At 38.0% G+C, this 131612-nt stretch overlaps 5 protein-coding genes and 1 pseudogene across 9 annotated transcripts; 2 read left to right on the forward strand and 4 right to left on the reverse strand.

Annotated features, from left to right (window-relative positions):
• The first annotated feature begins 28763 nt into the window (after positions 1 to 28763).
• LOC127416371 (protein angel homolog 2-like) lies at positions 28764 to 41058 on the forward strand. 3 transcript variants are annotated; one of them, XM_051655696.1, is made up of 10 exons: positions 28765 to 29223; positions 29589 to 29687; positions 30919 to 31394; positions 31481 to 31710; positions 37462 to 37531; positions 37703 to 38124; positions 38215 to 38323; positions 39128 to 39176; positions 39546 to 39712; positions 40394 to 41058. In XM_051655696.1, exons 3-10 carry the CDS (start codon positions 30926 to 30928, stop codon positions 40543 to 40545), a joined length of 1668 nt encoding a protein of 555 aa, XP_051511656.1. In that variant the 5' UTR covers positions 28765 to 29223; positions 29589 to 29687; positions 30919 to 30925; the 3' UTR covers positions 40546 to 41058. The 3 variants fall into 3 exon arrangements, with proteins under 3 accessions (XP_051511655.1, XP_051511656.1, XP_051511653.1); XM_051655695.1 differs by lacking the exon at positions 29589 to 29687 and having other exon boundaries at positions 28764 to 29223; XM_051655693.1 differs by lacking the exon at positions 28765 to 29223 and having other exon boundaries at positions 29230 to 29687.
• Positions 41059 to 47297: 6239 nt separating this feature from the next.
• On the reverse strand, positions 47298 to 90605 carry LOC127416088 (tubulinyl-Tyr carboxypeptidase 2-like). Of its 2 annotated transcripts, none has more exons than XM_051655215.1 (7): positions 89685 to 90605; positions 82429 to 82517; positions 81591 to 81647; positions 80899 to 80973; positions 60404 to 60785; positions 56423 to 56547; positions 47298 to 49989 (listed from the first exon to the last, which is right to left on the reverse strand). In XM_051655215.1, the coding sequence occupies exons 1-7, from the start codon at positions 90000 to 90002 to the stop codon at positions 49920 to 49922; spliced, it is 1116 nt and encodes a 371-aa protein (XP_051511175.1). In that variant the 5' UTR covers positions 90003 to 90605; the 3' UTR covers positions 47298 to 49919. The 2 variants fall into 2 exon arrangements, with proteins under 2 accessions (XP_051511175.1, XP_051511177.1); XM_051655217.1 differs by lacking the exon at positions 89685 to 90605 and adding an exon at positions 82918 to 82963.
• A 4133-nt stretch (positions 90606 to 94738) lies between these two features.
• Positions 94739 to 106112, reverse strand: LOC127416501 (feline leukemia virus subgroup C receptor-related protein 1-like). 2 transcript variants are annotated; one of them, XM_051655904.1, is made up of 10 exons: positions 105104 to 106111; positions 104085 to 104229; positions 103458 to 103598; positions 103047 to 103114; positions 101175 to 101278; positions 100007 to 100117; positions 99423 to 99528; positions 99059 to 99170; positions 98884 to 98948; positions 94739 to 96435 (listed from the first exon to the last, which is right to left on the reverse strand). In XM_051655904.1, the coding sequence occupies exons 1-10, from the start codon at positions 105764 to 105766 to the stop codon at positions 96352 to 96354; spliced, it is 1599 nt and encodes a 532-aa protein (XP_051511864.1). In that variant the 5' UTR covers positions 105767 to 106111; the 3' UTR covers positions 94739 to 96351. The 2 variants fall into 2 exon arrangements, with proteins under 2 accessions (XP_051511864.1, XP_051511865.1); XM_051655905.1 differs by lacking the exon at positions 94739 to 96435 and adding an exon at positions 96874 to 98500 and having other exon boundaries at positions 105104 to 106112.
• A 5086-nt stretch (positions 106113 to 111198) lies between these two features.
• LOC127416204 (putative deoxyribonuclease tatdn3) lies at positions 111199 to 117779 on the reverse strand. The gene is given in 6 exon segments (XM_051655411.1): positions 111199 to 111483; positions 112053 to 112115; positions 112216 to 112297; positions 112534 to 112607; positions 112716 to 112748; positions 117626 to 117779. Coding segments are annotated over 6 exon segments (471 nt in total). The 5' UTR covers positions 117677 to 117779; the 3' UTR covers positions 111199 to 111315.
• Positions 117780 to 117870: 91 nt separating this feature from the next.
• Positions 117871 to 120776, forward strand: LOC127416166 (kinetochore-associated protein NSL1 homolog). Its single transcript, XM_051655357.1, has 6 exons — positions 117871 to 118060; positions 118514 to 118592; positions 118878 to 119005; positions 119900 to 119954; positions 120048 to 120115; positions 120337 to 120776. The coding sequence occupies exons 1-6, from the start codon at positions 117899 to 117901 to the stop codon at positions 120577 to 120579; spliced, it is 735 nt and encodes a 244-aa protein (XP_051511317.1). The 5' UTR covers positions 117871 to 117898; the 3' UTR covers positions 120580 to 120776.
• Positions 120777 to 129770: 8994 nt separating this feature from the next.
• Positions 129771 to 131612, reverse strand: part of LOC127416478 (cyclic AMP-dependent transcription factor ATF-3-like) — a 3950-nt pseudogene continuing 2108 nt past the window's right edge.

Below are 131612 nucleotides of genomic sequence, written 5' to 3' on the forward strand. Positions count from 1 at the left end.
ATGAGGTTTTTAAGGTGAATATTAGATTTAATGAGAAAAATCGTACCTCCTAACCTAAAACTGTAACCTAAACCTAACCAATAGTGATCTAAAATCAAATGACAGGTACATTAGACATCACTTCCTGTTCCTGTTGCTGCCAGCACACTGCACGAGTGTTTGTAGCTTGCTAGCCTGCTTAGCATTGCTTATTCTTATACGTTCATCATTTTACCCTTTGCCATTTTACCACGTGCTTCGGGTTTTTCCACTTTTCTACTGTTTCATCTGTGTGTATTTTACCACATGCACCCGTTTCTTTCTTATTTTTTCTGCTTGTCTACACCTCGCGTCTTGACTGCGTGCATTAATTTTCTCCACTGTGTTTTACACAGATTACTGCATTAATCTCAAACATCTGCTGAAGAGTAACCACATTGATCTCAAACCCTTACCACTCAAGAACAACCATAACAACAACAACAAACAATTGTGGTAAGTCATGGCATCCACTCATGTTATTGCTTCCTGCATTGCATGTCACATGTTTACTATATATTCTCCTGTCAGCAGTGAGGGATTCACATGTGATAAATGTAAGGAATTAGTCAGGCTGACAGAGAAGGTTAATTGAGTTAAAAGCACGCATCCGAACACTAGTGGAGGTCAGTGAGAAAAAGAAGCCAGTAGATACTGTTATGGATGTGGGTAGTACAGCGAGCAACACACACACTTTGGTTCCGGCTCTAGAGCCCCTGCAGCAAGGCGATTAGGTGACATTTCAGCGGCATACTCGCTCATCAAAGAAACACCACTCTCCCATTCCTGTCAGGGTTTCCAATTGATTCTCCCCACTCAGTGATGCACCCACTGAGAAACATGTTGAAAGAGCCCTAATAATTGGTGATTCTATTGTAAGGAACGTGGAAATAGAGATTTCAGCTAACATTGTTAAATGCATTTCAGGGGCTCGGGCATCTGACATCTGGTCAAATTTACAAGTGCTGGCTAATGCTAAATGTAGATTTTCTAAAATTGTTATTCATGTTGGCACTAATGATGTCCTGCTTCACCAGTCGGAGATCACTAGAGATAATGTTAAAGAGGTGTGTGAACTTGCAATAACTATGTCAGACACTGTAATATGCTGTGGCCCCCTCCCTGCTCATCGTAGTGACAAGGTTTATAGTAGATTAGTGTCACTGAACGGCTAGAAGTCTGAGTGGTGTCCAGAGAATAGCATAGTATTTATAGACAATTGGAAGAGTTTTTGGGGTAGACCTGACCTGCTAAAAACTATGTCCCCATAGTTTCATTTTCTGTTAATGCATGATTTTCTGTAAAGCTACTTTGAAACGATGTGTGTTTTGAAAGGTGCTATACAAATAAAAATGACTTGACTTGACTAAAGAGAGACAGACTCCATCCCTCCAGGGAAGGTGCCGCTCTCCTCTCTAGTAATTTGGCTCATAGTCTTAATAATGATATGGTATTTGATTAACTGGGGCCCAGGTCAGGAAGCAGACAAACTGGTTAATCTGAACATCTGCTAGCTGCCTTGAGATGTCACATAGGTCACATAAACTACAACACATAGAGACTGTATCACCTAGCTATCACATAGAGACTGTGTCTGTTCCCCGAACTACCAAACACAAAACTCTCACTAAATCATTTAGAAAACATTTTATTAAGGTCAAACATGAAAAAACAAATAAATTTAAGATAAATATCATATAAAGGTAGGGCTACTAAACATTAGATCTCTTTCTACCGAAGCACTAATTGTAAATGAAATTGTTACAGATCATAGTTTGGATGCACTCTGTTTGACTGAAACCTGGCTCAAACCAGATGAATATATTAGTTTAAATGAATCTACTCCCCCAGTGTATTGTTATAAACATGAGCCTCGTCTGAAGGGTCAAGGAGGCGATGTTGCTATAATTTACAGTGAAGTTTTGGTGTTACTCAGAGGACAGGATATAAGTTTAAGTCTTTTGAACTAATAATGCTTAATATGACACCATCAGATACAAATAAAAAATCTCTATCGTCTTTTGCCCTTGCTACAGTATATAGATCACCCAGGCCTTACTCTGGTTTCCTTGGTGAATTTGCAGATTTTCTATCAGATCTAGTAGTTACTGTAGATAGAGCTTTAAATGTTGATGACTTCAACATTCACTTAGATAATGAAAATGACACATTGGGATTAGCATTTATCGATATTCTCAACTCTCTTGGAGTCAGACAAAATGTGACAGGACCAACTCTCCATAATCATACACTAGATTTAACTTTGTCATATTGAGTTGATGTTGAAACTATAGAAATTCTACTGCAAAGCAATGACTTCTCAGATCATTACCTCATCTCTTGTTTGTTGTGATCAGCTAATGTCACTCAATTTACACCACACTATTGTTTAGGTAGAACTATTCCTTCAACCACTAAAAGATAGCTTCACTTATAATCTTCCAGAATTGTCTCACATACTCATTAAGCCAAAAAGTCTAGAAGAACTTGTTGCAATAACAAAAAGTGTAAATACAGTCTCTCTAGCGCTCTTGATCATGTCATCCCCCATCGATTAAAGAAAATTAAAGAAAAAAGCCTCGCACCGTGGCACAATGATCACACTCATACTCTCAAGAGAGCAGCTCGGAAAATGGAGTGCAAGTGGAAGAATACAAATTAGAGGTATTTCACAGTGCATGGAAGGATAGTGTCTAACAGAGTTTGCCAAGTTTGCATATTTTAGCAAACTCATAGAAAATTACAACAACAATCATAGGTGTTTATTCAGTACTGTGGCTAAATTGGTTAGGAATAAAGCATCGACTGAACCAGAAATTCCATCTCAGCACAATAGTAATGACTTCATGAATTTCTTTAACGATAAAATAGAAATCATCAGAAATAAAATTTGAACTATGCAATCAACTGTCACTGCACCTCAGAAAACAGTGTCTCATAATTTTGCTCACAAGCAACTTCAATCCTTCGCTGTCATAGGTCATAGGTCATTTAAAAAAATCAAAAGCCACAATATGTATGTTAGATCCAATACCAACTAAGCTCTTAAAAGATGTATTCCCAGTAATCTCAGAACCTCTTCTTAATATGATTAACTCCTTGAAATCCTTAGGACATGTCCCAAGAAACTTTAATATGGCAGTTATCAAACCACTTATTAAGAAGCCACAGCTTGATCCTAGAGAATTGGCTAATTACAGATCGATTTCAAATCTACCATTTATGTAGAAAATATAGAAAAGGTAGTGTCCTCCCAACTATGTTCATTTCTACAGAGAAATGGAGTATATGAACAATTTCAGAAGAACACCACTTAGCGAACAGACGCCACTTCAAGGCATACAGGCGCCTCGTAGAGGGAGCCCTAACCTGAGTGATCGTGTCTACCACCGCGGGCGGTAGGCCACTTAGGTCTTCCATGTCCTGTCCAAGGGACAGGCGTGGAGATTCCAGAAGTCTGGTCGCGGGTGCCAGATGGTGCCCCATCCCTGAGAAAGAAGGTCCTTCCTCAGGGAAATTCGCCAAGGGGGGGCAGTCGCGAGGAGCATGAGATCCAAGAACCAAGTCTGGTTGGGCCAGTAAGGCACTACTAGGATAACCTGCTCCTCATCCTCCCTGACCTTGCACAGCATCTGTGCATGTAGGCTCACTGGGGGGAACGAATACTTGCGTAGCACCCGGGGCCAGCTGTGTGCCAGTGCATCTGTGCCGAAGGGAGCCTCGGTCACGGCATACCAGAGCGGGCAGTGGGAGGATTCCTAGGAAGCGAACAGGTCTACCTGCGCTTGACCGAATCGACTCCAAATCAGCTGGACCACCTGGGGGTGGAGTCTCCACTCTCCCCTGAGCGTGACCTGCCGTGACAGCGCATCCGCCGTGTTGTTGAGGTCGCCCGGGATGTGAGTGGCTCGCAACGACTTGAGCCGCTGCTGACTCCAGAGGAGGAGACGGCAAGCGAGTTGCGACATGCGACGAGAGCACAAGGCACCTTGGCAGGTGATGTATACTACCGATGCCGTGTTGTCCATCCGGACCAACACGTGCTTGTCCTGGATCAATGGCGAAGCTTCCGCAGGGCGAGCAATACTGCCAGCAACTCGAGGCAGTTGATATGCCAACGCAGTCATAGCCCTGTCCAGGAAGGTGCCCCAGCCACGCTTGGAGGCGTCGGTCGTAACCACGACGTGCCTGGACACATGCACTAAGGGGACCCCTGCCTACAGAAATGCAAGGTCTGTCCAAGGGCTGAACAGGCGGTGGCAGATCACCGTGATGGCCACGCGATGTGCCTCGCGGTGCCATGCCCATCTCGGGACACGAGTCTGAAGCCAGTGCTGAAGCGGTCTCATATGCATCAACCAGAGTGGCGTGACCGCCGCCGAGGATGCCATATGCCCCAGGAGCCTCTGAAATTGTTTCAGTGGGACCGCTGTTCTCCACCTGAATGCCTTCAGACAGTTCAGCACCGACTGTCACAACAGCACTGATGCCATCATAGAGACTGAGTCTAACTCCATGCTGAGAAAAGAGATGCTCTGATCCGGGGAGACCTTGCTCTTTTCCAAGTTGACCCAAAGCCCCAGCCGGCTGAGGTGGCTGAGCACTGAGTCCCTGTGCGCACACAACAAATCCCAAGAGTGAGCTAGAATCAGCCAGTCATTGAGTTAGTTGAGGATGCATACACCCACTTCCTTTAGCGAGGCAAGGGCTGCCTCTGCGACTTTTGTGAAGGCGTGAGGTGACAGGGACAGACCGAAGGGGAGGACCTTGTACTGGTATGCCCGGCCCTCAAAAGCAAACCGTAGGAAGGGCCTGTGTCGAGGTAAAACTGAGATGTGGAAGTGCGTGTCCTTCAGGTCTACTGCCACAAACCAATCTTGATGCCGGATGCTCGCTAAAATGCGTCTTTGCGTCAGCATCTTGAACGGGAGTCTGTGCAAGGCCCGGTTCAGTACTCACAGGTCCAAGATTGGCCGCAACCCACCCCTTCTTCATCTTGGCAGGAGGGACAGGCTCTATTGCGTCCTTCTGTAGAAGGGACGCAATCTCCGCACGCAAGGCAGTGGTGTTCTCACCCATCACCGAGGTGAAGCGGACGCCATTGCACCTGGGCTGATGCCTGGCAAACTGAATCGCGTAGCTGAGTCGGATGGTCCTGGTCAGCCACCGCGATGGGTTGGGGAGCGCAAGCCACACCCCCAAGCTCCAGGCGAGGGGGACCAAGGGAACAATCGCATCGGAAGCGCGGGGTTGGGGGGCCCGCCTCTGGAGCACCATGCCTGCCATAAAGGTACGGTGCCCGGCGGTCGTGATAACAACGGTCGGGATAACAATGGTCGTGATAGCAACGGTCGTGATAACAATGGCTGTGGACACTGAATGTGTGACCCAGGAAGTGAGGAAACTGCTCTTTTCTTGAAAAAGAAAACAAGGATTCTCCTCCCAGCCCTCCACCAGGGGAAGAAGTTGTCAGTTTACCAGCTCCAGGTCTGTAGCGGGTCTCCGTCTCCCCAGGTCGGCCATCTCAGGGGCGCTTCAAAGTCTTCCTCGAGTTCTTAGCAGCGGGCCATGAGACGGATGGCGTCTGCTTCCTGTGGGTGGCTCCAGCCTCCTGGGGCGGGCTGTGGCAGAGCCGGTGTTGCTGCCGCAGGGGGACACCCTTGGCGACGAGCAGACGGAGTGCGGGATCTTGATCCTCGCCGCCGCAGGATGTGCTGGATAGCCTCCGTCTGCTTCTTAACTGTCGAGAACTGCTAGGCAAAGTCCTCCGATCCTGTGATCGAGAGCTCATCCTCTTCGTGAGATTGCGAACTCACCCTGAGACGAGCCGGCAGTCTCATCCCAGAACTCAACCGGGGCACACAAGCATACTGGGGAATGGGAGGTCCGTGGGGGGTTTCCCGGCGGAGAAGCTCCCATTGAGGTCCCCAAATCGCCCCCAGTGCTAACTGCTGTGGCCTCATACCCGTAGCTAGAAGGACCGAGGCGGGGAGCCGCTGAGGTGGCTTTCCCTCTGACGAAGGAAAGCCACGACCGCAACGTTGCCATGGTCATGTGCTCGCAATGAGGACAGTCAGCCCAAGCATGTGAGACAGTGATCGTGACCGTCCGAAGCAGAGAGATTATACACAGACGGAAAGGCATCTTTAAAAAGACGCTCCGTCTGTGCCACTCTTTTAGTAGGAAAATATACTCTTTTATTGGGAAGAATATACTCTTTTAGCTGCTGAAGCGCTCAGGGGCGTTCTCTGCACACCACCGGCACAAGAGGGGGAGAAACCGCTGTAATGCACCGTAAAACCATCAGCTTTCGAGGTGAATGGATTGGTGGAGGAATTCAGCTCGCTGAAACACAACCGCTCGGCTCCGAAGAAAAAATCTAAATGAGTGGTTGCAAGCCAGCTTCTTTTATACCCAAATGTCCAGGGGAGTGGCATGCAAATTCCACTTGCCAATTCCCATTGGCCTTTTCTCAAAGATCAGAGGTGTTTGGGGTTCTCAAGGGTGACCCCTAGTATCACTACATCGACACAACGTCGAGTGAGTGACAGATAGGGAACCAGAGGGGAACTGGCCCCCACAGTGAGCCTGGTTTCTCCCAAGGTTATTTTCCTCCATTAACCAACATCTTATGGAGTTTTGTGTTCCTTGCCACAGTCACCTTCAGCTTGCGCCTTCAGCAGTTCTAAATACAATTATTATTTAATTATTTAATTTCTATACACAATTTACAATCATTTTTAATCAAACTACACAATGATCACTCTAAGACTCTATAGATATTACAGTTTCATTTTTTGTTTTGTTTTTGTTAATGCATGATTTCCTGTAAAGCTGCTTTGAAATTATGTCTGTTGTGAAAAGCGCAATACAAATAAAAATGACTTGACATAAAACAGAAATCCTTACCTTTAACCAACGTCTAAACCTAAACGACAGTGTTCAAAAACAAAATGGGAAATGAAAAGCAAATTTTCTGAAGCAACCATGTCATCTTGTGTTGCTTCTATGACACTTTTTGTCTATCGTCTCACATATCAGGTCAGCTACCGCGGAAGCTATTCACAGAATAAATGTGTAAATGTAGGTCAGTCTGTAATGCAAGTGATAAAATGAATTGTTTTTCAAATGATGCATTAAAGTAAAAGTGTTTCAGTATCATAATATAGCAGTGTGTGAGTAGTAGTGCGAGAAATAAGTGTTAATAAAGTCATAATCAGCCAGTGTAGTCGTGATTTGTCTAAGAGTGAGAAAAAAAATGCACAGTTGTTGTTGCGCCATAAGTGTTCATTTCACAAGGAAACCGCACGAAACACAGAATTCAGCAGGTAAAAGTCAGTTTGCAAAAATATAGTTATTGAACCGTTCATTCTATGAGACTAGTTTGGATTTTGCAACTTAAACACTCTCAAGTGCCACATACACATACTTTGGGAAAACAAATTTCCAAACGAGTTTTCAAACTAAATGTAACCAAATTAATTCTTCTTTATTGCTACTCGAGTAGGATCAAGTTTGGCTAGATAGCTTCGGCAGTTAGCCCCTGCTGGTAGTACATTAAGTACACCATTATGTGGACAAAAAGTGTCTTTCTCCATTGACTGCCATTCAAGCATTCAAGCCATGCTTGCAGCATATACATTTCAAATATTTCATTATAGTAGATGTTTTTGGAGGGCTTTTAAAAGTGTGAAATTGAATTTTATTTTTTATTTATTTATTATATATTTTTTTCTGTCTGCCTCCTTTGGTGTCACAGCTCATGCACCGATAGTCACTAGTGAAGGACTTGAGACTGTGTACTTTTTTGTGGTGCCATCAGCCAATCAGGGTTATCAGGATGTAAATTCCCTGTGGCTACAGCGTAATTGGCTTAAAAAAAAAAAAAAACATTTAAGTCCTGGAACTGTGCCATGAGCAAACATGGCAGCATGTAGGTTGTGCACTTCAGGGGCTGCATGCGCCAGTCAAGTAACTGACTGCTAATACAATGAAGAAAAATGCTAACAGATCGCTATCAGTATTATAAACCTCTCTGGCCATACGACTAGCCAGGTGTTCCCTGAAATCATCAATGGTTGTCCGGTAAAGTTAGTGAATGCATTGGCATTCCAATATGGGAATCATGGAAGGCAGTCAGTGTAGCCAAGATGAAGTGATTTAACTAATCAATCTGTTGGGCGAATCAAATATTCAAGCAAAATTGCAGGGCAGCTATAGAAATCGGTCTGTCTAGGTCGAAGGACATTTCTCAAGCAAGACATTGTTAAATAAACCAAAGAGCTGAAGATATTACAGCCTGTAAAGACTGGTAAGCAACCTAGATAATTCTAAGTAAACTTATGTCATTAATTCCTTCCACACAGGAAGCTGTTTGGATTGTACACGGAAAAATAGACACAGGTTAGGAAGTCAGAATATACTGTAACTGCTTGTCTATGTGGTGGATGGTGGCCTTTACAATCAGAGCTCTAAAAGCACTGGTCAAATAGCAGGGCTTGCAAGGTAACAAAAAAAATATTATTAAAGTTTTTAATTTTAAGTTGAGGTTTCAGGCTTTATTAATTATCTATAAAACAAAGTTTGAATGGAGTACTTCAATAGTTGAATTACATGCAAAAATTTGTGGTGAATTAGAAGATAAAGAATAAAATGAAATAAGAGTAATTTCAAAATGTACTGTATGTTTGCCTTGTAAGCACTATAATGAGATGCATGCTAAGGAAAATCGAGCAGTAACATTTTTGTGGTAAACGTACTAGAGCATTAATTGCAATTCTATGTGTAAAAAAATAAATAAAACCTGTTTCTATTGTAGTGTGTTTTAAAGTAGGCCGAAGCATTTGGTGTGCTCTCACCTTTCTCAAAAATTTGTGATTTGGGTCATGGGTTGGCAATTTGCCTGGTTGTAATGCCATTGTGGCTCACAGGAGCAGCTGTTCAATGGTGAGTAATTTGACAGCAGGTTGGATTTTGTTTTGTGGAGATGACAACAGGTTTTGAAGATGATTACGGTGCACCGACTGAAACTGCCACTTCATGCTGGTAGTCCTGTGGGTTTTACTTGAGGTGTGAACTCTTAAAGTAGAAAGGAGTGTTTAGAAATTGTCAAGGACTGCTGTCGGTACAATAAAAGTGAGGTAAATTACACTTTTGTGTTGAACCAATATCTTGTTTAATTAACGTAGAGCTTAACAGAACAGGCCTGCAATGTGGCTGTGTTATCAATAGTGATTGCTAAGGCAAGCATCACTATTATTATTGATAATATGTAGGTATAAGGATTTGCTAGATAGATCTACTATCTCTCAGAGACTTGGGGTGGGGTCTTTTTGATTTGGACCAGTAAACAACTACCTAGCAATTACTCAGAACACTTTTGCAATTGCATAGCAATGTCCAGGTAACCACCCTCAACACCTTAGCATTATGGCGGCGAGTTTTGAATGGGTTAGCACAACTCCATATTCCATATTTCCCTTTTTTTAAATGAATGAACTCACAATAATGTGTATAGAAGACAATACAGTAGACTTAACAGCATTAAACAAAGTCATACATATTCTATGCTGTGGGTAAACAGGATCTCTAATAAAAACCTTTGGCACACACATGACGGACAACATTGTGATCTAAACTCAACACTTTCTTAACATCCTTCCTCTTCCTCCCATCTTGGCCTGTTGTACATGTCTCAATACACGGAACTCTCCTGAACAAGTGATCAATACCTGAAAGGAAAGAGAGATTGATTTTCCCCAGTTCTCATTCATCAGTGTCTCCAAAATGAATACATCCATCAGTAAGCATATTGCTTATCGACCCTGCTTAAACACAGATACAAATGCATAATTATCAAGATGCATTAAGGTGTAGTAAGAAGCCGTTTGTCATTTGACAGGTGATCTGTTTAAAGCATTTGGGCTGCTTGGTCAGAATATCAAGACTGACTGAATTAAAAACATCTTGGTCTGTCATTACTCTGTACATGTGTTTGTGTCCAGCAGCCCGTGCAATTACCTTTACCCTCAAAAATCCTGCCTTAATTATTTTTCTTAAACTTTAACACACCTGGAACACATTCTATTATGCATAGGTGTGATCTGTTTAGTTTTTCATGAATAAATTCAAACTTAAAGTTAACTGATTAAACTTTCATTTATTCACTTGGCAGACAATTTTGTCGTAAGCAACTTACAAACAGTTTATTCAAGGTATACATTTAGTAGTAAAGTGTGTGTTGATAAGCCTCATCTCACATCTCTGACACAGAGTAGTCAGGTCTAATGTGATAAAAGGATTCTAAATGTACGAAACTTATTCACAATTTGAACTTCCCACTCAAAAAAAAATTATTTTTGGAGGCTGTTCACTTTATTTAAACAATTAATTTTGATTTAACACCATTGTATCAGGTTTCTTGTTCAAAGACGATTGCGTCATGTTAAACTGACTTGAATAGGTGACTCTTTGGCTTAATTCAATGTGTTCATTTTGAAAGAGCTCATTTCAATCAAGCTCATTCAAAAAGGGCAACTGGCAACAGGAAGTAAACAGTTGAGACACAGTCGGCAGCAGTCATCAAGTGTTTCCATTTGAAGAGATAAATTTGATGTTGAGTAATTAAAATGGCATTTATTATATTGAGTTTGTTAACTATTTAAATGTTTTGAAGGGAGCACTGCAGAATTGCAACATTTCACATTTCTTAAATTCTCTACAAATTCCCCATCACTTGCATGTTGTGAATTATGAAATAGTTTGGCTAATTATGTGATGTTTTTAGCAACCATTAAGAGTACAGTACTCTCAGGTTAATCTAACACATTTTACCATGTTTAAATCCCATCCACAAAATTTTGCATATTTTCCCACAAAACTGCCTGGAAAGAGCCAAAAATATCTACAGATTCCATCTGGGCTTAAGCTTTCCTATGTTCAGACTATTGTGAAGGTTACTAAAGCTAAGAATTTGGGTTGGAATGGGAACTGAAGGGTTTTAGATAATTCACAATGTTTAAGCTGAAGAACACATTCAACATTTTCAACATTTAACACTAGATTAAAAATGTACTTTCAGGATCAACATAGTGTCCATACAAGTCGAACAACTATGCTTTGTGCACTTCCTGTGCTGCTGAGAGAAGTCGCCTCAAGATTCTTCAAAACACGCGGGGTAAATTACTTTATTCACACATTTCTAAATCATTTAACAATTTTTGAAATTTAAAGGAATACCTCACCCAAAAATGAAAATTCTTTCATTATTTACTTACCCTCATGCCATCCCAGATGTGTATGACTTTCATCTGCAGATCACAAACAAATATTTATAAGAGTATTTCAGCTCTGTAAGGCCATAGAATGCAACTGAATGGGTGTCAGAACTTTGAAGCTCCAAACAACAGTTAAAAACAGCATAAAAGTAATCCATACGACTCCAATTGTTAAATCTATGTCTTCTGAAGTGATATAATTAGTGTGGGTGAGAAACAGATCAATATTTAAGTCCTTCATTACTATAAATCTCCACTTTTACATTTACATCTGAAAGCCTGTTTAGTTTCACTTTCACATCTGAAAGTAAAAGTGGAGATTTGTAATAAAAAAGGACTTCAATATTGATCTGTTGATCTGTTTATTGTATCTGAAGATATGGATTTAACCACTAGAGTCTTATGGATTACTTTTATTCTGCCTTTTTGTGCTTTTTGGAGCTTCAAAGCTCTGGTCATCATTCTGAGATATTTTTCTAAAGTCTTAATTTGTGTTCTGCAAAAGAAAGTAAGTTATACACATCTGGGGTGAGTAAATGATGAGAGAATTTTCCTTTTGGGGGGAACTATCCTTTTAAAGAAGATGATTTATAAAAAAAAAATAAAAATAAAACAACAACAACAACAACAACAAAAAACAAAGCATTTGTCTTCCATGGAAGAAATGAAGTCATACAGGTCTGGAACAAGTGAGTAAATAATGAAATAATTTTTGTGTGAACTATTTTTTTATGTAGGTGTGTATTTTAAAACAGATTTTAATAAATTGTTCTTTAATTTTGCCACTTTTTTCTATTTCTACATTTCAGGGCTGAAGATTCAGAAGAGCCAAATGTTGGATATTCACCAGTCGCCCTGTTAACAGCGGTCAGATAACTCACAGATGCTGCAATTCACTACAATCTGGTCAGAAATGTCATTGTTCTTGAAAGTGAAGTCATCACCCACCTGCCCAGGCTTTTCAGATTTCCTTTTACATTTGGACTGATTTATGCATTGGATCTGAGTTACCCAAAAGAGTTTTAAAGACAGGTGGCTTTTGAAGGATGTGCAACACTAATGTAGCTGCAGACAATTTATCCTGTCACTGTCAAATGTTTTTCTTTTTTTCAGTGTTGTGCCTCATGTTTAGTCAATAATTGTACCTTGTCTTTTTATATTAAATATGTTTACTACATGCAGTTTGCTTATTATTATTTTTATTATTATTATTATTTTATGTATTTATTTATGTTTATGTTGCAAACTTAAGGAAACGTAAAAAAAAGTTGCAAAATATTTTTAAGTAATACAACTAGCACATTTCAAGTCACCTAAAATTATATAGTTTAATTATTAAGTTAACATGGCTTTAAAAAATAAGTTAAAATAAGTTAATACAAAGCATATTCATGATTTCAAAAACATATATTTTTTTAAGAAGTATAAATATATTAATTAAGTTTGCAGAACTTCACATTTTGATTTGTGGTAAATTAAAATAAACATTAGTAATTGCATATTTTGATTGGACCAAAATAATTTCTTTTAATTTATAGTTTCTGAGAAAAACAAGTTATGCATACTTGAGACTTAAGTTTTGAAACTTGTAAAAGTAAAGGCAATCAGTTGCCTCAAATTTTTAAAGTTAGTAAAACTTATATGGGTTTACAGTGTTTTTAAACCCTCCAAAAATTGGCACCAATTACTTCCATTGTAAGTGCCTCACTTAAAGAAAAGGAAGGATGAGTCAAAATAATTTTCTGGTAATCAACACTTGGTATGTACAACAGACTTCAGAACTTTTTTCAAATAAATGGATTTGTTTCATACCGTGTGCTGCCTCTGTTTGACAGTCACTGAAGAATGAGAATATAGAATTGACATTTATAACTGGCATTATACCTAATTCTAGTATCTTGACCTAATCGATTTCATCTAATGTGATATAAACATGCAGGCTAAACAAAACAAGAAGGCTTAAATGTAGGAGAACATAACTGATTCAAGTTAAATGAAAACCATTCATTCATATTAAATGAACACCATTTATTCAAGTTAAATGAACAACATTCATTTATGTTAAACTAACACCATTCATTCAAGTTAGTTTTACATGGTCCGTTTTATTGGGTTTAAACTGATTCTGTTTTGTTAAGAGAACTTGTTTCAATCACGTGGAACCACTGTACATGACTGAATCATGTTCAGCCAAAGTGCTATTTTTTTTGAGTATACTCTGCCCTTGTTCATGTCTTATTTGGGGGGATTCAATTACCATTTAATTGTGATTCCATTGGATATTTTCTATTCACATGTTAGTGTGTAATGTGTGTTTGTTATCATAGCATCTGGGACAGCGTTACCACGACATTCCCACCAACATGATCTCATAAAAACATATAATAATTTGTACAGGATTGCAAAATTGTATGACATCAATCAACTTGACTTACTGTATATTCCCATACAGACTGTCAAAATAACAAACTGAATTTCAAACCGATACAGTACAGCCATCAAATTTTAGCAAGCCTCCTATTCAACACTTTATTTTAGGCATAGCCACATGTGTGCCAGGATGTGCATATACCACCCACAACATCAGCTTGCATACCCAAATGAAATACCTTTTTGATGATTAATAATAGTATATAGTAAATCTGCTGAATATGAAAATACAGAATATGCTGAATCTTCGATGCATCAATTACGGAATTTAAGTGTAATGATTGTAATGACTATAATAACACCCAATGTGTTACAGAGGTCTTCTCAGATTACACAGACGCAGACCGTAAACTGAGGAAAAAAGTGTGCACTTTAAATTAAGAACGTTTATGCTATTGAGTTGACTTTCTGCATAATTATTCATAATTGCATTCCCCCATTTGAGCAAAATAAGATAATTGTTCTTTGCTTCCCCAGTTATGAAAATTATGTTTTTTATGGAATATTTGGAGAATACACATGAAAAGGTACAATAATGCGCCTTTACATGTGATGTTTGTTCATAAAACATGTTATAGGCTTACACCATTTAGTTGTTAATTCTGTGACCCTGCTTGATGTAAAAACTATTTTTTCTTTATGTTTCAATTATTGGTTAAATACAGTTCCTCTGAGATTATATTAAAATGTATAAAGCATATTCAACGGTCTAAGTCAGACATGATGTTATGATCATCCTTTTCATATTGGCTCAATAATTAATGTAACATTAGTATTATTTTCTGGTTATTTATATTTGCAGTCACACATGTACCAAACCTCCCTGCACTCCCTTAAATTATTTTGGAAAATAATTCTGAACCATTCCAAAATAATTTAATTTAATTTTATGACTAAATATAAAGCCTAATATTTAGATCCATTAACAGGCTTAACTCCATTGATAAAATTGCCATTCATTTGTTCAGCTAAGTCATTATAATGTAACACAGGGCTAATACAATTTCGAGCTGAAAAGAAATTAATATGCTTCATCTCATGAACACCAAGTTTTCCCTTGGCACACCCAAAGCCTTGTTTCTTGCTATGCCACTGCTCTATGTCAGTAACCCATAACATGCTTCTCTCATCTTGTTCCAAACCCCAATGTTTGATTTCTTCCATGGTACACAAAAGTTATTGGTCATGGTTAAGTTTAGAGTTTGGATAAGGGGTTTGATTTTATGGTTAGTTTTAGAGGTTTAACATAGGAAGAATTGTTATACCATTGTTTGTTGGTTCATTAATTTTTCTCTATGGAAGTAAAAGTTGTATGTTTTTGTACAACTCGATTCAAATTGTACATTTTCTTATGATTTCAGCTTCTCATACTATTATGACAGTCATGAAATGAGGTTGTCCCACTAACAATGGCCCTAATTGTGAGTATTGTGACCTCTTCTTTTCAACAAAATAGTTTGCACTGACTGTTTTAAGAATAAGACCAATTCTAATATCCTGCAAGACATGACCATCTAATATCCTGTGCCTTCTGTGTTGCCCGGTCTTCAAGCCCAAGATAATAACTACAAAAACACTTTCGAGCCACAACACGGCAGATTGCCTGTTAGATTTGAGCCTGTCACATTTGGGGTGTGAGCCAGATAAGAGAGGGAAACGGAAATGAACACATCCTAAATAGGCATTACATTTTTGCTTCTTCAACCTGCATGGACACTTTTTTTTTCTTTTTTTTATTAAGGTTCAAATGAAAAATTCTGAGAACAAGGTGCTTGTCTGATAAAGACAGCAAATGGAACCTGAGCAGAAATTTACATGCTTAGGAATGCATTTAGCATGATATTTGGTTATGGATCGCTCGGGTTTCTTAGATTCCAGTAAAAAACTCTTACACCTTCATTGAATGTACAACCCTCCAGCTATTAAATAATGCAAAACCTTTTACCAACTGTTTAATCCTGCAAGGAATAATGGACTAAAATTTAGGAAAATGTTTGCAAGTCCTTTTTTACACATTCCAATGCCTCAGTAGAAGCATATGAAATTGCAGGTCAAATTGACAAGTGCTTTTTCCTTCCCTACAGGGAAGGATGCATTCCCACTTCCTGTTACATTAATCACCTGAAAATTGAGACAACGGCTGAACACACTATGGCTGTCAGACAAGCAAATGCAATGTAGAACTTCCTATTACACCCACTGCCTCAAACAAACCAGAAAATCTCCAGTATCACTCAATCCATTTACATTTTATACAGAGGATACAACACAAAAGCCCTCTGGAGCAAGACTGTCTTTATTTACAGAGACTCTGGAAGCAAGCAGAAACGGTAAGGAACAGAAGGATAAGCACACTTCTCTATTCCTAACCGCCTTTGTGTCTTTTTATCTCCAGAGACAACACAAAACCAGTCCTTTGCACATGCACTGCCACATCAACATGAAAGACCTGCTTAGTAAATGGCACATTTACCCAGTATGTAAACCTGATCTTTGTAGATTCCAGAAATTAGATGAATGGTGACCTAATCTTACATTTAAAGGCATGAGCAGTGCCTTGGCATTATAATTCATTAAATTACATTAGAAAATCTGGTCCCCAAAGATATTAAGTATTTCGGACCCACTTTATATTATGTGGCCTTAACTAATATGTAATTAATCATTTGATACAATGTATTTATTATGTATATGCATGTTGTTGCATTGTAATTACATTTAAAGTACTTGCATTTAATTACATTTTTTGTTATACTGTTAACTTTACCCCTAACCCTAACCCAACCCTTACCCCAAAACCTAACTCTGACCCATAATTCTAACCCTATCCCTACCCTTACTCCTAAACCTACCCGTACCTCAACCTCAGTAGCAGCAAATGTGGGAATTTTGCAGAACAACATGCTGTTGCACAGTAAATACATAGTCTTGTATGTATTTAATGTTAGTACATAGTAGTTAAGGCCACCTAATATAAAATGTGACCAGTATTTCCCTTTCTGGTTCACTCCACAACATTCAGACATTTTATATACCAAGTAAGAAATATAGCTACAAAATTACTGAGAGGCTATACAGGCTTGTGACTTAGAGACTGAAAATTTTTAAGTTTTAAAGTAAATTAAAAATGTAAGTGGCCTGTTTGTCAGGCAATTCAACAAAGGAAAAATAATTCTCTCTGAACTGTGCTCATGATACGCATTTCACATTTGCAATAATAGGTAGATGTTAGCCTAGAGAGGGTCAAAATATTTTTTTTTAATAATTGTCAGTTTATAATTTGTTGCTGCTGTCAATCAGTGAGGTCAGTGCCAAAACTGGGAATTAGATAATGTCTTTTTCTATCTTTCTTTGCTATTGAAATGATACTTCTACAGAAAAATGCAGCTACTTCTTAGTACGGTAACAAAATCAAAGGCATAAATGCTTTAAATAGCCATGTGCATGCATAATAATTATAAAACAATTGGCAAAATACTGTTTAAAACAGTTCTAGATGGAGTATAGCATGTCACATCACAGAACATGCTAACTATGTACTGTATGAAGATGTTGAACTGATTTAACAAAGGTGATTCTGTGTCCAATGAATTATTTTGTGCTTCCAGTCATAATAACACATTGTATCCCAAGAATCTTGTCCAAGAAATGCTAATAATCAGATTAGCGAATATGCCTTTAAAAAGAGTGAATAATGAGATTCTTGTTTAGTTTCTCTCTTTTTGATCTGCCCACTGTTCCAAAGGAGATGTGGCAGGGACATAGGGCATGAGACCAACTGCTACTGGCTTTGATATTCAGAAGATCTGAGTATCTTGCTCAATCTATCCAGTTCAACCTTAAACATCCTGTGGCACTGTGTTCAGACTCTGATATTATATCTGAGCAGCTGTATGCATCCACAGAAAGCATTCTAACAGGATTGTTCCATTTTATGACTCACACTATGGCCAGAGCACTTGCTAAACAAGTATATCAATCTAATGGCATGACAAGTCATATTACAGTACACTCAGTATAAATTAGTTTTATTGTTTTTTACATTTTTATAGCTGTATTTTCAATGGTGTCCTTTGTGTAGGAACTGTTTACATTATGACCCTGTCAATTTACATTGTTTCCTTTAAAATAGGCTACAACAGCATGATTGTAGTGTGATATTGCATGTATAACAGTTATATAAACAAGAAGTTAATAACAAGGTTTTTTAAAACAATGTGGCCAGATATTTTGCTTCGCAAACAAAAATTAGGAAAACAAAGCAGGAGCAACAGGTGTTTGAGTTCAGAATAGCATACTACCCATACTACTCTTACTACTTTTGCCTTATCAGTCTATGGCAGAATTTGTATGGTAGTATGCCAGAAGCACAGAAAAACTGTAGCAAGCACAGAAAAGTGGAGTGATACAAACATTAATACATCACAGCACTTGTCCAATCAGATTAGAGGACTGGAGCTAACTGTTAACTGTTATAATTTAAAAAATACATTATAGGCATACATGCTTTTATTGCATATAATTAGCCTATGGTATATTTTTCGCTAAAAATGTAGTCCTCAAATGTGAGTTGACCTCACATTTCAAAGCTATTAGGCTACTATCCGTATAATTGTCCACATTTTTAATGTTTAAATGAATCAACAGAATTTGTATGCATTTGCATAATGTTGATTACCAAAAAAAAAAAAAAAAAAAAAAAAAACCTCCATTAAAGGTGCTGTAAGCAATTATAGCGTTCTGAAGCTTTCACGACTGATCCGTTGAATTAGCGACGGCCCTCATTCCAAAACCCGCCCTCAAAAGATATATTTGAGACCAAATCTGAGCAAAAGAGCAGCATTGTTTGTTCCTGCGGTTGTCAAATTCAACAGTGGCACAAAATCGCCCTCATCTGATGATCTGTTTCAAATATGACACTATGAGAACGAGCAAAATTATTGACAGTTGAAAAGCCTCAATGTCTGTGGTATGCGGACACATTTTTGTTTGCTGTTTACAAAGTTTACAGCTGTCACAGAGACCGGTGAAATATCACAGGGCACTTATTTCATTTAAGGGAGTAGGAAAATTTTGTGCATTCTTTTCCATGAAAAAATGGCTTACAGCACCATTAAAAAGTCACGGATACAATAAAGCACTTACAATTGAAGTGAATGGGACCAGTTCTTAAAGTAAAAATACATACTGTTTAAAAAGAATTGCCACATGACAAACATTATACGTGTTAACATTTTAGAGTATTAACATCATGTTAGTTATTTTAATATGACAAAATCGCAGATTTACTTACCAGCATTACAGCGTTTACCAGATTACAGTGTGACAATGAAGTTGTAATATTTTAAATAAATGTACACAGATAAGGTTAGTAAACAATTTATCACAGTACACATGTTTACATGTAACTATATTATACATGTGACTATACTTATATTTATACCATGTGTATTTGAATGTTTATGGACTGACCTCATTCACTGTAACTGCTGTAATTTTCTGTAACTGCGATTTTTGCCTTTTTTTTTATTCATTTCCTTTTTCTTTTTATTATTATTATTATTGTTAATACACGAGGGACGAGTTTCAATTATTTTTTGAAAAATGCTGTTTAACTTGTATTGAGCTATGAACATTCCTTTGATGGAAAGTGTTGTTCCAGGACAGCACATTACCTCTTTTTTTCTTGTTTTTTTCTTGTTTTTTTCTTTTATTTTTTCATAATTTTTCTTAATATTTCAAGTTTACCTTGATTTCTTCCTTCATACTTTTTACATCTGATATATGGTCCAGGCATAACTTGGACCATAAGTCAATTTTCTATTCCTATTATAATATTTACATGTGTAAAATATGAACATGATTGAAGATCAGCCGTTTGTGAGAGATGGTATAAAATAATACAGATTAAACAGAGGCTTGAATTCCAACCAGTGCAGTCATGCTCTATTATTACTAAATCAATATATCTGATCCGCTGGTGGCCCTATAAAGGCTTCCCTTTGCTGTAAGGTAATTATAATTTAATTCATCACATTTTACACTGCAGCTTGAAGAGTGAGATGGGAATGGCCTTTGCTCGCTAAAATACTAATCTGGCTATGCCACCTTCCACCTGCAGATTCCCTAAAGATTGACTCGTAATAAACCCCTGGACCACAGAACTCCAAAAAGACAGGTCCAGACATGTTTTTCTATTGCTTTACACACATGATAAGCTGAAATTAATTTCATCATAATAAGTATGTAATGAGAGTACTGTACATTGAAGGGAGAATTATGAGTAATCTGCATTAAATATATAGATTGGCTTTTAATCATGTAATACATGTCCTGTTCATTTCTTGTTGGAAAAATAGAACTGACTGGAGTAATTGGTTTTTAAAATATCGCATTAGTAGTTTTTTCTGATATTAAATTGCCGTAACATCCCAAACAACTCACGCAATTAGTATACTGTTGGGAGCGCCTGTAGTTCTCTAAAGAGAGTTTCTCTATTGAGAGTCAATGCTTTTCATGGTGTCTCAATTCTCAATGACCTTTTCCCTCAAACTGTCCTTGGGGAATGAAAGACTTGGAAATGCATTTTACAGATCAGGCTAAATTAATGCAAGCGCTCTGTCTACTTTGACCCATTTACTGTCACACTTCTTTAGCCTGGCCAGCCTCAAAGTTATCTGCAGACACATGTTAATATTTGATGTCTGTGTGGTCAAAAGGACCAAGGTGAACCTCAAGACTGCTGACGCGGGCAGTTATTATATAAAAGGAGCTGTTATATTTTCATCCCTGGGTTTTTGTATAATAATTATGTCTGTGTGTGTGTGTGTGTGTGTGTGTGTGTGTGTGTGTGTGTGTGTGTGTGTGTGTGTGTGTGTGTGTGTAAATCTTAAATGTGAACTGCTAATTTTTTCCATATTAAAAAAGTTTTACCCCTAAAGAAATTAATTGTAATTTTGAAACTTATGTATAAAATCATGATAACTCACATAAGATGAGGACTTTAGTCATGTTATAAAAGCTGTTTTATTCTACATGGGATGGGAGAGCCCTCATTGGGGCTGCCATTTTAGAATTACATGACCAGCTGAATACTACTCGCTTAATCTCAATAACCGCTCTGTTATTGGACACTTTCACTCTTGGATTAAATTAATCATGGCTGATTGTGAATAGTGATTTTTTACAATGGCATCTGAAACTGAAAACTATTGATTTTGACTGATGCTGCATCCACACAACTAGGTGTCACTGTAAGTCCAAGATGACATGAGTAAAAAGTTACAGAGTGCACCTTTAAAGACCCCATAAAATGTATTATGTCTATAAACCAGCCATTCGCTACTTGCTATAGTTGATTTTAGGGGGAGGGACTTTATCATTCTAGACAGCATTTTACTGGACCAAAAATATGTATTGTGCAACATGAGTCATCCATATTTTTTGTCCCTTCTCGGAGCAAGACTTTGCATTTTAAATGTTTATCTGCTAAAAGATAATTTTGTCCATGTTGATGTAACGTTGTTGGCTGGAACTGCTGACAATGATGACAATGACGAAGATGAAGAACCCAAGTGCAGTTTATTTACAAACGTGAACCAAAACCCTGACTACAAAACAGAACATGGACTAGACTAGACTTGACCACAGGGTACCAAACACATACCATCACATACAATACTTGACAATTAGACAATGAAAACATGAGGGCCTAAATACAAGACATGGGAGAACATAAACCAAACAACAAACAGAACTCATAACAAGCTAATTAAACAATAAACCAATGAAAACATGACACATGAACATGGAGGGAAAACAGGAATCACATGACAAGGGAAACAGGAACTAAACATTTCAAAATAAGACATGAATCAACATGACAGTGGAGTACACTATCATATGGATTTTGATTGCATGCGGCCTTTAAAGCAAAACTAAGCAAAATGATCCCTTTATAGAAAGTATTATTTTTTCAATAGAAATATGACACAAATACAGCATTTCAACAAACTGATGTGGATCAGTGTCTCATAATTATGGTCTTTCACTAAGTACTATCTCTAATTACAGCACAACACCTCCTCTTCTAACGTCTCCTACTGTGACACCCTGATCAACACATTTTTCTTATGCCAAATTACACCCACCAACCAACCATTTTATATTTAGTAAATGAAGACATGTGATTCATTGTGATTTATTTGTTTATTTACTTATTGGTTTGACAGCCTCCCCAAATAATGATTGCAATGAAATGTTCTCTAACCTTGGTATTCATGCAACAAATGCACAGAGCGAAAAGAAGCTAATGGGCCGTGTCAGTGGATAGAGTCATACTTTCTGGCAGATGGCTAGCAGGTGTTGATCTTGTCAAAGATAACAATAAAGTCTGGATTTTTGGGACTGTGGCTGCATTGTTTTGGAACATTTTCACTCTTGCTCAGTGAGTAGGGGACACAAGACTAGACAGTTTATCTGAAGGCATATCAATTTTGTTCATCTTTGTGGTCACATGGCGTTCAGGTTCACATCAAATCCTCAGCTGATTTAGTTGTAGCTATTTTAAGAGGGTCTACAATGTTCAACACTTCTACAAGTACTAAAACAACTATTTATTCTAAGAGATTCTAAGATATTTGAATGAGTGACTTAAATAATGTTTTTTGATGTTGCTATGTCTCCTAAAAAAGATACTTTATCAAGTAATTTAACAAATGATAGGCTGTTGAACATTAGTAGGCCTAATTATTGCTAGATACCAAATCATAGTGGTCTTTGGTAGTATCTCTTCAAATGCTGCCTTTTAAGTTTACACTATTCACATGCTTTTCTTGTCTATCAAACAGAATAAATGAATTGGAGCTTGACCTGCTGATCCACAATACAGTATAAGATTGACCTCTAGTGGTTACAAAATATATTATTTGCATAGCTTATTCACTCCAGCGCCATCTTTGATTTTTAATGGGAATGACAACGAGGCTGTGAGGGATAGCCTTACAGTCGCTTCAGTCGGCTGAATTGCAGTTTAAAGCGTTTTTTGGATCGTCCCGTGGACAAAACATTGATAAAATATCTGTCCAAGACCATTCAGTATGCAAAGAACTCCAGACAACATGAGTTGGGGAAAATCAGATGTGATCGAGGAGCTTTATACTGTTCGTGCCATTGAAGAGACTGTAAGTCTATCCCTCACAGCCTCGTTGTCATTCCCATTAAAAACTACTGTGAATAAGATCTAATTGTCCATTGGAACATTGCTGCTTACCAATTCAATAACTAATTAATCAGGAATTTTTAGCGTTATTTATGCAAATGAAAAATGCCGCAACACCATCAGTTTAAAATCTTTAAAAAAGTATATAATGACAATACAATGGCTATAATTTAGTTGTTGTCTTATAAAATGTTTAATAAAAAAAGCTTACACTAGTGCTGTCAGATGATTGAGAGATTTATATTGCAATTAATTGCATTTGTTTAAATAATAAATGGCGATTAATCGCAAATTTTTAAAGTGCTGAAATTTAACTATATACTTTTCCTGTCAAAATGTCATATGGCCCAAAAAAGTATTTTGACACTTTGGCAGCACTTAAAGACATATGAATTCCATTGCATTATAGAACAAAATATCACACCAAATTGCATTTATTGCAAAGAAAGATAGCATTATCACACTTTTCAAGCAATAATAATAATATTAATTAAAAGATCACAAAAAATAGGCTTGTTAGGGTTTAAATAATAAAACAATAGATATATGGTTTAAAATTAAGAGAAATAATTATTTGGACAATAAATAATGGCTTCATTAAAGATCACCATTCAAGTGTTGTAGCATTTAGTTTGCAATCCTTTTCTTTGCGGAACTTTTTGACAATGTCTGGGCATACAATCAACAAGTTTCTCTAAAGCTGTGGTGCAAGTTTCCTCCAAGTTTCAGCCACCAAAGCTTTCAGTTCATCCAACTAGAACATTGATGATCTGACATTGTCATCTCCATTTAATCCCATAGGTGCTCTATAGGGTTTAGGTCAGGGTTCTTTTTCTTTTTTCAGAAGTATTGTTTCAACAGGTGTCTTATATGCTTTGGATTGTTATTCTGTTGAAAGATCCCTTTCAGCCTCTTAAATAATTTCTTCCCTGTTTTCTGCAAGTTTGCATTCAGAATTCTTCTGTCCTGTATATTTCAGAGTTCATGATTCCATCAAGAACACAAGCTCATCGACACCACTGTAAGACAAACAGCGCCAGACTTTTACATGTCCACATCTGTGCTTTAAGGTGCCCTGCCCTGCATTGTGGCTGGAATTCCTCATTTGTCTCTCTCCACACAATGTACACATTGGATACACACATTGTATCCATTTGGACTATAGTTCCCTAAAGGCTGCTGTTTTTCTGTGCTTGTTTTCATCCTCTTTTTTTATTCTTTAAGTTAATGATTGATTCTAACTGAATTACTCTCCCTCTCTACCCATACTCACTGATCCTGTTTCAAATAATCTGTCAACTAAATTGTATCTGCTAATTCTCATTAGAAACCTGACTGGTGGTGGCATAGTGGGCTAAAGCACATAACTGGTAATCAGAAGGTTGCTGGTTTGATCCCCAAAGCCACCAACATTGTGTCCTTGAGCAAGGCACTTAACTCCAGGTTGCTCCAGGGGTATCGACCTGTAATAAGTGCACTGTAAGTTGCTTTGGATAAAAGTGTCTGCCAAATGCATAAATGTAAACCAAAAGTGATTGTCACTTTAGAAGACATTAACTGAACAGCTGGTGTTGTATGGATGAAGTTTATGCTGAATATCTATGATGTTTGGAGCTTCAAAAGAGAAATCAGCATTCACTTGCATTTTAAGGACCTACTGAGCTGAGATATTTTTCTATTTTTCCTCAAATGTGTTCTGGTGAAGAAAGTAAGTCATACACACCTGGGATATCACGAGGATGAGTAAATAATTAGATAATTTTACATTTTTGGGTAAACTATCCCTTTAATACAGTAATGTTTTTTTCAAATGTTAATTACACAATCTGCCAAAGCATAAATATTTTTGGAGAAATGTGAACAAAGTGTTGTTTTGGAATAACAATATATATTGTTTGGTATTGTTTGGTATTTAAAATCATTTAAAAACAGCTGTACGTCACAACTACATACGGTCCTGATGTTAACAAAAAATAAATAAATAAATAACAAAATGAATATTTTATTGACGTCTTGTTATAAATCTACAAGCGGTATACAGAATAATAGAGGATAATATAAGAGTATTATATTGGAAATAGGATAATAAAAATAGGCACCTGCTATCTTGATGATGGAGGCCTCATAGGCCGCCCCCCTTTCGGCTCTTTGACGCCTTGGCGCCACTCCACCAAGTAAACGTCATTTTCCTCCATACCTGCTGAGTATTCATCCTCATCAAATTTTCTAATATGTTCAGTGGGCAGAATTGAGAATTTTTCATCCTGCACCCACTTAATTAACGCGAACATAATCAGCTTGTGTCTTCTAGCGTGCGGTCACGGTCGGAATTCGCGCCTCAGGTAACGGTTATTTAAAAAAAAAAAAAAAAAAAAAAAAGTTCAACGACATAATCAAGCTGCTTTTTTTAATGAACAGAAATTTTTATTTCTTTAATTTTTTACTTTGCACTTACATTAAATTTTTTTTAGGATTCTTAAAATATTTTAGTTTTGATTTTTTAAATCTAATTATGTGTCCCAAAGACAATGCGCATGCGCAGACTGTGCTGTGTGCGCCAATTATCGTACGGATTCTGCAACAAGACGATACATTTTTTGAATTCCCTGGAAAACTGCTTGGTAAGCATAGATTTCACAATAAATAACATTCTGTCTTTATTACATATGTTTACCGTTTGTGTTTTACGAATAATCCTCAATGTTGTCCTTTATTTTGTCATCTTAATTTCATCAATAGGTAAAAAAACCACAAACTTAATTGAATATTTAATGGCAAAAAGTCAAATATACGGTACATATAATAGCAGTATTATATATTGTGCATTGTTGTTGCTCTGTTTATTTTAAACAGAAAATTATACCAATGATTTTAATACTTTGTGTGTTACCATTAAAGTGTTATATTGTATCCCTTAATGAATTAATGTCAAAAAATGTAAGTGTACATTGCAATTTGCATCGTTGCTGTTCTGGTTCCTTTTCAAAACATCATATCGTACTGTACACTTACTGCCTTGTTATCATTAAATGTCCTACTGTATCCCTGACAATTAATGTCAAAGTCAACTGTACACTACATTAGTAGTGAGGTATTCTGTAATGTGACAAGCAAATAAATAAACTTGATCTGTTATCTTATTCTTGCTAAACCTTTGGCTCTGTTTTTATTTGTAGCCAACTATTTTTTGATGTTGTACATAAGATATATTCCTGTTAATCTACGGTAAACTATTTTAGAATGTAATTCTTCTAACACGCTTTTTTTTTTTTTTTTTTTTTTTTTTTTTTTCATTTTAAATAATGGATACTTTTGATCTCCATCCACATTCTGTAAGGTTGGAAAAGTATTTTCTTGACCCTGAAATACATTTCGAAATATATTTTGTGAAATGAAGGTTGAAATTAAATATATTTTCGATTTCAAAAATATATTTTATTGAGCTTCACAGTTACAACATATATTTGGCGTATATTTAAAATATATTTTGGCTAGAAAAAATATATATATTTTTTACCGTATGGGAGTAATCATGAAAAGGCCAACTTATATAAGAAGGTCAACATATTCTGCAAATATTCAGATCTGTATATTCCAGGTTATTGTAGACAACCATTAAAAATATATGACAAATACAGCAGGGCAGTAATTTTGCTGCTTTTGACTCGTCTTCTCATTGCATTTACCATGCTGTGACCAGCAGATGTCCTCAGCGAAACGATGGATAATTTTACGAAGCACTTGGTTCAATGACACGACGTTTCGAAAAGCTTCGTTTCTGCCATTACTACTCTCTCCCCCAAATGGCCTAACCCTTGTGGCTCCTTCCCCCTTTGGAATGAACCATAATGAAGAAAAATAAAATATCACAAAAGTGTAAGCAAGCATGTAACATATTAACATTTAAGAACACAGGGAAAACTCAAGATTTCAACATTGATCTTCCATTGAAGTCATCGATAATGGATGCGCTTCCCTTTTGGCGAGAATGCTTTACAGGGTTTTGTACAGTGAGAGTTTGGTAGATGCAACGTGGATCAGAAAGTGAGTTTTACTGTATTGTAGATGTTTTGTTGGTTTGTATGATAAATAAAGGACAAACATTCACATTTTGTATTGTGTGTGAGTATTTATGGTAATTTATTCCTAGTGGAACATTGTAAATTTGTAGAGAGAAATTGTCCTGTCACGCACTTAAGAACTTGTGATGGGGAAATAAAATTTTCCGAAGCAATAGGGCTTTTATTACAAATGTTTTGAAACTGGATTAAATACTCCAAGCTTCAGTTTAAATGAAGTTACTGTTTACAAACAAACGCTCCGCCCCGCCCCTTCCGGGTTCTTTTGTTGCCCAGAAAAGAACTACTGTCTATGGGCGCTTCGCTCAAATTGTGCTGAAACTGCCCAAAAAGTACTGTTTGTGGGGTTGAAACACCCCTTTCCACAAATTATTGGAGAGTGTGGTTTCTTTAAATTTCCACCAGATCGTTGCATCAGGAAAAACACAGGATTTTACATAAATGATGATAATTCACGGGTCAACGTCATTTTTATCGTGTCAGCTCTATTAGACACAATTGACCCGCAGCAGCTGTTAGTTGATATGAACTTTTTTACGAAGAATTTACACAAACTGCTTTTTTTAATAGCCAAAGTGCTGTCGCTGTGACAGATATTAGGTAAAATATAATCTAATGATGATATTACATTATCAAGGTCACCATATACGATATAACGGGAGGAACAGATCCCGTCTCCACCACCGCAGAACATGGACTACTGTTTGTGAAAGGATAAATGAATAAAAATAATGTTATACTGCAAAAATGATGTCTTTGCATTTATTTTGAATGCAGTAAATAATATTGTTCAATCGAAAACAGCTGTTATGTTTTGACATGGAATATGATCATACTGAAGTAAGAATATTATTATTTATTGTATGTGGGTTAATAATTTAAGCAGTAAAGACACATTTTGCATGTCTAGTGGTAGTTTTTATTTTTATATATCACATTTCTTAGGCTTTAGAAGTGTGTTAAACATGTGAGGATGTGTATTCATCAACCTGTTGCATGTCCGACATGATCATACAGGATCATTGAACCAAATTAAACTTGTTTTGCTGATATTTCAGAAAATAACCCACCTAATTTCTTCACTGTAAACCATAGATAAACCATTTATAATAACTTTTATTAACATTAAAAGACATTATTATATTCTATAAAGCTTAAAAGTGTATTAAAACTGCAGCGCTGCCCATTTCCACCATTGAAATCTGCTGCTCGAAAGAACCCGGAAACGCGGTTTCCCGCGGTGTGACGTCAGAGTAATTAATCTATTAGGTTAATTTAACTGCCATCTAGTGGTCAAACAAATGAAGCGCACATAGTAAGCAACATGTGGCTGGCAACGTTTTGAAGCAATGCAATTTATCAGTGCTGTTCGTTTTCGTGTATTGTTTACTAAATTATTTATAAATAAATAACCAATTAAGGATCTAGCTTCAAGGGCTTCATATATGAGTAAAGAAGTTGTGTTATGTTAAATAAAATAAAAACACACTGTATGAGAGTAAATTAATGACTGATTATTAACGTGTAGATTGAAAAATAAATATGTATGAGGGCTGGGTAGTAACACTTTACTAACAAGGGAGAGTAATGTGCTTATGTGACTGTACTGGGTTCAAACTAGTACTCATGTACCGGGTTTTTTTTTTTTTTTTTTTTCGCTTGTTCGGAACCAGAGACCTACGCAGTCACGTGGTTTCAGCCGAACGAAGCTTCAGACGTCACAGGTCACGTGGTTTTCCCAAATCCAGTCAAGCTCCGATACAGTGCTTAAGAAATATGTCGTGTTTAGAAGCTTCGGTGTCAAACCGAATAGATAATGAATGAAATGAAAATGAGACGAGACATGACGTCATGTAACAAATATTAAACAAACAAAACACGATGCAAATCTGCGTATACTTGATGTAATATGAATGTCAGCAACCAGACTGTGTGCGCGCTCCGGTGGTACGTGTGTGTGTGTGTGTTATGACTGGTACAGGTTACTGGTAGAATATTTAGGATCCTAAAACGTTCTTTTGAATGACAAGCAATTGATTCATTTGTTGCATTTGCTTAGTTTTAAACAAAATAGCACCAAACCACCCACAGAGCCAGCAAGACATGAGCTGACAACATCCAGCTGTATTTAACTGTAACACCGAAAACAGTCATTATTTCTAGTAGCATCGAGAGTTCCGCAGCGTTCACACATTTTCAGGTAAGCAATACGCATATTGGCTCATATAGCTTTATCGACACAAGCAGCGGTGTGAACCGTGATATATTGTGCTGTGGTTTTATCAACGCTGTAAGTCGCAGTTTACTGTAAATTACAATTCCTTGCCGATAATATGTAATATTTAAAAACACGAAACAACCAAACATTTTCAGATGTTCATTATACATTTTATCTATGTAATGTATTTATACATTATACAAAGGAATTCGCTTGAGCTTTACATCGTGTTTTTTGTCATGACGTCATATTTAAACGCCATCGCAGCTGTTTCTGTTTTGCTAGCATGTTAGCATGTAACAATTCACACCAAACATGTTTATGCGTTTGTAAATGGGTTTATTCAGCTTAAAGATGGTGCCAGAAAATGCGGTTTTATGATAAGAGGACGTTAATGCCCTGACACACACACATGTAAACTATGTCAGACCAGGTGTTACCCCAAAGTAAGTTCACTTCTTTCCTTTTTGGATTGTGATTATTACTTTGTGTGCTGGTTGTCTATTGGGACAGTAAACACTGTAACAGTATTTGCTACAACATTATAACAAATATTAAATGTCAGACTGTATATATATATATATATATACAATAAATCAGTTGTATAATTAATATATCCAGTTATGAATTTACATGTATGTATCTTTATATTCCCAAAATAACTTGTCCCAAATTAACTTAAATGCACAATACATGTTTCGGTGTTGTGTTGAACTCTATTTCCCTGTCGGGATCTGTTTCCCCCCAGCAGATCTGTATAGGGGGAACAGTATCTGACGGTAACATTCTCCACTGTCAGAATGTGTTCCCCATGCACAAACCTAAGCCTAACCCTTACCTAACCTACCCTAACCCTAACCCTAACCTACACTACCCTAACCCTTCCCTACCCTAACCTACACTACCCTACCCTACTGTACCCTAACCCACACTACCCTACTGTACCCTACCAACCCTAACCTACACTACCCTACCTACCATAGCCATAACCCCATACCCTATCGGGGCTAGGGGGAAACAGATTCCTACAGGGAACACAATTCGATACAACACCTGATTCAATAAAAGTTAAGCTCAATCGACAGCATTTGTGTCATAATGTTGATTACCACAAAAAGTAATTTCGACTTGCCCCTCCTTTTCATAAAAAAAATAAAGCAAAAATCTGAGTTACAGTGAGGCTCTTACAATGGAAGATAATGGGGCCAATCTGTAAATTTTAAAATACTTACCATTTCAAAAGTATAGCCACAAGGCATAAACAGTATGTGTGTTAACATGATTTAAGTGTGATAAAATTGCGTACTAACCTTTTATGTGTAAACTTACATCCAATTTGAAACTTTGTTGCCATGACAACATATTTCCGTAAACCCCAAAACCTTAAAATGGACGTAAAATTATGATTTAAACAGCATTGCAGCTCAAGTAATACATGAGTTTTAACAGAAGAATACATATAAATGCAGGACATTTCTGGCTTTAAACCCTCTAAACATTGGCTCCATTCACTCCCACTGCAAGTTTTTTTTTTAAAGAAAAGGAGAGATAAGTCGTAACATTTCCACCAAAATATCATCATTACTCTATTTAGTGTTACTATAGTAAAACTATAGTACATGTTCAAAAAGGTTTGCTTTGTGATGTAAAGAAAAGGGTTGCCTTTTTTTCTTGCAGTCATCCCATGTTTGGCCGCTACCTGAGAACAGTGGGCTCTCCTCCAGCTCAGACTGTTGTAAGCCACTGGAGACAGTGGTATCAGCCTGGTCATTTATGTTGGACACGACCACCACACCTGCAGCATCCCTCTCCCTTCTTCAGCACTGTCAGACACCCCGCTAATAGGCCTCTGGATCCCTACAACTGGAGCTCCTGGAGGCAAAGTGGGATATTGCCACACACTTACCCCAGACGAGGCCTTCATCTTTCTAGAGGTCTGATGGAATGCTCCGACAGGGAGCCACCACAGAAGAGGAGGAAGAGTGCTGAGAGGAGGTTGCCAGGTGAAAAATCTTCACACTCACCTAAACATTCACCTCCAAAAGGCAGCAGGAGCTCAGGAGGAAGCCCTGAATGGCTTCGGAATGTAACTGCCGTTCCAGTCCCTCCTGGGAAATTTCTTTCAAGCCCAAAGAGGACTGTGGAAGTACCAGGTGATGCTTGAAATTTATATGTTGGTATTGCTACTGATTTATTTGTGCATAAAAAGCCAATTTGACCAGCTCTTGTCCATTCACAGAGTTAAAGAGACATTGGGAGGATCTTTCTCACCTCTGTAACGTTACGACATCTGCGAAAGGGGGGAGACAAAAATGGCCATTTGATTTCTCTGTGATGTCCTACAATATCCTCTCCCAAGACCTGCTCTGTGATAATGGTTACCTTTACAGACACTGTAGTCCTCCTGTACTGGACTGGCGCCATAGGTTTCCTAACATAATGAAAGAGCTGGAACAGCACAGTGCTGATGTAAGTGAACCATCCATTGTTGTATACTTACATTATTCACTTTGCAGTAATAATGGGATTCTTCAAAGTCTGTCTGTAAGTAGCCACTTTAACACATGAAACCCATTAAAGTGCAGAAAAACAACTTTACAGGTAAAGATACCACATCTGGGGCAAGATTCACAAAATAATTCCTAAAAATTTAAGTTCTTGTGATAAATTATAAGAAGTTTGTTGAAATGGTTTTAAGTGCAATTCAGGAAAAAACACAGATATGAACATTCTTAAGAAGTCTTTTCAGGAATACAAAATATTCATTTTTTATATCTATCTATCTATCTATCATATATATATATATATATATATATATATATACACATACATACACATACACTATATTGCCAAAAGTATTCGCTCATCTGCCTTTAGACGCATATGAACTTAAGTGACATCCCATTCTTAATCCATAGGGTTTAATATGACGTCGGCCCACCCTTTGCAGCTATAACAGCTTCAACTCTTCTGGGAAGGCTTTCCACAAGGTTTAGGAGTGTGTTTATGGGAATTTTTGACCATTCTTCCAGAAGCGCATTTGTGAGGTCAGACACTGATGTTTGACGAGAAGGCCTGGCTCGCAGTCTTCACTCTAATTCATCCCAAAGGTGCTCTATCGGGTTGAGGTCAGGACTTTGTGCAGGCCAGTCAAGTTCTTCCACACCAAACTCGCTCATCCATGTCTTTATGGACCTTGCTTTGTGCACTGGTGTGCAGTCATGTTGGAACAGGAAGAGGCCATCCCCAAACTGTTCCCACAAAGTTGGGAGCATGGAATTGTCCAAAATCTCTTGGTATGCTGAAGCATTCAGAGTTCCTTTCACTGGAACTAAGGGCCAAGCCCAGCTCCTGAAAAACAACCCCACACCATAATCCCCCCTCCATCAAACTTCACAGCTGGCACAATGCAGTCAGACAAGTACCGTTCTCCTGGCAACCACCAAACCCAGACTCATCCATCAGATTGCCAGATGGAGAAGCATCACTCCAGAGAACGCGTCTCCACTGCTCTAGAGTCCAGTGGCGGCGTGCTTTACACCACTGCATCCGACGCTTTGCGTTGCACTTGGTGATGTATGGCTTGGATGCAGCTGCTCGGCCATGGAAACCCATTCCATGAAGCTCTCTACGCACTGTTCTTGAGCTAATTTGAAGGCCACATGAACTTTGGAGGTCTGTAGTGATTGACTCTGCAGAAAGTTGGCGACCTCTGCGCACTATGCGCCTCAGCATCCGCTGACCCCGCTCTGTCATTTTACGTGGCCTACCACTTCGTGGCTGAGTTGCTGTCATTCCCAATTGCTTCCACTTTGTTATAATACCACTGACAGTTGACTGTGGAATATTTAGTAGCGAGGAAATTTCACGACTGGACTTGTTGCACAGGTGGCATCCTATCACAGTACCACGCTGGAATTCACTGAGCTCCTGAGAGCGGCCCATTCTTTCACAAATGTTTGTAGAAGCAGTCTGCATGCCTAGGTGCTTCATTTTATACACCTGTGGCCATGGAAGTGATTGGAACACCTGAATTCAATTATTTGGATGGGTGAGCGAATACTTTTGGCAATATAGTATATATATATATATATATATATATATATATATATTTATACACACATACATACAGTTGTGCTCAAAAGTTTGCATACCCTGGCAGAAATTGTGAAATTTTGGCATTGATTTTGAAAATAGGACTAATCATGCAAAAAAAAAACTGTCTTTTATTTAAGAATAGTGATCATATGAAGCCATTTATTATCACATAGTTATTTGGCTCATTTTTAAATTATAATGGTAACAGAAATCACCCAAATGGCCCTGATCAAAAGTTTACTTACCCTTGAATGTTTGGCCTTGGTACAGACACACAAGGTGACACACACAGGTTTAAATGGCAATTAAAGGTTAATTTCCCCACACCTGTGGCTTTTTAAATTGCAATTAGTGTCTGTGTATAAATAGTCAATGAGTTTGTTAGCTCTCACTTGGATGCACTGAGCAGGCTAGATACTGAGCCATGGGGAGCAGAAAAAAACTGTCAAAAAACCTGCGTAACAAGGTAATGGAACTTTATAAAGATGGAAAAGGATATAAAAAGATATCCAAAGCCTTGAAAAATGCCAGTCAGTACTGTTCAATCACTTTAGTGGAAAATTCGGGGATCTCTTGATACCAAGCCAAGGTTAGGTAGACCAAGAAAGATTTCAGCCACAACTGCCAGAAGAATTGTGGGTTTTTCTCTGTATCCTGAACAGGTAACCTCAGGAGTAATACAGGCTGCTCTGGAAAAAGACGGTGTGGTTGTTTCAAGGAGCACAATATGACGATACTTGAACAAAAATTAGCTGCATGGTCAAGTTTTCAGAAAGAAGCCATTGCCACAAAAAAGCCCAGTTACAATATGCCCGACAACACCTTGACAAGCCTCACAGCTTCTGGCACACTGTAATTTGGAGTGACGAGACCAAAATAGAGCTTTATGGTCACAACCATAAGCGCTATATTTGGAGAGGGGTCAACAAGTATTGTGCTCCTTGAAACAACCACACAGTCTTTTTCCAGAGCAGCCTGTATTTCTCCTGAGGTTACTTGTGGGTTTTTCTCTGTATCCTGAACAATTCTTCTGGCAGTTGTGGCTGAAATCTTTCTTGGTCTACCTAACCTTGGCTTGGTATCAAGAGATCCCCGATTTTCCACTTTTTAATAAGTGATTGAACAGTACTGACTGGCATTTTCAAGGCTTTTGATATCTTTTTATATCCTTTTCCATCTTTATAAAGTTCCATTACCTTGTTACACAGGTCTTTTGACAGTTCGTTTCTGCTCCCCAGGGCTCAGTATCTAGCCTGCTCAGTGCATCCATGTGAGAGCTAACAAACTCATTGACTGTTTATACACAGACACTAATTGCAATTTAAAAAGACACAGGTGTGGGGAAATTAACCTTTAATTGCCATTTAAACCTGTGTGTGTCACATTGTGTGTCTGTAACAAGGCCAAACATTCAGGGGTATGTAAAATTTTGATCAGGGCCATTTGGGTGATTTCTGTCATCATTATGATTTAAAAAGGAGCCAAACAACTATGTGATTTAATAAATGGCTTCATATGATCACTATCCTTAAATAAAAGACAGGTTTTTTGCATGATCAGTCATATTTTCAAAATCATTGCCAAAATTTCACAATTTCTGCCAGGGTATGCAAACTTTTTAGCACAACTGTATATGTATACACACTACCGGTCAAAAGTTTTGAAACTTTTCAAAAAGTCACCCTTTGCCTAGAATTTGCAGACATGTACTCTTGACATTTTCTCAACCAACTTCTTGAGGTATCACCCTGGGATGCTTTTTAAACAGTATTGAAGGAGTTCCCATCTATGTTGGGCACTTATTGGCTGCTTTTCTTTATTATTTGGTCCAAGTCATCAATTTCAAAAACTTTTTTTTTTAAATTACATTTTAGTTTTATAATGAAATAAATTAATATGATGGCACAATTATATTTTTGCCTACAAAACTAATTTCAAACATTTAAGCATACGCCTTCAGATCAAAAAATTTTTAAGATCATGAGAAACATTTCAGTCGTGTTTCAAAAGCTTTGACCGGTAGTGTATATATATATATTTATTTATTTATTAAAGATGGAAAATAAGAAGAAAATGGTAGTTAAGAAATATTTTATTCTTAAGAATGTTTTGTGAATCCTGCACCAGAAGTTTGTGTTGGCTCTTTGATATTGGACTTCTTTGTTCAGAGCATCCAAATCTTCTATGTGCTTGAACTGTTAATGCAACTACTTTGTTCACACAACATCAATACAGAACTTTTCTGGTAAATACCCTATAGGTTGGCAAATGTCCGTATCTGATTTACTGGCATTTCAATAATGGAAACTTTTCAGCCATGACCTCTAATTTGTACATGGCATTGATTGAATTTAAGGCAATGTTCTGTTTTGGTTTGGTTTGTTTTTTTGTTTGTTTGTTTTTTTGCAGCAAGATTGGATGATTTCATTGATATACACTGGTGGCCAAAAATTTGGAACAGATTTTGCTCTTATGGAATGAAATTGGTACTTTTATTCACCAAAGTGGTATTCAACTGGTCACAATGTATAATCAGGACATTAATAACATGAAAAATTACTGTCACAATTTGAAAAAAAATAAAAAATGTTCAGAACTTCTTAAACTACTTCAAGGAGTTCATCAAAAATTCCTCCACGTGCAGCAATGACAGCTTTGCAGATCCTTGGCATTCTAGCTGTCAGTTTGTCCAGATACTTAGGTGACATTTCACCCCAAGCTTCCTGTAGCACTTGCCATAGATGTGGCTGTCTTATCGGGTGCTTCTCACGCACCTTACAGCCTAGCTGATCCCACAAAAGCTCAATGGGGTTAAGATTCATAACACTTGAGGGGGGCCTGGGTAGCTCAGTGGTAAAGACACTGGCTACCACCCCTGGAGTTCACTAGTTCGAATCCCAGGGTGTGCTGAGTGACTCCAGCCGGGTCTCCTAAGCAACCAAATTGGCCCGGTTGCTTGGAGGGTAGAGTCACACGGGTTAACCTCCTTGTGATCGCTACAATGTGGTTCACTCTCAGTGTGGCACATGGTGAGTTGTGCATGGGTGCCGCAGTGGATGGCGTGAAGCCTCCACACATGCTATATCTTCGCGGTAACACGCTCAACAAGCCACATGATAAGATGTGCGGGTTGATGGTCTCAGACGCGGAGGCAGCTGAGATTCATCCTCTGCCACCCAGATTGAGGCGAGTCACTACGCCACCATGAGGACTTAGAGCATATTGGGAATTGGGCATTCCAAATTGGGAGAAAAATTTTTTTTTTCCAATTATCTGTTGTCCAATGACTGTTTCTTTGCCCACTCTAACCTTTTCTTTTTGTTTTTCTGTTTCAAAAGTGGCTTTTTCTTTGCAATTCTTCCCATAAGGCCTGTACCCTTGAGTCTTCTCTTTACTGTTGTACATGAGACTGTTGTTGAGCGGGTAGAATTCAATGAAGCTGTCAGCTGAGGACATGTGAGGCATCTATTTCTCAAACTAGAGACTCTGATGTACTTATTCTCTTGTTTAGTTGTACATCTGGGCCTTCCACATCTCTTTCTGTCCTTGTTAGAGCCAGTTATCCTTTGTCTTTGAAGATTGTAGTGTACACCTTTGAATTAAATCTTCAGTTTTCTGGCAGTTTCAAGCATTGTATAGCCTTCATTCCTCAAAACAATGATTGACTGACGAGTTTCTAGAGAAAGCTGTTTCTTTTTTTCTATTTTTGATCTAATATTGACCTTAAGACATGCCAGTCTATTGCATACTGTGGCAACTCAAACACAAACACAAAGACAATGTTAAGCTCCATTTAACGAACCAAATAGCTTTCAGCAGTGCTTGATATAATGGCAAGTGATTTTCTAGTACTAAATTAGCAATTTAGCATGATTACTCAAGGATAAGGTGTTGGAGTGATGGCTGCTGGAAATGGGGCCTGTCTAGATTTGATCAAAAATGACTGTTTTCAAATAGTGATGGTGCTGTTTTTTTACATCAATAATGTTCTGACTATTTTTGTGATCAGTTGAATGACACTTTGGTGAATTAAAGTACCAATTTCCTTCTGAAATGGCAAAATCTGTACATTATTCCAAACTTTTGGCCGCAAGTGTATCTGTTGCATTGTTTTCTCCATAGATAATGTGCCTGCAGGAGGTTCAAGAGGACCACTATAAAGAACAAATCAAACCATCTCTAGAATATTTAGGTACTGAGGACTATATTTTTTTACCCTAGTGATTTGGTTCTATTTATCAGTATGTATTTTGTGTTGTGTATGTCCTTTAGAATGTTTACTGTATTTAAATAATTTTAGATAAATAGTCTGTACCTTTTTGTATCATCGCTGTGCACTTTTGCTTCTTTGCTTTTAAAACAGGCTACCACTGTGAATACAAACGGCGAACAGGTCTGAAGCCTGACGGCTGTGCTGTGGTCTTCAAACGTGAGCGCTTCTCTCTGGTGTCCTGTCACCCTGTGGAGTATTTCCGCCGTGGGATCCCTCTACTGGACCGTGATAATGTGGGCCTGGTTCTGCTGCTGCGGCCCGTAGACCGAAATAGCTCTCTTACCAACGTCTGTGTGGCCAATACACATTTACTGTACAACCCTAGACGTGGGGACATTAAACTGGCGCAGCTGGCTATGCTGCTGGCAGAGATCAGCCAAGTGGTCCAGTTACCTGACAGCAGTGTTTGTCCTGTGGTGCTCTGTGGGGATTTTAACTCTGTTCCCTGGTCTCCTTTATATCGTTTTATTAAAGAAAGCAGACTGGAATATGATGGCATGCAAATCGGAAAAGTAGGCAGAAACCTTAGGAAAAATGTCCTTTGAATTGTATACATTTCTTTTTTTTTATATCGCTTAATCTTTGATTTGTTCATCTTGCAGGTGTCAGGACAGGAGGAAAACCCAAGAGGACAGCGTATTCTCGCTGTGCCGATTTGGCCTAGACATCTGGGCATCTCTCAGCAGTGCCAGTATGAAGCACCAACCAGAGGTCACCTTTCAGCCCTTATAACATATATCACATATATGTACACTGACATACTAAATAAAGATGGCTTCTATTCTAAGAACATTTCTGGACAGTTTTGCCATCGACAAATAAGCAGTCATTTTGTTTGCTTTTTGGAATATTTGTTTTGGTCCTCTGCTACTAACTGTTTACTAGTTAAATTAGGAAAATTATCATCATTTACTCACACTCATGCTACCCCAGATGTGTATGACTTTCTTTCTTCTGCAAAATGCAAACAAAGATTTTTTGAAGAATATCTCAGCTGTGTAGGCCAATGCAAGTGATTTGTGTCCAAAACTTTGAAGCTCCAAAAAGCACATAAAGGTATCATAAAAGTAATTCATAAGACCCCCAGTGGTTTAATCCATGTCTTCTGAAGCGATCCAATCAATTTTGGGTGAGAACAGACCAAAATATAAGTCCTTTTTCACTCTAAATCTTGAAATTAGCAGTTTCATTGGCAATCATGATTTCAAGCTCGATTGAAATTATGATTGTGCCTTGAGACTGCAATGGCAAGAGGTACATTAAAAAAGGAGAAATTCTGGTCTGCTCTCACTCAAAACCTATTGGATCGCTTCAGAAGCCATGAATTAAATCACTGGAGTCTTATAGATAATTTGAATGCTGCCTCTATGTACTTTTTGGAGCTTCAAAGGTTTGTTCACCATTCACTTACATTATATGGACCTACAGAGCTGAGATATTCTTCTTAAAATCTGGAATTCTGGAATGTTTCAAAGATTTAATGCAACTAAAATGTTGTTTTTATTCCTTTTACAGATTCTGACGTGAGGGATTTAGAGCAGGCAGCTTTAGCAGTGCTAGATGGGTAAATCCAACTGCTGTAAATCCATATCTCTACTGTACTGTGTTTGATTCATCATTCATGCCAAAAGCCATCCCTTAAATATAAATATTTCAGAGTGTGATATGATTGAATTCTGTGCCACTTGTTTCTTTAGACCTTTTGTTGTTCTCCCCTTTCCTCGGCCATCAATGTTTTAAAAGCACGTGACAGTCTTGACAATCTGTGCTATTCTGCAAATTTAAAGTGAACTGATTGGACAGCTCAAAGTGAAGTGTCCTATTTACATCCCATGATCCATGTTTCCCAATCTTTCAACAGCATTTCAAGTTTCAGGGTATCAACCTTTAATTGACAATATTAGCCATTTTTCTCATGTGATCTGTTGTGTAGTTTAACCAAGCCCAGCATTGAGCATGGTTTGAAGCTGACTTCTGCATACTCGCACTACTTAAAAGAGAGTGGTCAACCTGAGATCACCACATGCCACTCACGGACAGCCATTACCGTTGATTATATCTTCTACTCAGCGGCTCTGGGGGACGTGACGGCTCAGCCAGGTGTGATTGGTATATTCATTAGATTTCCACGTCTTTTAAATTCCTATTAAATACTTTACTGGTATGTTGTGTAATGTAAGATTGTAATGACTACTTTAAGTAAAAAAAAACAATTGTCTGTAACCGTTGCAGCTGCTGCCACCATATTAACTTGTTGCATAAACATGTATTTGCGTCATGACATACTTTTGGAAAGTTCATGTGTCCTGTGGTGTGACATGCTATTCTTTAACTAAAACTATTTTAAAAAGCATTTGCTTATTCATTTTTATTAATTAAATATGTAGCTTTTGTCACAAAATATTAATTGAGGGATAACATGAAATATTTGTACTTTTACACTGCAAGACCTGAACAAGTGAAGGCTGATTAATTAAAAACAAAAACAAAAACAAAAAAAACTTAAAAGGAATGGTGACAGTCAATTTTAGCCTAAAATCATGATGTTAATAAAGAGACATTCACAGGCACCTCATGGGCATTACTCATTTGCATAATGTATCCTCAATAAATGCTGTCAGTAGAAACGGATGACATTAGACTACTAATGTACATTATACGTCACCACTCCTGTAAGCATCTGACCCCTGATGCTGCTGTTTGCTGCAGTGCAATACATTCCACAGCAAAGTTTACTCTGCTGCTGGTTACTGTTGCACTGTCTGTTTTTCTTTTACACAGAATGTAGTGTGTCACCAGAGAGGGGTCTGCAGCTGCTGGGCAGGTTAGCCCTGGTGGGAGAAACTGAACTCCAGGAGGTCAACGGCCTTCCAAACCAGCACAACTCATCTGACCACCTGCCACTTCTGACACGCTTCCGTCTACACCCTTGAACTGATGTACCAGTACCATACCATGCCTATAAATCAGTTTGTGGCCAGAAGAGGAATAATGTTTTGGATTTTCAATACGAATACAAACATTTTTTGTAAACTCTTCAACCCATGCCATGTGTATTGTACACCAGCGAAGAAATGACTAATGTCAGTAACTTGGAAATTACTTGGATCACATCTTTGGATTATATGACGAACTTAAAGCAGTGGAGCGTGAATTGGAAGCTTGTCTGTAATTTCTGAGCATAGTTACCTTTTATCCAAGGTATTACAGGGCAGTGACATACACACTGTTCCTAATGGATTAAGGGTGTTTTGTTGTAAAATTTGGCAGCTTTGACAATAATCAAGTCAGTGCATGATGTTTAAATGTTTTATTTTTTTTAGTTGTGACTGATTTTAGGAGGCATCTCTGTTTCAGACCTGCATACATTTTAAAAAGGGATTAAAAAAAAAAAAGAGCAAAATAAATGATTTTATCTTCAACGAGCTACTAATATGTGTCATTTGTCTAATGATGCAGAGCTGTAATCTAAGCAAAATGTGTCTACATTAAAGAAGTGATAATAGAAGTCAAATTTATTTGTATAGCGCTTTTCACAACAGACGTCGTTTCAAAGCTGCTGTACAGGAATTAAGCTATAACAGAAATGAATGAATATAATGCCAGTATTAGTTATTTATGTTTAGAACTATTAGTGGTTTAAATTAGTAAACTAAGTGTTGTGGGTCAATGGTTAAACAAAATGTTTTGTATGAACTAAAAGTTTTAGTGTTAAAGTCCTTGAAGTCATCCAGAATTAACTGAGGAATTACACGTAGATACACGTGATGTAGAAGATCATCATTTCAATGAACTTGCTTTTTAATAAGCTAAATCTGTCCCCAAAGTCTAACCCAGCCATATCCCAGTTCCCGACATTTCTAATGCATCACACAAATAGTATATCAAGCTTATCAAAGGTATCAGATGGCAACAATTCATCTATTTCACAGTATGTAATACTATCAATCGAGATATTACCAGAGGTATTGTATTCATCATAGGATTTGCTGCAAAGTGAATTTTCCTGTAATTTTGGTGACCTCAAGATTGAACCAAATATCCTCTTCATACCCTTCAGAGATACTGTCAAATCGGAATTCCAATTCCAATAATACATTTTATCAGCAAATAGAAGCTCTTTTAACAATCCAGATTTAAGGTAATGTTTGTAAAAACAGCTGGCTAACACTTTCCAAATAATACTGCTGGCTTGCCTAATAGCTTTCTTTGTTAAAGCATGATCTACTCAAATATCCAGATGAGTTAGCCCAACTAATCTCTACTGTACATGGCTGTCATGGGGGAAAATATGTACTTTACAGCTCATATAGGTTCTACAAGTGAAGGAATTATCTTGCTGACAGCTCCAGTTCCTTTTAGGGTTTTTCAAATCATTCTTCTTTAGCCATATCTTCTTTATTAAAATCCAGGCATTGTGGCGTTTGAAGTCAATGACACATTCTTTTATTGGTGCCTCTAAGCATGAGACAATTGTAGGTGTTTCAAGTCATTTTTACCCTGGGAGAAGAGATGAGAAATGAAGGATTCATTTTTTGTAAATCCTCGGGGGCTCTATCCCCACATGCAGCGTTGTCTTTGTAAGCAGATTAATGCGGGAATATTCAATCCGTGCAAAATGACAGTTAGGCTGTGAGAGGACAACTGGCATATGCTGGGCCGCTGTTACATCACACCTGGTTAAATCTCAAAGCGTCTCTTTTGCACGATTAGCTGCTTGTCATACAGGAAGAGCTGCCTATACAACTGAATATTCAGATGGGAGTTGGCTGTTAAAGGAATATTCGAGGTTACAGTGAGGCACTTACAATGAAAGTGAATGGGGCCAATTTGTGGAGGGTTTAAAGGCAGAAATGTGAAGCTTATAATTTTATAAAAGCACTTCCATTAATTCTTCTGTTAAAACTCGTGTATTATTTGAGCTGTAAAGGTGTTTAAATTATTGTTTTTACGGTTATTTAAGGGTTTAATGGGTTACGTCATCATGGCAAAGTTGTAAAATAACTTTACACAGAAAGGTTAGTATGCGATTTTTTCACACTAAAAGCATGTAAACACACATATTGTTTACAGCTATAATTTTGAAACAGTGAGTATTTTAACACTTGGCCCCACTGACTTCTGTTGTAGGTGCCTCACTGTAACCCAGATTTTTGCTTTCGAAACAAATTTTTGTGGTAGTCAACATTATGCCACAAATGCTATAAATTGAGCTGAACTTGTTTTGAACCCGGAATATTCAAGTTCTATTGAGTCTGAACAATGTCTTGGTTAGTAGACGTGACAATCTTTACTTAACCTAAAACTATTTTAAACAGGATTTTGCTAATACTTTTATCATTTTTATATACATTCAGTTTTAATGACCTCTTGTGAGACTACACTGGATACTGTATTTGTTCTTTAAAAATAGGCGATTCAGTCCTATTTGTCTGGACAGCTCACTCATGCACTGAATCATCTGGAGCTGTTTCTCACTCTGGCCGCAATCTACACTTATCCGTTTAGTTTGAAATTTTTTTTTTTTTTTTTTTTTTTTTTAAAGTTTTCTAACATCATTGTTTTCCTTGTGGTAATGGACAACATTTTGGGAACACTCCATTTTCGGTGGAGGAAAACGCTGTTCTAGCGTGGATGAGACCCGTATAGATAGACCATGTCCACACTAATCCATACAAGTTTGAAAACACAGTTTTTCAGTTTCCTAAGGGCATAATTTTCCAAAGAATGCAGTTATGGAGAGTGTTTTTGAAATTGTCAGTTTTCGGTGAAGGAAAACACTGTTCTAGTGTGTATGAGAGGTGTAAAAGTAGCAAAATGAATGCTTTTTTAAATGAAAACATATTAGTGTGGACGTGGCCCCAGTAAAACGTCTCGGTTATGTACGTAACCTCGGTTCCCTGAGACGAAGGGAACGAGACATTGCGTAATTATGCATATGGGGAGTGCCTTCATACACCACCTATTTGAAACCTCTCTACAATAACGCCAATATTGTAATATTGGCTATGGTGTTTGAGCCCCGCCTGTTTTGGAGCGAAACTGACCGCTATAAAAACAGGTGCACAGACACCATTTCCTCAGAATTTCTGACTGAGAACAAGGAGCGCATCGCTCGTGCCTCAAGAACTCTGAGTCTTTTAGTGTGGCTAGCGTTCGCAATGTCTCGTTCCCTTCATCTTAGGGAACCGAGGTTACGTACGTAACCAAGACGTTCCCTTACGACTCAGTACACTTGACATTGCGTAGTTACGTACATGGTGAACAGAATCCCATCAAGCCGCACTACACAACATAACTTCCCAGAGAGGAAACATGGCGGTGCAGTCTTATGGGATGGCGACCGACATGAGCATGCCACAGTGAGTGATCCTCGTGATGGCCAGGAGGAGAGCACTCATAAAGAATATATGAACTATAGTATGAATTAACTCCTTATGAACCCAGTCAGGAAGGGAGTTTATTCATAATGAAGTGCTTGTGACTCTATGGTAATTATAACGGCCTGAAAGCAGATGGCTGTTTAAATGATGGGGAGCCCATACTTAAAAGGAAGGGCATATATATATATATATGGCCAATGAAAAGCAAGTGCTCTCAACTTGTGAAGAAAGAGACGTTACGTCTAGGTTGTAAAACCTTGTGATTGTGTTTTGAGAGGACCATCCTGCTGTAAAACATATGTCCTGCAAGTACACACCATTCGTCCATGCCCATGAGGAGGCCATGCCTCTAGTTGAGTGTGCTTTAACACCAGTTGTGCAAGTCTGACCCTGCGACTCATAAGCCAAGGTAATTGCATCGACAATCCAGTGAAAAAGTCTTTGGTTGGAGACGGACATTCCTTTTGTGTGTCCTCCATAGCAATCTTCACGAATGCATTTTTCATTGTTTTTTACGATGAGATTGTCTATTTCGGCTCGTAACACGGGCGTGTCTTCAGATGAAAGTGTGGAAGAAAGAACGCCGTTGAAAAGGGGTGGCCACTGTGCAAATTGGATTGTATAACCATGTTCGATCGTTTTTTGCACCCATTCTGAAATGCCGATTAGGGCTCGCCACGCGTCCACATAATGGGACAGAGGGCAATTTGGTTTATTCACCGTATGATATAATGCGTCGCTCACCATAGGGAAGCGGTTGCGCATAATGTGTGTGCTTTGAAGTGGAAAAGGGCTCTTTTTTGAGAATGTATGAGCATCTCATGCATTTGCAACAAGTGCTGTATTCTTTATTGCATTTTGTATAGCATTTTCTATTGTATAGGACACAGAAACAACATTTTGCAAAATATTGTGAACAACAATATTCCTCTCCCGTTGAACAGCAGTGGGGAGGTAGGGAACAGTGTTCTGTGTTTCTAATCGAGCCTTCTTTGGAGCACCAGAGGGAACCATGGGCTCTGTTTTCCTCTTCAAAGCGTTGCGCCCGTCAGGAGCGTTTCTGCTGCACGGGGGGGTTCCTCCTGTCGGCGCGAGGTGGGTGCTGGTATGGCTGCTTCTGTCTGGGCCACGGCTTGCGTGGCCTTACCGGTGGCTCGGCAGGGGCAGGGGCAGGTGCTGGCACTGAGTTAGCGGGCATGGGTCTTTTAGCCAGGCGCTGGCTTGAGACAAAGCAGGGGTGAGCCGTCTGCGCTATGCTATGTTTGGGCATAAAATGTTTTATAGCTTGTGACTATGTTGTGGCTTGCTGCTGAGTTGCGATGTAACGCTCAGCAAACTTACTCACTGCACCACCAAAGAGGCCGGCTGGAGACACTGGTGCATTCAACAGAGATGCTTTCTCTTTGTCACTCATCTCCTTGAGGGTCAGCCATATATGATGCTCCAGACCGACCAGGTTGCCCATGGACTTGCCGATGGCCTGCGCCGTGACTTTTGTGGCGCGCAGTGCTAAGTCTGTAGGGGTCCATGGCTCTTTGAAAGTCTCTTGATCAAAGCCTTGCTCGTCCATTTGTCTGAGGAGCTTAGCTTGGAATACCTGGAGCACTGCCATTGTGTGGAGTGCTGATCCAGCTTGTCCTGCCGCCGAGTAGGCTTTTCCCGCCAGTGTGAACGTCTGTCTACACGGCTTAGAAGGATGCATGGGGCGTGATTTCCACGCCCTGTTACTCATAGGGCAGAGATGTGCCGCTACTGCCTCCTCCACAGGGGGTAGTTGGGTATAGCCGTTCTATTCCCCATGGTCCCCTTATCAGCATGCACGCTGATAAGGGCGCGTGCCAGTACTTAGATAGTTCGCTATGCACTTTGGGGAAAAACGGGGCAGATCTGTGGGATGCGGCTGCTTGACGGAGTCCGGACTGCAAGAACCACTCATCAAGGCGAGACTGCCCGGGTTCCTCTGGGGGAGACCACTTGAGGTTGAGTTCTTCAACCGCCCTTGCAAGGACGCGAAGCATCTCCCTGTCAGTGGTGCGTATACGGTCCTCGCCCTCGCTGGGGGGAGGGGCGGTAGCATCATCTGCTGACCACTCGGCTGATGCAGCGAGAGACATGACATCGTCATCATCCCCAGCATCAGATCCACCAAACTAGACGAGGCCGCACACTCCTTCAGAGGGCCGGAGCTTGTCTCGCACATAACGTATTGGGAAACATGCGCTTCGTGGGGATTGAGGGGCTCATGGGGCATGTGCCGGCATGAAATCCACCTCAAATTCATCCTGCTCGACCTCGCCATGCCTCCTCGTGTGAATCCTCGGATATCACAGAAGAGGCGGGTGGGAGGGCACGAGAGGCTGAATCGTTCCTCAGAACGAGGGCGATTCGTGAGTGAAGCGACTTGAGACTCGTCCTCACAGTGAGGACAGTCTGTCTCTATGAGAGCCGACTCTGCTTGGGCGCGGCCCAGACAGAAAACGCAGCTCTCATGCTTGTCTGACGGCGGGATGTGTCTCTCACACAATGAACACTTACGGAACGACATCTTGAAAAAGACGCGAACACGTAAGTGGCTCTTTTAGATATATATATATATATATAAAAAAAAATATATATATATATATATATATATATATATATATATATATATATATATATGTTTATATATATATGTTTATATATATATAATTTATATTTATGTCACACAAATTACAATTGTATTTTAAAAGGATACTCTTCACCTGCCGACGTGCTGCGGAGAATCAGGATGCTGAGGTCCGTTCACCAGCGAAGCGTCAAGCGGTGAGGCAGAGAGACATTCACCGGAGCACTGCAGGGGAGCGGAGAGTCTTCTCGCTGCCGTGAAGATTCCGTCCGCTGACTCGTGTGTATTGAGGGCGAAAGGTAGAGGGCTTCTAGACAAGAGATGATCGCTGTCTTGAACGAAGAAATTCTGAGAAAATGGTGTCTGTGCACCTGTTTTTATAGCGGTCAGTTTCGCGCCAAAACAGGCGGGGCTCAAACACCATAGCCAATATTAGAATATTGGCGTTATTGTAGAGAGGTTTCAAATAGGTTGTGTATGAAGGCACTCCCCATATGCGTAACTACGCAATGTCAAGTGTACTGAGTTGTAAGGGAACAGTATTGGGACACCTTTTAGGACACAGAGAAAAACAGAATGCTGAATGAAGTGGATATTTACCTTCAGTCAATTGAAAGAAATGTAGTATGGATTTTGCTACTGACAAAACAAAGCATTACTTCTAAACTAAGCATAGTGAATCACAAACTTATCCAAAAACATACTTTTTATTAAAACATGCTACAGAAGATAATAGACAAATTACAGCAGTGTTTCACCATGGGGGAATGCAAATGGCCCAAAAACACAAATGTATGACAGAAATGACTGATGGTACAAGCTGCAGTAAGGCCTAGGAAAAATCTGAATAATAGTTCAGGTCAGGGTCAATCCAATTTGATAAAGTCCTCATTTAAACAGTACATTTATAATATGTACAGCTTGAACACAAAACTGAGGCCTTTGAGATGAGATTTTCCCAAAACACAAACAAATTTTTTTAAAAAACAACACCAATAACATTATTATCATTGAGGAAAACACTTCCATTAAAAACATACTTGCAGTATTTTCAGCTTTTGAATAAAAAAGGTATTTGCGTAATTCATCAGAATTAATTGCATTTTCAGACAAGTCAAGCCTGCATAAGATATAGAAACATTAAAATTCCACAAAAGCATCAAAATTCTCATGAATATTGTAACATTTCCCCTATGAACTTTGTGGTAAGTCTTAAACATCGATTATCCTGTTTTTAAGAGCTTATAATTTCTTGCCCAATCATTGTGCAACAGAAATATATTTTTATTGTGCTCTTTAATCATAAAACGAGCCAATGCTAAAATAAAGTTATTTAATATCTGTAAGATGAGTAAAATGACTTGTCTTAGCACCTTTGAGGGGAGATTATTGCATTTCCCTTAAAACCAGAAAGCCAAAGAACCACGTAAAGCTTCACACACAATTGATCAGTTACCAAACAGCAGGTTATAAATGATATAAATCTGCAACATTTTGATGGTCTTCAGTTACCAAATCTGCAGCAGGCCACTTCTCTCCCATAAAGGGTCTGAGCCATTCAACACGGTGCATTAGATATGTCATTGAAACTAATGAAGATCATTCATCTTTATGTGACCAAGTGGGTGAAGCCCTCAGCCATAAATTTGACTTATGTATTCAATGATCTGGCACTTGTGTGGTTCAACAGCTTTTGATAGAAAGCTGGTACCAATTACAAGGCAGAATGAGCTATCATGTGGTAGTTTAGTCAACAGCACCCATTAAAAAAGACATCCAGAGAGCAACCGCTAAAACAACCCACAAAGAATCTGTAACAATGTAACTGCTACAATTTAAAACAAGGTCTACTGTCGAGGACAGATATACAGACCTGTTGGAGGTGCATAGCTTATTCTCAAAAGTTTGAGGTCGATAACCTAATTTTAACTGAAATATTTACTTTGAAGAGTAATGTATGTTGTTAACTTTAAGGCGAATGTGTGTAATTTCTGCGCCATTAGTGCCACCAAATGAAAAATAATCACTGTTTTCAAACTCCCTCAGTCTTCCATCGTTTGAACAAACAGATAGTCCTGACCCAAACTCACACCACTGGTCAAGCCAATGTTGCTGATTCAGGCTGGATGGGCCGATTGAACAAACATGAATGTTTTGATAGCACCACAGTGTTACACTTTTAGGTGAAATCAACCTAAAAATGGCTTACTAATAGTTGACTCTGCATATTAATCTGGGATTAAAGAAAGAATTTTAACATCAGAACATCTTTAACCACTTTTTTCATATTATTTAGCATATTATAGCCAATGAAAAATAGCATTTATTGTCACATGTGACCAAAGGTTACTTATCAGTGTCAAGATGCAATAAAAAATGACATAAAACTGATAGCAATTTTCCAAGCAAGTCAATTTGCAACGGACGGATAAATCAATAGCACATCACCCTGTACATATCTGAGAAATTAGTAAAAAAAAAAAAAAAAAAAGTTAACAAAGAAGAGGAAAATATTTAAAAACACAAAATACTGTAAGGGGTAAACATTAAAAAAAGAAAAAAAATATTTTTTTATTTTTTTATGTAACCATTATTTTTTTTAATACTTTTTAAATACTGAAATCAATACAAAGCCTTTCATTGTACATTAGACTCAAACTTTAGTTAATAAATAATGTCTGTTCCGTCCAAATTACACTGTCTGGGGATTGTGTGCAGGTAACAAAACATGAAGTGAAGGAGAGTAAATAGTTCTTGTGGGCAGAAAAGGTAGCACTATGATGTTCTGGTCCCTTGTGTCCTTTTGCCTCTGGCAAAAAAGCATCCGTCTCCTCCAAAAAGGCCAGTCAGCCTCCAAAACTACCACCACCACAGCACGAGGCACCGAGGTTTACATATCTCTGCCAAGCACGATACATGCACACTCAAATTCTCATTGCTAGCGAAGCTTGTCCAAAAATATATTTTCTTTTCCACATTTTTCTTATTTGCTTTCATATTTTAAACAGCTTTTTGTCTTCAAAAATGACCATTACTGGGGTACAAAATATTCTTTAGCTAAATTACTGTAAATTACAAATTTTGTCATTTAGGTTCACTTTTTCTTAAAATCTTGACAATTAAAAAGAAATATAAACTCACCCAATGTCATCTCCCTCTGACACGGAAGAAAGTAAAGCTATAAATATGTTTAATATACGATTCACAATGTGCATTAAATAAAGTTTAAAAACATTATATGTGGAGCTGATAGAGGGAGAGAAGGAGTGTTCTTCAGAGGTTGTGGAAGGGAAAGCTGGTAGTTCAGCTCTTTAGTGTCTCAGATTCGGATCTGGTAGCCGTCACTGAGGGTGCTGAGCTCTGATGGCTTTCTGTCCAGTGCTGCTGGCCTGCAAAGAAACATTTTTATGTCAGTTTCATTTTTAGAGATTAAGAGATTATAGTTGCAAAATGACCAATAGCTCCAACCTTAGGTTCACATATGAAAGGAAAAAACACCCCAAAAGAAACATTCTATCAGTGTTTAATCACCTTAATGTTGTTCCAAACCTGTACAGTTAAAAAAAATATTTTAAGATTTTACGATTTTCAATATCATAACAAAATTCCAACAAAATTAGTAATCTTTAACAAAAAAATAAATAAAAATAATAATAATAAAATATTACGGTGTTAAAAATTATGCAATTTAATTTGATGGAATTTTCTTATGAAATTGAAATGCATAAATCTTAAAAATAGACTAATATATATATAAATATAAATATAAATATAAATATATAGCACTGTGCTATATTCCAAGTCTTCTGAAGCCATACAACAGATTTAAGTAAGAAACTGACAAAAATTTCAGTCTTTATTCAATGATAATCTTCATGTCCAATAAAGCTCAAATAATTTACGCTCAGATTTTAAAATGGTGATTCACATTCGGTTAATACACACAAAAAACAAAGATGTCATATGGATTCAGAAGGCTTGGAATTTAGTGCACAAGTCATATGAACCACTTTTATAATGCTTTTATGTTTTTTTTTTTTTTTTTTGGAGCATAAAAAAAGACGTGGACTTCATGAACTGTTGTATGGCAAAAGCTGTGTAAAGGAATCTACTTTGGTTTTTCACTGAAAAAAACAACAACATATTTACTAATTATAATTAGATTTTTTTGGGTGGAGATTTCCTTTAGAAATGTTTTAGAATAGAATCAAGGGTACAATATGAAAGGGTAGAAAGAAAGGAGGCTGTCTGATGCATATATAATGCTGATCCATGTATGTATACGCACAGATTTTCAAATTTTATTGTACACGTGCAAAGTCATTGGCAGGTTCTGAAACTGCCAAAAGTCACTTAATCACCAATTTAAATTTTCTAAATTTCCCAAAGTAATTCACATTCTCAGTTCAGTCTCCACCTTCTCTGCTGTGAACACACACAAGGGCCATTCAAGAACAAAGCAGTCCATCACAGACCTTCAGCAAAGCCCTGACTGTTCAAAGGTTCTCTGTCCAGTTCACCCTTATACAGTACTCTCTTATCAGTCTTACCATCCACTTTCATTCTGTTTCTCCTGTCAAAAAGTCAATAGGCCTCCATGTTCTCTTGACTGATGTTGGCTATTTGAAGCAGGTGCTTCAACACCATTAGGCAATCGATCACACAGCCGAGCCTTCACTCCAGTTCTGCCTTCTACAATTCCTTCCTTCACGAAAGATTAAGAATTACTTATTCTCAGGCATAAAATCCCCAGTGTTACCAAACAAAGATAAATGGCTTTGTTATTTTTGGAAACCACTGTCACCATAACAGTCTTACATCTAGTCGACAAACTTTTATATAAACTATATAAAGATGCAGAGTGGGTGTGTGCCTAGATGTGTGTAATTGAGGGGATGCTGACGTTTAATGGGTGGTGTGTTTAAGCAGCAGCTGTGTGGGACTCACTAATTAACATCTCAGAGCATGTGACAGGAAGGGAGGAAGATGCTATAGAACACAGCAAAAATAGCTCCAATCGGGAAGCAGGGGATCTATGGTTTTAAAGCCTTGATTCTGGTACTATTGCATGCACAGTGTGGTTCAGCCTCTCCTTTGGTGGTGCATTAGATGGATTTATTAATTACAGCATTGTAAGACACACCAATCGAAGTGTTCTTTTTAAGACATGTCAACTGCTGCGTTACAATAAAATGTGCAATTAAGTAATACTAAAGCGATCAAGCTAGAACACACACACACAAACTACAGCTAAAGCTAGGCATGTGAAAAAGTACATACAGTATTAAAAAAAAAAAAAGCGATGTTGCGTTGCATGTAAACACCTTTACCGGTATTGTGCACATGACTGTTTACATTTTGAGGTCAAAAGTAGAGAATAATCTGATGATTCTGAATCTCATGTAAACGTGAGTTTCTTATGTTATCATTTTTGTTTTTAAATAAGCTGATTTTTGATAGTTATCAGTGTACTGCGGTGCTCTAAATAATTAGGGCCCACCAGGCCCCAATCCGATTATCTGAGACTTGTTTTTAAAGGTTTAATTGTTTAAAAGGGTCATTCATTTTCTCCATTCATTCGTCTTCATTGTGCTTTGTTTGTGCATCATGTGAATGTGTCTTCAGCGTATTTCAGCATGGACTGCATGTTTTGTCGTCTCGTATCACCGTGATTGCTTGTGAACCAGTCATAAAACGATTCAAGCTTTGCTAAGGAATTGTTATTGAAGGATGGGGTATTTAAAACACTTGGACTGGATCAAAAACGTAAGTAAACAGTTCCATTCATGAATATTTCAAATGCCATGACTGTTTGATATTTTATGGTGCTGACACACTGTTTACACCGGGCACCTCCGTTGACATGACGCAACGCAACAGCTTGAGGCTGTCTACACCGGACACGTCGACACAAACTTTCTAAACCGTTTATTTGTGTTGTTGGCAGTAGTAGCGCCAGCGTGTGCAAAATGGAACGCGACATCTGTTTACTGTCGGCGTGACACGCCGCAATGGACGGCATGACAGCATCATTTATTAGAATGGGTTCTATATATATGGATGCAATGTGATGGGTGCGTGTTATCTGTAAACCCTGAAATTTAGTTTTATAAATGTTGTAGTATTGTGGAGTTTGTTCATTCTCTTCCGACTGAGTTTCAAATATGGCTGGATTTGAGGGGCTGCATGATGTTAGCCAATCAGAACAGTTGGCGTTATATGTTTAGAGGAGGAGTTTCAGCCAAAACTGAGCTTTTCTGACAGAGGCCTGAGAAAGGGTGGAAAATGATCATATGTAACTAAATTATGACTGTTTTAATGCAAAAAAAACCTATACTAACATTATCAGCGGACCTCAGGGAAGATAATAAAAAAAATTAAAAAAAATTTTTTTTTAAAAAGAGCATAAACAGAATGCTCGTTCTGCAAGATGCTGAAAAACACTGTGAAATGCTACGCAAAATAGCCAAAATGTCCATCTGCATGAGTTCATAGACCAACATTCAAAAAATACTGGATGCAAGAATATGCAACCCTTCAATCAAGTAACTGGCAGATATTCAACAAATTAATAGGTTAAATACCTATAACTTGATTTAAAAAGAATCTTTATCTAAAAGTAACATGGCAGAAGTCTGTGAGAAGGCAGCTGGTTTCTACCTTTTACATGTTACAGTGCTGTGAAAATATTTGCCCCCATCCTGATTTCTTCAGTTTTTTTTGTTGTTTTTTTGTTGTTGTTAATGTTGTGTGTGTGTGTGTGTGTATAAACTGTATCTGTAAGGTTTACCCTGGCGACCACTAGAGGTCACCATGTACGTTTATTGTCCTTCCCTTGTCTTGCGTTTATTATGGGTTTTGTATTTGTTTCGTGGTCTATGGCTGTGTCTCGTTTGGAAGGCTGCGTCCTCCGGAGGTTGCATTTGTCGGCCGCATACGTCATCGAGGCTGTCTCATTTCAGAAAAGCGAGTAGGACACTTCGAATGCAGCCTTCGAATGCGACCTTCTTTCATGGGAATTCGGAGGATGCATGAGGTGTATCCTTCATGGGCACTCATAACCCACAATTCTTTGCTTCAACGGAAATGTCTAAAAAAAATGATGCCAATTTGCCCGTAACTATGATGTTCACACGCAAGAAATGTTAATTCCCAAGTTGAAGTACCTCAGTAGATGGGTGCACAGTATATAATATGTATAATTATATGAATATATAATTAAAATAAAGTATTAGACTAAAAGTACACCTGTAAAATCTATTTTCTTTTGTCTTTACATCATTATAACTCTCCTAAAATGTACCTCATACATTCCTTTCCAGAGGGACTTTGTTCCCTTCTCACTAGAAGCACTCGTGCTTGTTAAAGAGTGGCGTGCTGTCATAGCAACCATGATGAGTTCTGTTTCTGTTTGTCCTACGAAGGCCGTCTCGTTTAAACGAGGCTTGTTTAAAGGAGGACGCTCGGTATAATGCAGCCTTCAAAGGACACGTCCTAACTAGCACGCAGCCTTCGAAACGAGACACAGCTTATGTTCATTGGTCTCTGTGGTTATAAGTTCCAGGTGTTCCTCTTTTTATCATTTACCCCTTGTGTATTTATTCCTTCATTTCCCTGTGTTCTTTGTCAGTTGTTTTCCTTCGTAGGCTGTAGTGTTTGTTTTCCAGTGTTTCAGTATTTGATTTCATTTGTGTTTGTGCTTCATTAAAATGACTGCATTCTCAAACATTACATATGGTAAGAAATAGGACAGGTATTTGTCCCTTCTGGAAGGCTCTCAGTGAGTACCATGTGGAGAGAGACAAAATTGTGGTAGTAACTGTGGATTCTGTTCTTTGTGGAATTTTTTTTCTTTTCTCTTTGTTGAATTTTATATTTTTGATTTTCTCAAATATTTTTTGTTTGTTTGTATCTATTTGTGCATTGTGTAATTTAGGCTTTGACCAAAGTGATGTTTGTTGAGGGACAGGGTGGGGTTGGGGAGGGGAGGGGGAAATAATGGGGGTTAAAGTTCATTCTGTGTGTGTTTGTGTGTGTGTGTGTGTGTGTGTGTATATATATATATTATATATATATATACACTACCAGTGAAAAGTTTTGAAACACGACTGAAATGTTTCTCATGATCTTAAAAATCTTTTGATCTGAAGGCGTATGCTTAAATGTTTGAAATTAGTTTTGTAGACAAAAATGTAACTGTGCCATCATATTAATTTATTTCATTATAAAACTCAAATTTAATAAAATAAAAAACATTTTTGAAATTGATGACTTGGACCAAATAATAAAAAAAAGCAGCCAATAAGTGCCCAACATAGATGGGAACTCCTTCAATACTGTTTAAAAAGCATCCCAGGGTGATACCTCAAGAAGTTGGTTGAGAAAATGTCAAGAATACATTTCTGCAAATTCTAGGCAAAGGGTGACTACTTTGAAGATGCTAAAATATAACACAGTTTTGATTTATTTTGGATTTTGTTTAGTCACAACATAATTCCCATAGTTCCATTTATGTTATTCCACAGTTTTGATGACTTTACTCTTATTCTAAAATGTGAAGAAAAAAAATTTATAATAAAGAATGAGTAAGTGTTTCAAAACTTTTGACCGGTAGTGTGTGTAAATATATTTGTTTGTTCAGGTTTATATATATATATACACACACACACAAGAATAAAAAAAAACATGAACGAAAATTAATGATGGTAGAATTTGTATTTTTGGGTGAACTATCACTTTAAGTCCTCTTTCTCTCAGAGAGAACACTTTTCTATCTTTTACTTTTGTCAATTTTTCCAGCTCTGTTCCTAGTAGAGATGGTGCACTGCCTATATTTCCCAGGGGGACCACTAAAAGGAAAGGAATCTTATTTCCTCAACACCACAAACAAAAGCAGCACTTGTAAAGTGATCAGCAGTTCTGAGTGGGGCCTTCTGCTACTCTTAGCACAATAAAAGAGCTTCTCCACTAGTACTTGTGCAATGCAGCTCTAGAAACATTGAATCCATAAGTCAACTGCCTGGACGGGAGGAATAGGGTTGTGTGTCAGTAACACGAGAAGCGGGCAACCGTGTGCTACCAGGATAGATTATCAAATGGTTTTGCAGCATCTGCTTTTCAGTGTCACCATCATACAGTAGCTCTTAAAAGAATGCACCGGGTTAAGACCTCTGCATGAACTTGAAACATGAGCAGACAATGTGTGTCATTTTTAGTGTTCATTGACAGCTTCAAAAGCTCACAGAGAGAGAGTGTTCACATTAACAGCGATGTGCAGCGACAAGTGGCCAAAGTTACAAACTCATTTAATTTCAAATGAGAGTTGGGGATTTGAGCCAACATGAGTAACCGAGATCGCTGACGATGGGGCAGGTCAACTTATAGACTAGAATCTAGACTAGAGTAGAAGAAAAAATGCAAGAGTTTGCAAAAGTGACACTACATTATGCAACCAAAAGTGCATCACTGACCATCAGTGTCAGTGTGAACACCCCTTGAAAGACTTATTTTCAGAGGATATTTTCATAATAGCATAATCATTAGAATATAAAGATGACTAAAAATGTGTCAACGTTAAATAAGTGGTGTAAATGGATCCCAAGTAATTACGTTTTAGGACTCTATGGCCTAATGTAAGAAACGATATAAGTTATGATAAGTCACTGTAAATAAACCACTGATAGCTTAGGATTGCATTTACTGTATATTTACTTACTTTCTTGACACTTTTCAACTAAGGTGACTGTAACACATGTGGATACATTGCACTGATTATTTCTCTTTATTGGATTTCCATTAAAAGTCAGAGTGTTTATTACTCACGATTTGTCTCTTCTGTGGATGTGCTGGTGTCTTTGAGGACTGGTGCCAGGTCGTCGGCGCGGTGATAAAGATTTGCCTCGGGTTCGTTCTTTGATTGGAGACTGAGCACTGGATGACTTGAGGATCTGCAATTAAACCCACTTGTTTTAACTTTTAAAACATTCATACATTTCATATATTTGCTTGTGTGATAATACATTTTGCAAATGAAATACTGATATACAGTACTGTGCAAATGTCTTAGGCACATAAGATGTTTCACAAAAGCATTTGTCTTAAGATGGTTATTTATATCTTCAGCTTTAGTGTGTCAATAGGAAATATAAACATTAGACTCCCAAACATTACTTTTGCAAATAGAAAATATTAGAACAGAAGAACAGGGAGCCCTGCAACAGATGTCATGGCCCCCATAAAGCCCCCCACTGAACATCGTGTCAGTCTGAGATTACATAAAGAGACAGAAGCAATTGAGACAGCTTAAATAGATAGAAGAACTGTGGCGAATTCTCCAAGAAGCTTGGTACATTCTATCTGCCAACAACCACGAAAAACTGTGCTGTTTTAAAGGCAAAAGTGTTCACACCAAATATTGATTTAGCTTTTTTTATGTTTACTGGACTTTGTATGACATTAAGTAATAAATGGAAACTATTTATTTTATTATTTTTGAAGACATCCTCTCTATACAACATTTTTCACAAGTGCCTAAGACTTGTCTAAAAAAATGAGCAACTCAGCTAATACAGTATATAAATGGCTAATGAGCTAATAAATGGGTAGTTGATACATAATGTGTCCAAGAGATATTAGGTTAAAATTTATATGAATCTACTGTTTAAGGGAAAGTGTATATTTTGGGTTCTGTGACATGCATTTCACCCTTTCTTTTAAGTAATCTCTCTATTAATGTGAGGTTATAAAATCTGCATGCATAATTTGCTAATCCTGTATTAGCAAAATGCAGTTTAAAACAGTTTTAGATTGATTTTAGCTTGTCACACTTTAGGACGTCAACTACCCAAACAGTATTTCAATATATATAATTCCACTTTGATCAGTTTGGACATTATATGAAGAGTTAAAGGCAATTACAATGAACGAGGGCTTGAATTCTTGCTGCAGGTGGTAAAAGAAAAACAGTGAAAGTTGGCAAGAGGAACAGATGTGGAACGTTCATAAACTCGGCAGGGGTCTAGTGCGAAAAAACTATATTAGCAGTTTATTAAAGAGGAATGGCTTGAACTCTTTTACACTGCAGGGAGTTGAATCATTGTCTCTGTTTTCTCATTAACATCTGTGGTACAGATGAAGTCATTGTCATGAAAGGCTCCACAATACGTTCATTAACTTGATGATAATGTTCATTAACTTTTTCATTATGCTACAAGTAAACAGATTTCCAAACTCTAAATAGCCCAAATGAGCATCAGAAGCAATGATGGGTAACTATCCTTACATTGCGATGTTCTCAGTTGTTATAAGATTATTTTCAGTGGTTCATTTTTGGATGGTACCCACGTCTTTACTAAATGCTATACTACAGTTATTTTTACTACAATAAAACTTTGGTAACTTGGTACTTGCCACCACTACTAAAAATGTATTGTTTTCTTTGATTCTTAAGGCTTGCACAGTTTGCAGGGGATTCCATATTAATTTATTATTATTTTACAGTAGTAACTAAATATGGTATTTTGGTGAATAATTGTAGTTACCATGGTCAATTTCTGTAAGAAATTATTCAAGATTTTTAAGTAAAACATTTAGTTGTCACTGTTATTGTTCAATTAAACCATTCAAATGAACAAACAACTGTCCTTGCATACCTTTATTAAAAGTGAAGTGCGTACATTCTGTGCCACTATAGTGTATCGAAAGTGGATTGCAAAAATAATGCCTTTTTCAAATGGGGTTTCCCAAAAAAATAGGGATTGAACGATACCATTTTTTCTCTTCCGATCCGATACCTGAACTAGCTGTATCGGCCGATACCGATCCCGATCTGGTACCAGTGTTGTTGTATTCTTAATGAGTTTAGAACATTTATAATTCAATGTGTGTACTCTTTGTGTGAAGAAACAAAAACCTCTAACAATACATTATTTCATTATAAAATAGGAAAACAAAAAAACCAATTACATAAGAGCATGTGCAAACTTTATTGTTAACTAGTCTGCAGGATGCAGCAGCAAAAATTCCAGTAATTCCAGTGAAAGTCTTCAGTAGAAAAGAACCCAGTTCTCTTTACATATTTTAACTTGTATCTGGACTTAAAAATTGTTTCAAGGCAAGGCAAGTTTATTTATATAGCACATTTCATACACAATGGCAATTCAAAGTGCTTTACATATAATGTTTCAGATCTCTCTCTCTCTCTGTTATTTATTTAATTGTATTCTTTTTTTTTTGTATATCAATCCACTTTTAAATCACACAGTAATTTTTTGGAACCCAATTTGTTTTTATTTTAATTTATAATAATAACAATTTTACTATACATTGGTAATTCATTTCAGTTGTAATTTATTAAGGCTTTTATTTTGAAAGTCAGGCGCTGAGCGCTCCAAGAAGTCTGTGTTTGAGTGTTTGTTTGTAGGCTAATTCACAGTAGTGTAATATGCTTCTCATTCAACATCTGGTAAAATGCTTGTCCGGTGCTGTTCTCAATGCATGTTATAGGCGGACTGAAATATTGATCATCTTCATCTGAGATGGAGTTTGTGTGGAGCGACAACATATTGCGCTAAGCACACGCGCAGTCTCTGTTTATGTGTGTGTGTGTGTGTCGGCAGAGCGGCGCTCGTTCAGTAAAGTGTCGTGCCAGAGACTACTTAGCTGTGCATGCTGACTGTACATTTATTATTAAACAGACTTTTGCAATTCACAAAGCTTTTGGATGACTGTAAGAGCCTGAATAAAACGCACGAGTTATATGGACTACTTTAATGGTGATTTGAAGGTTCAAACATTTTGATTTATACATTGAGCAACTGCTGTGCTAACCATAGCATAGTGACCAAGTTGCACTCAGACGTGCATATGTTTAGCATGCTAACACTTCCTGTCACTACCTAGCTAGCATTTCATTTGAGTTTTTTGTCAAACTGTTGGGTTTCCTTGATTCAGCTATGTCTGTTTCAAGTAGTTAAGTTGAAATTACATAGTAATTTTAATTTAAGAAAACTAATTTCAAACATGTTGAACCACTATCCATGACTGAATAAAGTTCAGCCAATAAGTTTTTTTTAGTGAATGTTGTTGAGCCAGACTTCCAGGCAAGTCAACCTACGAATATCTTGCTTGTATACTGTGTCTATCAACAGTAAGCTGAGGTAGGAGAAAATGTTTTAACATAAAACAATTTACAAATGTCACTATTAAAAACCATCCCCTTTTTGTCTTAGTAGTTTTTCTATAGCTTATACAATAGAAACAACTGGCAAAAAACATCTAATTTTGAAGAGTGAGTCTCAAATTCCTCTGCATCCTTAAAAAGAATCCTACATTCCTTATGCACATCCAGAGCACAATTTGCCCTCTCTGCTAATGTGGTTCATGGAAACTATGTCACAGCTGACTTTGGTCATCCACCCAAGTCAAGGCTACATCTGAGAAACTGGGAGCACATGACCTACTTTTTATTGGCTACATGATAAACGTCACGTTACAGTCAAAGCAGCTGATCCCAGACTTGTCTGCTGGTCTAACTCTTTATGGATGTCCAAGAACAAACACAGTCAAAGCTGATCCTGATTCAGTTATTGAGAGTAAATCTCCTTTCTTTGAAATAACAAATAGATGACATAGTAAAAAAGAGGCTCCCATAGGAAATCTGACCTTATTTATCTCTCACAGCTCCAATAAGGCCACTGAATTACATTGTTTTTAGGAGGGCCACAAGAAGTCCTCATAATGTATAAAAAATGCCTTACCTAAGATATTGCAAAAAATCTGATCACAGATCAGCTATGGACTCACCTTCATCCTCATATCACGCCCGTGCTTCTCCAGCTCTTTGCGCATGTCTTCACGGCCCTGCTTACAAGCGTTGATCACCAGATAGTTCCACTCGATGGGCTGGAAAACATGTGGATTGTGGGGCACATACAGGCCGATCTTTATCTTCTTCATAGTGTGCTGGTAGTGGCGATATGAGTCCTCAAAATCGAAAACTAGCTCGCTGAGTGTACGGAAGGTCAGAGCTCTATCCATGAGATCGGCACGGCGACTCATACCCAAGGTGCCATAGCGGCCGTTACAGTAAACGCCCAACACCACATGATGGAAGTGGTGCCCGGAGAACTGTGTCTTAAAGCTGATGGGGAAACGTTCCACAGAGGTCAGACCGTTGGTAAGGTAGCTAGTGGTAAAGAGTCAAGGTTTTGCTTGACAGCTTATTTGATTCAAGTTCATTCATTAGTGATGGGATAATCAGGATAGCTTAAATGTGTAAAATCAAGTCTAGAATTAGTAGCTCCTAGAGAAAGAAGTGATAATGAAATGGCAAACTGATTTTTATCAGCGTTAAAATTCAGGAGGGTACCGAAGCCTTCCCAAGGTTTCTTAACTTAGTGTGTATTGCTTTTTCAAACTTGATTCACCTTTGAACTTTAAATAAACTTAGTTTTCTCACACTTCCCAAAAAATCAATGGGCTACTGACTTACTGTATGTCAATAAGGGGCTGCTCTGCTGTGAATCAGAAAAATGAATAGACAATTAGTTTAACATTCTAGAGAGTAAACAGCTATGTCACCACAAACTTATGTGTGTATGCTCTATTCTCAGAACTGTCCCAACATTCTGAATTTAAGCTTACTTTTATTTCCTGAAAATGATCAGAACCTCTAGTAAGTGGTGCGTTGCTTAGGAAGGCATCACTATTAATATTCCTCATACTTTCCGAATAGGGATTTTAACATATTCCTAAATCTAAGAATTTAACTTTTGTGCTCCGAACATTAATGATACCTTACAATCATGCTGCTTTTTGAGAAAAGGCGTGCTTTCACATTTCAAAACAATCAGACTTAAGATTTCCACTTGCCGAATGATTAAAAAAAAAAAAAATCCCATAGACATTAAAAGTGGGATGTGAGCATTATTTAGGGACCAAAATAGATTTAGAAGTGGGCTCTTTTGACTCTGACTATTATGCAACCATCTAGAATACCTCAGCAACCACACAGAAATGCGTTAAACACCACTCCTGAGCAACCACATAGTAATGCCCATGCAACCACTCAGAACACCTTTGCAACAACATATCAATGCCATGGAAACCACAAACACCCTAGCATTGTGGTGGCAACTTTTGCACTATTCCACTCACATCTTCTTCATAAAAAGTATAAATATAGTTTAAGAATACTGACAATGCAAACAAAGTCAAGTTCTGATAAAAAAGACAAAGATCTCAAGTAAAAAATAAACCCTCTCTTTTTCCCATGACAAATATAAGTTGCAGAGATGTGATTGAAGTTGGTCAGCATTCAATCGGCTAGACTGGTCTTCCCCTTGTTTTTTTCCCCCATCTCTGCCTGATCTCTTCTGTAGTCTTATGCAAGTGTGATCAGTGCTCACTGCGGCATGGCCACAAATGATGTGGCATTTGCTGCCATGAGCAGTCACCAGGCTGTGAGTGCATCAGCAGGGTTCATACCAGGGCTCATCTGCAGCTAGGGGGAAAAGCCTCTGATGTGAGGACAAAAGCAGCTCACATTTGGACCTTATGTACATCAATCAATGCATCAAATAGAGCGGTGTTTGTTTTAAAGGTATCTTTAGTCATTTAAGGACATCATGGAACGGCATGAGAATCTGTCATGAAATTATGACAGAATTTTAATTTTTCAGTAAACTATCCCTTTAAATTAATCTTGTCAATAAACCATATGCCAGTGCTGTTTTGCTATTAGATACTGCATTGGAAGCTGCCAAGTCAGTCAAGAGCACACAGAACAGATCTGTTGAGCTGTGTGTGTCTTACAACACAACCAAAGGGTCTGGATCTGCTTGACTTCTTTGTCATCTCCCTTTCAAAGACATTCACCAGCATACAAATACACAATATGCTGGTATTTCATAACAATAGCATTCTAGGATGCCATGCAAAGGGCAGACGTGCGAGAGACAGCTCTGCACACTTTGCTAATTTTTTTAATTCTTTTCATGATATAATCTGGTGAAATTCGATACACCCAGTTACACAATTGCTGTTTGAGGTAAACATGGCAAAGAAGTCAAAATCCTCGGGCTCTGGAGACATTAAAAGACACTTACGGGTTCAAGATGAAAGCCCAGACAGGCCTGTGGACCGGGGACTCGATTTGGATGGCGCGGCGGGAGAAGGAATCCAGCGTCAACTGTCCAACATGTCGGTGATATTGACGAAGGTACTTGCGGACTTGAAGGATCTCGCTGTAATACGTCGATCGATTACGGCGACGGAAAAAAAATTCTTTGAGTTAGTCGCAAGAGTGACAGATGTTGAGAGACGAGTCGATTATTTGGAGTCATCGGAGAGGGAATTGGCCGCTTATCCGCCCGCGACCAAAGTTGATTTGGAACGTGTTTTTGAAAAGCTTGAAGATCTTGACAACAGAAGCTGCAGGAATAACATTAGAATTGTTAGAATTCCTGAGAATCAGGAGGGCAGAGATATGGTGAAATTCCTAGACGAGCTTTTCCCGAGTCTGCTCGACATAACAGGCCACAAGCTGGAAATCGAGCGAGCTCACAGAGTCCTGACTCGCAGATCTACTGAGGGAGACAGGCCCCGATCGATTCTGGCCAAATTTTTTAGATCATCCAATAAAGATCTCGTGTTGTGCCAGGCGAGGAGCAAAGGAAAACTTTCTTGGAAGAATTACAATATTTTCTTGTTCACAGACTTTGCGAACTCAACAAGAGAGAAACGCGATCAGTTTAAGGAATGCAAGAAACTCTTACATCAGCGGAAGATCACTTTTGCTCTGATGTTTCTGGCCAGACTGAGAATAAACACCAAAGACAGCAGCAAAGTATTTACATGTCCCAATCAGGCAATGTCTTTTATTGAAACATTGGGTGAGTAACCATTGGGTGTTTTTCTTGTGAGTGGATTGACTCACTGTACATACTCTGGCTTTCGGAGAAAGCTGGGTGCCATTTTTGTTTCTTTTTGCATTGGCTCCGCTGAGCGGCTGGAGTTTGCTTTGTTTTGTGGATCAACACTTTTCCTTAAAGAAACGTTTGCATTGACGGAAGATCACTTTTACAATGAAGTTCCCGGGCAGATACGGATGACCGCAAAATATCTACAAGCCCACACAAAGGATGTCTTTTATAAAGTTGGCGGACTGTGTAAATCATGGGATATACTTTTATGCAGCCTCCGAGTGAATTGACTCTTGACCATCCGAGGAACTGGGATGCGTGTTTCGTTTCCTTTTGTGCTGGTTCTGCCTAGCGGTTGGAGCTTGTTTTTTTTTTTAAATAACATTACTTCGGGACAGTTATGGATGAATCTGTCAGTTCCTTGTGCTTATGCCTGCTGTTGGTTGGAGTATGATTTGTGGAGTATTTTCGTGGGACATTGGAATGATTATGTCATCTGCTGCACTCATCAGCTGACTCACTGAAGAGTCGTTTGTTGGTCCAAGGAAAATGAACGGCTTTATATCGGCTGAAATTTGTTTCGTGAAGGAACACACCTTCGAGACAGTTCTGTGAATGAGTCTACACGTTCTTTGTGTTTATTCTGTTTGTTTTGTTTGGGGGGAAGTTCGAGGTTTTATTGTTGCATTAATGTTGAAATGTGGTCTTCATAATTTTGTTTTTGGCACACAATTTATTTTTTCTATTATATCAAAATGCCAAATGTTAATATGAGTGTACTATCTCTCTCCACATGGAATGTGAATGGGTTGGGGCACCCTATACAAAGAAGGAAGGTTATTTCTTTTCTTAAACATAAGAAATATGATATAGTGTTTCTTCAAGAAACGCATCTTTCCCTGCAGGAAGCTGAAAAATTTGGGAAGATATGGGGTGGACATGTTTTCTTTAGTGCTGGTTCAAGTAAGAGCAAGGGAGTCATTATATTGGTAAATAAACATTTATAATTCAAATGTCTGAAACAGTTTAATGATAAATTAGGAAGTCATTTTTGTTTTAGCAGAAATTCAGGGGCAAAGTCTGATTTTGGCTAATATTTACACACCTAACGCTGATGATCAGGGCTTTTTTATAGATCTTGATGGGATGTTGCAAGTTGCTGGCACCCCTCATGATATAATATTGGGAGGAGACTTTAATCTTTTGATGGACTCAGTCCTTGATCACAGTGAAGCAAAAGTGTGTAAGCCCCCTAGAGCAACACTCACGCTTCACAGGATGTGTAAAAATCTTGGTCTTACAGATATTTGGAGACTTTTGAACCCATCTGGTAGAGACTATACATTTTTTTCATCAGTCCATAAGATTTATTCTAGAATAGATTTCTTTTTTTATATCCAAATCCCTCATTTCATCTGTTGTTGATTGCTCAATTGGAAACATCTTAGTCTCAGATCATGCCCTGGTGAGTTTAGAGATGTTGACACATTTAGAGAAAAATAAATCATATAGTTGGCGCCTTAATGTATCCCTTTTGCAAAATCCTGATTTCCAACAAATGTTAAAGATTGAAATCAGTGTTTATATGGAGACCAACTGGTCCTCAGTATCCTCTGTGGGCGTGGCTTGAGAGGCACTTAAGGCGGTTCTTAGAGGTCGGATCATACAATATGCCTCATTCATCAAAAAATCCAAAGCACGAGAACTCGTTGAGTTGGAAGGAAATATTAAAAGTGCAGAGGCAGAGCTGAAACGCCGTATGTCATCTGATGGCCTCAGAGAATTGACCCGATTGAAATATAGATATAATATTATTTTGTCACAGAAAGAGGAGTTTTGGTTATTCAGGGCAAGACAGTCATACTTTGAGTCAGGGGACAAAGCAGGGAAGCTTTTGGCTAGATATATAAAGCAGAGAGAGTCTCTTTCTATCATTCCCTCAGTGAAATGCTCAGCCATTGATATTAATAATGCCTTTAAAGAGTTCTATCTTGATCTTTATAGTTCCACGTCTTCGTCTACTGATGAAGATATTAGAAACTTTGTGGAACCATTAGATCTTCCTAAACTGAAGACTGAGCAAAAAAACTCTCTTGATTCTGAGATAACCTTGGAGGAGCTTGATGAGGTAATTAAGTCCCTACCTACTGGCAAGGCTCCGGGGCCAGATGGTTTTGCCGCAGAATTTTTTAGATCCTATGCTACAGAACTGGCTCCACTTTTGTTAGAAGATTATACTGAATCATTAAAGAATGGAAAGCTTCCTCCAACCATGACATAAGCCCGGATCAGTCTGATTCTTAAAAAGGACAAAGATCCAAGCGAGTGTAAAAGTTACCATCCAATCTCCCTGATCCAACTAGATGTAAAAATCTTGGCTAACCGATTAAGTAAGGTTATGACATCTCTTATACATATAGATCAGGTGGGGTTTATTCGGGGCCACAGCTCTTCTGATAACATCATGTGGTCAGTAGCGAATGATCAGTCTCCGGTCGCTGCCATCTCACTTGATGCCGAAAAGGCATTTGATATGGTAGAATGGGATTATCTTTTTAAGATTTTGGAAATGTATGGGTTCGGGAGTACATTTATTGGTTGGATTAAGTTACTTTATAGACACCCTGTAGCAGAGGTACAAACAAATAGATTAATTTCAGATTATTTTACTCTGGATAGGGGCACCTGGCAGGGTTGCCCTCTTTCCCCATTATTGTTCTGTCTTGCCCTGGAACCATTAGCAGCCACGATAAGAAAGGAGAATGATTTTCCAGGGGTGGTGGCAGGAGGTGTGGCACATAAGCTTCTGCTTTACGCAGATGATATTTTATTATTTGTCTCTGAACCTACTAGATCTATGCCTTGCCTCCACAGAATTATTAATTCCTTTTCCAAGTTCTCAGGATACAAAGTCAATTGGTCTAAATCCTGGCTTTGGCTCTGACAGCGTTCTGTCCAGTAACAGCTTTCCAGCCGGGCGCCTTCCAGTGGCCCAAACAGGGAGTATTTGGGGATTTTATTCCCAGCAAATTTGTCTGATTTAGTTAGTGTTAATTTTTGACCCTTTAATAAAAAGGTTTTCGAGTGATGTGGGCAGGTGGGCTTCATTACATCTATCGATGATTGGGAAAGTTAATGTTATTAAAATGAATTGTATTCCAAAATTTAACTACCTGCTACAGTCTCTCCCTGTAGATGTCCCCCTCTCTTATTTCAAGCAATTTGATAGCATAGCGAAATCCTTCATTTGGAATGGTAAACATCCCAGATTGCATTTTAATAAGTTACATATGCCGATACACAAAGGTGGGCTAGGCCTACCCAAGATTTTATTTTTTTATTACTATGCGTTCAGTCTCAGACATTTGGCTCATTGGTCACTTCCATCTGAGAGAGCTCCCCCTGGTTTGTTATTGAACAGGCAGTTCTTGCCCCTATTTCGCCATTACAAAGCATCTCTATCAAACTAATCGGAAAAGTTAAGTTACACCCCATTATTTCACACTTACACTCTGTATGGACTAAAGTGTCCAGATTGTTTAAATTGGACACTTATTTAAATGTTGCCTCGAGCATATGGCTGAACCCAAGATTGTGTATTGGCAAGTCCCCTTTCTGCTGGCCAGAGTGGATTATGAGGGGGTTTGCTACAATCGGTGACCTATATTAAAGTGGAGTGTTGAGATCATTTGAAAACTTGGTCCAACATTTTGGGATCCCCAGACCTCAGTTTTATAGGTATTTACAACTGTGCCACCTGCTTTGTACTATTTATGGGAGTAGCACACACCCCCCTAAGGTGGCAGATGTTTTGGGAGAGGTGATTGCGGCTTTTGGAAAAGGTCATGAGGCATCAGTGTACTACTCCATGTTAATTCAGAGTCTGGGGGATGGAGCCTTAACTTCTCTCAAGAGAGTATGGGAGAAAGATTTCAACTTGGCACTGGAGGAAGGAGTGTGGGCTAAGATTTATAAAAACATTAAGTCTGCATCTAGAGATGCAAGGGTGCGTCTTATACAATTCAAAATTTTGCACAGATTTTATTGAACCCCCTCTAGACTGTATAGGCTTGGTCTTAAAGACACACCCACCTGCTGGAGATGCCAATCAGAGGATGGAGACATGGCCCATGTTTATTGGTGGTGTGTCAAGATCCAGAAATTCTGGTCGAAGGTTCAGAATTTTGTGTGTGACATGGTGGGCACTCGGGTTTCGTTTTGCCCCAGACTTTGTGTTCTGGGCAATGGGGCGGTAATCGATGTAGAGGATGGCCATATTGAGAACTGGGTACTGACCTGTGTGATGATCGCCAGGCAGGTTATTTTGAGGGGTTGGAGGTCAGCTGGTGCGTCCCCATATCTGGAGTGGTGCACGGAGATGGGGAGGGTAGCGGCTTATGAGGAGGTGTCATTGGGAAGACGGGGTGATTTAGATTTGTTTGTCCGGAAATGGGGCAGGTATTTGGAATTTTTGGGGGGCTCTCGGGTGGGGTGTGGAGAGAGTATTGTAGTATAGTTTTTAAGTGAGTATGATTATTATGTGTGTATATATATATGTATGTATATATACCACCAATCCTGTGGTCACACATAAGTAAATATATATACATACACACACACACACATACATATATGTGTATGTGTGTGTGTGTGTGTGTGTATGTGTATGTGTATGTATATATTTACTTATGTGTGACCACAGGATTATTTTTTTGGGGGGTTGGGGGGTTGTCGGGTTTAAATGTTGTGTGTGTGTATATATATATATATATATATATGTGTGTGTGTGTGTGTTTCTTGTTATTATATATTAATAAAAATAAAAAAAATTACAAACAACAGCATTCTAGTCCATTAATCACCAATCACAGAAACAAGTAGTCACAACCAGAAGAACAGCTATTCCTGAGATTAAAATTACAAACAAGCCACATATGCACATTCTCAGTAACTCACAGTAGTTTTAGAACTATTCTAGGGGTCAAAAGAGCCATAAAAGACAACATGAAACACATTTCACTGCATTTAATTTAAGCAAAACAACATCTTTACAAATGGAACAGAATATTCAGTTTGAAATTATGTTGGATGGGACTTGATATACCCACTGGGATTTCATAGGATAATGAAAAAGTAAGTAACCAATCATGATATTATTGGTTAATCTAATTTTTTCCGTGGTAAAATCAGCATTGTATTAGCAGCTAATCCAATTTTCACTATAGCTGCCAGCTTGTTATTTACGCACGCACAGAATACAATATTCAGACGTATAACTATTTTTTTTATTTTTTTTGATTTTTCCCCTTTTTCACCCAATTTGGAATGCCCAATTCCCAATGCGCTTTTAAGTCCTCGTGGTTGCGTAGTAATTCGCCTCAATCCGCGTGGCGGAGGATGAATCCCAGTTGCCTCCGCGTCTGAGACCATCAACCTGCGCATCTTATCATGTGGCTTGTTGAGCGCGTTGCCACGGAGATATAGTGCGTGTGGAGGTTTCACGCCATCCACCGCGGTATCTGTGCTCAACTCACCACGCGCCCCACCGGCAACAAACCACATTATAGCAACCACGAGGAGGTTACCCCATTTGACTCTACCCTCCCTAGCAACCGGGCCGATTTGGTTGCTTAGGAGACCTGGCTGGAGTCACTCAGCATGCCCTGGGATTTGATCTAGCGAACTAGTGAACTCCAGGGGTGGTAGACAGCATCTTTTACCACTGAGCTACCAAGGCCCCCTAACCTATAACTATTTTAAGTATATACAATATTTACCAACCATTTTACCTTTGGTAAAATGTGATGATTGTGATGAAGTGGCGTGTTGCCGTAAATGTGGTAAGAACTGAATCGTTAAAATCGTTCCCACCAGTCAAGCCTCCTACTTCCTAATTCCCCTATGTGTGAACACCTGATAAAATACCAGTTACCATGCACATACTGCACCCTCACCCTCATGTGGTGACAGGCCACAGTACATACAGTACACAGTACATACAGTACACATACACATGTGCCTCTACAATGAAAAAAACGTTTCAGAAGTGGTAAAAGTTGAATGAGCAAATAATGTCAGTTTTGTTTTCGTGTTGACTTTAAATTGTTTTCCCATTGTCTGTAGGCTCATTAACTCAAGCCCATTCTTTCTTTTGTAGTATTTCAATGCTTTTCAATGTATAACAATATACAGTAAGTATTTCATCTGTTATTAATACAGCACTTTGTTGTTGTTCGAAGTAAACACAGGCCTATTCAATTCGTTTTGTTCATGTGCCAAGTTTCCTTTTGCGGAACAGCCTCTGTGTGTACACATATACACACACCCTCAAAACCCCCCACCAGTGTTCTAATGAGAAGACACCAGAGGATCACATTACCCATTAGCAGGGCCATGTGATCCACTCAGCAGCAGTGTTATGAATTTCAACAGTCTTATCTGCAATGCAAGCATTCCCAAACCTTGAGGGATTACTGCTGCTATACTTAAATTCTAAGTACTCAGTATGAAACACACACTGATTTTGACCAAACTTCTTCTAAATATGAAGATAGAAGGAGTTTTGTCTTTTTGAATTTACAAAACAAGAAATTTCTGGTTTGAAACACTAGTGAACATTTGTGTAGTATCAAATCAAAACAAATAACTTTTATTGTCACACAACCATATACACAAGTGCAATAGTGTGTGAAATTCTTGGGTGCAGTTCCAAGCAACATAGCAGTCGTGACAGTGATGAGACATATACCAATTTACAATAAACTTCAGATTTACACAACATAATTTAAAATCTAATATACACATAATTACACACAACACAATATACAAATAATAACATACAATGTACATTATACAATACACACAATATAGAATACACATTATACAATAAAAAAATAGTATATATAGTATATATAAAATATACAGTAGGTTGTATTGTACTGTATTGACATTCAGGCTGTCGGTTGATAGTCAGTTGCCAGTGTGTTGTTAAGAGAGATATAATTATGACAGTCCAGTGTGAGATAAGATTAATAAAGTGCAGTGCTGATGTATATTGATCGTGAGAGATCAAGAGTTCAAAAGTCTGATTGCTTGGGGGAAGAAGCTGTCATGAATTCGGCTGGTGCGGGTCCTGATGCTGCGATACCGCCTGCCTGATGGTAGCAGTGAGAGTAGCCCATGGCTCGGGTGGCTGGAGTCTCTGATGATCCTCCAAGCTTTTTTCACACACTGCCTGGTATATATGTTCTGGAGGGAGGGAAGCTCACCTCCAATGATGTGTCTGGCAGTTCGCACCACCCTTTTCAGGGCTTTGCGGTTGTGGGCGGTGCTATTGCCGTACCAGGTGGAGATGCAGCCAGTCAGGATGCTCTCTACGGTGCTGGTGTAGAACCGTGTGAGGATGTGGCGGTTCATTCCTCAGGGCCATCTCAGGAAGAAGAGGCGCTGATGAGCCTTCTTCACAACAGCCTCAGTGTGGACAGACCATGTGAGTTCCTCAGTGATGTGGACACACAGGAACTTGAAGCTGTTGACTCTCTCCACTGGTGATCCAATGATGGTGATGGGGCTGTGTTCTCTTTCTCTTCTCCTGAAGTCCACCATAAGCTCCTTTGTCTTACTGACACCAGTGTGTCAGACTGTGCACCTCCTCTCTGTAGGCTGTTTCATCATTGTCAGTGATCAGACCTACCACCGTCATATCATCAGCAAACTTAATGATGGCATTGGAGCTGTGTGTTGCCACACAGTCATGTGTGTACTGGGAGTACAGGAGTGGGCTGAGTGTTGAGGGTCAGTGATAAGGAGATGTTACTGCCCATTCTAACCACCTGGCGTCTGCTTGACAGGAAGTCCATGATCCAGCTGCACATCGAGCTGTTTAAGCCCAGAGCCCGGAGTTTCTCATCAAGCTTGGAGGGCACTATGGTGTTGAATGCTGAGCTGTAGTCTACAAACAGCACTCACATAAGTGTTCCTTTTTTCCAGGTGGGAGAGAGCAGTGTGTATTGTAGATGCAATGGCATCATCAGTGGAGCGGTTGTTGCAGTAAGCAAACTCCAATGGGTCCACTGATGGAGGCAGCACAGAGCAGATGTAATCTCTGATTAGTCTCTCAAAGCATTTGCTGACAATGGGGGTCAGAGCAACAGGACGCCAGTCATTTAAGCAAGTGATTTTGGATTGCTTTGGTACAGGCACAATGGTGGATGTTTTAAAGCATGTGGGGACTACAGACAAAGAGAGGGAAAAGTTGAAAACGTCCGTAAAAAAACAGCCAGTTGGTTCGCGCAAGCTCTGATGACGCAGCCCAGAATGCCGTCTGGACCCGCGGCTTTACGAATATTCACCCGTCGGAAGGATCGGGTTACATCCGCTACAGAGACGGAGAGTGAACTAACCTCTGTAGCTTCGGCCGCAAGAGCTCTCTCCGTGAGGGCAGTGTTATTTCCCTCGAAACGTGCATAAAAAGTATTTCGTTTTTATTCCCTTTAAAGTCTGTGATGATATGAATTCCCTTGATTCTTCTAGAGTTGGTGGTGTTAAACTGTCTTTCAATCTTGTTCCTGTACTGGCGTTTTGCTTCTCTGATAGTTTTTCAGAGGGCATAACTGGCTTGTTTATGCTCCTTCGCATTCCCGGAATTAAAAGCGGAGGTCCATGCATTAAGCGCAAACATCGCTATTAATCCAAGGTTTCTGGTTCTGGTAGATCCGTATTGTTTTGGCCGGAACAACATCCTCTATGCACTTTCTGATGAAACACGTGACGCTATCAGTGTAAAGCTCGATGTCGTCATCAGAGGCGGACCGGAACATCTCCCAGTCCACGTGATCAAGACAGTCTTGTAGCGCAGAGTCTGATTGGTCCGACCAGCACTGGATCGTTCTGAGGGTGGGTGCTTCCTGTTTCAGTTTCTGCCTGTAAGCGGGCAGAAGCAGAACGGAAGAGTGGTACGAATTGCCAAATGGTGGGCGGGGGAGGGATTTGTAGCCATCCCGGAAGGGAGCGTAGCAATGGTCCAAAACCCGGTCCCCTCGTGTGTTAAAACTGATGTGTTGGTGGTATTTTGGTGCGATTGATTTGAGATTGGCTTTGTTAAAGTCCCCGGTCACAATGAACGCGGCTTCAGGGCGCGCGGTTTCCTGCTTGCTTATAATCCCATACAGTTCCTTGAGTGCCCGGTCTGTGTCGGCTTGTGGCGGGATGTACACAGCTGTGATAATGACCGCTGTGAATTCCCTCGGTAGCCAGAATGGTCGACACAGAAACATGAGAAATTCCAGATCAGGAGAGCAGAAAGACTTGATAGAATGTACGTTCCTCTGATCACACCAGGATTTATTGATCATAAAACATACACCACCACCTCTGCTTTTACCTGAGAGGTCTTTCGCTCTGTCCGCTCGATGCATGGAGAACCCCGTGGGTTTGATGGCTGAGTCTGGAATCTCCGCAGACATCCAAGTATTTGTTATGCAGATACAGCAGTCCCTCGTCTCTCATTGGAAAGAGATCCGCGCTCTCAGCTCGCAGAGCTTGTTGTCCAGAGACTGAACATTTCCCAGTAGAATACTGGGTAGCGGGGGTCGATTTGCGTGAAGTCTTACTCTGATGAGAACGGCGACTCTGTTTCCCCTTTTCCTTCTGTATTTCCGCGGCCGGGCTGCCCAGACAAAGGGCTCCGCTGTCATGTTTGTAAACAGTGGGTCAGCATTGAGGAATTTGAAGTCCAGTTTACGTTGTGTAATTGCAGAACCAATGTCCAAAAGTGTTTGTCTGTCGTAGACAATAAGGCAGACAACATCCAAGACAAAAAAACATAAGAATTATAAACAAAACAAACAAAAAACTACAATGTTGTGTCGGAGCTCACAACGCAGCAGCCATACTCGGTGCCATCTTGAGTCCAGGAGACTCAAATACTCCTCTATGGGCTGTCCTTGTGAAATAACGGCTGAAAAAAAAAAAAAAACCTGCTGATATTGCAAATGAAAAAAGTGGAACAAACATACGGCCTGGCCACAGGCCAAAACAATAGATTAAAAGCTAAAAGCTTGGACCTATATCATATAGTTCTGCTTTTACTATGTAATCCATGATGGATCAACATTCAATCTGTCACTAGAACTTTTTTGCCATCATAGAGTGTAGTCCCAGCATCTACCAGCAGGGGCTACCGGGGACCTGCATACCAAATTTTAGATCCCCTGGTTCTCATTTCAAGGACTGTTCATCGGTTTAAGGAACTGACCTCTGTCCCTTGAACAATTCCATCTAGTTGTCGTACTCATTCAAAACAACAGCTGGAGGCACTTCATTCATAGTGACACGATCAACGTTACTACGATTGTAATAGAATGTCATTATTAAAATTTGGACCATGTTGTTCAGTGGCTGGATGCTCCCTAGATGTCTGGAACTAATGGAAATTAAAGTTTTTATATTGGCGAAAAAGAAGCCACAAATGGATACATGATCCGTGCAGTGAAGCAAGACAGGATACATGCAGTATTAACAGTTGTAGCACACATCTTATCTCTGGTAGGTGAAGACATTTTTGCCAGCTAATAGTCAGTTTGATAGGTAGAGTTTAGCTGGCTTGTTAAATCAGAGTATTTCTTTACGGGCTCTAAAAGTGACTATAGACCGCTCCCATTACAATGAATGAAGCTGCACAAGTCATTTACATTTAAGCCCACTGTATGATTCTGGCCACGATTCTGCCGTCTGAGACAAATTTCGGGAATTCTAAAGGATTTCTGTCGTCGTGGGGCAAAATCTGCAATCTTACAATGTTTAGTGTGACATGCTCACCGACAGCCAATTAATAGCCTTTGCGATGATCTAATACTCCAATTTCATTTATGTTTTCCCTATGTGAACGCAGAACTTTGTCATTTTTTGCGCCACAAGTCTTTTTATTTCCACAATAAATTTTTGCTTTTGGTAGCTAATTATTACTGTAGGCTACCTCCTCCACTCGCGTTCATTCTCAACATCTGTAGTTTTCTGTATTTGTGATCAGGCTGTCTTATTATAGGCCTATTTGACAAAATCCATCTTTCTTTTTATATGCTATGCTCGTGATGGAGTACTGGAGCAATGGAATTGCTGATGCCCTGACTTTCAGGGAAAAAAAAAAGCAACAATATTAAAGGATAGTAAAAATCCTACAGTGTATTGCGGGCATTTAGCAGACTTTTTTTTTTCAAAGCGACTTGAGGAACATAAAAAGCAATTTTTATAAAAAACAATTTAATATGTAGTATGTATATAATATGTAAAATGTAATAATAATAAAAAAAACCTTACCTAGACTGCAAGTCAGTGTTTCCTGCACCGCTATACAGCAGCTGCGCTCTGCCGCTACTGAATCTCCAGCGGCATTGCAAAAGAATGATACTCAAGTTGTGAGCTTGTAGTCTGAACTCAATGTGATGAGATAAAAAAAACACGTTCCGCGAGATAACGCAAAAACAACATATCTTTCTATTGTATTGTGTAGGGCTGAACAATCCTTGAAATAAAACTGAAATCTGAGCGCACGTGAGATGGTTCTGTCTGTGCTCCCTCCACGAATCTCATCTCATGCACAGAATAACAGATGTGTTGCGTTCAACTGTATTTACAGCGTTCTAAATTAACTTTAACTGGCCACTACAACTTACTACACAATTACAAATTACGAAAATCTCATAACACCAGGTTTTTTGTGGACAGAACAAAAATTTACATATGTTCTCTCATCTAAACTTTTCACCCGGAGCAGTCCATCGCGCAAGCCGTCTCTGCGAATGGGCGCTGACCTGGCTCATGCCTCTTGAATTCTATCCCAGCACCATTTGAACGTGAGGGAAACAAAGTTTAACTATTTGATTAATCAGCATTCCAACGCTCCCCAGTGTTTCAATCAGGTTCTCCCACATAGCAGATTCTTGTCAGCCTCATTGCCTCGCCGCGCAGCTTGTTTAGGCTATGATCCATTCAGCGATTCTGTTTGTCTACTTCTAACATGAATATCACAATCGTTCTCTCTTCAAAATGCCATCCGGAGCGCGATTTATCCCATTTGCAACACAGGCAATCATGCAACAGCGAATTCCTTTCAATCGACCGATACTCTAATTATCTAATCTTCTTTTCAAACCAACACAGACATTCCACAGCACACTGCAGTTATACACAGCCTCTGTCCAAACAGACACAAGCTGTATTCAGCTCTGCAAGAGGCGGATCACGCGCCGAATCCCAACTCAATCATTCCACAAACTCGCCTCGCCTCCTCTCAGCATTCGAGCTCACTTCGCCACGCATCCTCGATAACACGAAGCAAGCGCTGCTACAAACTTCCACTCAGCTCTATACAATAACATGACTTTCCCTCCTCCCGTCAGGACAAACACTTCATGCAGGTAAATCAATCTATCACTTTATTTTACAGACAGTCTTCTCTACTTTTACCCGAATCTTTGGATTACAAACTTTATTTACAAGCTCGACCATTCAACTTAATTGCTACATGATTTTAAAAGCGTGCAACATCTGCCATAATTTTATGCTCAACCCAAGCTTAAAGTAACAGGTTTTAATCTACGCCAAATGACTCAGCTTGGCACCTTGCTTTATACTCCAATTTGTCAGTTTCCGTCGAAATATTACAAGTCATCAATATAAGTCATTTTATTCACCACACTACCGCAAACGGTGCTCTTATAGTATCCATTAAATCCAACTCTCAGGCACAAACTCTCACGATTTCATACGTCTTTGTCAAACGAGACAAGTCACCCCATGCCATTTATACATGAAATGACTCGCATTACATTGGAAAAAAAATCTACAAACCTCCAAACTATACGCTTAAGTTAATAAACATCAGAACATCTGGACACTCCAGGTGCCTTCTAATTTCATGACAAACCAACTTTAATTGATGTCGTTCGTATTCTCACGCAAGCATGTTTCCTGACATTGTTTCACATGTTCCTGACATATAATCTAGCAAACAATTACGTTCAGGCATCTGCAGACGTTACGTTTTCCATGTTACCAAGTTTTCTATTAGCTCAACATATCCCTAAGCAGCACAAATGTGCTGCCCAGGTGCCGCAACTGCGGCGTCTCTCGGGCCGTACGACTAAACCTCCCACTACACCGTAAACAGTGCAGCACGCTGTCCAAGCACCACAACTGTGGCATCTTTCCAGCCATGCAACAAACCCCCACTACACTGCAAACAGTGCACGTGCTTTCCGAGCACCGTAACTGGGCATGTGCCACAACCGCAGCATGTCTTTCATACCATGCGTCTCAGCCTCCATTGCTCTGTAACCCATATTATCCTACTCATACCAGACGAACCATCACCCTCCTAACAACTGACAACAATCTGGCTGTTTCAGGTCTTCCCAAAACAGTAAATGCCATGCAAGCACATATCTTGACATTGCCTCACATACGTTCCAGACGCCTTAGTTTTTTCCCACGCAACCTATTCTCTCTGCTAACATCCATCCCTCTACCCCTACCTATCCATGGGCCACTACAGTGGATTCCCAAGTGAGGCTGCCTCCGCTGGTGAACCCCGCTCCAGACCCATTCCCCTCTTCACTTTATCCCCCTCCCTTCTACCATTCTAATCTCTCCTACTCCGGATCCATTCCCTGCGCAAGGCTGCCTCCGCAAGCAAACTTCGTCCCAAATCCCTCCTCAGCTAACCATAATTAAATCAGAAAACATTCCAGGCTCAAAAACCATTTTTCTGACTCTTTCTTGTTTTCCTTCAGAGATCCAAAGCCTTGACCCTAGAAGCAAACCAAACACCAACCCCTGTTCCTCCCCGTTCAGAACTGAAATTACTAGAAATCACCCTCCCAGACTTCTTCTCCACGCACCCCAAGACTCCATTCTTCAAGCCATTTCCCCCTGAACCCTACAAACATATCAAACAGCTCAGAAATGCTTCAAAGATATCCACCTAAATTACAATCTGCTATTTCTAGATTTTTCTCTCCTCTCTGTATCCTCCTTCGACTCACACCCCAACAACACTAAAACTACTTACTATCGACCTTCTAACTCATTACCTAAACACTCTTCATTAGGGCCACATTTCTCTAAACACCTCAAATAAAACACTAGATGCCATGTTCATCCTCGCCTTCTTTGACTTCCTCCATTGCTCCGAACTCACCCCATGACAAAATTCGATCCAAGAACCCATCCCACTATTTCAGACTTCCACATCCTAGACAACGACGCAATCAGATCTGTCCTGCTCAATTCCGGCATCTCAGATAAACTACACTCAAGCCATTCCTTTTGCATCGGTGCCACAACCATAGCAGCACACAAAGGCTGCCCGAACACCAAACACAATTATGGGGACACCAGCCATCCACAACACAGGACGGGCATGCCAAAAGCACTCAAGGGCTCTTCCGTTCTCCCGCTCGAATGCCGTGCAAGCTAACTCACGTTTATTTGCATAGCGTGCTCCCCCTTTCAAACGCAGTGAGGACTCCACCTTTCGAATGCCGTGAGGGCCCCATTGCCAGGAGGAGAGGCTGAGGTCGTCCCGAGCACCTAGGATCCACTCCTATACTCAGGGTGACCTGCCCTAGCGGCTTGGATTCACGCCTCCGCTCAGGCAGGCCTGGCTCCCCCAGCGCAATCCACAAGGGCTATTTCATTCAAACCACAGCGAGGGTTCTCCCGTTCCGAATGCTGAGTGAGCTATTCACGTTTATTTGTATAATTTCTATGCGGCCACAACTGCCAATGTCTCTTCAGTGCTTCCGCTAATTTCCATTCTCAATCTCCCCCTATTCTATACCTCCCAGTTTCCTATCCCACGAGCGACCCTAGTGTGAGGCTGCCTCCACTAGCAACCCCCACTCGTTCTATCATACTTTGGCACCTCTGCCCACCTCTCACAGGGCTCAGCAAGCACCTCCTCCTTCCCCAAACTCATTTCATCGCTCCACGCTCCTTTTTTTGGGTGGTACAAGAGCTATCATAAATAGTTTTATAAACAAGGTTCGGGAGGAGCAAGTTCATTTAATCTGACCAATCACTTTGCTAGAGTAAGCATATATAAACAGCCGCTTACCTCTACATGGTGTTGAGTCTTCCGGCATCCCTCCACCTCCCCTTTCTCCTCCTATCCATTTACTAATAACTAACCTACGTTGGGGGTGCCCAGGACAGCGAGCCACAAACATCTACACTATCCTCTAAGCAGGATTACATTAACTAATTTGTTAACTATGTTTCAGTAGTTCACAAGTTAGTGTTATTATGTGTTGTGGTACTGAAGCTGGTATCAAGAATCGTCAAATTAAATTACTGACTACTAAAATTTGGTGCATTGTGACAATGTATCATAATATACCAGACAAGTAACTTTTTTACTCGGACAAGTGAATAACCAATGTACTTGTACATTGTGCTATGTTACAATGCTTACTGAACTCACTGAATCAGTGTTGTTCAATGTTCAAATGACAGTGTAGCTATCTACAGATAATCTTTTGCAATATTTTTTTTAAATAAATGTAAAAAATGTAAATGTTATATATAATACAAATAATAAACTATGTAAATAATATAGTTAATATAATATTGGGGGGGGGGGGGTTATAACAATACCGCTACCAGAAATGCTCCAGGGCAAGACATGCGCAGTAGCATTCTTATTCCTTTGTAATTGTGTATGTCCTTGAAATGGTCTATAAACATTTAGTCCTTTCTTGATCTGGCAAGCTGTAATCTGGCTGACTGTCACAACTTCTGCAGTTAAAGGAAATTAAGTCATGTTTACGAGGTACTCTTTTTTTTTGGAATACATCATCTGGATACACGTAGTACTCTTCCTTTCCTTGTATTTTTAATGTGAACACACTACTCACTCTACAAAGTGGCGTAGAATAGCAAAAGTACATGATTTGGGACAAAGCTAGATTCTTTTTTGCCATTAAAAGAGCTTGAGGACACACATTTTAATGATTAAAAAATCACTTACAGCAGCTTTGATTGCAACAGTGATTGGTTCTTTGCTGTGCTGTTTAAGTCTTCCGGGACATAACGAGAAGTCTTTCAGCCTTTGAAAAAAGCAACGGAGAGTGGAAGATTAAAAGACCAGTTTTGTACACAAAGACACAATCACAAAGTGAAGCAAACTGGAATTCAACTGCCTAACACAGCACTACAAATCCACAAACAGAGAACCCCTCTGTTTGCAACTAATGGCCCATCAGGTGCCTTATTCCAAAGTACAGTCCGCACTGCAGGCTTTTCATCATGGCCTCTTAAAACACATCACTATCAGCAAACCCCTAGAATATTTCTCTGCTCCAGACACATGATCCAATAGTGCTTTAATAGAGTAAAGGAGAAAAAGGGTTTCCACAAAAAGAAATTAACTGGATTGTACTTATGTGCATGTTAGTAATTACCGTTATGAAGTAGGATTCTTACACTTTTTGATCAATTTGCATGGTTTTTCTATTGCTGTTTCAGTCGTTTGAGATAACGATTGTTTTTAATCACTGTATAGATATTGTACTCTAAAAGAATAATTTCTAGCCTATTAAATAGTTTAGAGCTGAGCATAACTAGAAAAAATTTTATTCACTATATAAATTCCTAACACTTTTTAGGATTTTCTTAATTTCCATTACTTTTCAAGGCCTTGAAATACAACAAAATTACACAGGAAATCAAAGTGCTGCTTCCGAATGTTCAAGTACCATGAAATCGACCCCATACTGCCGAATTACAGACAAGTGCCATCTTCCATCTCCTGAATTACTGCCAAGCGCCATCACCATCGGTCATTTTTGCATCAATTCAGATTGGTTTACCTTTATCCATGGTGCAATCTCCAAGTTCTGGTTCCCATGGAAACCAGGAAGTAATCGCGTTAACATTAACAAAGGTGAACATGATTTAGAGGTTGCATTTTTGCCCTAAAATTAAATTTTTACTCCACTGACGGTTAGTTTTAGGGTTGGGGTTTGGGTTAGAACATATGGTTGATAAAATATGCATTCCTGTTGACTGTATTACATAATTTACAACAAAAAATATAACTTGTTTTAGTGCCACCCCATGGATATTTTACCTCAACAACACTTCTAGATTCGGCCACTAGGGGTGGTGGTTTTGAATTTCAGTAAGCACAGACCGATTTCAGCAGCAGAAATTTTGACCTCCTGTCGCTGATTTAACAGTGAGATCAGTCTGTGAATATACTTTAGGGTTTATTCCAAAACTAGACTAAAACATAAGATAATCATCAATGTATTGGGCCAAGAAATCAAGTGAGCTAGGGAATGCACTCCGGCAATGAAACTATAGGTGCAAGGATACATTCCAAGGATAACTGATTCAAGGCATTTAATGGGAAGTGATTCTCTTATCATCTCTCTGGCAGTCTCCATCAACCTGAAGGACAGGGAAAAGAGTTTTGTTTTACGTAATACAGGGTGTCAATGACCTATACCTTTAGAAACACAGATGTGATACACATTTAGAGTTATCAACCTCTCTAAATCTTCTGATATTGTTCTTAGTCTAAATAAAAGGTCATGTTATTTGTAAAAGGACTTGTCAGCACTTTTAACATTAACAACAAACTTGCAAAAAACAACAGGAAACAACAGAACCTTATGTGAAACATGAGCTTTTCCACTAAGGGGCTGTTCAAACCAAACACGTTTTAGCACTACAAAAAGCAAGATGCAGCGCAATGAATAGAACAGAATGCAGGTGTCCTGACTCGAGACTTGTTTTTAAAGATTGAAAGCTCTTTTTACCTAGACTCATGTTGTCTAAAAAAATGTGGTAATGCAACATAGAAAAAATTAAACGCCCAGCAAGGGTCAAAGTTGTCCATCTAGTGCATGTTTTCATAGAAAAACAATTGAAAAACTGTGCAGATGTATGTACGTGTTTAGTGTGAATGGCCCCTAAGAGTGTCAAATAAAAGAGGAAGCTGATAACAGGAAAACAAAGGTTGTCAGACAAGATGATGAAGATGCCACAGTGATGGTATCACTTACCCACTCAAAGGTCTGGTTTTCTTAATCTCAAAGAACTGTGTTCCTGTGTGGTTGTATCTGTCAGCAGTTAAGGAGCTAAGTGATGACGTCAAGTTCGTTCAGCTCATTTAGGAAGCCTTTTTCCTGTTTTTCATTGTGACTCATGCATGTCTAAATGCACAGCTGCAAACAATATCCTGTTGAAACTCACATCCTCATTATCTTTCACAGATATTACTGTATTTCTGGGAGGAAATTCAGACACTGAAACATTACTCACACACAATGATGAATATAATAATACACAGAGCTAAAATGATCTAGCAATGGCTTCCCAAACCACAGTGGTTCTCAACTCTTTTTGCTTCAGGACCCAAATTACATTGAATGATATTGTTCAAACAGTTAGGCAGTTATCTAACTTCTAACTTAATTAGTAAGCTATATCAAAGCCACAAATCTTCCATCTGCTTGCCTTCAAAGTGAGGCATGACTCAACTGCAGTCAGGAAATAGAACTCAAAGTACCTTTGAATTCAAGTGTAGGTAAAAAAAAAAGAGATTCTCTAATCTCTTAAACAGATATTTTTTATCTAAACAGATAATCCTGCATCTGTGCAGCTGAAGTATGCAGACCTGTTGCTAATATCACTCTGAATTAAAGAGATTTAAAAGGCACTTTGCGTAATTCCAGTTCACAGAATAAATTTCACTGAGCGAGTAAGCGCAACTGACACTCCAAAGGAATAAGTATCCATTAATCCATAATGTATCCCAAAGAAGCAGAGCTTTAGAACAGGTTTGTCAAGCTATGTCCTCAGGGTGTTATGTATGAATAGTTTGTACAAAGTAAAGGATACTGCAGGTTTCTCATGTAGTTCTGGACGGCATGGAGCCAATCAGGCACAGACATGGATGGCTTAAAGTTGGGAACCGATGGCACGGGGTGCTGTGAAAACAAAGAAAAAATTACTATGATAACAGCTGTAATCCCTAATCTCAGTGAACTCCATACACAGACAGCAATTTAAGAAATCAAAGGTAGGCATTATTTATGCAAGATCAGTGAAAAAAATCAAAGAGGCAAGTTTCAACAAAAAATTAATTAATTACAAATTGACTATTTCAACCAGGCTGTCGATTTAATGTGTTAAGTGTGATTAATTAAATAAAAATTACACGTTGAACCAAATTAACAAAATTAATCATGTCCTTTGACCTAAAAAAATTCTGTAATAAAAGTATGTATTTTTCTTTACTATCATCGGAGCAATTCAACTTGAAGTACATGTGATTTTGTGCTTTTACGAGCCGGGCCAGTAGGGGGCAGTCAGCGCGCCTCAACAAACCTCATAAGCAGCGCTGCCACTGAATTAGGGCTGGTCACACAGGATGCGTTCTTGACAGCTGGGTGAAGCATAACAGAATGCAGGGATCTCGATACAGGATTTTCAAAGTTTCAACTACTTCTAACTTGACACATCGTCCTAAAAATGCAGCATTTATGATGCTGCAAACCAGTGAGATGCTCCAAAAGAATCAGTATGATGCATACTCTGGCGGTCAAAAGTTTGGAATAATGTACAGATTTAGCTGTTTTGGAAGGAAATTGGTACTTTAATTCACCAAAGTGGCATTCAACTGATCACAAAGTATAGTCAGGACATTACTGATGTAAAAAAACAGCACCATGACTACTGAAAACAGTCATTTTTGATCAGATCTAGACAGGCCCCATTTCCAGCAGCCATCACTCCAACACCTTATCCTTGAGTAATCCTGCTCAATTGCTAATTTGGTACTAGAAAATCACTTGCCATTATATCAAACACTGCTGAAAGCTATTTGGTTCGTTAAATGAAGCTTAACATTGTCTTTATGTTTGTTTTTGAGTTGCCACATTATACAGTAGACTGGCATGTCTTAAGGTCAATATTAGGTCAAAAATGGCAAAAAAGAAACCGCTTTCTCTAGAAACTCATCAGTCAATCATTGTTTTGAGGAATGAAGGCTATACAATGCTTGAAATTGCCAAAAAAACTGAAGATTTCTTACAAAGATGTACACTACAGTCTTCAAAGACAAAGGACAACTGGCTCTAACAAGGACAGAAAGAGATGTGAAAGGCCAGATGTACAACTGAACAAGAGGATAAGTACATCAGAGTCTCTAGTTTGAGAAATAGACACCTCACATGTCCTCAGCTGACAGCTTCATTGAATTCTACCCACTCAACACCAGTTTAATGTACAGTAAACAATAAAGAGAAGACTCAGGGGTGCAGGCCTTTTGGGAAGAATTGCAAAGAAAAAGCCACTTTTGAAACAGAAAAACAAAAAGAAATGGTTACAGTGGATAAAGAAACAGACATTGGACAACAGATAATTGGAAAAGAGTGTTATGGATCATAACCCCATTGAGCTTTTGTGGGATCAGCTAGACTGTAAGGTGTGTGAGAAGTGCCCGACAAGACAGCCACATCTATGGCAAGTGCTACAGGAAGCATGGGGTGAAATGTCACCTGAGTATCTGGACAAACTGACAGCTAGAATGCCAAGGATCTGCAAAGCTGTCATTGCTGCACATGGACGATTTTTTTGATGAGAACTCTTTGAAGTAGTTTAAGTAGTTCAAATTTTAATAGGAATATTTAACGTTATTAATGTCCTTTGGTGAATAAAAGTACCAAATTATTTCCATAAGAGCAAAATATGCACATAATTCCAAACTTTTGGCCGCCAGTGTATGTACATTACATAGACTGAAAATTAAACACAGCACAGATGGAATGCGAGATTGAGTCCTGTGACAGCAGCACAACTTGACCAACTCAGATGCAAAATGGATTGCTGTCGAATGTAGGCTTTTGTTCAATAATATGGGAATAAAAAATATATATATATTTACTTCTAAAGCCACTTTTTGTGTTGTCAAATCAATGCTTTACTCGTCTGCCACAATAATGCAATATATTTCGATATAAATATCTGAATTATTTATTGTATAGCCTACATATTACATTTATAAATATTTAAAATATGTATTGTTCATATTTGGGGGCCTTTCGTAATTAACTCAATTAAAAAATTGTATCGATTGCCAGCCCTATTTTTAACCAATATTTGTGTGTGCTATGTTTATGCTAATTAGAGTATTGCATTACTCAAATTAATCAAAAATGACTCACATGAATTGAACTGCTTTGATTCTTTGAAAGAAAACAAAATCATATGGGTTCCAAATGACAAGAGGCTGAATAGCGGATAGGCTGAATTTTCACTTTTGGGTGAACTATCCCTTTAAATGGGTCATGACATGCCTTTTTTAATTATTTTAAAATGTTCTTTGTGGTTCAGTAATAATATTAGTAGAGTTTTTTTGCACAAAAAACATTCATATATTTGTAAAACCTTATAATTTTCCATCCTCATTCTGACCCTCAATCTAATGCTCTGTTTTGGTGCTGCTTCTCCTTTAAGACTTGACAGTAAACACCCACTGTGATGATTGGCTCTCTGCTCTTGACTGACCTGCTCTCTCCTTACAATCTCACTGATAACCAATGCTGGGTGGGGCTACTGAAGTGATAATATAAAGTAGCCATGGATGTGTTGATATTGAGGCAGTCAGATGCAAATGTCTACCACAGTGTGATATCACAATGTAGAGGAAGCTGAGAACGAGTTGTTTAGGCAGCTTGGCTTCAACAAATGCTCTTTTTGCAGTGAGGAGTAAGTTTTGAGTTCTGAAACTTACAGGATGTTTTTATAGTACAATGACCTCTTATATGTCAAAAGATAAAGGAAAATGTGATTCCTCATGTCATGACCCCTTTAAGGATGAGACCAAGTCAGTGACAAGGCAACTTTTGGATTGCCCTTTCTACTCTTGTAACCACAAAGAGTTTCACAATGACTCAATGACACATCTATCAGTTGGTTCTGATGCATCAATGGCATGAAAAGTCCTTATCATCTAGAAACAATACCTGATTGATCATTTGGACCCCTACAGTATCAGTCACTTCTAACTCCAAAAAGACTGTTCAGAAAAGAAGTGAACAAAGCTCTTCCTCTCGCACACAAGCCTCCATTCAAAAGAAGCAAAGAAGTAATTAATGAAGGCTAGATTATAGAAACCCTTGTCCTCTAGCTGGAAAAGGCTCTGTTCAGGCACATTACAACACATTTAAAGTGTCATACCAAAGCTGTTTGACAAGGAGGCAGAACTAAACATCAGGCCTTATTTTCAATAAGCTCCACAAAAAGAGCACCATCTGTGCTGCAGACAGCTGAGGAGGCAAGGGCTACTGGGTCAGAGGAGGAAATGAGAACGGGAATCATCTCTTCTTTCCTCTTTATCTCACTCTGCCCAGTGCAAGGGAATGAAGAACTGCAGAAAAGTAGGGAAGTAAAGTCTCTTTTGTCCCTGTGCTGACTTTTAAAGCCTCCAAAAGCCTGATAAGAAAACACAGAAATGCACTGGAGTTACAATGTATCTAGTTCTGTGCCAACGTTATGATACTAGAACATTTTTAGAAATGGGTTCAGTTGAATGAGTATCTACTGAATATTGATTTTGACTGTCTGAATTCTCTTAAAGAGTTTTCCTTTACAACTATGCTCTACTCTTATGGCTTATGTCTCAACTGGGTCTCTTCCACCCTGAAAGGAGGTCAGCAATAAATAGGGCACACTCCAAACACTCAGAGCTGTTTGCTGACCTCTGCTCACTCGTGGGACTGTCCTGAAACTCGAGACTAACTGACTATAAATGACTGTACAAGCCACACAGAACATTTGTTCATCTAAAGGAATAAACGTGGACTTATTTTTGTTGTTTTGTTTTTTTTTTTTTTGGTTGGCAGATTTTACATTGGCACCAACAATTAAAGGGATAGTTCACCAAAAAAAATGAAAATTCTCTCATCATTTACTCACTTTCATGCCATACCAGATGTGTATGACTCTGCTGAACACAAACAAAGATTTTTAGAAGAATATCTCAGCTCTGTTGGTCAATTCAATGCAAGTGAATGGGGGCCAGAACTTTGAAGCTCCCAATAATCACATAAAAGTAATCCATATGACTCCAGTTGTTAAATACATGTCTTCAGAAACGATCTGATAGGTGTTGGTTAGAAACAGATCAATATTCAAGTCCTTTTTTACTATAAATTCTGCTCCCTGCCCAGTAGGAAGTGATGTGCACAAAGAATATGAATCGCCAAAAAAAAAAAAAAAAAGAACTCTTAGGGAAAAAAAAAAAGAGCATTTAGGAGGGCTGGTGAAAGTGGCCATTAACTGTAAAAAATGACAAATATTGATCTGTTTCTCACCCACACCTATAGTATTGCTTCTGAAGACATGGATTTAACCACTGAAGTCATATGGATTACTTTTATGCTGCCTTTATGTGCTTTTTGGAGATTCAACGTTCTGGTCATCATTCACTTGCATTGAATGGACCTACAGAGCTGAGATATTCTTCTAAAAATCTTTGTTTGTGTTCAGCAGAAAAAAAGAAAGTCAACACATCTGGGTTGGCATGAGGGTGAGAAAATGATGAGAGAGAATTTTAATTTTTCCATTAAGCAATATCACACAAGCATGAGTGCTTTTGTACTGTACTGACTAACTGTTGTGTATTCATGTGCCACTTCTATGATGACTCTAGGTTAAATGTTTGTTTTGTTTCCTTTAAAAGTCAAACCACTAGTCAAAACAACTGCAGTTTGGGGATTATCCACAATAACACTCTAGAGAATGGTTTATGGCAGTCTTAAAACCAAAAGCCTGTATTAGACAAACACAGATTTATAAAAAATAAAAATAGAAATGTGGTATAAATTTTTTAAATATGGAAATGTATGGATAAATTATGAATAAGAAGCACCTGACCTACCTGATCCAACGTCTGAATAGCCTATTTAGTTTTCAAAGATTTTTTAACTGCGCCAACACGGATACTGCTGAACATGCTGGTATGTGATTTGTTTACATACTGTAGTTACCGCATTGTCCTCACGTACAAGAATACCAAGGTTACAGGCAGGTCTGATTCTTTGTCAATACAGTCAGTTTTGGGTTAGACAGCTAGGACTTTCACATGGACTGTAACTCAGATACAGTAAATGGATTTAACAGTAATGTGTGGCGCATGTTGCAGCCGTCCGAGTCACTCCTAATCTGGCTGATCTGATGGACTCACTCCCATGCACCTGTTCAACACCTGCTGTAGGGGAATGCCTTAAATAAATCACTATAACATCTGGGGATCTGGGTCAACAATTTTGGCCAATCAAACACCTTTGTTTTTGCATGTGTCCGCACATACAATCATATAGGAATGAACAACAGTGCAGCTATAAACATATAACTTGAGCCAGGAGGAGCTGTCTGAGCAATAAGGATTACTTGGTCTGTAAGATTTGTGATTAAGAGTCACCTTATCCCCTCTGAGGCACTTTCATTAGCCAGCTTTTTAAAGGGTCAATCAGGCAAGACTGGTTTATGTTTGGAGGGTAAGGCATGATTGACAGAGAGGCACGATAGAGTCCCTAATCCAAATGAAAGAGCTAGAACTCCCCTATGCCAATGTCACATGTGATGATCATTCCTCATATAATCACATAATCTAAGGAATCTTAACAGAGGAATGTATATGCATATAGCTGTCATTCATTGGTTGGATCAGGTCACTTCTTTGCCTGGTTTGTAATTGAATTATACCAAGAGACAATGTGGCACACTGTTGGAAGCCACAGGGATGAGTAAATCTGTCCACATGTCACTGCATACACTTCCTCTGGTTGAAAACTGGGTCACAGAACTGGCAGTTTGAGGGATGCCCTCACTGATTTCACTGATAATATATATTAGTGGATGCCCTTTATAAATGTGCACTATTATTATAAATGTGTCCAACGTTTCACATATTGCCCAATTTAGAGGTTCAAATGTTTTACAAATGTTTCATATCACAAATATGGTAATATTCATATGGTATGTTCTGTAAATAGTGCTGAATGATTACTATATTCATGTACAATGGTTCTTCTAAGAATACTGTGGTATTACCATGGTCGATGACCAAAACATGTCCAAAAACCTGTAAATGTCTTAGCTACAATAGTGGCCAACTTTGAGATTCAACTGTTTTACAATTGTGTAGTATTACACAATGTGGTAATATCCATATGGTATATACATGGTACTAAATGATTACTATAATCATGTACCATGGTTTCATGGTTCTTTAAAGAATACCACTGTATTACGATGGTTCATGCCCAAAAACCTGTAAATGTGTCCTGCGGTATAAGCAAACTTTGAGGGGTGAAATGTTTTACAACTGTTTTATATTATGAATATGGTAATATTCATATGAGATATACTCATATTATCACACTATATTAATGTACCATGGTTCTTGAAAGAATACCATGGGAAATGTCCAAAAACTTGAAAATGTGTCCTACACTCATATATTGGCCAACTTCGAGGTTCAGCTGTTTTACAACTGTGTAGTGTAATCAATAATATTCATATGGTAAATAAATGGTACTAAATGATTACTTTATTCATGGCTCATGGTTCCATGTTTCTTTAAAGAATACCACTGTATTAAGATGGTACATGCCCAAAAACATGTCCAAAACCTGTGAATGTGTCCTACGCTCATATTTTGGCCAACTTTGAGTTTCACCTTTTTTCAACTGTTTTATGTCTTGAATATGGTTATATTCAAATATATACCATATACATGGTGCTGCATGATTACTTTATTCATGTACCAAGGTTCTTTAAAGAATACCATTGTGTTACCATGGTAGATGTTCAGAAACTTGAAAATGTCTCCTATGCACATATTTTTTGCCAACTTTGAGGTTCAACTGTTTTATATAATGAATATGGTAATAATCATATATACTTTGGTCCAATGAATCTATAAAGAATACCACGGTTTTGCCATGATAGATGCCCAAAACATGTCATTTCCTCAAAACATGTATTTATATATTGGTCAGATGTCCAGAAATACTGTTTTGGTAGGCAGCTCACTACGTTTTGAGACAGATGTTCTCTACAAAAACAGCTCATGACTTTCAACTTACTTTAGGGAGGTGTGTTGCATTTCGTATCCTATCCACCGTGTCCTGTCCATCGGGGTGAACTTTGGCGACATGGGACCACATTCTCTCCCAGGTGATACTGTCTATAGGAAAGCCCGTCCTGTTAACGTAAAACGGGACCCCACCATCTTTCTCGTCTTCCTCACCGGACGACCTACCGGTGTTGTTTGCCGCAAAGGACGAGGAGGATTCCGGAGGCGGACTGCTCCTATGACAGTATGTACTGGTGCTTTTGGAGCGCCCGTGTCTGCTGATCTTGGCTGTTGAGGAGCCGCTGCTTGTGGCGCTTGGTCCGGTCATTGTTCAGAAGTATGCAGAGGGGAAGTTTCCCCTTGTTTTTCCCAAGATCAGTTATAATAGCCCGGCATTCGCGCAAAAAGACATGTTGCGTCTCAAACGTACATATTAATGGACCAAAACCACTCAGCCCTGCTCAACTGTAAAAATTATGGTTGTTATGAAAAATATCGAGAGAAAGAACGACGATCAACCGTACCATTTCTGGAGCAAACAAAGACTGACCTTGTTGCAAATGCTTGCAGAACAGATTCAGAACGGTTTAGACGAAATATATTCCCGGTAGGCGCCCACTGTTGTACACGTTGAACGGCATATTATAGTAAACGATCGCATAAGGACAGATTCAGGGTGAAACTCCTCCTCCGATGGACTCCGCTTAATGGTCAGGCACAGAAACTACTTCATCCTTTCGCTCAAAAGAAAACATACCGTGGAGGCGTTCGAATCCTGCGGGTGTAAAGGAGGGATCTCAGGCTGAAGAGTCTCTCGGTAGAATCATTTTTCATTTCATTGTATTTGTGAATTATCTATTTTAATGGGTAGGCATATGGCTGCTTTCTCTGATGATCTCAACAAATGGTTACTATCTGTAGCGCTTTTGATAGTTATTGACGTGTTTTCATTGGATGAGGCAACAAAGTGAGGCGGGCTCATTTCCATATAAGGGCAATGTATCAGTCTATAATTGGTCTAAAGTGCGGAAATGGGCGTGAACATTTTTTGTATATCCAATAAGTTTTTTTCCCCTTAAATATGTGTGTGTGTGTGTGTGTGTGTGTGTGTGTGTGTGTGTGTGTGTGTGTATGTGTGTGTGTGTTTTGAACCGTCATTTGAAGTGATAGCGTATGTATTATTGTGTTTATGAAATGTAGCCTAATAGAGAACTAGTTATGAGGGTAATAAGTGTCATTTTATGTCCAAATGTTTTTATACCCTTAGTATCATATGCAGGTTCATGATTTACAAGGATTTGTTTTCAAAAAAGAGTGAGAAACAAAAGAAACTTTAAGTAGACCCATAAGTAAAAGACTCCTGTTTTGATCAGATCTACATGGGTCAGGTTTGGGGTCTAATTAGCCATTTATTTGTCTTCTCTGTGCTGTTAATTTAAGAAAAACATTCTTCATTCAAACTGAATGCCATTGTAGTTGAAACTTTGAGGCATCCATGAGAGAAGAATGACAAATCAAGCAGGCATGTGTGGTGATGGTATAAACCTCTTGTTTTGTCTAAAAGTCATTTTTGACCCATGACAGGTAATGAATACGTTATAAATAACGCATAGAATAACCCATATTTTTGGTACTGGAACCAGACCTTGTGACTTGGTCAAGACCATCAAAACCAACAAAACAATAATAATAATAATAATAATAATAATAATATATATATATATATATATATATATATATATATATATATATATATATATATATATATATATACACACACACACACACACACACACACACAGTACTGTGCATAGTGAGGATGTCTTCAAAAATAATGACATAAATAGTTTTCATTTATCACTTAATGTGTAACATATATATATATATATATATATATATATATATATATATATATATATATATATATATATTTGTTTAAGAGAAAAAAAAACATTCAAAACAAATTCTTCCGTCCATTGTCTTCACGGGTCAATTTGGACTTGTTTGGAAGAACAAGTTGTGACATTTCACCTTCTGACTTTCTGGATGTTATACACCTTTAAATAGTTTTTGTACATCTATGCATCAAACAATTTTTCTCAAATTTAGCCTTAGCCCCCATGTTCTCTAGCTCCCCCACCTGCTCCACTGGGTACTGCATCTGTCCCACATGTGTTTGTGCACACATGTACAGTAGTGGCCAAAAAATATCGGTACCCTTGGTAAATATAAGCAAAGAAGGCTGTGAAAAAGAATCTGCATTGTTTTACCTTTTGATCTTTCATTCCAAAAAATCACACAAATCTAACCTTTAATTTAAGTAAAACAATTGAAACAGGGGAAATATCTCATTATTAAATAAATATTTTTCTTCAAAACATGTTGGCCACAATTATTGGCACCCCTAGAAATTCCTAAGAGCAAAATATATCTGAAGTATATTCCTATTCATATTTTACATTTTTTAGTGCACCTGGGTGTTTAGGAACATGAAATTGTTCAGCTATGATTTCCTGTTTCACAGGGGTATAAATATGAGGTAACACACAGGCCAAATTCCCTTAATCATCAGTCACAGTGGGATAGACTAAAGAATATAGTTCTGATGTGTGGCAAATGGTTGTTGAGCTTCACAAAATGGAAAGTGGCTATAAGAATAATATTTTTTTGAGACATTCTGATCCCAAGACCCAACTAATTTCTTCAATTCTCCAGCTGTGATCCTTGGAGATTCTTTGGCCACTTGAACCATCCTCCTCACCGTGTGTGGAGACAATACAGTCACAAGTCCTTTTCCAGGCCGATTTTCAATGCCCATATTGTCTCCACGCACGGTGAGGAGGATGGTTCAAGTGGCCAAAGAATCTCCAAGGATCACAGCTGGAAAACTGAAGAAATTAGTTGTGTCTTGGAGTCAGAAAGTCTAAAAGAATATATCAGACATCACCTACATCACCACAAGTTGCTTGGGAGGGTTTCAAGGGGGGGAAAAAAGCCTCTGCTCTCGTCCAACAACAAACTTATGCATCTTCAGTTTGACAGACACTACTGGAACTTCAAATGCAACCAAGTTCTATGGTCAGATGAAACAAAAAAAGAGCTTTTTGGCAGCAAGATGGGTTTGGCGCACACAGAGATGAAGTACCCAGTGCCCAAGGTTAAATGTAGTGCTGCATCTTGAATGTTGTGGGGCTGTTTTTCTGCCAGAGGTCCTGGACATCTTTTTTGGATACATGGCATCACAGACTCAAATACCAACAGATAAAACATTAAAATGTGGCTGCCTCTGCCAGAAAGCTTACAATGGGCCCTGGTTGGATCTTCCAGCAGGACAATGATCCAAAACAAACATCAAAATCAACACAAAAATGGTTCACTGACCACAAAATCAAGGTTCTGCTATGGCCATCCCAGTCCCCTGACCTGAACCCCATAGAAAATGTGTGGGGTGAACTGAAGAGGAGTCCACCAACATGGACCTCAGAATTTGAAGGATCTGGAGAGATTCTGTATGGAGGAATGGTCTCAGATCCCTTGCCAGGTGTTTTCCAACCTCATTAGGCATTATAACAGAAGACTCAGAACTTTTATCTTGGCAAAGGGAGGTTGCAAAAAGTATTGAATAAAAGGGTGTCAATAATTATGGAGAAAAATATTTAATGATAAGATTTTTCCCCTGTTTCAATTGTTTTATTTCAACAAAAGTTTAGATTTTTGTGAATTTTCTGAATGAAAGATCAAAAGGATAAACAATGTAGATTTTTTTTTCCACATCCTTCTTTGCTCATATTTATCAAGGGTACCGATATTTTTGGCCACCACTGTACATGTCCACACACACAAGCACACACACACACACACACACACACACACACACACACACACACAGAGTATTTATTTATTTGTTTATTTATTTATTTATTTTACCATTTTTAACAGGTAATATGTTAGTAACTAAGTTTGCTAACATTATTATTATTTTTTTATTTTTTTATAATAGGGTACAATAGGGCTAAAGGCACATAACAGGACCTATTGCATTTAAATTTCTCCTAAAACATTAGATGATAGAAATATCTATTAAGGCACCTTCCTTAACCCCTGCAACACTTCAACAAAGTATTTGACATTAGTGGGAAGGAATGGATTTATTGCAATGGATGTGCAAATTGGGCTCACTTTGACTGCTGGAAAAGGCATTAGAGATTTATTTGGGAAATAGGCATGTACTAAAATTATCTAAACTGTACAGTGTTGATTTTTTAAAAGCAGAACAAATCAGATATTGTTGTAATATAGTTAAGATATTATAAAATGCCAAAAGTGATTAAAATAAATGTAAATTGAGACATCCTTGGTCAATGTTTGCCAAGTTAAAAAATAATAAAAAATTATGTTACTCCATTAATATTCAGAATGTAGCATTATTTTCCTTATCATTATTTACTTTGGGACCACAGTGAAACTGTTAAGAGGGACTTTAGTGCTGTTGTACACTAATCAAAAATTTCTGCATTTTGAATGGTTTTCAATACGGGTGAAAAATGACCTGAAGGACAAAAGAAGGGCGCAGTTCTTAAGACAATAGGAGAACAAACGCATATTTATTTATGGTTTGTATGATCACAAGAGGGCGCAAGCGTTCTAAGATCAAAAGGTGTCCCACTGCTCTGTACTTCGGGTGTGCACATTGCGGAATGCTTCGCGCGCAGCATGTGTGACGCAAATTGCGTCATCAGCGCGCGCCGCTGTAATAATAAGTTTATTCGGCAATTATTACATTCCATAACTTAAATTTCCCCAAGAGGGAAATTATTTTGGACTTCTCTTATTAATGACATTAATTGGAGGAAAACATGGTTGTTACCATATAAGTATTGTATATCTAATAGCATCTTATTGAATCAAAGACTAAAATCTGAGCTTACCATAAACTTTAACACTGTTCTTTTCATTGTAAGTTATGGTATACCCTTCCAGAAATGCAAATCTAAAATTTGCAAATGCAAATTATGTTACAAATATTTACAGTAATTATGTAATACCCATTTTACTGGACTGTTTTATTATTTAAAAATTCAACATCTAAGTCAGAGTTGTTTCAACTGTTTAATGGAACGTGATACAAAGCAATAAAGAGCTGTACAGAAAAAAAAAAAGAAAAAAAAAATGCAATTTCCATAAGCTACATTGCATATTATTTTACAGTTGCATGGAATCATGAGACACTCGTGCACCTCCAATGTTCAGAGTGTAATCCAATTAATAGCAAAGCACGATTAAACAATGAGTGCAGGCTTTTACTTGACAATTAATTTCCCAGTGACATTTATGACAATAGTGTGAACCAATGGTTTTCACAGCTGCCTTCATTAACTAATATGTTTACTATGTAGAAACAGTAGAAATGTATGCCAAAAATTAATAAATACAAAAACAACTCTGAAAAAGCCAATAAATATGCATCTAAATAATAATAAAAACATTTTTACAGTACTGAAAGCAAAACTAGGGTTATAAAATGATTGCATCATTAAAATAATAGTGCTTCTTTCTACCACATTTCTGAGGCATTTTTTCATTGAACCTCACTAATGATCACACAGTATTACTCTTACAAATACGTCACATTCCTTTTTGGAGGAAATACATTCTTCTTTGTACATATGCTTATAGGTTGATTTGTGCTATCTTGAAAATAGTAAAGCAAGTATAATTTGTGCTTCTGATTTTATAAATGCAATGATGAAACTTGTTAAGCTGTTTAGTAGCATAAGCATTTGACATTACATCACAGTGTCTCATCATATTTGGTGATTTTTTTTAAAGCACTCACTATGCTTACTCACGCACTTCCATTTTTATTTATTTATTTATTTATTTTTTTTAAGAATATTGTTTTAAAGCAGGGGAATTCTTCATCATCCTGAATACATAAAAATAGGAATTTATGGCCTTCACTCAAAACAGACATGTAGAATAATTACATGTAGATGTCCTCCAATACAGCAGATGTTAAAAATGAAAATGTAACCTCATAGTATCACACTGAGTTAGAAACGTCCTTTGAGACATAGCAATCAGATATGCATACGCAATGTGCTGTTTCTGTCATACTAACAGGATTGTGCATATGGGCATTTTCAGCCCTATTCCATACCACAATTTTGGTCCATAGTTCTTAAATAAAAACTGTCATGCATGTACTGTATACTTACTAGATTGTTTATCCACACTGTGCTATACAACCTAGATTAGCAGGAAGAATTCAAGTGATAATTGAGACAAAAATGTAATTTCTGTCATCATTTACTCACCCTCTTGTTTCTCCAAACCTGTATGACTTCCGATGGAACACAAAAGATGTTAGGCAGTCATTGCATCTTTTTTCCATCAATTGAAAGTGAATGGTGACTGAGGCCACCTAATATATTTTGTGTTCGACAGGAGACAAAGTCATACGTGTTCTCAAAATGAGTAAATTATGACAGAATTTTCATTTCTGAGTAGGTTAGCCCGTTAACGACATGTGAACGTGGCATCACTGGCCATTTTCACTCAAAAATGTTTTATACCACACTATTACATTACAGCAAAAAAGGAGATGTCAAGTAATCTCAGGAAAGTCTATGATCTGTTGTAGTGATGTTTGATGTGCAATTGTAGACATTTAAGAGTTAAATTGAGGTCTCATGATGCAAGCTGGAGGACTCTGACTTGATGCCACTGGATGCTTTTTCCAAAGGCTGCTCAGTGGGAACCTTTAGGAGAGAGAAAATCTTCTTCAGTTAAGATCTCATTAAGACCTGGAACACTTGACTTGCATTTCCCTAAAGACTGCAATTCAATGATGAAAGATTATCTTCAAGACTGAGCTACTGAAGGTCAAATGGATTGAAAAACAAAGCATCAAACAATGCATATGATCACAGTTTTGTGTAAAGCTTGTTTAATTAATTATTTAATTAAATTCTCAAAGGGATAGTTCACCCAAAAATGGAAATTCTCTCATCATTTACTCACCCTCATGCCATCCCAGATGTGTATGACTTTCTTTCTTCTGCAGAACACAAATGAAGATTTTTAGAAGAATATCTCAGCTCTATAGGTCCATTCAGTGCAAGTGAATGGTGACCAAAACGTTAAAGTTCTAAAAAGCACATAAAGGCAGCATAAAAGTAATCTATATGACTCCTGTCGTATAATCCATGAATTCAGAAGCGATCCAATCAGTTTTGGGTGAGAACAGACCAAAAATGTAACTCCTTTATTATAATAAATCTTGACATCAGCAGTCCCCTTGTCAATCATGATTTCAAGCTTGATTACACTTCCTAGCGCCATCTAGTGCTCTGTGTGTGCACGTAAAGATCTAGGAGGTGTAATCGAGCTTGAAATCATGATTGTGCCTAGAGACTGCAATGACCAGATGAATTGAAAAAATGTTATCAGGGTTCCCACTCTTTTTAAGGCACAATTTTCCAGGACATTTTATGCACCCAACAAGTGTAATACTTAATCAAACACACATGCATCCATTTAAATTGAGCTTTTATTTTGGTGTTTCTGTGTGTTTTTGATGGTAGTTTCTGATCTCCAGATAAGCAGTTTGCTACGTGGCCCAGTGTGATAATTAATCCCCGAAAAGCTGTGATTTAATTAAATACTTACATAGTCTTTATGTGCTGCATACTTCAGAGTGACTCTGTCATCTCTCTCTCTCTCTCTCTCTCACACACACACACACACACACACACACACACACACACACACACACACACACACACAGACAGGGTGTGCGTGATGATCATGATGATGTGTTTTCAGCGTAAATGAGAGTCCAGCTTCACACATTCATCACTTACAGATTATACTGTATTTAGATTATATTTATTCAATTAAATCAGATTTTTGAAAAATAATTATCACACTAGGACATATCCCAATTTTAATTTGATTAATTGTACATTCAAACATACATTTTTGTCCAAATTTTTCATATTCCATGACATTCTGCATTTTATAGCTAATGCTACTTTTATTACTAGATTCCGTGATTTCGTCTGTGTTTTCCGCATACTACTTGTGATAACCGCAGTAGAAGCAGACTCAGATCGTTGAATTATTGAAAATTTATTCACATCCTGAGGTTACCAACCATGCTATCAACACAGTCTAAAGTTCGTTGTCAAACATCGTTGTCTACACAACAGCAATGTTGGAATGAAAAAAAGAGTATTTTGTACAATCAATACTTAAAGTATTTTGTCAAAGCAAAGCAGAGATGACAGCAGATGAGCAGAGAAAGTATGTGACAGGGATTCATTCATGACATTTAAACGCTGACGATGTTTCACAATGTGTAGCCGCCAGCGGTAACAAAATGATACAAATTTGTGTATTTGACTCCTATTCCGAGTCCCGATCATTAACATATTTTTGTCCATGTAACAAACCTTGTTAGCAACATAGTCCAACAGTTCAATTATACAAAAATATTTTCCAGGACAAATTATTATTTTCCAGGTCATTTAGGTATTTTTCAAATTTTCCATGACTTTTCCATAACTGGAAAACTGCATTACAAAATTCCAGTTTTTCCAGGTTTTCCAGGACGCAAGGGAACCCTTGTTATATTTTTATCTGTTCTCACCCAAAATCAATAGGATCGCTTCAGAAGATATGGATTAAACCACTGGAGTCGTATGGATTACTTTTATGCTGCCTTTATATGCTTTTTGGAGCTTCAAAGTTTTGGTCACCATTCACTTGCATTGTATGGACCTACAGGGCTGAGATTTTCTTCTAAAAATCTTCATTTGTGTTCTGCAGAAGAAAGAAAGTCATACACATCTGGAATGTCATGAGGGTGAGTAAATAATGAGAGGAATGTCATTTTTGGGTAAACTATTCCTGTAAGATTACGGTTTACTTTATAATTTTCAAGCAAATCCCTATTTTCTTTGTAACAATGAATATTCAAGTTTTGATAAGCTTTGGCTGTTGTCTCTTTTGGCTTTGCTCTTGCAGTGCAAACTGATTTTAAAACCACTGAGATGTCAATCACTTCACACATTCAGTTATGCAGAGTTGAGCTTTTCTCTGTTTGGCATATTTAGTTCACACAAATGTCACCAGTGATGAAAAGGATGCTGGCCTTTGAAAACAAAAACAAGGACAAAGTTTAAAACCAAAAATGTAAGACTTACCTCTTGTCCTTTGTTAATGTTTCCCACATTGATGTCATGTCTTTTGAGGTCTGATTTAATCAAAGCTGTAAGAACAACAGATTAGATTTGTACTGCTATTCACCAGTTATACTGATTAATAAGGGTTTTACTTAACCTAAGGTAGGTTTTACACCCTATAAATAAGAAAAGTAACCTGTCAGAACAATGCCAAGGAGGATCCAAGCACACAAGAAAATGTTTCCAATGAGTGGGCAGTAGTCTGTCGTGAGCCGTCCTTGGATGAGAGTAAAAATGATGCCAAAGACCTAAAATTAAAGACAATACATTATTACAATGACTTATCCAAGTGGAATCTAAACTGGTTCTTCTTCATATCGAAGACAGGAAGGGTGAAAAATAAAAACTGAGTTCATCAAGTCAAATATGGATGTGTATGGCTGCAGCCTTTAATATTCCATCAGGCTTTGGTTCTCTGGGTGTGTATGGAAATGATCAACTGCATGTGCATTACAAAATGAAACAAACCATTTTGATTGAGAATGACAGGCCTCACATACCTGTGCAAATGCATTCAGAAGACCAGATGATGTTCCCTCCGACTCGGGGTATGTAATTTCAACACCAAATTCAAAGCCAATGGGAAGGTAACCAGTCATAAAAAACCTTTCAAAACAAAACAAGTGCAAGTAATATGAGACATGTGTACCTACCTGGCAGAACATGCTATTTAAATGTGATAAACAATGTACCTGAAGCTAACTTACAGCATGTACGCACATGTTTAAGTGAATATAACAAGAATAGGGAAGTAAAAGACAGAAGTTTTGATTGGGAAGCGCTACATGTCCTATTAGAATGCTTTGCAAGGTTGCTTGAAAATGAGAATATAACCTAAAAACACTCCTTTGCAAAAAAAAAAAAAAAAAAAAAAAAAAAAGGTGTAACAAATAAAAAGATCTCAGAAAGACTGTGTTGATATACACAGCAATGTGTGGGAGGGCGCTAGAAATGCGGAAATTGTTGTTACAACCTTCAGCAACACTGTGTTTGGTCATTTGTCTGGACTTGTGAATCAAGATAGGGCTAATTTCAAAGACGACATTAAGTGGCATAATAAGAAGAGCTCTAGAAGCAGGATTACCCCAGGACCCCAGAGGTAAAGAAGACCACAGAGAGATGTCCCAAGTCCAGCGTGAATGTGAACACCACCATTCCGATGAACGACAGAATGTAGACAATCAATGTTGTCAATCTAAAGGACAAGAGAGTCAATTGCTGGTCTGATAAACAAACAGTAAATGGATGAAGTTAAACAGATAGTTCAACCAAAAATGAAAATTCTCTCATCATTTACTCACCCCCATGCCATCCCAGATGTGTATGACTTTCTTTCTTCTGCAGAATACAAATGAAGATTTTTAGAAGAATATTTCTGCTCTGTAGGTCCATACAATGCAAGTAAATGGTGATCAAACCTTTGTAGCTCCAAAAATCACAAAGAAAGCATAAAAGTAATCCATAAGACTCCAGTGTTTAAATTGATGTCTTCACAAGCTATATAATAGGCGTGGGTGAGAAACAGAACAATATTTAAGTCCTTTTTCACTCAATCTCCACTTTAACTTTCACTTTCAGATGTGAAAGTGACACTAAACAAGCACCACATGTGACTTTCAGATGTAAAAGTGAAAGTGGATATTTAGAGTAAAAGAGTACTTAAATTTTGATCTGTTTCTCACCCACACCTATTATATAGCTTCTGGAGATATGGATTTAACCACTGGAGTCTTATGGATTACTTCCATGTTTCCTTTATGTGACTTTTGGAGCTACAAATGTCTGAACACCATTCACTCGCATTGTATGGACCTATAGAGCTGAGATATTCTTCTAAAAATCTTCATTTGTGTTCTGCTGAAGAAAGAAAGTTATACACATCTGGGATGGCATGAGGGTGAGTAAATGATGAGTGAATTTTCATTTTTGGGTGAACTATTCCTTTAAATGAAACTGACAAGGGTTAATCCCTTTAAAAATAAGTTATAAATGCATTTTAGAAGGAAAAGACAATAATAAGTAGCAAAGTGAAAAAGATTTAAAGATTAGCATCAACTTTATTATATATATATATATATATATATATATATATATATATATATATATATATATATATATATATATATATATATATAATGAAAACCTGACACTAATTTGTGTGCCAGAACTAAATACTTTAAGACCTTTTCAATTAAACTAAAATAAAAATACTGGAAAAACAACTTCCACTTGTAAGGCAGACAAACACATACTTGTAAGTTTTAGTACGATCCAACCAGAGTCCACACAGTATGGAGCCCACCATTCCAGCCACCACCAAAGTCAAGCCAATTCTGCCTGCATTTATCTCTTCACCCTTAAAAGGAGTTTTAATGTTAAGAGGAGATCTATGCATATTATGCCATCATAACATTGCTGTTAACCAGCAAAAGATCTTTCTTGTAATGCTGGTTGACCAAGGAAGTTTTGGTGGTCTTTTCGACAAGATAATTTGACAGCCTATAAAAGGGACAGTTCGCCCAAATATCAAAATTCTGGCATCATTTACTCGTGTAAATACACCCTCATGTTGTTCCAATCCTGTATAACTTTCTCTTTTCAATGGAACACAAAAGAAGATGTTAGGTAGTAGAGGTGGGAATCTTCACTGGCCTCACGATTCGATTACGATTCAAAGGGTAACGATTCGATTATAAAACGATTCTCGATGCATCTTGTCCTTCAGTTTCTTTTTTCAGTTTCTTCAAAATGTATTTTTTTACTCTCTATTTTTTCCCTTTCAGCTTTTTATTTAACAGCTGTTTTAAAAAATCAGAACGAGTCACATTACATAAACTGGCCTTTTACATTCAGTATGAGCTGTGAACAAAACATGGAATGAATTAAATGAAAACAACACCAATAATAATGCCTCGTCATTATTTTATTCTATGTTTTCCCCCGTTGTGTGCAAATCAGTGCAATAATGGGTGCGAGCTCATCTTTCATGTTGTTTGTTGTCTTATCACGAATAAACTCTCCCGTTGATATGTGCGGGGGTTTGTGAAATAATTTCTGGATCGTAGTTGCAGTCGGGCACAAATGGTCATGTGTTTGATACAGCTGGTCAGCAAACAGTCGTGTTTGTGCTCTTGACTTTAGTGTATGCACTTAACTCGCGTTTCTACATCTGTCTTTGGCACGCGCCACTGCTCTGCCGTGATTTAAACTGAACTCAAAATCGATTCTGATTCATTTGAGAATCGATTCAGAATCGTTTGAGTATGAATAGCGATGCATCGTTGAAACGATTTTTTTCCCCACCCCTATTAGGTGCATTCGATGCATCTTTTTTGCACACAATGAAAGGGAATGGAGACTGAGGCCAAAATGTGCCTAACATCTTCATTTGCATTTCACAGAAGAATGAAAGTCATACGGATGTCACAACTTGAGGGTGAATGACAGAATTTAAATTTTTGGGTGAACTAGGCCTAGGATTTTATTAGGATTCCATCATCTCGAAAATTCTAGTATTACTGTCATCCAGCAAGCTTTGATGTCAGGATTTTGGAATTGCGAGCTTTCAAAAGCAAGTGCTACAGGCCTCAAGTCTGTTATCCATTACAATCCTTGGGCTCTGGTCTACTAAACTTCACAAAAAAATACTAACTTTCCTTTACTGCAGTAGTGTTCTCATCATGCATACTTTTTAAAAATTAACACATGTACATTTCAGCACTGTCTCCATTTTTCAGTGACTCCTCTTTTTAAGGGATCTCTTTATTAGAGATGGAAGTGTTAAGCATGGTAAGAAATGTCACATGGTATGCAGTCACTAAACTTAAGCCTGGTGGTAAAGTCTTCAGAACATTAGGGAGAGATGAGACTTGGGAATGTGTACAGAACTGCTTGTCTTTTGGCTCCACGGTTTATTTGGACTCTGTCATGAGTACCAGGCATGCATGAAAAGTGGCTAATGAAGTGCAAGAGCCCGGACAATCTATGGCCACCCTCCTGTTCTCCACCTGATCTGAATGGAAGCACTGAGACAGACCCTGAAAGACCCCAACACACATGCATACTGCATTTTCATGCCAGTTCAGCCACAGTTGTCCATGCAGAAGTTTTTAGAGTTCACTTACCAGATAGTGATAAATTATAATTTGATTGAGGAGGGTAGATACAGAGTAGAACGACCCTGTCATGATGCCTAAAAAACAAAATTACTCAGTTTTTATTCATTTTTAATGTTTAATAGATTAGGTTTATGACTTTTTTTTTCTTTTCTTTTTTTACATTTTGTGGTGTCTTCCAGTTCAATAGATTTCTAATTGCATTCAGTTAACATTCCAAAATACATATATATTGTGTACAGAATAAAATTCAGATTTTAGCATTAGAGAAGGTTAAAATAAAATTAATATATCAAGTTACATGTACAAATTAAAACAGAAAGCATCTAATAATGAGAAATAACACTTAATTGGTGGTTTTTTTGCTCTATTAAAATCACTCTTTCAGATTGATAAGGATTGAATGATTCATTTTCTCACCATAACTGATAAGGAGCAGAAGGAAGGGCTTGTTTTTGAAGAGGTTGATGATTGATTTCTTGTATGAATACTCTTCAGATGGATTTCCAGAGAGAACAGCTTGCGCCTTGCTGGATGGCATTGGAGGTCTGTCCTTGATGACTAACAAAAACATTAAGAAAGAGATGAACGCTTAAATGGGCTTAAAAAAGTCCTGTACTTACTCGTGTAATTTCTGATTATTACTGAACAAACTGAAAATGTATAAAGTTATCATGAGGGATGAACTATACTTGTATTCTTTTTGATACTCTAATCTAATCTTAATCATTGTGGCTAACAACTCTCGTCCCCATGTTTATAAAAGGGTCAGGTTGTTTCCATCTTGACATCTGATGACAAATGGCACATGGCATATATGCAAAGATAATGTGCAAGGTCTCTGTAATTATCTAAAAGTTCTAAAGTTACTTTGTATGGCATTTAAAGTAATTGTTGTTTGATACAAAAATTAACATAAAATTCCCTATTGTATATATGTCTTCATCACCTGTGCTGTGTAGAGATTTCATGGCAAATTTTCACTCGACACAATGTCTGGACCACTCTAGGAGAAAAATATAATAATAAAATAATAAAAAATCTTACCAAACACTGTTAAAAGAAACAAAAGAGTTGAAACTCCAGCTGTCCCATAGAACATTATGCTGATGTTGTGGCCCATGAGCTCTTTGTCATCTGGTGTGTTCGGTACCAGTACAGGTGGGAGCAGAAAACCTATTGCTACACCAAGCTGAAAGAGAAATAAGCAGAGAATGTTAATGGGAAAGTTCACCCAAAAATGAAAATTATCTCATTATTTACTCACCCTCATGCCATCCCAGATATGTATGACTTTCTTTCTTCTGCAGAATACAAAGATTTTTTGAAGAATATTTCAGCTCTGTTGGTCCATACAATGCAAGTGAATGGTGACTAAAACTTTGAAGCTCCAAAAAGCAGCATAAATGTAATCCATATGACTCCAGTGGTTTAATCCATGTCTTCTGAAGCAATCCAATTGGTTTTGGATGAAAACAGACCAAAATTCTTCTTTTCACTGTACATCTTTTAGGCACGATCGTGATTTCAAGCTCAATTACACTTCCTAGAGCTTGGCGCCGATGCTAGAAATTGTAATCAGGCTTGAAATTATGATCACCAAGGAGACTGCAGATGTCAAAAATTATAATGAAATATGGGTTGCAATTTGGTCTGTTCTCACCCCCCCCCCAAAAAAAAAAGAAAGAAAGAAAACAATTGGATCATTTCTGAAGACATAGATTAAACCACTGGAGATGTGTGGATTACTTGTATGCTGCCTTTATGTGCTTTTTGAAACTTCAAAGTTTTGGTCACTGTTCACTTGCACTGAATGGACCTACAGAGCCGAGATATTTTTCTAAAAATCGTCGTTTGTGTTCTGCAGTAGAAAGTCGTGCACATCTGGGATGGCATAAGGGTGAGTAAATGATGAGAGAATTTTCAAAGAAAAATACAAAATAATTACAATATCACTATAATCTTAATAACATTAGAATTACTCATAGCTTACTTGTAGCTAATGAGCACGAACACTGTCATGCAAATTGAAACCATGCACTTACACCTGAAATTATGATACACACCTGGTTGCCCAACACAGCTGTAGCACACGCCGTGGAAACTTCTCTCGGCCCGAACCAAACCGACGCGATTCTGGAGGGGAGACCTAGGATAAACACCTGTGCCACAGAACATATGATCTGTGCGATCATGGTGACCCAGAACAGGTCGGGCCTCACACTGGCGCATTTCACCCACGCACCTACGCCGTTCAAGCCGGCTCCTAGTAACGCTGTCATCCTCAGTCCCTTCTTATCCAACAGCCACGTCGCGGGAAAGATCAAAGGCACGTACACGACCATATAGACCACAGAGAGCCAGTCGACCATAATGTTTGTTACATTGTAATAGTCCGTGAAAATGTTGACGATGATGCTGTACTGGATCCACTGAAATGCGTTGACGAGCGAATAGAGGCTGAACACCGCCAGCACCGCGAACCTGCTCCAGTACAGTTTCGTTTCCAGGGGTTTCTCATTCTGCTCGCTGGGAAGCATCGCCTCTTTTTCGTCCGGTGGAAGAAGCTCCTGTTCCAGCACCTTTGGATCCACAGTTACAAGAGCCGGTCCATCGGAAAGATCCCTATAACAGCTGTCCTCGTCTGGCGTCTCGCAGGCAGTGACACTGCAGTCAGGTGTACTGTCGGGCAGAACATGTTGCTCTTGAAGCAACTCACCAGCCACCATTATGACAAAATCAACTTTTGCAGTGAGACATAAACGATTCTAATTTATATCAAAAGAACGGATGCCTTCGACATATGTAGCGCTTTGAATGAACGTTTCCTGGAGAGGTACACTTGTAAAACTAAGAAAAAAAGACGGTCGGTTTCAGATTTCAGTTGCAGTCCGCATAGAAATAAGAGCACTTGATAATAGCACATATAAAACGATGCAATTAACACCAGTTAAGATCAACGTCTTACGTTTCCCATTACTACCGGCTTCTACGACATGTGGTAGAAGATGATGGCGTGATCGTGATGTGCACATCCTCTTTGGATTTGCTTACCCCGCTAGGCTCGTCTGTGAGTCGCTTATGTGCATGCAAGGACCAATGAGAATGTAGGTGGGGAGGGGCCAGATGGTGATGGTAGAGCTTGGCCTTCTCCAGATACACACTCCCTTTATAAACCCTTCAGCTAGTCTTGTGAACTTGCAGGGTTTTCTTTCCTTTTGACATAATCGTTAACTGTTTAATTTATTTAAAACGTCATTATAGAAGTAGCCTTTTACACAATTTATGGAAAACGTTTTGTTTCTAAACCGTGGCTCCATCAAGAAAAACCAAGCAATATGGGTCTTTTCTTTGGTGATTTGATATTAAATGCGTTCAGCAAACTGGAATAACATATCGTATCTTAGATGGCACTTGATCTAGTTATGTATAATAATAATAATAATAAAACAATGAAAAAACTTTCCCAGAATAAATCCTAAGTGGCATCCATCTGCAACTAAACCTTGCCGGATTCAGTAGATTCTTAAGGCATCTTTACACAGCCTGCTCAAAATTCTGTGTAAAGATGCAAAAGCCAGACTAAATTCTGCCTGCTCTGACCCACCTCAGCCCCTAGTATCAAAGGCAGATCTGATGCTGCTTTGGTTCTGTGTAAATGAAATGCAGCATCAGAGCAGCCTGAAACTTTGATGTTTTCATTATAAAGCACAGACTGTATTTCATAACATATTTTCATATTAATAGTATAACTTCATATTTTCATTCATTTCATATTTCTATATTTATAATTGTATAGTTTAAATATTCATCTCATAACATTATTTATGCATTTGTAACTGCTGTGTAGATACAACTAAATGCCACTTTAGATGCAGCTTCTGTGCCACCTTAAAGTGTAATATATTTTGTGTGTTAACGCATAGTTCTGCATTAAAAAGTTGTCAACATCATAAAATCTCATTTTGATGTTTTTTATTTTTTTTTATTTTGATGGGGGATCCACATCGGATCTCGCCTAGGGCACCAATTTGGCCAGAACTGTCACTGATAAGAACTGCCTTTGACAGGGGCTGAGGTGGGTCAGACCAGGCAGAATTTAGTCTGGCTTTTGCATCTTTACACAGAATTTTGAGCAGGCACAGAGCAGGCTTAACTCAGCTGTGTAAAGACACCTTCAGATGTACATTTTAAACATCTTCACTATTCGTTATAGGCTATTGAGTAGAATAGTTGAATCTGAATTGATATTGCTGTTTTGACATCCCTTCAATTAAGAATGATGCTTATAAATGTGTATATATTCACTGGCCTGTATAACTGATAGAATACGTTTACATTAGATTCATCTCTTTGACTGTGATTCTGTTTTTTGATTTGTCTGTTATTATTCAGTCAACTAATTTGTGAAAATACACAATTATAGAGAGTTAAGTATTTACATTAATTCCAAAAAATAAAATAAATAAGAATAAGAATGATTAAATAAATAAATAAATATATTGTTAAGAATGATATCAGATGCATTTTATACATTCTGTAAAAATCAGATGACAGCTGGGACAAGTTTACCCTGGGGTGCCAGTAGTGGGGTAAGATGGCCCCTTTTCATAATTTTTAATTGTGTGCTATGATAACTAAATTTGCAAATGTTTCTATTTATTTCCCATGACAATATATTGGATGATGCATCATCATCCTGGACATGGTTTTAAAACTTATATCTAAATATAATACAATTATATATATATATATATGGTCTATATGGTCTGAAAGTCATGTCAGATTGTCAGAACACTTGCAGTGAACATAGCAACTTCTGGATATACGCGTTCGGTGTGAACGGACCCTTAAGGAACGCAACATGGTTACAGCGCTCTAAACATTTGAGGCCGTGTTCTTTCGCCTTATTTAAAATTTTAATAGCCTTCATATGATTAATAAAATGTCAAAATCAAAGCAAGACCAACTGTACTATTTGAATATGCAGAGAGAGACATGGTGTCGCGTCGAGACAACCAGCAGGTTCTAGAATTTGCCTGAAAGGAGACACTTCCGTTGTCACCTAAAGAACACCTGTGACTTCAGTGCGCTGCAGACTGTGAGTCCCAAGCAACTGTCCTCCTGGATGAGGAGCAACAACACCACCTGGCATCCCGAGCGAAGACACATTGAAGAGACCTGTAAGATGGTTGTTTTAATCTTGTAGGGCAAGTTAAAAAAGTTTCATCTCCCAAAAGGTATTTTGGCAATGTTTTAGCATGTTTGTATCATGAGATCACTGGTTCAGTATGATCTTTCTCTTTTATTCACAGATAAAGCTCATCTGGTGTGAGGAACTGCAATTAACCTAAATGCAGATTAAAAGTTTTTTTTATTTTATTTTTTTTTCTGCTTGCAATAAACATGTATAATGAAACGATATGGTAGTAACATGTTTTATTTAATATTATTGAAATCATTTAAAAATGAGAAAGCAAGGTTAATTTAGCAATTAAGAAAATAAAACAAATCAAAGTTTTAACGTAGAAAACAATCGAAGGGGGTTTTGTGTTGTGACTTCCATTTCCATTTCCAACACAAGTTTAAGTTTAGAAAGTGGAATTTCTCCCCTTTCATCCATCATACAGGCAGGGCCGTAGCAAGGTAATCTGGGCCCCTTGGCTGTATCTTGCTCTGGGCCCCTTTCCTATTAAAAAAATACAGTTTAGAATTTGTTGTGGGGCCCCCTGGACCTTTGGGCCCCTAGAATCGTTACCACCTTTCACCCCACTAGCTACGGCCATGCATGCAGGTCTTTAGCTGTGCAATTGTACGGGGCCTTCATTGCCGTATATTGCGCTTCATAATGTGCCACAAATTCTCAATTGGAGACAGGTCAGGACTGTAGGCAGGTCAATCTAGCACCCACACTCTCTTACGCAGCCATGCACTTGTAATATGGGCAATATGTTTGCCATTGTCCTGCTGGAAAACCACTTTTAAATGCGTGTGATTTCCGATCCCTCAAGATGTCACTGTCTTAAAACCGTCATCCGTCTGTAATGGATATCATGACATGGGCTCGGGAATTCTTTGGTAAACCTTTGTCACTCAACACTATTTGCAGCTGCATCCACAGATGCAAGTTAAGGCTTTACTAGAAGCCATACATCAACACTGTTCAGGAGCGCCACCAACTTCTCAAGGCTCGATCTCATCTGAGATAGAAAGTAGAACAGTGGAATCGTGTTTTGAGGTCCGACTATTCCATATTTAAAATAGTTTTTGGAAAAAACAGCCTTCGTGTTCTCTCCGGGCCAATGAGTACAGGGACCATCCAAGCTGTTGTCAGCATCTGGTCCAAAAGCCAGTGTCTCAGAAAAAGTTCAGGGTGTCAGTGCCAATGGCATGGGTAATTTGCACATCTCCGAGGGCACCATTAACACAGAAAGATATGTACCAATTTTGGAGCGCCATCCAGACGGCGTCTTTTCCAAGGATGTCCTTGCATTTTCCAGCAGGACAACGCCAAACTGCCCAGATTACAAGTGCATGGCTGCGTAAACAAGGAGTGTGGGTGCCATATTGGCTTGCCTGCAATTCTGATATCTCTCCAGTTGAGAATGTGTGGCACATTATGAAGCACACAAAATGCCAACAAAGGTCACATACAATTGCGCAGCTGAAGATCTGCATAATGGATGAAGGGAGGAAATTCTGCTTTCTAAACTTAACAAACTTGTGTCTTCAGTGCCCAAACACTTCATTTGTGTTATTAGAAAAAATGGTGATGCTACACAGTGGTAAACACTTGATTGTCCCAGCTTTTTCAGAGTGTGTTGCACTTGCAATCGTCTGATTTGAAATGAGAGTCTATTTTAAAAAAAAAATAAAAAACATTCACAAGGTAAAACATCAAATAATGTGTTGTTGTAGTGCGTTTAATATACTGTAACACAAGGTGAATAGAATTTTACAAATCACTACTTTTTTTTTTTTATTAGCATTTTCCATTCTGTCCCAACTTTTTTGATACTGGGGTGTAAATGGTTTTGTATCAAATATATTTTATGTCTTTATGGCACACTTGTAATGCTTTTTGATGGCATAGCCTATTTTATGGCAGACTTGGCATGAGTAGGAGAAATGGTTAGAGCATGAGAATCCTTCTCCAACCTGCTCATGTTTGCTGACCGCAGGGGGAAAGGAGAAGCAGAATCCAGCCTGAACACCTTTCATGGCAATCAATGGCTTCCCGGTGAAACTATGCAATAATGCTTGTCTAATCCCTAAAGATATAAAACAAGACTGTGTTTAACTGTGATTTACAAGGTCACCGAGACACAATAATTTGCAAGTCAATTAGAGTTTGATAGCTCCCACTTAGTTCTTTCCTAGTGGCTATGGTAACCTTGGCTGCCGAGCGGGAATGTACATTCATTTTAAGATAAAATAGTGTGCTTTACTAAAGAGTTATGAGCATTAAGAGACCACAAAATGAACTGTCAATTTAGGATGTCCAACATGTTAAAGGGATAGTTCACTCAAAAATAAAAATCTCTCTTCTTTTTCTCACCGTCATCCATCCCAGACTTTCTTTTTTCTGCAGAACACAAACGAAGATTTTTACAAGAATATTTCAGCTCTGTAGGTCCATACAATGCAAGTGAATGGTGACCAAAACTTTGAAGAACCAAAAAGCACATAAAGGCAGCATAAAAGTATTCCATACAACTCCAGTGGTTTAATCCATGTCTTCTGAAGCGATCCAATCGGTTTTAAGTGAGAACAGACCAAAATATAACTCCTTTTTTTGATCTTGCCATTGTGGTCTCTAGGCATAATCATGATTTCAAGCTTGATTACACTTCCTAGTTGACGCATGCACAGAGCACTAGATGGCACTATGAAGTGTAATTGAGCTTGAAATCATGATCACCAAGGAGACTGCTTTCAAGATTTATAATGAAAAAGCAGTTATATTTTAGTCTGTTCTCATCCAAAACCAACTGGATTGCTTCAGAAGTCAAGGATTTAATGACTGGGGTTTTATGTATTACTTTTAATACATTTGCATTTATATGCTTTCTGAAGCTTCAAAGTTTTGTTCACCATTCACTTGGATTGTATGGACCTACAGAGCTGAGATATTCTTCTAAAAATCTTTGTTTGTGTTCAGCAGAAGACAGAAAGTCATACACTTCTGATTTGGCACGAGGGTAAGTAAACGATGAGAGAATTTTCGTTTTTGGGTAAACTATTTCTTTAACCGTTTCTCTGCAACCACAATTTCCTGTTACTTTCTAGTAAAATGTAATATTGCCTTTACACCAACTACACTACACAGTACTCGCAATGGCAAATCCAATTCTTTAGATATTTCAAGATGTATTGTAAAGACTTTTATCTGTTCAACACACTCTTGAGTAGTATGTGCATACCAGGGAGTAAAGTCGAGACCAATCTGTGGAGAAAACAATCCATATTTTGTAAAAAACAGTAGGTTAGCACAACTTATTGAGACACAACTTAAAAAAAGATTCAAAATCACACATATATCTGACTTTAGGGATGTCAGGCCTAGTTCCCCCAATAAAACATGTTTTTTAAGTAGTTTTGTAAAAACATTTTAGTGCTATTTCCCCTTTAAAGAGACTAAATTGTTAGATTGCTATCCTTTTTATTGTTCAGTCATCATTCTTGAACAGCATGGTACACAAATCGAGAGGAAGGGTACATTTTTTCACTTTGTAGTCAGGATTCATTCCACATTCCTTTAACCAAAGTTCATTTAAAAGGTAATCAAAGTAAACACTGAATGTTTTATTTTGGTTTGGCAAGCAGGGTCGTAGCAACTGGAGTAATAGGTGGGAACAATTTAAGGAGCCCACAGTAGGGCCCCAGAATTCCTGGCTACAGCCCAGTTGATAACTCTTGGATCGTTTGGTTTGATATAATATTATTATAAAATCCCCACCAGTGTTTGTTTAAGATGATTTTACAAAAAAAGACATACACACTATCATACTGTACCTCCCCAACTGCAACAATATTATCTCTGCACTTCTGGACCAAAGGAAGGAATTGCTCCAGGTCCTATCTAAACAGAACTAGTGGTTTACTTATCACCAAAAGGTCATACATTGAAACAAATATGAAGCACAAAAAAACTAGGCTTTTTAAATGTTATATTTACGTGAATCTTGACACTATGCAAGTCTTCTCCAGATCCAAGAAGGGGATGAATGGCAAAACAAGGGAAGATAAAACCAGGATATCTAAATAAAAAACTTTAAATATTAGTAAAACTGCAGGTGTTCATTAGTTGTGTATGTTTGTGTAGTGTTCCAAGTACTTGTCTTTGACAAAGGCTACATGGTGCTACTGAGATTTAGGAAACTCATTAGTCCAAGCGCTTGCACAAAATGTTCTTATTAAAAGCTTCTGTTCACCCACAGTGTTTGAAATGGTTATTACAGTGTTGTAGGTAGTATATCTTTAAATAACAACTTACATTTTTGATGTAAAAATGGCTTACTCAAACTCAATGGCTCACTCTGTAACTGCGATCAGAGCTTTAATTCCAGCCTAAAAATTACATTAAATTAACAAAAGATGTCATTGTTGCGACAAATGATTTGAGTATTGTCTGCCAGTTATTATTTATTTATTTTCTTGGGCTTGACAATAGCTTACCTTTTTAGCTCTTAGAATAACATCATCTATGTCCTAGGGGAAGATCATTTTAGACAAAAATTAATTTCATATAAACCCTTAAAACCTACAGGATAGAGCAGGTTTTGTAACAAATTACTGTCCATTTGATTTCAGTTTGGTGTGGCAACAAAGCTTTTGTCAGCAAATTCATACAAACAACACTTTTGTTTACTGAGGTTTACATAAAACACCATATCATTACATTTATCTATGTCTTGATCAATTAAACTCCCTTTGGGGGTAAAAGCACTTCTGCATTAAAGCATATGACTTCTGTATCATTTTAAAATAGAGGAATGTAGCATATAGGGTGAATTCATTTAACATGGGCCATTTGATAAATCCGGTTCTTTTTAGATTTAATAACCAACAATTACTGTTAATAACTTTGAACATTTGTCATTTTGATAGCTTTTACATGAAAAATGCTGAGATTTGCAATAAATAAATAATGGGGAAAAAAATTTATTTTATGAGAAGGGCTTGAGTTGCTGGTTCATATAAGATTTTTAGCAGAACAAAACACTCTGATAAAACGGGCCACCTTCTAAACTGACTTTCAGGGAATATGTTGTTTCTTAATCCTTATATTAAAACTTTTCAAACATTATTGAAAGAATCCAAATGTAAGCCTGGCTGTGTCATATATATATATATATATATTGGATGAAGACCGTGTCCATATATGCACAACAACCAGACACATACACTCACATGCACGCATGCCCTTTTTTTGCACCATGAAAGCTGGGGAGAAATATAAAGGAAATATAGATAAGAAGGTTGCTGCTGTAAAGACTGTGCAAAACCCCACTCTTAGCACACACCCATTCTGAGAGGTTAGAATGGTCCAAATGATTTGAATGAGTTGTAGTACGTACATGCTTTTGCAATGTGGTAAATTAAGCGCTGTTGCATTTTAATGTTTTATTCCACTTTAAAACAATATTTATGCTGGATATGATTTATTGTTCTTATTGTAACACTTACAAGTCCAATTCAATTCCTCTTTCTATCAAACACGCGCACGCACATGCGCGGTTTATTTAAAAAGAAAAATAATAATAATAATCTGAATAAATAATTCATTGTAATCCCATATTCCAAATACTTTTATGCAAAATAAATGTCATTGTCCCTGTATTTGTTCTATTGCTCAAAATTAGGTGTTTGCTGTGCAATTTCACTGGCCCATTTTACCTGAACAAAGTGGTTTTGACATACTTCATTTTTTTTTTTACCCCTAACACTTCAAAAGGACAGACATAATAATAATTTCCCCATGTTTCCCGTTTTCCTCAATACATTCCTTCGCTTTTTCCATGTAACACTGAGCAAACGGCATAGATAGCTTAGAAAGACCAACAATTTCAAACAAAAAAATAACTCCAGTTGTTACACGACAACGAATGCCATATCAAACATATGTAACCTGATTTTGTCTTGATTAAGGTTTGCAAACCCTTAAATAAATAATAAATGTATTATTCAACTATACAGCAACAGAGAAAGCATTAAAAGCATAAGATGACATGTTTACTGATAGTGGCACCTGGTGGCCAAGGTTCAAATCAAATCAAATCACTTTTATTGTCAGACAACCATATACACAAGTGCAATAGTGTGTGAAATTCTTGGGTGCAGTTCCGAGCAACATAGTAGTCGTGACAGTGATGAGACATATACCAATTACAATAAACATCAGATTAACACAACACAATTAAAGTCTAATATACACATAATTACACACAACACAATATACAAATAATAACATTCAATGTACAGTTTACAATACAATATAGAATACACATTATACAATAAAAAAGTATATATAGTATATATAGAATGTACAGTAGGTTGTATTGTACTATATTGACATTCAGGCTGTCGGTTGATAGTAAGTTGCAAGTGTGTTGTTAAGAGAGAATATAATATAATAATAATATAATTTATGACAGTCCAGTGTGAGATATAAGAGTAATAAAGTGCAGTGCTGATGTATTGATCGTGGGAGATCAAGAGTTCAAAAGTCTGACTGCTTGGGGGAAGAAGCTGTCATGAAGTCGGCTGGTGCGGGTCCTGATGCTACGATACCACCTGCCTGATGGTAGCAGTGAGAGCAGCACATGGCTTGGGTGGCTGGAGTCTCTGATGATCCTCTGAGCTTTTTTCACACACCGCCTGGTATATATGTCCTGGAGGGAGGGAATCTCACCTCCGATGATGTGTCTGGCAGTTCGCACCACCCTTTGCAGGGCTTTGCATTTGTGGGCGGTGCTATTGCCGTACCAGGCAGAGATGCAGCCAGTCAGGATACTCTCAGTGCTGATGTAGAACCGTGTGAGGATGTGGCGGTTCATTCCAAACTTCCTCAGCCGTCTCAGGAAGAAGAGGCGCTGATGAGCCTTCTTCACAATGGCTTCAGTGTGGATGAACCATGTGAGTTCCTCAGTGATGTGGACACCCAGGAACTTGAAGCTGCTGACTCTCTACACTGGTGCTCCATTGATGGTGATGGGACTGTGTTCTCCATCTCTTCTCCTGAAGTCCACCACAAGCTCCTTGGTCTTGCTGACGTTGAGGGAGAGGTTGTGCTCCTGACACCAGTGTGTCAGAGTGTGCACCTCCTCTCTGCAGGCTGTTTCATCATTGTCAGTGATCAGACCTACCACCGTCATATCATCAGCAAACTTAAAGATGGCACTGGAGCTGTGTGTTGCCACACAGTCATGTGTGTACAGGGAATACAGGAGTGGGCTGAGAACACAGCCCTGTGGGTCTCCAGTGTTGCTGCCCATTCTAACCACCTGGCGTCTGCTTGACAGGAAGTCCAGGATCCAGCTGCATAGCGAGCTGTTTAAGCCCAGAGTTTCTCATCAAGCTTGGAGGGCACTATGGTGTTGAATGCTGAGCTGTAGTCTACAAACAGCATTCTCACATAAGTGTTCTTTTTTTCCAGGTGGAAGAGAGCAGTGTGTATTGTAGATGCAATGGCATCATCAGTGGAGCGGTTGTTGCGGTAAGCAAACTGCAATGAGTCTAGTGATGGAGGCAGCACAGAGCAGATGTAATCTCTGATTAGTCTCTCAAAGCATTTGCTGATGATGGGGGTCAGAGCAACAGGACGGCAGTCATTTAAGCAAGTGATTTTGGATTGCTTTGGAACAGGCACAATGGTGGACATTTTAAAGCATGTGGGGACTACAGACAAAGAGAGGGAAAGGTTGAAAATGTCCGTAAAAACAACAGCCAGCTGGTTCACGCACGCTCTGATAATGCGGCCTGGAATGCAGTCTGGATCCGCAGCTTTGCTGATATTCACCCGTCGGAAGGATCGGGTTACATCCGCTACAGAGACGGAGAGTGAACTAACCTCTGTAGCTTCGGCTGTGAGAGCTCTCTCCGCGAGGGCAGTGTTATTTCCCTCGAAACAAGCATAAAAAGTATTTAGCTCATCCGGGAGAGAGGCAGCAGTGTTCACAGCGGAGTTTTTATTCCCTTTAAAATCCGTGATGATATTAATTCCCTGCCACATGCTTCTAGAGTTGGTGGTGTTGAACTGTCCTTCAATCTTGTTCCTGTACCGACGTTTTGCTGTTCTGATTTCGGAGGGCATAACTGGCTTGTTTATTCTCCTCCGCATTCCCGGAATTAAAAGCGGAGGTCCGCACATTAAGTGCCATGCGAACATCGCTATTAAAACAAGGTTTCTGGTTTGGATAGATCCGTATTGTTTTGGTCGGAACGACGTCCTCTACGCACTCTCTGATGAAACACGTTACGCTATCAGCTCGATGTCGTCATCAGAGGCGGACCGGAACTTCTCCCAGTCCGCGTGATCAAAACAGTCTTGTAGCGTAGAGTCTGATTGGTCCGACCAGCACTGGATCGTTCTGAGGGTGGGTGCTTCCTGTTTCAGTTTCTGCCTGTAAGCGGGAAGAAGCAGAATGGAAGAGTGGTCCGATTTGCCAAATGGTGGGCGGGGGAGGGATTTGTAGCCATCCCGGAAGGGAGAGTAGCAATGGTCCAAAACCCGGTCCCCTTGTGTGTTAAAACTAATGTGTTGGTAGTATTTTGGTGCGACTGATTTGAAACTGGCTTTATTAAAGTCCCCGGTCACAATGAATGCAGCCTCAGGGTGCGCAGTTTCCTGCTTGCTTATAGTCCCGTACAGTTCCTTGAGTGCCCGGTCTGTGTCGGCTTGTGGCGGGATGTACACAGCAGTGATAATGACCGCTGTGAATTCCCTCGGTAGCCAGAATGGTCGACACAGAAGCATGATCAGGAGAGCAGAAAGTCTTGATAGAACGTACGTTCATCTGACCACACCAGGATTTGTTGAACATAAAACATACACCACCACCTCTGCTTTTACCTGAGAGGTCTTTCTCAGTTGGTACCGCATGCATGTTTTTGAAGAGAGAAAAAAAAAAATTCTGAAGAGAGAAAAAAAAATTTTTTTGAAGAGAGAAAAAAAAATTTGTAAAAGAGAAAAAAAAATGAAGAGAGAACATTTTTTTTTTTGAAGAGAGAAAAAAAAAATTTTTAAGAGAGAAAACATTTTTTTTTGAAGAGAGAAAAAAGTAATTGTTGGAAAAGAGAAAAAAAAAATGTCTGAAGAGAGAGAAAAAAAATTAGGAAGAGAGAAAAAACAATTTAGGAAGAGAGAAAACATTTTAAGACTTGGGCTCAGAAAGGCACTGTTATTATTATTCTTTTTTTCACCTTGCGGTTCAGGGCTTCCATAAAATAGGGACAGTTCTAAACTGTTAGCACCGTTTTTAAAAAGTGGTGACAGATGAGCTCATAAAGACTTTCAAGCGGGTCGCTGTTTATTACTTTATCTAAGAATTTCGCAATAAAAGTGATGACTCTATGATTTTTCTTACCTGTGTAAAGTCGTTTGCTGATATGTGACAGTAAATAAACTCTTTAGCCATTACTTATCATGACTGCATATCAAAACAGCGCAATTTTTGGGAGCACATGTATGTGTAAAAGCAACTTAATTGTTTGCTGGCTATCTTTTCGCTGCGTTGTTTCGTGTTCGTCAATAGAGGGCGGAACGTTTCCTTCACTGAAGTGTTTCTCTCAGGATTTGTTTTGAAGTAGCACGTTCTGCTTCCGCTTCCAGGGTTTATTTTTTAAAAAAAGCGGCAGTCATGGCGGAGGAAGATCGTGCAGATTTTAGAGTAAATGTCAAGTCAAAAAGAATTGTTCGTGAACAGACTGAAAAGTATAAAGAGTTACTAAACACGCTGTTAGATGGCCAGTGTAATATAACCGAGGAGGACAAGGCCAAACTGCTGCAAGAAATGGTTGTGGTATGTTTAGTAAAATTAATATGTAAAATAAATGCTAGGTGAATTATTCTTACTCTTAGTCAAATTTACCATGGGTTTACTACACTAACATCATCTTTACTAACTATGGTATTTTGGCGGAAGTTCATACTAAATAATCTAATAGGTGAGTGAGGAAATCAACCTAATTGTATTGCCTCTGTGGCAGTTGTTATAGTTTTTAAATGTTTAGGCTACTGATGTTTGAAATCATATATACATCGATATTTACAATTGTATTGAGGAGCCATTAGTGGTTCTACCCATAATTTCTAAATAATTTTACTACAAATGTCACAGCTATGGTTACTATAATAACTATGTTACATTTTCATAATGGTGGCTGATGTGCGTCTTTGTTGTTGTTGTTGTTGTTGTTGTTGTTGTTGTTGTTTTCTTCTTTCATTCACTTTATTCGTCTCTTTTAACTTTTAGAATTTTGAGTTCACTGTGCAAGAAAATATAGTAATTGATGGCTTATCATGGGACGAGACATCAGAGGATTATTGTGCAGGTAGGTTATCATCATCTCAACTTATCTCTTTGCAATTTATTCAATAAATGCTCCTTAGTAGCTATTCCCATGTTGTTATCTGCATCTGCATTCTAACCTCCAATTTTGTGGATCACACACTATTTTGTTTAATAACAAATACATGCAGTACATGTATTGCTTATGTGATATGAAAATCTATTGATTTTAAAGGGGTACATAAAAGTTTGACTTGAAAATGTATTTTTGTCTTTTTAAACAAAAATTGATATGTCTTTATAAAAAACACTTGTTTTGAAAATGTAGACTATGAGAGTGAGATAACTGATTTGCTGGATGAGAAGATTGTAGAGACCGCCTGGAAACGCAGCTCTTACCCAAAGCAAATACGCAACCAGGTTGTGCGATCATTGAGAGCGGAGAGGAAACTCATGGTGAGACGTGTTTATTTCCTCTTGAGTCGTACTTATTGTGGATAAACAGAAGGCTCCATTAAAATGATTAAACACAATAAATAAACTCTTGAGGTTTTTTTTAAATGATGACATTCTTTCAGAACGGCACATATAAACTTGATCTGGTTTTGCCATTTGAATATTTTCCTTCCATGTCTACTCAAAATACAGAGACATGAAGGGTAAACAGAAAAGAGTCTTTGAGGAGCTGATGAAAAGAGGCCAATATGATGCATGTCTTTGATCTAGCAGTTAACATAAGGCTAATAGCTGAAGATGCAACTCATTTTAAAGGTGTAATTGTCAAGTGATCTGTTGCAACATTGTAGTGTGTAGTAGACCTGTGGATGTATAACTGTATCTCACCAGTAGAAGGGGCTGATCAGCTAGTCTAGTCAAGAAAACAAACAGAAAACTATATTCTTGAAATAAAAAAATAATAATCTTTATAGGAGATAATTTTGTGGGCAACCATTAAAAATTGAACCGCTGTGGACAATTTCTGGAAATTTTTGGACGTATTTACAGTCATTGCACTCACGATAAGCTATACATGAATGTATAGATAGGCAGGCGTACTGCCTCAGGCCAATAGATGTCATTATACTGTAAATGTTGGACAATTTTGGGACCCTTTTGATGTGACATAAATTGGATGGAAAAAATTGTTAGCAATTTTCTGGAACAATTTTGGATATCAACATTAGTTTAAGTGTCAAATGTTTTGTGCGAGAGCATCCTCAGAAGGATTGATTATTAATTGTACATTTAATTCCTATAAAGCCTTTATGTTTCAATCATTTAAAATATTAATTAAATAAAAATGGTGATGGCAAAATGGGTGGTCACATATGTTTACCTTTCATCTTTTAGGGTTTGTATGAACAGGCACTGAAGCCACAAGACATAAAGCCAGATCCAGTTCAAGGTGTGTGCCGCCTTCCCTTTTTTCAGCCAAAGCATTTTGTATAACAGTGCCCTTTAGAATATTTATTTCACCTGTTAAACATTGTTTTCACAGACACTATCATCAAAAATGTATCTGCTGCTGCCCCGACAATGTTTAAGCAAGCCAGTTCAGTTATGAAGGTACAAATCAATGGTACTCAGTCCTCTTTATGCAATGCTTTAATATATCCAAAGTGCAAGTTACAATAGGCCTGTCCATTTTACCCTGTCATTGACATGTTTGGGAGACTTTCAATACACCAATCAGACAGACGTCTCAGGAATAAAATAAATTATTTATACAAATATTTACACATTTACATTACATTAACATGCTGCATTTTTATTTGAATTCTGTTCAGTCTCTGAAAAGTCTGAAGCAAGCAACAGAGGGCTTACGTCAAGTACTGGACATGCAGCCTTCAACGGAGTCAGAGGAAATCTACAGAGAGGTGTTTGGCAGTTCAGTGAGAGATAACTGTCCAGACCCTCATCACAGGCTTCCCTCCACCATCAAAAGAGCTGCATCTGATGCAGAGTACAGTGCAGACTATGTTTCGGCTCCAAAAATAATCCATAATGAGGCTGATGCTAATAAAATTTAATGTACAGCATGTGTGTCAGCTTTGTGTAAGAATGAGTCTTTTGTATGCTTAATCTTTCCCATGTATTGCATATACATATTTTGTACATATACTTTAGACTGAAATAAGTGTCGCATTTTCGTCCCTCCATTAAATCCAATAAATTACATTTTTGGAGAACTGCTATACTGTTGTGGTCCAGGTTCACCCCACAAGGTGTTGTTGGTCTACCAGAGATGGTTTGCAAATGAACTGACTCTGAACTTTATTATCATTGTCATTTGTTTGGCCCTGTCAAACAAAATGAACGAGTCAAACGTCAAATTACGGTGGGCTGCTTGGAAAAAAAGCATTACAATACGATAACGTCGAAAGTCCGTCTTCACTGACTGCTGCTGTTTACACTGGCACTGAACTCGATACTAAAGGCGTCCTCGAGAGCACCACGTGACTTCAAAGAACATCCGCCGAGCAAGCATTTGCAAGAAATCACCAATGTCAACCCACAAGATGGTGATTGACACTCAGTTAAAACATGTAGAACTTTGTGCTAATTGAAACGTCCTCGTAGTTTTGCACGTTTGTCTTAATTTTCCTTTCAGTTTAGTGAACGCGTCTGGGCGCACGTGTTCTGTTACACCTGTCATGTCACTTTTCAATGCGACTAGTAACTTAAATCAAAATGATGCTCCAACTTTACGGTTGTTTCGAAAAAGCGAGGTAGGTCACTACTTTACTAATTTATTTGAACTGATTTTATGCTCTTAGTCTTTTGCATTGATTTTGTAAAATAATTGTAATCTTACAATTACTAATACACTTTTAAACTCATAATTAATTGCATAAGTTAAAAGATAAGTTTAAAAAATAAGGCCTATATCTTTTGTAAAACTTTAGAAGTACAATTTAGTTGTTGTTAGCCTACTAAAAGACTTTAGAAAATATACAAACTCACCTTTTATATATGCCACCCAAAATTACCAATTCTGTGAGGTTTTGTGTGTGTGTGTGAGAGAGAGTTCACTGTGTCTGCTTTGTTTAGTTTCAGTAATAAGGTAGTCCTAAATGTAGAATAAGCACATTTTACATTTTTGCACTATATCTATGTCACTAGTCAAATAGGCAAATTCATGACCGTGTGAACTTTATACAAAAAGTCAGATTTACTCAAAATAGGATAATATGATATCCATGTACAATGTACACATTAATGAATAAGTATCAGGAAAGTATATCATTCTTTGGTCCCCTGTGGCCTGTTATATTTATTCTGATTAAGAGTTCTGATGATGATGAGAAGAGATTGAAAAGGAGAGAAAAGAACCGTGTGGCTGCACAAAGGAGCCGAAAAAAACAAACCCAGAGAGCTGATGAACTGCATGAGGTTTGCATTTTATTAGTTATTGATTTCATGAGTCATTCTTCTCAGTAACATGCAGAGATTTATTTGCTAAGGGTTCACATGAAGGTTATATTTATGAGGTTTGTGGGCAGAAGTTGGAAAAAAAACATGAAATACACATTGTTGTTGCTCTGACTGATGTGGTTTTTTGCACTGAAATTTCTCTAATCAGGCTTATGAGTGTCTGGAACAAGAGAACAGTCTGCTGAGGAAGGAAGTTCAGTTGTTAATAGAGGAACAGCAACGCTTGACAGATGCCCTCAAAGCCCACGAGCCTTTGTGCCCTGTCCTGAACTGTATGGCCACAACATCAAGATCCATAGTACAAACTGATTTATATGTCTAGATAGGGCCACACACATTTGATGCTCATATTGTATGAATTTCCATTCAGGGGTCAATTAAATATATTGGCAATATTTTAAAATAGAGTTCTATGATAAGTAGTTATTGCAAAATAAACCTCGGCAGGGTGATCAGGACATGTATCAGCCTAAAGGGGTTTATTTTTCTGATAACAACTGGCTGACTGTACATTATCCCACTTATTACACGGCTACTGACAAAATAAATAAATACGTGTACATAAAATATTGATTTGCATTGAAATTATGTGAGAAGAAAAAAATCGCTGAACAGCTGAAATCCACTTCCGATATGCATCAGTGTTATGTTGGTGTTTATTCTGTGCAAATGACCACGTGACTGCTCATTATCCAGACTATTACAAGACTACTTGCCAAATAAATAAATAAATTGACATGAAACAGTGATTTGCATTGTAATTATGTAATCATGTGAGAAGAAAGAAATCAAAGAACAGCTAAATTCTACTGCCGGTTTGCGTCAGAGTTCTGTTTTTGTTATTTCTGACTGCTCGTTATCCAGCTCATCAAAAGACTACTTGCCCAATAAATAAATAAAAGCACATGAAACTTTTATTTAAGTTGAAATTATTTTATTAGCTTACTTGTAAAGATCGCACAGTGATCCAAGAAGTAGTAAAGATGACTCTCAATGCCTGGATGAGCAGTCTGATATGTGGATGTGCGGTTGTTACTCAGACCACTAAATGGTGCCATTGACCAATCAGAATCGAGTATTCCAGAGAGCCGTGTAATAATATTAGTTAATGCTTTAGATATAATTTTAGTAATGAACAGGTCACCATTAAGTTTCATTGTATGGAGAAAAAGATGAAAGTGAATGGTGACTGAGACTAATATTCTGCCAAACATCTCCTTTTGTGTTCTATGGAAGGAAGAAATTCATACAGGTTTAGAACAACATTTGCATGAGTATAACAGAATTGTAGTTTTTGGATGAGCTATTTCTGTAAATAACATTAATGTATACAATCTTATTATAAAGTAAACCTATATTCAATTATAAACTTATAAAGTTTTACCAGTATATCTATTTCAATGTAATTCTTGTATGCTAATGATAACAACCACAATTTGTGTTCTTTATAACTAAAATGTATTAAAGGTGCTATAAGTGATTTTAGCGTTCTGAAGCTTTCACGTGACTGAGCCGTTGAAATAGCCACGCCCCCTCATTCCAAAACTTCGCTCTCCAAAGATAATTTTGAGACCAAAACCGAGCAAAAGAGCAGCATTGTTTGTTCCTGTGGCTGTCAAATTCAACAGTGGCACAATAGCACCCTCAACTGACAAACATTATGACAGCCTCAGTGATCCGCTTCAAATGCAACACTATGAGAATGAGCAAAATTATTGACAGGTGAAAAGCGTCAATGTCTGCAGTCTGCGGACACATTTTTGTTTGCTGTTTACAGCTAGAGCTACAGCTGTCACAGAGACCGGTGAAATATCTCAGGACACTTATTTCATTCATATCTTTAATGGAGTAGAAACATTTTTGCATTCTTTTCCATGAAAAAATCTCTTACAGCACCTTTAATTCATGAGTTCAGTTTACAGTGTTTTCAGTCAGACTCAGGATACAAATGAATGATTGTCAAATTGTTTAAGCTTGAAATTTTTCTTGCATTATGTTATCCCACGGTCATGGCTCATGTGAATACATCCACTAACCACTAACTAAACCATTTGATGTACCACAACTAGTTGGGCTGTGAATGAATGACATGACATCTGTTTTAAGAGAATTATTTGACCAAAATACCCAACGTGAGTTTAAAAACTCTGTGACAACATGTTTGTTATGCCTGCACATTATTGTAAAGGATTACAAACTAACAATAATAGATTAGCATCATTTAAACTTCAGTGTTACTTTTCTATCTATGCTTTGATATATATATATATATTTTTTTATAGGTGCCTTGTATTACAAACTAAACCTTGTATGTTTTAGGAAGTCTATGTGACAGCAGGTTTGTTATGCCTGCACATTATTAAAAGTATTTAAACTAACAGTTAAGCATAATTCAAACATCACTGTTACTTTTCTGAGTTTGCTTGATTGCGTTTTAACGTTTTTTGTGAGATATGTATTTTAAAAAGAACATGTTTGTTTCGTATTACATTTGTATGAAATCTGTTTTGTATGTCATTGGCTTGTGCACTTTTGTGACGCATATTCCAAACCTGCTGATGCAATTTCTATTAAATTGGGGTCATAAAACCAGAAAAGGACCCAAAAATGTGGTCTTTTTTTTTTTTTTTTTTTACTCTAATTTTGTGTTGGAACTATATTGGTGGTGGTTGCAGTAAGATGGTGTATCACTTCCTCAAACCTTTACAAACATACCTTCTAACCAGTGCATGGAACACACTTCTACATTTCTCTTCCAGTTTTCTCTTCTCTTATGAAAAGTCTCCACACAGCTCTGTTTACTTTCATTTTAAAACATTTATGGCCTAAATGCATTCGTTAGGGAATGTCACGAAACTCCTTAATACTGCTGCACATTTCAATATATTAGGATCTCAAATATTCACCAGTTTTGCTCCCTATGCCCACAAATACTATTATTTAGAATGTTTTAAATGTAAAGTATACATAGTTTCTATAGAAAAAGAATGGCTGTTATTGGAGCTTGATAAAATTGTGTCTGCATACATTTCTTATATCTTTCAAAGCAATTACAACTACACATAGCATCATGATACGGTTTGCAATCAACCTTGGACCTTATTGGATGTGGTATATGCTATGAACAGCAATACAAATAACGTTTTTATTATAAGAAACATAAACTGTAAACTTCTGAAAAAAAGTCCATGAAAGGGCCATGTGGTCAACTCAAATTCCTTGATTGCAGTGCCCTCTAGTGGACATATTGTTGACACATTTAGCCTATATATTATCTATATTTTTGAATAATCAATATATTTCATCAATAGCCTGTTTTTTTTTTTTTTTTTTTTTTTTTTTTTAAGTAGTGAAAGCTGCAACTTTAAACTTTTAGATTAGATTGCCTACATTGTAAGGGTTCAAGTTGTGTCAGAACTGTAAATACGTCATCTTGTCACAACACGAAAATAAGGAAGTAGAAGATATGATCACTAAATTTTTAACATCACCTCTACATTGGAAACGTTATAATCTGAGAAGAGGTATATGCAAAAATTTATTGTTAGCTGGAAAATGAGGGGTGTGCCTTCAGCCGGTGTGTTTCTCAAAGAGCCACACAACAACAAATTCTATAATGATAACTTTTCCTTGCTGCCCTGAGTTCCTGGTAACAGCTGTAGGTGGTTGCCCTCGAATCTCAAAATTCCTGGAACCCATACCGGAACTTAAAAAAGAATGCGGACCTTGAAGTTTCCATTGATCCTACACTTCCTTGAGCTCCCCTAAAGTAAAAGAAAGGGGCATTTCCATTGTACTGGAAAGGATGTGGTCTTGACTGGTCTCTGAATGCCTCCAGCACTGATCTATGCACAACAATCAATCATTCTAAACACGAGGTTTGCAATACACAATGTGAGACATTCCTGCAATTTCACTTGACCTGTTGTCAGTTGTCTTTTACTGAATTGCAATGTATGACATTAATGTATTGCATCAAAACTTGTAACCATCATGTTTGAAGGTTATGACTTAAATGTTTGAAAGAAATAGCCTTAGCTCTGTTACAAAGCACTAATTGACATTTGTTGACTCCATTGCATCAGTTTTAAACAGTTGCATCAGAATGAGAAGTTACCACAGATTGCATTTATTGCCACGGGCTGTGACCATGTTTGTTAACATCCTGCCAAGGCATGGTGCAGTTGCATCAGTTGGAAGTCAGGTCATGGTGTTAAGAGTCGAGGTCACTCCCAGCTGAATGTAAGGTGTCTAATGAATGCATTCACTGATAAGCTGTGTTAGAAGTTCAACACTGACATTCTTAAATAGCTCGTTTAGATGTCAGAAAAGTTCCAATTCATTACACACTAAAAATATTTGTTGCTTCACATATTATGACTTCTGAAGTCGATCTGGTGCTTTCAAAGTGTAATCTTGTTGGGAGTTGGGATAAGAAACAGTAACTGAGTTGCATGGTCCAGACTGATCTTACTGTGATCACACAGGAAGTCGACATGTTGATACCTTGTACCTTGATATCGACCCAATTCTGTTGAATCAATGATGAGCGTGATTTAGAGGTTATTTTCCCTCTAAGATTACATTTTTGGTCTAACAGTTAGGTTTAGGGTTGGGTTAGGGCATACGGTTAATAAAATATGCATTCCTGTTAACTGTATCGCATCATTTACAACAAAAAACAACCCGCTTTTAGTGCCATTTGTGGACATTTTATATGGAAACTGGAGCTCACACATGCCCATACGTTTAAGAACACTTCCAGATTCAGCCACTGGGGGCAGTAGTATGAAGTTCAGTAAGCACAGACCGATTTCAGCTGAAGAACTTTTGACCTACTGTTGCCAAATTTACAATGAGATCAGTCTGGTTGTTTGGTTACACATTCTTTGGAATCATATGTAAGCAGAGAGTAAACCTAGATGTAAAAAACGTAGAAGTGAAAGACACAAAACCACAAAATGTCCCTATTTTTCTTCCTTATGGGCTCTGATTTTTCTTGAAAGAGGTGAAAGTTATCTGTGAATAATTTCTGATGCCCAAATACGAGCTTAATATCACATGTCTATATGACATGAATCTGCATCAGCAATGATGAAGCAATAAGCAGCAAATCTGACTTGATTGCCCCAAGCATGTTTTTCTACTTTAAGGGGATAAATAAAAGCCATTTTTTAAAACTAGGGATGAGTCGAAAATACTTCTGGTGGTAATCAACATTTTGACACACATGCTGTTGATTGAGCTTAACTTAAACCTGGAACATTCTTTTAAGGGAGTAAATAAAAGAATTACCTTATCTGAAACTAAAATATATATAACAAATATTTATTTATAATATGAATTCTGGATATAACAGAAAGGCCTAAAGGATCTATTTTTATTTCATATTAGGGTGGAGTACAAAACAATGACAGTGAATGCAATTAAAGAAGCATTTTCTTAATTTAGAAGGATTCGACTGTAAGCTTATCTTTTGAACCAATGTTCCAGAGAACCGATATAATATACAATCACACCTTGAAAATGCTAAGTATTGTAGCCTCAACATACACCACTACATTTGACCATATAGACACAACTACAATTTAAACATAGGAATTATTAGGACATGTTTACCTTGGTAAATACACTGTGGCTTGAAGTCCTTTCCTATAAGATAATATAATTGGGGGGCATCTTTTTGTCCATTTAGTTTTCACATTTAGTCTTTCTTCTTCCTTAATGTCATCCACCCCCAGAAACAAGTGATTCCTCACTGTTGTTATTGGTAACTAATGATAATTCAGTAGTGTCTCTATTTGTGTATTCTGTTTTATATCACTAATAAATCCAAATAGTCATGCTAATAATTTGTTTAAGTGGGACTTTTAGTTCCTGTACAACAACTTTTTTTTCTTCCTTTAATTAATATTGAAAAGTAAACCTAAGAATTTTCAAGTAATTATTCAAAACTTTCCCAAAATGGGAGTTACCAAAATGCACGTCCTTCACACATACCAAACAACGCCTAAAGTTTTCTAGCATATTTGTGCATTAGTCCCACCTTGTGCTTTCTGAGGAATTTCAGAAGAAGACTGTAATAGTCATATCAAAGCCTTCTCATGCCAACCCCCATAATTAATTAAGGTATCAATAACATAATAAACTTTTTTCCTTGTAATATATGAAACCACCTCTCATGGATAATCATCAAAATCAAGAAAAACTGCTGAATCATTGCTCTCTGGATGAACTTGATTCACTCTTTGCACTTAGAGTTGGCATTTCTCTCAGGTTATACGTGTGTGGACATGTCCTACCACTCTTTTTTGGATATGACACTTGAAGTATACACTGTATTAAGGAGTAATAATTTGCATTCGTTACATGCTAATTACTTCCCTTCCCTTCCAAAAATCCCTTTCGTTAGGTACTTTCGTAACTAGTACTCAGGTTTATTCAGTCATATTCGATTTTTGACTTGAATGAAGCAAGCTACTTTAAAGGGATAGTTCCCCCCAAAAATGAAAATCCTCTTATCATTTACTCACCCTCATGCCATCCCAGATGTGTGTGACATTCTTTCTTCAGCAGAACACAAACAAAGATTTTTAAAAGAATATCTCAGCTCTGTAGGTCCATACAATGAAAGTGAATGTTGATCAGACATTTGTAGCCCCAAAGATCATATAAAGGAAACATAAAAGTAATCCATAAGACTCCAGTGTATAAATCCATCTCTTCAGAAGCAATATAATAGGTGTGGGTGAGAAACAAAACAATATTTAAGACCTTTTTACTCTAAATCTCCACTTTCACTTTCAAATGTGAATGTGAAAGTGAAACTAAACAGGCACAACAGGTGACTTTCAGATGTAAAAGTGAATGTGAAATTAGAGATTTAGGGTAAAAAATAAATTAAATATTGTTCTGTTTCTCACCCACAACTATTATACCACTTCTAAAGACACTGATTTAACCACTGGAGTCTTATGGAATACTTCTATGTTTCCTTTATGTGATTTTTGAAGCTTCAAAGGTCTGATCACCATTCACTTGCATTGTATGGACCTAAAGAGCTGAGATATTTTTCTAAAAATCTTCATTTGTCTTCTGCTGAAGAAAGAAAGTCATATACATCTGGGATGGCATGAGGGTGAGAATGATGAGAGAATTTTCATTTTTGGGTGAACTATCCCTTTAAATATGAGAAGAATCACATTTTAGGTAAGCTGACAAAAAACTAAATCTTTTGAGTGTACATTCCATTTAACCCTCCTATTATATTCTGGTCATTTTTAATGTTTAAAAAAAAAAAAAAAAAAAAAAAACAGTCAAAAACGTAATTTTGTTTTTGGTCAAAATGCCTTTGGATTCTCTACAACAATATATAAATAAATGAGTTAAAACAAACTTGTTTATAGGCCTATTCATGCAATGTCAGGGTGTTTTAGTTGGTTAAAATGGGTGTTTCTAGGGTGCTGCTAGGTGGTTTCTAGGGCATTACTAAATGGTTGCTAGATGATTGCTAACATGGCCAGGTCAAAAGAGACCATTCCCAATTCTCTATGATACCCTGATCCATAGATATGTGCGAGGACATTTCAATGGAAGTCTATGGGATTTCTAAAGGGTGGTTTGCCTATATCTACTACTGTACAGCATTTTCTTACAAACAGGAAAGTTAACAAAAGGCTGATATCCATTGTTTGTTGTGAATTCTTTACAAAGAACAACTCAACTGCAGATATTATACATATGAATATTTTTTATTAATAAAGTATTAAACAAACGACAGTCAAACTGAAGCAATATATCAGATGTAATCTTAAAGGCAATTAACTTCTCAATCAGAACTGTTTTGGTTGCTATTGCACTTCAATAGTTTGACGTGGATAATGTGACACATAAAATCTGGTTTAACCACAAATAGTAAGCATAGCTTTGTTTCCATTACACATTTAATGTCAGTAGTACCACATTTTGTGATTGGCATGCCTGTTTGAACAATAACAAAGGAAAAGAAAGGCTAACCGACGCCTGCGCCATTTAACCATTCAACACACAATTGAAAAATAAATTTAGACAAATCAGAAAATACAGGAGATCTAGGTGAAAAGGTTTCAAGATTTTCCCTTGTAGAAATCGACTGACAGAAATTTTTGCAGAGACAAAACTCTTCCTTAACTCTGAATTTAAAGTTAGGCAATGTGGTCAAAGGGCTTGATCAGATGTCTTGTGGTATGTGTTTCTTCAAAACAAACACTAACAATATAGTGTGACATTCATATTGCTTGGCACATGATCTAGGAACATAGCCAGACAATAAATAAGAGCTTTACATGAAGTGTTTGTTTTCTTTAGAATAAATGTAGAGGATTGTGCATCTAGACAAGAACAACACACAGCTACAGTATATGAAAAATGCAACATCAGAAAATAAGTATATGTCACTTAATAGCACATAAACACCACTCATTCTACAGTGGGCTGGCAAATGCAAGCCCTTCTGCTCACAGCATTGTAACAATGTTTTCAGACTGTTGAGGTGACAGCACAGACAGGCCTTTAGTGGTGAAAGTTCAAGTCTCTACAGGGAGAGACTTTCTTGTAAGTAGCATGCTTGACACCTGGCTGTCTCAAAGTCCACTTCGCTTTGACTTCCCTGTTATTTTATCTGTTTATTTAGTATGAGTTTCTTGTAATAGACCATGTCCTGAGAGATTAGTAGCAGCTTGAAACACTTCATGTGGCATGTTATGTGAATATTAAACAAGGCAGAGGCCATAGATGCATAGGTAACTAAGCTAATCAACTTCATCACCCTGTATGTTGTCTTTGTCTTCAATAAATGAAAAAGATACATGCAATTGCTACATAAGTCTTCCATTTTTCCTCACAATAATACAACTTGCTTTCAAACTCACCGCCAGGGTTTCGTTTAACCAATAAACTGATAAATAAATGAAATGATGTTGCTTTAGCATAAATATGACATCAAGCTTTGGTGCATACAAGTATGAACAGGTTTCAATAACAAAATATAACTAATATTTAATGTCCTTGAACACTTTAGTGCTAGTCCCTTTCAGTGTACCACAGACCAACCTTGGTTTGCATGGAAGGCACCCATGTGTAGTTTAGTCCTCAGTCCTTTATAATTGGGTGGACCTTCCAATGTTCCTTGGCAACGACTTCCATGCATTTAGCTTCTTAATTGTAAGTTTGTGATTCAGAGATGCCCACAGCTAGATGGTATTGTGTGTGTTGGTCCACATGTGTTAAATTAAGACCTTGCAAGGTGGTCTCATTGATCTGTTGGACGAAGAGCTTTCTCTCGTCTTCAGGGGTCTGGCCATTCTGAGCACGGACAATACAGGTGGGCCTGTGCAGGTTGAGCATGTAGACTAGCTGCTGCTTTTGGTTCTTCAGCTCCTCAATCTGGGCTTTGAGCTCAGCGTTGATGGACTCCAACTTCTCTGATTCCTGTGTTCAAAACAAGAGCCATTCAAATAAAACATTAATTGAGCGTAAACTCCAATAAGTACATTGAAAAAAATGTAATCTATACGTATGTGCTTCATGCAGTAACTTCTAGTCAAAGTCAAGTTAAAGAAGTTAAAAATAGAATTTGGCATTACTGAAT

This window comes from Myxocyprinus asiaticus, chromosome 25 (genome assembly GCF_019703515.2).
Source record: "Myxocyprinus asiaticus isolate MX2 ecotype Aquarium Trade chromosome 25, UBuf_Myxa_2, whole genome shotgun sequence".
Classification (NCBI taxonomy): domain Eukaryota; kingdom Metazoa; phylum Chordata; class Actinopteri; order Cypriniformes; family Catostomidae; genus Myxocyprinus; species Myxocyprinus asiaticus.

Bases quoted from the DNA above. Each gene is read 5' to 3' on its own strand.
- LOC127416371 (XM_051655695.1), top strand. From the start codon at position 30,926: ATGTTTGGCCGCTACCTGAGAACAGTGGGCTCTCCTCCAGCTCAGACT. The intron at 31,711-37,461 runs GTAAGTGAACCA...TTTTCTCCATAG, and splicing joins TGGAACAGCACAGTGCTGAT to ATAATGTGCCTGCAGGAGGT. The intron at 37,532-37,702 runs GTACTGAGGACT...CTTTTAAAACAG, and splicing joins ACCATCTCTAGAATATTTAG to GCTACCACTGTGAATACAAA.
- LOC127416166 (XM_051655357.1), top strand. From the start codon at position 117,899: ATGGCGGAGGAAGATCGTGCAGATTTTAGAGTAAATGTCAAGTCAAAA. The intron at 118,061-118,513 runs GTATGTTTAGTA...TTTAACTTTTAG, and splicing joins TGCTGCAAGAAATGGTTGTG to AATTTTGAGTTCACTGTGCA. The intron at 118,593-118,877 runs GTAGGTTATCAT...TTGAAAATGTAG, and splicing joins ATCAGAGGATTATTGTGCAG to ACTATGAGAGTGAGATAACT.
- LOC127416501 (XM_051655904.1), bottom strand. From the start codon at position 105,766: ATGGTGGCTGGTGAGTTGCTTCAAGAGCAACATGTTCTGCCCGACAGT. The intron at 100,118-101,174 runs GTATGTGTTTGT...CTTGTCCTTTAG, and splicing joins GATCGTACTAAAACTTACAA to ATTGACAACATTGATTGTCT. The intron at 96,436-98,883 runs GTAAGTCTTACA...TCTCTCCTAAAG, and splicing joins ACATTAACAAAGGACAAGAG to GTTCCCACTGAGCAGCCTTT.
- LOC127416088 (XM_051655215.1), bottom strand. From the start codon at position 90,002: ATGACCGGACCAAGCGCCACAAGCAGCGGCTCCTCAACAGCCAAGATC. The intron at 82,518-89,684 runs GTAAGTTGAAAG...TTGTTTTCACAG, and splicing joins ATGCAACACACCTCCCTAAA to CACCCCGTGCCATCGGTTCC. The intron at 56,548-60,403 runs GTGAGTCCATAG...GTTTAATTGCAG, and splicing joins GGCGTGATATGAGGATGAAG to ATCCTCAAGTCATCCAGTGC.